This window comes from Bos javanicus, chromosome 13 (assembly GCF_032452875.1).
Source record: "Bos javanicus breed banteng chromosome 13, ARS-OSU_banteng_1.0, whole genome shotgun sequence".
Taxonomy (NCBI): Eukaryota; Metazoa; Chordata; class Mammalia; order Artiodactyla; family Bovidae; genus Bos; species Bos javanicus.
The window spans coordinates 60,286,318-60,401,081 of NC_083880.1; the positions used below are offsets into that span (position 1 = coordinate 60,286,318).

The following is a 114,764-nucleotide window of genomic DNA, read 5'->3' on the forward strand; positions in this document are numbered from 1 at the left end:
CCTGTCCTGCTCACTCACCCTAATCCTGCCACATTGGCCTCCGTGCTGTTCTGCTGACACATGATCCCCCAATTCCCTCTGCCTAGAACACTCTTCCCCACAGACACTCCCCTTGCCTCTGTCTGGCCTCTGTTGAAATGTCACCTGGTAGGTGAAGCCTGCTCTCACCACCCTATTTAGGGGCACAGTTCTCCTTTCTAATAAAATTACACATATACTTCCTACTAGGCCCAGCAACTCCACTCCCAGGTATTTACCCAAGAGAAATGAAAATATATATGCACACAGAGGTGTACATGAATGTCCATAGTGGGTTTATCTGTAACAGCCAAAAAGCGGAAACCCCCACCCAGATGACCATCAACAGGTTGAATAAATAAACAACATGGAGAGCCATACCATGGGATGCAATTGAAAGGAACCAACACGCAACAGCATGCATGAATCACGAATGTATTTTGCTGAGTGAAAGAAGCCAGATTTCACTTGTAGGAACTCCAGAAAAGACAAATTCAATCCACAGTGGAAGGAGACTGATCAGCAGCTCTCTAGATGGGTAGTGGGGTGGGAGCAAGAAATTGACTACAAAGGTACACGTGGGAACTTTACAGGATGCATGGAAATGTCCATACCTTGTCTGGAGTGGTGGGTACGCAGATGTATACAACTTCAACTCACTGAACCATATACCTGAAACGGGTTGATTTTATTGTATATCAATTCTACATCCCTAGAGAAGGAAATGGCAACCCACTCCAGTATTCTCACCTGGAATTCCATGGAGAATTCCATGGACAGAGGAGCCTGGTGGGCTACAGTCCATGGGGTCTCAAAGAGTCAGACACGACTAAGCAACTAACACAATTCTACATCAGTAAAAATGGACAAACCCGAGAGCCCCACTCCCTTCCCCTGCTTCTTCTTCCTCCACAGAACTTTCACTCCCTGGTAGGTATTACCTGTCCCTACACCAGAGGGCATGAGGGTTTTATTTGGTTTGTTCCCTGGTAGGTCAGTGGTAAAGAATCCACCTGCCAATGCAGGAGATGCAGGTGTGATCCCTGGATAGGGAAGATCCCCTGGTGGAGGAGACAGCAACCCACTCCAGTATTCTTGCCTGGAAAATACCATGGACAGAGAGGCTTGGTGGGCTGCAGTCCATAGCATCACATAATAGATGGACGTGGCTGAGCACACATGCACGCTGCTGTTTCTTTAGTGCCTAGGAGAGGATTTGGTACATGTTGTTGTTGTTTAGCCACTAAGTCATGCCCAACTTTTGGCCAACCCCAAACCCACCAGGCTCCCCTGTCCATGGGATTCTCCGGGCAAGAATACTGGAGTGGGTTGCCATTTCCTTCTCCAACTTGGCACATAGTAAGTGCTTAATGAATATTGGATGGGTGGATGAATTCAGTCCCTAAAGGCTCAGAGCTAGTTAATGGAGATGGTTGTTTTGATGTAACACACCCACCTAGACATTGCAAGACAAACCCCAGCCCAGCCCAGCCTGTGGGACTGTGGGAAGTGTTATCATTCCACGGGGGGCCACATCATCACTCAGGCACTTGGATGATGCCATTAACAGGGATGTGTCATGCCCACCACCAGGCGGTCCAGCCCAGAACCTGATGCCCATTGGCTGGGGTTTCCTGTGGGTGCTGTGCCTGTGGAAACCAAAATATTACTGTAGGGTGGAACCACAAAGCCAAGCTGGGCAGAGCCAGAATTTGCCCCTGATTGCCTGCCACAGGGGAGGTTGGGAGCCGACTGGGCCTACAAACCTGATGTCTGTCTGTCTTTCTCTTTCAGGTTTCTTGCCATCTACTATGTGTTACTTTATTTTCCATTTATTTTTATTTTTTCTGCATAGGTAATGCATTCACAAGGTTCGACATTCAAACGGTACAAAGCGGAGGAAGTGAGTTCCCCCCTCACCGCTGGCTCCAGCCAGCCCGTATCCACAGGCCACCAGTGTGTCAGGTTCCCCATGTAGCTCTCCGGGGAGACTGAAGGCCGGTACAAGAGGGTTTGGGCACAGGGCGCATGGTCTCACACCTTGCTGTGCTCACAGAACCAGGTGCCCTGCCAGTCCACACCAGTTGCCTGCAGGCCATTTTTCCAGGGCCGTGTGCGCTATGGTGCAAGGCTGGACTGAGCTGATTTAACCACTTCTCATTAATGGACATTTATAATTGTTTGCTATTACAAACTATGGTGTGATAAATACCTATAGCTTTTGTATGGGGTGTTTTTACATTTAAATAATACTTTTATGTTTAAGGTATTTTTACAGTAAGCCTACCTGATGCAACTCATTGAAAAAGACCCTGATACTGGGAAGGATTGAAGGCAGGAGGAGAAGGGGACAGCAAAAGATGAAAGAGTTGGATCCATCAGCGACTCAATGGACATGAATTTGAGCAAACTCCAGGAGACGGCAAAGGACAGGAAAGCCTGGGGTGCTGCAGTCCATGGGGTCGTAAGGAGTCGGACACTACTAAGCAACTGAACAACAACAGCATTAAGCTCACATTTAAATCGCAAGAGAATAACATACTAAACATTTCTGAGGTCTCATTTTTCATGAGAACCCAGAAGCTTTGGGCCCACCGAACTCCCGTTCTCAGGGAGGAGGCAAGGCTGGGCCAGACCTGTGTCTCACCAGTAATTGCACTAGGTCCTGGCTATGTAACCTCCAATGAGACAGCTGTCCTCTCTGAGGCTTTATGTTCCCCCTGGTAATGCAACTACCCTGCAGAGTGAAATTAGACACAGACCAAGGAAGAGTTTTGCAAGCTGCAAAGGCTGCAGGCATGTAGGGGATTAAGGGATTTACCTTGCCAATGGAAACTGATAAAGGAGAGGGGAGTAGGGTGGGAAGTGGGGGGCATCCAACCAGCCCAGTTTGCCCTTAAGAACCTCCCAGGGCTGCCTGGCCCAGCTGTCAGGAGGCCCGATTCCAGCCCAACGCCAGGCTGGCAGGCTCCAGACAGAGCCCCCTGGCTCCAGCTGAATGCCATAGTGAGCGTAGGGGGCCAACCCTGGGGGCTGGGCTAGGCTATTTTCATCCCTAGGAAGGCCAGGGAGAGGGCCCCAGCTCCCTTTCCCTCCGACAAGCCCTAACCCTCCATAGCCTGGAGTCTTTCTTTCCAAACCCAGAACCAACCTAGAGGCCACAAATACCTCACAGCACAGCTAGGGAAACCAGGAACCAGAAGGTGAATGGTTTATCTAGCTCACCCAGCTGGGGGCTTAAAGCCAGACCTCCTAATATTCAGGAATCAGTTCTTTCCAGCATGCCATTCACTCACTTGTTTTCACTCATTCCTTCATCCAACAAATGGCTGAGATACCGCCTATTCCCCAGGGGATGGGGACTGAGCCTAAACAAAGCAAACCCCCCTGCCTCATGGAACTGCATTCTAGTGAGAGACACACACAGGAAACATAATGTGGCCTTTGTTTACTGTACGTGGTGATAGGAGGTGGAGGATAGGAGTATTTTTCTAGTAAAATAAACCAGGGTAGAGAACTAACAGTTATTGGAAGCTGATGGTTTAGCAGGGAAAGGGCAGTGAGTGGGTGGGTCAGAGAAGGTCTCTCTGAGAAGGTGACATGTGGGCACAGACCTGAATGAAGAGAGGGAATGAGTCATGTGAATATCTGGGGTAGGATAGATACTGGCAGTGGAAATAGCGAATACAAAGGCCCTGCGGTAGAAATGTGTCTAGTGTGTTTCTGGAATATCAAGGAAGCAGCAGGCTGTGTCAGGGGAGGTAAAGGGGAGGAGGAGGAGGAAGAAGGATCCTGGTCATGAGGGCTTGTAGAATACTGTGAGAACTTTGGTGTTTTTTGTTGTTGCTGTTGATTTTCTTTTTCAGGATGCCTGGCAAGATGGACCCTCACATTGTTCAAAGGCTCTGATAGCCTCACACAGTCAGGCCCTTGTGTTTCCGGTTCGGCCTCACCTACCCTCTTTGTTCCAATAATCTACTCCTCCCACCACAGGACCTTTGCACAGATCCTGGTCCTTCATTCTGGAATCCTTTTCCACTCCTAGGCCCACCTCTCCTGGTTAACTTCTACTTATCCTTCACATCTCAGCTCAAATATGTCAGGCTTCCCAGACCTCCTTGGTCAGGTCAAGAACCTCTCCTTCCTTTAGGATGTAATCTTGGTGATCATAAAATTATTGAGATGATCAAATAGTATCTAGACTAAGTCTCCCAATGGAGGTGTTTGGTTCATTTTGTTTGCTACAATCTCTCCAGGGTGTGCCTAGGACTTGGTATGCAGTAGACCCAAATAAATATATACTTTATGAATGAACACATGAGTGGAACAAGTACTTACAAAGACCACAGCATGTCATTCAGTTTTATCCAGTTTACAGAGCTCAGAGAGGTGAGGCAACTTGACTAAGATCAGACAACAGGTGGTAGCACCAAAAAGTCCAAGTTTTTCTGATTTCAAAGCTGGGAAAGTTTCCCAACACTTTACCTACCATACACACGTGTGTGAGTATGTTAGTCGCTCAGTCATATCCGACTCTGTGACCCCGTGGACTGTAGCCTCCTGGGCTCCCCTGTCCATGGAATTCTCCAGGAAAGCATACTGGAGTGGGTTGCCTTTCTTTTCTCCAGGGGGTCTTCCCAACCCAATGATCGAACCCAGGTCTCCTGCATTACAGGCAGGTTCTTTACTGTCTGAGCCACCAGGGAAGCCCATCCAGCACACATAGGCTGTGATAAACTGAAAACTGACTGCAAAAATTCTCCATGCCTGTACTCATACCCTTTGCAATATGACTAAGAGATGGAGTCTATTTCTCTACCACTTAAATCTGACTTGACCACGTCAATTTGGCCAGTGGAACATTAGTAATCATAACCCAATAAGAGGCTTTAAAGAACACTTGTGCAACGGAGCTGAACACAAAACCTTAAGATCACCATGTGAATGAGCCTACACTAGCCTCATGGAGGTGAACTGAAGCACCCTAGTAAACAGCTTGCCAACTGCCAGATATGTGAGCAAGGCCCTCCAAGACCACCCAGCCCCAGCTTATTGCAGCCATGTGAGTGAGCCCAAGTAAGATCAGAACTGCCCAGCTGAGCCCAAACCAGATTTCCAGTTCACAGAATCATGAACTAATAATTTGTTGTTTAGGGTCTAGGGTGGCCTGTTACACAGCAAGGGCTTCCTGATGTGAACACAGTCACTAGTGACAATACACCTAGTGAACACACACTGTCAATGTCTATACACACAAGTACATGCACATAAATGCACACAGATGAGCTTTCATAGCAAGTTTGTTTGCAACCACATAAACACTCGCATGCCCCTACAGGTCTCACACACACACACGGCCATCATCTAACCCCACACACACTCTCCTGGCTGCCAATGCAATGTAATGTGCAGTGTAAATGCCATTCTGGGAACAGATGGGTTGACACTGCCCAAGCTCTATGTTGCTGGCACTGCCCAGTACAGTTCCAAGGTGAATAGAAGAAGACTTTGGTTAAATGAAGAAAGCCAAGGGCACAGGACAAGCCAGAGCTTTGCAGCAGTGAGCAGACATGTTCAGTGGATAAATGGAGAGGCCTTTTATTCCTCTTAGAGACCCACGTGAGTAGGGACAGAAAGTGGATGCTCACAAGTGCTTATCTTACAAATTGTATTTGTGCCTAAAATTGCATTAAAAAAAATTGGTTCCATTGTTGTTTTTAAAGGGCTGTGAGGATTGTTATAAAGCCCTTGAAGGGTTTCAGGAAGAAAATTGGAACCAATAAATTATCCTCTATGTGTAACTATGGGGAAATTGAAGATGTCAGAGAATCAAATATGAGTAAAGAGGAAATTAAGCAAATGGAAAACAAAGCAGGTAATAACTCCAGGAAGAACAGAGTTGCACACAAAAAAAAGGAAATCTAACTGTAATATGCATCTTGGCAAGAAAATATTTATATGGTCACAATATAAATATTAATCATTTAATGAAAAATTGTGATGAATGTTGATTTTGAAAGAAAAGTGGGTAAGAAAAGTTGTCTTCCTTGATAATAATAACTACAAAAAGAAACAGTTTTGACCACTTACTGGGTGATATGCCTTATTCTAGGCACTTTACATGCTGAATCCTCATAATAGTCCAATATCTTCAATATTCTTATTACTCATTTTACAAATGAGGAATCTAAGGCACAAGGTAGTTAAGTCTTAAGGTGGTTAAGTCTAAGAGGACTTGCCAGGTCATCTGGCCAGCAAAGGAAAGGGCTAGAATTCAAACACAGACAGTCAGGCTGCAGAAGCCACATGCTGGGGACATCAGACCTTAGGAAAGTCAACATTTGCCTAAAATTAATCAAGAAAATGGCAGGAAAAAAATGTTATTTAGAAATATGGAGGAAAATGTTAGAAGAAATAGTTTAAAAAGTTGAATGTGTTTACTTTGGGGAGCAGGGTTGGGAGTGGGAAGGGAAGGGCAAGGGAATGTTGTTTTTAGTAATATTTAATTTACATAGAATCATATACATCCATGAGCGGGGGACAAGAACTGACTGGGAAGGAATGTGAGGGAAGTGTTCATGGCTCTGTGTTCTGATTGGGGTTTGGGGTACATTATGTACTTGTCTAAATTCGGCAAATGGTACTTTTAAGATCTATGCATTTCAATGTATATAAATTTTACCTCCCACCCTCAAGAATAACCATAAACAAATATTTAATATGAAACTCTAGTTGATTATATACATGCTGAAGTGTCTTTGAGGGGAAGGGTACTGACGCTTGCAGTTTACTTTGCAAAGTTTCCAAAAATCCAATTGTCTTACTGGATGGATAGAGGAATGGATAGATGCCTGATAGAGCAAATACAGCAAAATATTAACAACTGTGCATCTAGTAGGTGATACATGTATTCACTGAATAATTCTATCAAATTTTAAGTTTGAACATTTTAATAAAGTTTTGGGGGAAATATATAAATGTATCATCTGAAAAATAATATTAAAATTTTTTTTAAACCTGGATGGGGCTTCTGTCTTGGGCCAGGATGGATCTGCAGACTCCCCTGGACACCGGATGTCAGACAGGATGGGGGGTCTCCTCCCCCCGGCCCCTTTCAGCAACTCATTAGCAAAGGCAGAACCATTTCATCAGGGTAGGGACAATACCCTCTCACTATATCCCTTCCTCTGTCAAGATAAACTGAGGTCCTGCAGGTGGGGATGGGTACTTTCCCAGGGGGCCCATCACACCTTCATGGCAGAAGTGAGCAGCCAGGTTGCCACTCTCCCAAGCCCAAGTGTGTATAATTAGCTGGTGAGAAATAGATCAGGGAGCAAATCTCATCTTTGCCTAATTAGGGGCTAGGCAGCTGGGGCCAGTCTGGCCTGGGGAAGCTGCTATGGAGGCCCAGCAGCCCCAGGGGACAAGGCAGCAGCTGCAGGCCCTCACAAGGGCTGAAACACAGTGGCTGCCAATCACTGCCCCTCACACTCCAACTGGAGGCTAAACAATAGAGGGCCTGTTTCTGTGGATCCCCAAGGCTTGGTAGGCTGGGGGTAAGGGGAACGGCAGAAGCCTCCAGCCTCTCCATCCACAGAATCCTGGCTGAGGGGAACCCCTGTCAGAGAAGTCAAGGCTCAACCTGTCTCACCTTCCTCATTTCCAAGAATCCCTCCCTGCTCTCTTGCATCAGACCCTCCCAATGCCCCTCTTGGCTCCCCCCATCACAGCTTCTAAGAACAGCTCTGGTCTTAGGGCAGAAGTCCCTGAGTGCATTTGTTCCAAATTATATGACTAGTTTCTACTTAGCGGCTCCTTCCCTCCCCTGAGACCTGGAGGGGCCCATGGCTGTCTTGCCAACTGCTGGGCATCCAGTAGACGTTCAATAGTGACTAGGAGGAAAGGCTGCCAGGATGGGGAAGAGAGGTGAGGCATGTGTCAGGAGAATGGAGGAGCCAGAGAGCCGGTGACTGGGATGCCTAGGAGGCTGGGATGTGACCCCAGGCTGGAGTGCAGACCCACTCTGTGACAGCCCAAAAGCCACTACCCCTCCCTGCTCTAAGACAAGAGGTGATCTTCTCAGGTGACCCTCAAAAAGTCACCTTGAGGATTCAGTGACAGGTTTAGTATGAACGGTCTGAGTCCAGCACTTAAACTTCCTCCAGGAACAAGGGGTCTCCCAGATCATCACCAGCAGTCCTGTGACCCAAACCTTGATTTCTTCACATGTAAAATGCAACCAATGCTCCCTCCTTGTGTTTCTAGAGAACTGACAGCTCACGGCAAGGGGCAACCCTTAGCACAGAATTGAGGCTGAGTTGCCTTGGAGGTAAAGGTTTTGACACCTCAAAAGGCACCACCTCTGCAGAGCTGACACAGATTATCAGCCCAACCCCATCACTCCTTTAACATGGGGATTGGGGGGTCGGGGGGTGAGGGGGCCAGCTCCTGCATTGCCAAACCTGCTGGGAGCCTACAGCAGGTCATCCCCGGCTTGTGCCTGAGTCTCCCAGTCTGTACCATGAGGGGTGAACTCCCCTCAATGATTTGAACACCATCCTCTTCTACAACCTGATTTCCCCTATTTCCCCAAATGGCTCAAGCCCAGTCAAGTCCCCTGGGGACTGTCAGACAGACAGCTGGGCTGACCTGGATGTTTGTCAACAGTCCAACGGAAATCTCCTCTTTATGCTTAAAATAAAACCTACATCAAACCTGTCACCAAGGGCCCCCATTAGAGCTTCCTGTTCCTGAGTGCTGTAGCCCAGGCAGCAAGTAGGAGAGGAAGTGCATCCCAGCCCTGCCCCCCTCCCTCGGGAAAGCAGGGATGCAGAGCCCATCCAGGTTCTCACCCTTTATGTGCCCAGCCCTAGTTGCTCTATCAGCCAAGGGTGGGGTCTCCTAGCAGGTAACTAACTTGGAGGGAGACAGGAAGGAGCCGAGATCTCAAACCCCGTGTCAGCCACCTCCTTCCCTTTCCCCAAGCCCAAATAAGACCATGCTGCCAACTCATCCACCAAGGCCCAAAGAGAGAGACTGGCCTGACCAGGGTCACTCAGAGTTAGAGGCAAGGCCACTCATTTTTCTCTATCCATCTCAAGTCCTGCTTCCTCTTAGAATTCCACTTCCAGTCTATGGACTGTGTGACCTCAAGTTCAGGGTTTGCCCTCTCTGAGCTTCCTGCCCTCTTGGGAACTGGGCTGGGATTGGAAAGGGCACATAACTTATGGTTGAGGAGGGTCCATATACCTGTCAGCCTTTCCCTGCAGGTCCCCTTCCCAGTGCTCTTCCCAGTTCTATCCCAAATTCTATGAAGAAGGCCCATCAGCGAGCCTCCCAGAGGGCTTTTGAGGATGCCCTGTGAGGCAAGTCTCAGGCCAGGCCACCAGCCACTGAACTCATGTTCCCCCAGATCCTGGGGTGTCCACAATCACTGACTTCTGAAGGCCCCATCCCAAGACTTTCCACCCTTCCCTCTTGTAAACACAGAAGAATCTGATGACCCAGCCTTTGCAAAACAAGCATTTGTGTTTATTAACCAAAAGGAGGGAAGTCAGAGCAGTGCAGACTCCTACCAGTCCCTTCTGTAGTCTACCCACCTAGGCCCAGGCTGCCAAGGCCACTCTTCCCTGCCCCACCCCAGGGTAAGTTCCCAGGTAACCAAGGCCCATGGGCTAAAGAAGAGGAAGTCAGCAAAGGACAGAGGCCAAGGAAGGAAGAAAGAAACAGAGCTGCTGGGTAGACAGTTCTGGTGAGATCCCTTGGCCCTCCACTCTCAGTGGGGGGTGGGGGGTGGGGTGGGGGGTGGGGGTTAAGTGCCCCAAATCCAAACCCACAAGCAGGGGACATTCATGTCAAAACCCGACATGTGAGGGCCAGGCAGTGGTCCAAGGTCAAGAGCCAGCTCTCTCCAAGTCAGTCCTTGCCAGATGGTGCTCTGAGCCTTTGCCTCCACAGCAAGTTCACACAAGGCAGCAGCCTTGGGTCTGCTCCAAGCCAGGGAATGGATGCAGGAGAAGTCAAGAGGCCAACAGCCTAAGATCCCGACTCCAGTGGACACCTAGCATTCAGCTGCTGGAGTCTCTCGCGCCTGCCGCAACCCATACAGCCATTTGATTACGCGGGCGTTGCGCTCTATCACTGACACGCCATAGGGGACACGCTCCCGAGCCCGCTCCTCGATGGTGACAGAGCTGCGGCGGGAGCAGCCCCCCTCGGAGCTGGCTGGCCCAGCACTGGGCCCCGCCAGCGACACGATGTCTGAGCTGGCCCGAGCTAGGTGGGCCACACCCAATCCCCGCGCCTCCTCCGGGTCCAGGCCACAGAAGTTAAAGAATCGCTCCAGGTCAGCTGCTGCCCGTGAGAAGCGCTCACTCAGGTCCGACTTGGAGCGTTGCAAACCTGGGGGCCGGACTGGGCTAGAGGCAGCGGCAGGGCCTGGCGATGGGCAGGGCTGGATAGGTGATGCCGGCAGGGGCAGGACATCCACTCGTCGGACTGCAGCAATACTCGGTGGTGGGCGTGGAGGTGTGGCCGGGGGAGGCTGCCTGGCCCCCTCAGCCCGTCCAGGGGTACGGCTGGCCTCGGCAGGGGACACAGGACTATCACACAAGTTGATGAGGCTGCTAAGGATGTCCAAGTCCAGCTGGGGCCGGCAGCCGGGACCAGGCAGGGCTCGGCGGCTAGGTGTGAGCACGGTGCGGCGAGTTCCAGGGCTGAAGAGGGGCTGTTTGCACAGCAAGGGCTGCACAGGCTCCTGACGAGTGTTGGCCACATGCAGGCTCTTGACGTACTTGGCCTTGTCGGCCTCCAGGCGCTCGACAGCACTAGGTTTCCGGGCTCCACCGTCCGCTGGCCGCCGGAGCAGGTAGCCAGGAACCTTGGTCCGTAGGCGGATAGGTAGAGCAGGGGTGTCCCGGGCTCCCGGAGTCAGCGTGTCCACAGGCATGGCTGTTACATTCCCCGAGGGCTTCTGTCTGAGGAGACTGGAGAAATAAGAAGACAGAAATCCAAGCAGAAAGCTGGCAGCTGGACTCCACAACGGCTGCAGGGGTGGAAAGAAAGCGACAGAGCCCACTCAGACAAAGGCTCAGCAAAGACCAAGAGACCGAAGACGCCCTCCCTATTAAAAGGTAAAAGCCACGCCTCTGATTCACAGGGAGCCAATCAGCAGGCCGAAAGCCAGGCCTGTGGCCCCACCCACTCCCCCTCCTTCGAGGAAGGCCCGGCCCAGCTGAAGCAGAAAGAAAAAAGGTACCAAAGACAGACACGGGCTGCCTGGGCATAAAGGATGGGGATGGCATATTTTAAAGGAAGCAAAGTTGGCTCCAGGCTGAGTGCTGGACATCAGCCAGCTCAACCTCAGTGGGTCCTCTTCTCAATTCCATTTTGCAGTTGGGGAAACTGAAGCCCAGGGAGGCAAGCTTGAGGAAGCTAACTCAACAAGTTGGTGGCTGTCCCTTGCCTCCCTTGTCCCTCTGCCGCGCAGGGGTCTTGGGGTTGAGTGGCCAAGGAAAAGGGCTCCAACCCCACACCCCACCTGGAATGCCCACAGGAAGCCTGGAACCACCTCCACCCCACACTCACCTAGGCAGGAAGCTGCCCTGTGCCATCCACCCGCCTGGACATGCCAGGCCCCAGGCACAGCAGCAGAGCTTGTGGAGGAGGAGCGCAGAAAGTCCCTACCCCACCCCTGCCCCAGTGGAGTCCAGACACCCATTAGCTTCCAGTATGAAATTCCAATGCCAGGCCCACGGTGATCCATGGATGCTGTCAGGTGGAAACATCAGCCCTGAGCTATGCGGCCCCAGGAGAAGCTGGAAATGCCCAAGATCACAGCCCTGCTCAGGAGTATCCAGCCAACTCTGCATCTGTCAACAGCAGTAGTATGGACACCCACAGGCAGGAGGGCCTACATCTGGAGGCACATGATCACCTAATCATCAGGGCCAGTACCCTGGCCATCAGGCCACCCCTGTCCCTTTTTCCAAGGAAGAAGGGCTAGAGTCCCAAAGTGCTCCCCGAAGTCCCCTGGAGATGGGCCGGAAGAAAACCCATAGACCAAGTCCTGAACCTTTTCATGTATAAAATGGGGGAAAGGGACTCCATCAAGATGATCTTCAAGAGGACCTTCAGGCCATCTAAACCAATATTGTCTAATTCAATAGCCACTAGCCACATATGGCTACTCAGCCTTAACTTTAAATTTATAGTAAATATAATTCAGTTCCTGAATCACATTGGCCACATTTTAAGTGCTCGATAGTCATATGTGGCCAGTGGTCACTCTACTAGACAGCACAGATTGGAGCATTTCCATCTGCAGCAAAAAGCTATACTGGACAGCCCCACCTCGACATCCAGAATACCATGAGGGAAGAGTCTGGACTGGGGAGGGAAGAGAGGAATCTGTCTTCTAGACATCTGACATCATCCTCTCCTGTAATCTCAAAACAAGTCTGTGACACAGGTCTCCATCATCCCATTTTCACAGATGGAGAAACTGAGACTCAAAGAAGTTTCCAGAGCCAGTAAATAAGACACAAAGTCATATGAAGCCTAAAAAGAGTAGTTTTACTCATTATTATTCACATTCTCCTAAAACAGCTTGGGGGGAGGGCGGCAAGGGAGGGTCTGTTTTGTTCCCCTATCTCAGTTTCAAGATATTGCTCTTTACGCATAACCAACAGTCAATGGATTTTTACTAAGATAAAATACCTGTGAGGGCCAAATATAAGTAGGGAGACCAGGGATAAATTAGAGAGGGGACACACCCACCCTACTGTAGGCATATAGTCCAAGATGGTAGGTATAGAATGTTCTAGGAAGCTGGGAATCCAGAGTGCATGGAAACTGTAGATTGTTATTCTATTTGATAATATTAAAAACTGCACAGACAGGGCAAACAAAATGCCTGCAAACATATCTGAGCCCCTCCCCTCCCGCCCCAGTTTGAGACCTCTGCAACCAAGTTGACAACAGAAACTTGAGGGCTGTTGGCCCAGAGCCAGAGCTGCTCCAGAGGTAGAAGGGATGAAGTAGGTGGGAGAAGAAGGCTGCCCCACTCAGGACCAACCCCCAAGGAGACCTCAGGAGGGAAGGGTCACAAGAAAGGTAGCCATGCCAAGCCCTGTCAAGATAGGTAGGCTCTGCCCCACCCCCCGGCCGCCACCTCCCAAACCAGTCCAACCCGTTGGTGGCATGAGTTCCCTCCCGGGCATCATAGGGGAAACAGAGGGAGGAAGGAGGTCAAATGGGCAGGGCTAGGGCATAAGTTCTGCGACCCCCACCAGGCTCGGGCTTCCAACGCCTCCAGCGGACCAGGCGCCCCAGAGGCTCTTCTGGCCGGACCAGGGCAGATTCTAGGAGCCAAGCTTGGCTATGGGGCCGCTGGCCAGCCCGCACAGAACTCGCCCACTCGCCCGCTGTGCGCCTTTCGCAAGCCGCTGCACCTCTTCCAGACTTGGGGTTTCCTTATCCGTGAAATGCTGTTAAAAATAGACCTTCCTCATCCTCCAGGTCACCGTGAGGATGGAGAGACAAAAAACAAGTCGAGCACTTTCGTTCACTGCATGAACTGGGCTCCTTGTTTCTATTACGGAATTGGACCCAACTCCTGAGACCGCTCCTCTCGCAGGGGTCTCTAAGCCTTTTCCAGAAGGGTCTGTCTGAACCTAAGCCGCGGACAAAGGTTAATCCGTGAACAAGACTCATTCCACAGGCGGGTGAAGCCCAAACTGCTGCGGCTCCTCCGAGTTGAAGCCAGGGTCCCGGTCCCCAGGTGGGGCTCGTGCCTTTTCTGAGGCCTCCTCATCACCCAACGCCCCACCCACGGATTTCAAACACCCACAAACGACCCCACATACGCCGGCCCCAGGCCCTTCTCCTTGGCATCCTCGGGCACGTAGCCTCACCACGCTCCCTCCCCAGCGGTTTCCCGGGCATTAGCCTCAGGAGGCCGCGGTGGGGGGCCGCGGGGGTCGGAGTGGGTAGGGTCGTAGGGGAGCCCGGAGTCTAGCTTCTGCCCTTGCCCTCCTTAGCCGAGGGCAATCTTGGGGACTCCTAGCGGCGGAGGAGGCCCAGAGCCCGGCGGCACGCTGTGTGACTCCAGTCTGCTAGCCGCCCCTCTCCGAGCTCGGGTAGTCCCGGCTCTAAAATGAGGGAGCAGACGGCATGATTCCTACAGCCTCGTCCAGGCCTGAAGGTGAGTTTCGGCCCGGTCCCCGCCTACCCGAGGAGGAGGGAGAGGTGCCCAGGCAGCCCCGACCCCGGCCGGGCGCCCAGGCCCCGGTCCGCACATACCTGGCTGCGTCCTGGCCGCCGCTCTGCGCTCTCCAGCCCGGCCCACCTGAGCTCAGGTAACACAACGTTTGCGCAACTTCCGGCGGCCGGCCCCCGGCAAGTGAACCCGCCGGTCCAGGAATTACTCGAAAAGGGACAAGGAAAACCAGGCAGCGGATCGGAACCGAGCCCAGGCTTGCAGTCCGCCAACTGGGCGCCGGGACCTGGTCTCAGACGCCCTGCCTACCCCAGGAAGCCCTTCCGCGAGCGGGGCCCGCCCATCCCCAGCTGCCCTGGCCCACATGTGCGACCCAGTTAGGGTAAGGGCTCCCATCTTGCAGATGGAAAAACTGAGTCCCCCTTGTCACTGCCACAGTGATCGCCAGTTAATATATTAACTTCTCCTGGTGTTAATTAACCCATTTTAATCTTCCCAACAACCCCTATGAAGGGAGCTCTATTATTATCCCCATTTTACTAATGGAAAACTGAGGCTGGGACAGGCTGAGTCAGTTGCCAAAGTCGCCCTGCAGAGTCCAACTTGGGCTCTTTCTCCTCAGACCAAACCTTAATTAACACCACTCCCCTTTCTGGCTGTGTGTCCCTGAGTGGGTTGCTGAACCTCTCTGGTCTTCCATTCTGTCTAAAGGAGAGTTCCAGCTTCCAGGCCAGGTCAGTGTGAGTTCTTAGAGCTTGAGACTGCCTACTGAAGCTTTGAGCAAGCTGTAAACATTAGTAATTGACAGTAATAATAGCAATAATAATAACTAGAATTTCAGATTGCCAGACACGGTCCTTGTTTAAATCTCTATACTACCCTGAGAGGGAGAAGCTATTTGATCCCCATTTTACAGATGAAGAGACAGTAGTAGCCCTGCCAGAAGGAACCCCTGGGAGGGAAGTGACCGTCTCTTCTGCCACCAAGCTCTATTACATCACTTAAGGTGGCACATTCGATGAAGCCAGTTTTCACTGGGAGCCTGCGGTCCAAAGAAGGAAGTGAGCACTGGCCTCAGACATGAGCCCCCAAGGAAGTGAAAGAGGACCCAGTTCCATGTCTGTGCCTGGTGGGGGCTGCACCAGCATTGGGGTGGCGGGCACAAGGGGACAGGAACTGATTCAAGGAACAACTCTCTTCCACCTGGGAGTGAATCAGCTCTGAGACCTCTTCTAGCCCCTGGGTCCTGATTTTAGGAGGATAAGGGAGGTGACAAGACCATCATTGTCCACAGCAGACTGCTGGGGCCCTTCCTAACCCTCAACAAAGGCAACAGTGGGGAAGGAAGCTGTGCTCTGTTAGGCTCCAACAGCAGTAAAAGCAAGGCAATGATGACAAGTTTTATAAAACAGGTAAGAACTTCTCCAAGTGCTTTCTTTGTACCTGGCATTTGTTCTCTTTCTAGGTATTAACTCATCTATTAATCCTCACACGTACACTGTAAGGTAGGTACTACTATTATGACCATTTTATAGTTGAGAAAACCAAGGCATGGAGAGTGAGGCCACATGTCTGAGGTCACATGGCTAATAAATGGCAGAGCCAGAACCTGAACCAGGCCTGGGTCTGGGGGGCAGGGGTGAGGAGACAGTCCCTAGTCTCCTGCTAGTCTTTGGCCACTCACCAGGGGACTCCTAGGGACTCTCTAGCCTCCCTCTCTGGGCCCCAGAGAGAGAATTCAACTTGGCTATGGTTCTGGACCTGTTTCCTCAGCTGTGAGGGCAGAAATGGCAATGTTTTCCCAACAGAAATCAGATGTCATCACAGCTCTGCTTAAATCACCCCAGCCCCAGCCCCTGAGACTCCCTATCACCTGAGAACAAAATCCAAACTCTCCACTTGGCCCTCCTCTCAGTCCTCCTCCTCTCCAGCCTTCCCTGCTCCAGCCTCTGAGTCCTCCCTGCTGTTCCTGAGCACACCAAGGTTTCTCCTGCCTCAGGGCCTTTGCATCATCCTTTCTCTGCCTGGAACCTTCCATTTTCACTTCCTCAGAGAGGTTTCCCTGACCACCCTGGGGCTCCTGCCAACTCTCTCCTGCCAGTTAGTTCCCTTCCAAGCATTCATCGCACCCTGTCATTTTAGACATTTCACTACCACCTGAAAGTCCCTTGAACAGTATGGAGATCAGACCAATCAATCTTAAGGGAAATCAACCCTGAATACTCACGGGAGGGACTGGTGCTGAAGTTGAAGCTCCAGTATTTTGGTCATCTGATGCAAACAGCCAACTCACTGGAAAAGTCCCTGGTGCTGGGAAAGACTGAAGGCAGAAGAAGAAGAAGGTGTCAGAGGATGAGATGGCTGGATGGTATCATCAATGCAATGGATATGAACTTGGGCAAACTTTGGGTGATGATGAGGGACAGAGAGGCCTGGTGTGCTGCAGTCCATGGGGTCACAAAGAGTTGGACACTCCTGGGCAACTGAACATCAACAACAACCAGCTGTTTCCTGTCTCTCCCGTGGGCTAAGAACTCCATCCTCCAGGGACAAAGCACAAAAGGGGACAACACAGACCAAGTGGCCAGGCCACCTGAAAGACCAAGGCCCCTCAGCACCGAGCCTCCTCCCAACCCCCTACTCTGCCCAGGCCTTCCTCCACCAGTCCCACTCCTGCTCCAGCCTCCAGGAGCCCCTACTCAAGCTGGGCTCCAAACACTTCTAACTGAATCCTATTTTCCCTCCTAAGATGCCACATCCAAGTCTCTGCACACACTGCGTCCTTTGCTGGCAGTGCCCTTTTCTACTCCCTCTCCCTGGCCACCCCTGTAGCCTGGATTCTAGGACTAGCCTGACTGAGTTCAAACCTCAACTCCACCAGTGATCAGCTATAAAACTTGGATAAGATACATAACTTCTCCATGCCTTGGTTTCCCCAACTGTAAAACAGGATGCCTAATAGTGCCTCCTTCCCAGCATGAGGCCCGTGCTTGACAAATGCCACCAAAATGTGAACTGTGATAACTCTTCAACCAAATAGATGCTCCAGTGCCCAGCTCCCCTGTGAGGCCTTCATCAGCCCAGACAGAACGTTGACCACTTCTCTCAGAGGTTACAAATCTAAGAATGCGGTCACTTGAATAGATATTTCTCCAAAGAAGGTACACAAGTGGCCAGTAAGCACAAGAAAAGATGCTCAGCATCGCTTATGATTAGGGAAATGCAAACCAAAACCAGAATGAGATACCATACCACACCCATAAGATCGCCATTATCAGTCAAACAAAAACAGAAAATAATAAATGTGGATGGAGAATGAGGCGAAATTAGAAACTTTGTGCACTGTTGGGTTATAAAATGGTACAGCCACTATGGAAAGAGTATGGCAGTTAAGCAAAAATTTTTAATAGACTTACTATGGAATCCAGCAAACCTACTTCAGGTATATGACCAAAAGAACTAAAGGCAGGGACTTGAACAGATACTTGTACATCGGTGTTTCAGTTCAGTTCAGTTGCTCAGTTGTGTCTGACTCTTTGCGACCCCATGAATTGCAGCACGCCAGGCCTCCTTGTCCATCACCAACTCCCGGAGTTCACCCAGACTCATGTCCATCGAGTAGGTGATGCCATCCAGCCATCTCATCCTCTATTGTCCCCTTCTCCTCCTGCCCCCAATCCCTCCCAGCATCAGAGTCCTTTCCAATGAGGCAACTCTTCGCATGAAGTGGCCAAAGTACTGGAGTTTCAGCTTTAGCATCATTCCTTCCAAAGAAATCCCAGGGCTGATCTCCTTCAGAATGGACTGGTTGGATCTCCTTGCAGTCCAAGGGACTCTCAAGAGTCTTTTCCAACACCACAGTTCAAAAGCATCAATACTTCGGTGCTCAGCCTTTTTCACAGTCCAACTCTCACATCCATACATGACCACAAGAAAAACCATAGCCTTGACTAGATGGATCTTTGTTGGCAAAGTAATGTCTCTGATTTTGAATATGCTATCTAGGTTGGTCATAACTTTTCCTTCCAAGGAGTAAGCATCTTTTACTTTCATGGCTGCAGTCACCATCTGCAGTGATTTTGGAGCCCAAAAAAATAAAGTCTGACACTGTTTCCACTGTTTCCCCATCTATTTCCCATGAAGTGATGGGACCGGATGCCATGATCTTCGTTTTCTGAATGTTGAGCTTTAAGCCAATTTTTTCACTCTCCACTTTCACTTTCATCAAGAGGCATTTCAGTTGCTCTTCACTTTCTGCCATAAGGGTGGTGTCATCTGCATATCTGAGGTTATTAATATTTCTCCTGGCAATCTTGATTCCAGCTTGTGTTTCTTCCAGTCCAGTGTTTCTCATGATGTACTCCGCATATAAATTAAATAAGCAGGGTGACAATATACAGCCCTGACGTACTCCTTTTCCTATTTGGAACCAGTCTGTTGTTCCATGTCCAGTTCTAACTGTTGCTTCCTGACCTGCATATAGATTTCTCAAGAGGCAGGTCAGGTGGTCTGGTATTCGCATCTCTTTCAGAATTTTCCACAGTTTATTGTGATCCACACAGTCAAAGGCCTTGGCATAGTCAATAAAGCATAAATAGATGTTTTTCTGGAACTCTCTGGCTTTTTCCATGATCCAGTGGATGTTGGCAATTTGATCTCTGGTTCCTCTGCCTTTTCTAAAACCAGCTTCAACATCTGGAAGTTCACGGTTCACGTATTGCTGAAGCCTGGCTTGGAGAATTTTGAGCATTACTTTACTAGCGTGTGAGATGAGTGCAATTGTGCAGTAATTTGAGGATTCTTTGGCATTGCCTTTCTTTGGGATTGGAATGAAAACTGACCTTTTCCAGTCCTGTGGCCACTGCTGAGTTTTCCAAATTTGCTGGCATATTGAGTGCAGGACTTTCACAGCATCATCTTTCAGGATTTGAAAGAGCTCAACTGGAATTCCATCACCTCCACTAGCTTTGTTCGTAGTGATGCTTTCTAAGGCCCACTTGACTTCACAGTCCAGGATGTCTGGCTCTAGGTCAGTGATCACACCATCATGATTATCTGGGTCATGAAGATCTTTTTGTACAGTTCTTCTGTGTATTCTTGCCACCTCTTCTTAATATCTTCTGCTTCTGTTAGGTCCATACCATTTCTGTCCTTTATCGAGCCCATCTTTGCATGAAATGTTCCTTTGGTATCTCTGATTTTCTTGAAGAGATCTCTAGTCTTTCCCATTCTGTTGTTTTCCTCTATTTCTTTGCATTGATCGCTGCAGAAGGCTTTCTTATCTCTTCTTGCTATTCTTTGGAACTCTGCATTCAGATGCTTATATCTTTCCTTTTCTCCTTTGCTTTTGGCTTCTCTTCTTTTCACAGCTATTTGTAAGGCCTCCCCAGACAGCCATTTTGCTTTTTTGCATTTCTTTTCCATGGGGATGGTCTTGATCCCTGTCTTCTGTACAATGTCACAAACCTCAGTCCATAGTTCATCAGGCACTCTATCTATCAGATCTAGTCCCTTAAATCTATTTCTCACTTCCACTGTATAATCATAAGGGATTTGATTTAGGTCATACCTGAATGGTCTAGTGGTTTTCCCTACTTTCTTCAATTTAAGTCTGAATTTGGTAATAAGGAGTTCATGATCTGAGCCACAGTCAGCTCCTGGTCTTGTCTTTGTTGACTGTATAGAGCTTCTCCATTTAGCATCTTATAGCAGCATTATTCACAATAGCCAAAAGGTGGAAACAACCGAAGTGTCCCCTGACAGATAAATACTCAAAATGTGGGGTATATACACATAATGGAATGTCATTTAGCCTTAAAAAGGAAGGAAATTCTGACACATGCTATACAATACGGATGAATCTTGAAGTCATTATGCTAAGTGAAATAAGCCAGTCACAAAAGAACAAATACTGCCTGATTCCACTTATATGAGGTTCCTCAAGTAATCGGATTCATAGAGGCAGAAAGAAGAACGGTGACTGCTAGGGGCGGGAGAGAGAAGGGAATGAGGAGTTACTATTCACTGGGTATGGCGTTTCCATTAGCAATGGTTGCACAACACTGTAATGAACGTAATGCAACTAGACTGTATATTTAAAAATGATTCAAATGGTAAACTGCATTTTATTAATACACACATTAAAAAAGAATAAGAAGGTTTAGAGTCTGAAGCCAGACTCCTGGGATTCCAATCCCAGCTCTAGGTGCTAGTTATTAAACATCTCTTGTGCTCAGTTTCCCTTCATAAGGAGGATATAACAGCAGTAACGACCTTACATCATAGAGACAGAATTGAAGGAGTTCACACTTGTAAATTACTTAGCACACAGTAAGGGATCAAGAGGTGTCAGAGATGTCTATTCTTTGCTGAGGGGGCAGGAGGTGTGGTTTCTGATGTTTATCATTTTTATGACATTGTGCACTTCCACCTCACCCCTCCCTTCCACCTGCTTCTCCTTTTCTTTAGCAGAAGTCCAGCCCAGACTTGGGTGGAGACAGAGAGGCCCTCTCCTGCCCCAGCGGGAGCCAGGAAGGCTCCAGGCAGCAGAGACTGCCAGGCAGCAGGACAGCCCAGCTCCATTTCAGCACAGCTGCCAGGGCCAGGGACACCCAGCTGGGCATCCTCCGGGCCCACGCCAGGCCCCACACTATTCCTGGAGTTTTTCCAGACGTTCGTGCCCTGGCCTGCCTGCAGTCAGCCTTGCCCAGGGCAACCTTGCACAAACCTCAGGAAGGAAAAGGTAAACAGGCTGCAGAAGCGGTGTGGGTGCAGTTGCCTAAGGCAGCAATCTCCCGTTTGGCCCACCAACCTCACACCTCCACCAACTCAGTCCTCTGGGCCTCAGGTCTGCACTTGAGGTTGCCAAATGAGGACAAAGGGACTTGCAGTGCAGACTAAGAGAGATACTGCACGCAAAGCCTTAGGAAGGGCACACAGGATGCGGAAGGTGGAGTTGGGACAGACCCACAACCAAGCCCACTTCCTGTCCCGGACTGCCCTCTGCCTGAGCCAAAGCTCACCATCATGGCTTCTTTTCTCGGCTCAGAGATGTCAAGAACCTTGTCCAAAGTCACAAGAAAGTTAATGACAGATCATAGACAGGGCAGTGGTCTCATGATTAGATAAATAATCTATAATACCTATATATTTTTTTCAACCAGGTGATACATGTGCACGGCTTAAAATTCATAAGCTATAAAGGAAATTAAAAAAAGAAAAACACCTCCCTCCACTCCTATCCCCAGCCACCCAGTTCCCCTCCCTGCAAGAATCATTATGATCAGATAGTTATATGTCCTTCCAGGGAGATTTCAGGCACATACAAGCAACAATGGACATATATTCTTTCTATTTTTTTTACATATAGCAACATGTTCTGTGCGTTGTTTTCATCTTACTCTTTCACTGAATAATATATGTTGTTCTTAATATATGTTATTAGCATGTTATTAATTATAATGTTATTAATAAACTTAACAATATATGCTGTACTACATAAAGAGCCCATCAGTCCCAACTGATGGCCACTGAGCATGTGTCTAGTCTCTATCAAAAACCACACTGTGGCCTCACTGCACCTATATCATTCTGCCCAGAAGTGGGACAGCTAGGTCAGGGGGATGCATGTGTAATTGTGACAGAGATGAGGGACTGTGATCCATGGAGTTGATCTCCCACCAGCAGAACACACAATAAATGATCAATAAATGTTAGCATTAGTCATTTTGATTCCTAGGGTTTTGGGCACCCCTCAGTTTCACACTGGAGGCGATTACCTCATTTACCTCATTTACCTCACCCTCGCCCCTCCCTGCATCACATTCCAGTCTGGGAAGATAATAAACTCGCTAATAAGTGAAATTATAGGACATTGGATCGGCTAAATGCTACTGAGAAAAACAAAATAGACAAGGCAGAACATATAACATGAGTAAATATTTGTTGAAAGAATGAAGACTTGTTTTCTTTCTGAATTTCCAGAGCTCTTCTCCCTTTAAAGCCAGGAGACTGGTTTGGAGGAGAGAGGATAAATAATTCCCCTTGAAGAGATTCTAGACTCCCAGATGCTACAATTCTGAGTGTCTAGGATTCTAAGATGGAAGCCAGACAGATCGGGAACCAGCCCCAGAGTTGCCAAGTCTGACCATGTGGTTTGGGGCAAAGGGGCTTAACTTCTTAAAACTTCAGTTTGCCCACCTACAAAAGGAAACCAATAGCAACCAGCAGGTGGGGAGGGGGTTCCCCAGGAGGCAAGGCCTGGTGTAGGTCAGATGCTCTACCAGGAGGAGTCCTGGGCCCAGGACTAACTCCAGTGTCTCTGGTGACTAGTGTCTTTGGTTGAGGGCTGTGCCTACCCTTTTGCCCAACCCAGAGTAGATTCCCAACAGTCCTACAGCAATTCCAGGGCCAAAGCATCTGCTGCCCACCTGGCACCTAGCTCGGAAATGTCAGTCCTGCCTGAACCACCCGTATCTTCTCTCTGAGAGGAAGAGCTATGCAATTCAGAGCCCTGCAAGCAGAAGGATCTCAAGTGAGCCCTAAGTCCACCCCTGGCTTTCTGGAGAAATGAAGACAGTTGGTGGGGAGAAGACCCCAGGCCGATGCTGGGGAGAGGCAGCCTGGAGCGGATCTGAAAGATCCGAATCAGATTCTCTGCCAGACTTCGTCTTTCTGAGCCTCAGCGTTCTCATCTGTGAAATGGGGTACCCTCACGTCTCCGCAGGTAGGACTCGGAGAGAACATGCACTGCAGGGGTGAATACAGCCCCCCCCTTAGACCCAGGTTCGCGCCCCGGACCACCCGTGCCCTCACAAGGAGCCTCACCTAGGCGAGTCCCGCTCCTCCAGTGCGGGTCTTGAGGAGGCTGACAGCTCGGACCCAGGCAGGCGGGGAACTGCCGCACCCAACACGGCTCGGGAGGCCCAAGCCCCACGTGAGGACCCGCGGGGGCCTCTTCCGAGCTGTGCTCCGCACCCGAGATAAGCCGGGGAACCTGACTGTCCCAAGGACCCAGGCAGAGCGAAGGTCTGGGGGCACAGAGGGGAAGTGAAAGTCCCGGGGCGCAGGGGGAAGGGGAAATGAGCGCATCGCTTCACCCCCCTCCCCGACACCAGAATGGTTTGCCCCGGACATCCTGATTGGTTTCTCGCTTCCGTTCGAACTCCGCGCCGCCCGCGTTGCCAGGCAACGGCTTAGCTTCGGCCTGGCGTGGGAGCGCCAGGTCTTCGCAGTTCCTTACCGCCCCTCACCTTCCCGGTGGTCTCAGGTTCTTTGGGCAGCCTCTTTAGCTCAAGCGGCTAGTTCTTTCTCTTGTTCACCCAGGACTTAGCTGATTCCTAGTCCTGACATCAGCTGACAGGTTATGTGAACCAGTGCAAGCCGGTTTCCCTCTCTGTTCCCCTAACTGAGCAAGTTAGTGTGAAGATGGGCATGCCCAGCAGTCCCGAAATTTACTAAGGATATGACCAAAGGTGTGAGTGAAAATTAATATAGCCCTGCGTTATTTATCATGGCAAAATAATGAAAATAACAAGTGCTCAGTGAAAGGAGATTGGCTATATAAATCCATCCTGCGGAAGAACTGAATTTAATGAGTTTTTTTAATACATACCAGGAGCTTTGCATGACAAAACTCTCATCACTGCTCATGGCATAACCCTCTGATAAGTACCTTTAAATGTCCTCACTTTTTTATGAGGAATATTATACAGTCATTAAAAATGATGTGATTAAAATATATTTAGCACTAAGAAAGATTGAATTTTTCAGAAGTATGTTTCAAAGCACTATATACAACATAAATATGCATTAAATATGTAATGGTAATATCACATGTACTATATTTATGTATTAGACTTCCCAGGTGGCTCTAGTGTTAAAGAATCTGCCTGCCAATTCAGGAGACACACGTTTGATCCCTGGGTCAGGAAGATCTCCTGGGGAAGGAGAAAGAATACTCCAGTATTCTTGCCTGAAAAATTCCATGGGCAGAGGAGCCTGAAGGGCTATAGTTCATGGTACTGCAAAGAGTCAGACAGGACTGAGCACAATGCAGATATTTCAGTTCAGTTCAGTTGCTCAGTTGTGTCCGACTCTGCGACCCCATGAACTGCAGCACGCCAGACCTCCCTGTCTATCACCAACTCCCAGAGTCCACCCAAACCCATGTCCATTGAGTCAGTGATGCCATCCAATCATCTCATCCTCTGTCGTCCCATTCTCCTCCTGCCCTCAATCTTTCCCAACATCTTTTCAAATGAGTCAGCTCTTCGCATCAGGTGGCCAAAATTTTGGAGTTTCAGCTTCAACACCAGTCCTTCCAATGAACACCCAGGACTGATTTCCCTTAGGATGAACTGGTTGGATCTCCCTGCAGTCCAATGGACTCTCAAGAGTCTTCTCCAACACCACAATTCAAAAGCATCAATTCTTCTACACTCAGCTTTCTTTATAGTCCAGCTCTCACATCCATATATGACTACTGGAAAAACCATAGCCTTGACTAGACGTACATATTTATGTATAAACATTTATAATAACAGAAGTTAATTTCTTCTTTCTGCTTCTTTCTTCCTTCTTTTTCTCCTTGACTGGTTTAACTGTTGGAAATTTGGAAACTTAAAATAAGTTACCAAATTGCCAACAGTTAAACCAGTCAGGGGGAAAAACAAAGACACATTTTTAAAAAGAGAATTAGAAAAATCAACTCTAACAGCCCTTCCAGATGAGAGAGTGAACTACTGTTTGGGTCTAGGACATTGCTCACTTTGGAGTCAGCCTCTTTCTATCCCAGATGGTGTTTTTCATTCTTTGATTGGATTATCAGTGATCGAGCACTACTGTGTACATACCTTGGAGAGGTGGGGGAGGAGAACTAATAGTATACCAATAGCTACCAATGATTGCACATTCTGGCATATGCACCAACCAGAAATATCAGAAAAGATACTGTCATAAACAGGGAGTCTATGACGATCAGCTAAATAACAGGCCTGGCACTAACTGTGCCCTCTGCTAGATTGTGCTCAAACATACACACATTTTCTCATTTGACTTCATTACTGTCTGAGGAGATTCTACTAATATTCCTATTTTATATTAGAAAACTAAGGTTTGTCTGGATCCAGCAGGAGTCCTCCGAACCATTCTGTTACATTCCCATGTGACTGCAGTTTGACAGTGGCAGTGAGGAGAGGCAAGGAGGGTCTCTGATCATGAAAGACACAGAGAAAACAGTAGGAGCAGGTCCAGACTTTGTACTTCCTGAGGCTTAAACAATTTAAGAAGTGTTAGGGAGTGTTGTTTCGGAGAAGGCAATGGCACCCCACTCCAGTACTCTTGCCTGGAAAATCCCACGGACGGAGGAGCCTGGAAGGCTGCAGTCCATGGGGTTGCTGAGGGTCGGACACGATTGAGCGACTTCACTTTCACTTTTCACTTTCATGCATTGGAGAAGGGAATGGCAACCCATTCCAGTGTTCTTGCCTGGAGAACCCCAGGGATGGGAGAGCCTGGTGGGCTGCCGTCTATGGGGTCGCACAGAGTCGGACACGACTAAAGCAACTTAGCAGCAGCAGCAGGGAATGTTGTTTAAGAAAAGGACTACAAAATTACAAATCAAGTAATACAGAGATGATTTAGTTAGAAAGATAAAAGAAACCTTAGCAAATTTCAATTTATACAGAGATTACAAAGTTCAGAAAAATAACATTCGTTTGTGAATTACCTGTTCGACATATTTCCATATTTTCCACAAACAAGCTTCTGTATACTACATTTCCATGTATACACACATTTCAAACCTCTCCTCTTCACACTGTAGGACCCTCCATGCCTTCACTTTCATGTCACAGTACCAGGTGAGTCACCTCAGTGTGCCAGGTAGGGATATTCCTGGAAGACTTTCCTTTACTAGAGCAGCTGGAAATCACTGAAGTCAGCTGAAGTCAGGACTAGGAATCAGCTGGGTCCCCGGTGAGCAAGAGAAAAAAAAGTGACTGGAAACAACATAAATAAAACCACTAAACCCGAACTAAATGTCAAGGTCCTCTTAGCCAGATCCCCAAAATGCTCACACTCACTCCAACTTCATCTGACAAAAGGGGAAGTTGGAACAGAAGGAGATGGTGGTTTTAACAGAATGAGGTTAAATTACCTCACTTTGGAAAATTTTACACAAGCTTATGACCATGGGAACACATTGCTAGAGTGCTTCCCAGACCTCACCTTCCCTGTCATTAAAATGGGAATGACAACAATGGTGTCATGGTTGAATTCTTCTCTGAAATGTGTAGTTTCAATCACATGTTGGGAGATATTTGAGATGCCCGGATAAAGGCCCTGCTGACTCTTGCATCTTCAAAGCTGCCTCTGACTGCATGCCCTGGAGCTTCAAACAAGCAGCACAAAAACCCTGAGCCTCATTCCCAGATTAAGAAAGTGAGGAAAACAGAGGCAGAAGGAACTTCCCTGGGATTCCAAGTTAGGCCACACAAAGAGAGATTATTTGGACATGCTCAGATTCCAGGACTCTGAGCATCTTCATGTGTCAACAGCATACTGGGGATGACCTCTATTTTCTAGGGTTTGTTAAGCACCTGACGCCAGTTCAGAGTGATTGAAAACACCCTAGTTCTCCCCCTTCCCCACTGTGTGGGGCAGGAGGACCTGTAAGAATAAGAAGATGGCCAAGCTGTCCTTAGTGTGCCCAGATCAGAGGGAGCCGGAGGATCCTTGTGCCCCTTGTGTGCTTATCTTGACCCAGCACGTGTGCGAGAATAACATCTCACCCTGTACCCACGCCTGTGGCTGTGCCTCCCCCAGCAGTCTGACCTTGGCAGCATTTTCTTTACTCAGCTCAAAACCAAGATGAAGTCAGCCTCAGATGGCAGTTCCCAATCTCCTGTGCACCCTAGGGCTTATTTTGTTCTGTTTTATTCCATTCAAAGGGTGTTCTCACTGTACACATTTGCTTGCCTCTGAACTTCTCTGGAAGGACTCACCAGAAAAAGGTCCCGGTGGTGGCTACTGGGCTGACTGAGGAACAGGGGAAAGAGAAAAGCTTTTCAGAAAATATTTTTTAAACCTTATAAATGTGCGTGCGTGCTAAGTCGCTTCAGTCATGTCTGACTCTTTGCAACCCTATGGCCTGTAGCCTATCAGGCTCTTCTGTCCATGGAATTCTCCAGGCAAGAATACTGGAGTGGGTGGCCATGCCCTCCTCCAGGGGATCTTCCCAACCCAGGGATAGAACCCGCATCTCCTGCATTGGTGGGTATGTTCTTTACCACTAACACCACCTGGGAAGCCCACCTTATAAATGTATTACCTACTAAAAAGTAAATAACATTTCTAAGGATACTCTATGAGAGAACAAAATAAGGTAGTGACTGAAAACTCAGCCCAAATATGTCCCTCCAAACATGATGGCTGAGAGGGTCAACTGAGATCGCTGAGATATTCTTTCTGGAGGGCAACAGAGTCATTTTTCTCAAAAATTTTTGAGAAATTTTGAGCTGTCTCATTGGTTCTATACTCTATTTCTAAACTGCTTCTAAAAAGAAACTGACTCTAACCAAAGAGATTCAGAAAGATTTAACAACAGGAATATTTCTAAATATTGTTTCTAAAAAGAAATTGACTCTAACCAAATAATTAAAGAGATTCAGAAACATTTAACAACAAGAATATTTACTATAGCATTGCTATTAATGCCCTCCACCACCAAAAAAAAACCCTAATTTCCTGGCCACAGGACAATTCATGGTGAATGCGGCTGGAACAAATACCACACAGCCATTAAAAATGGTGCTTTTGAAGAATAAGCAATAGGAAAGATAGAAAAAATATCTTTGGAAAGATTTTTTTTTAAATACTGTCTCTCAATTCACTTATTTGTTCCAGAAATGTCTTTGAGCACCTTTTTCTAAATCTCCGTTTCCTCACGTGTAAGATGGGTGTTAACCATGCCTACCTCCCAGGCTTGCAAGAGGTACAGCACCCTGAGTACCCTCCACACTCTGTGGCTACTATTTCTGCTACTGCTCTTAAGAGGTTGTTTGATAGTACAAGCTCATGAGGCAGCATGGCCCAGGCATCACTCCCTGCCCAAACCCTCCAAGGGCTCCCCCAACAAGCTCTGAATGGCCTTGTTGGCCTCTGGTGGCCGTTGGAGGCTGATCCCTGTCAACCCCATTTCCTACCACCTTCCCCCTCAGCCCACCTTGCTCCAGCCACCGGCTCCTGTTGCTTCTTAAATACACTAAGTACCCTTCCTGCCTCAGGGCCTTTGCACATGCTGTTCCCACTGCCTGGGCCTCTCTCCCCCCAGACACAGCTGTCCTCTCACCCCCTCCCTCACTTCCTTCCAGGCTCTGCTCAAATGTCATCCTCCCAGGGAACCCCACCCCACCCCACCCATTATTTACATTTCTCTTCATAGTTCTCCAACCTCCTGATATTCGGTTTGTTCCTGTGTCTGGATCTCCTCCACCGACTGAGCTCCCAGAAGGCAGGGTCCACACTTCTTTGCTCACTTTTCCTGGAATTAGAGGTTGGCAATGCACTGAACTATGAGAAAGGCTTTGAGAAGGCCTGGAACAGAAACTCCTCTTTCTCTTTGCTTACTCCACTGTTTCCCAAACATTCTCAACCCTGGAGCCCTGTGTCCTCAAAACACTTCCTAAACAGCCTGTAGGAACAGTGAAAACACCATCTACAGAGGGTGGGTCTCCAGGATGTGACCAGGGGCCTTTCCTCCTCTGCCAGTGCCCCTCCTAAATTACAGACTTTCTCCCCCAGCACCAGACTTGCCAGACCCAGGAACTGTCCTCGATTTCCAGTCCCCTCAGCACATGCCTCTCACACCCCCTCCATGCCTCTAGGGGCCAGGTTCCACCTGCCAAAAACTCAGGTTCAGCTTCTGATGAGCATATTCCAAGACACACCCCGCTGGCTCAGCCAGGTCTCTGGTCCCTTTCTGTTGTGTCCAGGAGTGAGGGATGGGCGCAGAGTCTTGTTTTCAACCTCTCGCCCCAGCAAGGGCTGAGAGTAAAGCCAACATCTGCATAGAGACAGGAAACCCAGGACCCCCTGCTCTGACACTAAGGTGACCCTCCCCCCGGGACAGTCTCCTGACCTTTCAGGCTGCAGGCTTTTATCAGGAAAATGGAAGTATGATAGTTCTCAGGACATAGTTTCTGAGAAAGAACTCGGCAAGTATAGAAACAGAGCTGTCCATGTTGGTCTGCTATCACTGAGCCGCTGCTGGGGTTGAGCACACCTCTGCCTCTCCATCTTTCTGGGCCTCAGCTTTCTGTCTGGACCATTAGAAGATGGCAGCTACTGGTTTGGAGAGAGGATTTGGGCTCAAGCCTGACCGGTAGACCTTCCTCCTTGACCTCCCCTTGTCTTGTTTCAAGATGTATTCACACATTCAACAAATACTATCTGAGCCCCTGGTCCATGCCAGTTTCTAGGAAGAGAGATGAAAACACAAGGAATTGTGTTCTAGTGGGTGAGACACACCCACTCCAGTACTCTTCCCTGGAAAATCCCATGGACCAAGGAGCCTGGTAGGCTGCAGTTCATGGGGTCGCTAGGAGTCGGACATGACTGAGTGACTTCACTTTCACTTTTCATTTTCCTGCATTGGAGAAGGAAATGGCAACCCAGTCCAGTGTTCTTGCCTGGAGAATCCCAGTGACGGAGGAGCCTGGTGGGCTGCCATCTATGGGGTTGCACAGAGTCGGACACGACTGAAGCGACTTAGCAGCAGCAGCAGCAGGGTGAGACACAGCAATGAATAACTGAACCAAGAAATGAGAAATGGTATAAATAAAAATGAAGCAGAGTAAAGAAGCAGGTGTGAAAAGAAAGGGGACCATGCTTACTCAGCATGGTCAGTGAGCCAAGCCCTCTCCCCTGAGGTGAGACATGAAGGGTAAGAAAGAGTCAGTCCCATGGAAACCTAGAGGAAGGAAGAGCAGAAGCAGTCTGTGCAAAGGTCCTGGGGCAAGAATGAGGTGACTCTATTTGAGCCCAAAGCTAGTGGCTGGACTGGAGGGAGAGGAAGAGACTGACATTAAATGGCTGAGAGTCTGTAGGCCACAAAAAAGAGTTTTGATTTTAAAAATTAAAACGTAGCAGTTTAACGTCAAGATTGGGAACTCTGGGATCAACCAGTCAAGGTTTCAAATCCAGCTCTACCACCTGCCAGCTGCCTGGGTTGGGGAAGTTCCTTAAAGTCTGAATTTTCAGTTTCCTCATCTATAATCAGAAGAATAATTTCACCTACATTGTAAGGTGTTACCCTAAGTACCCAAGATAATGCCAGCAAAACCCTGGCCAGAGCCTGGCTCAATAAAACTGTGCTATTCTAATGGAAGTTCAGACAGTAAAGAATCTGCCTGCAATGCGGGCGACCTGGGTTTGATCCCTGGGTTGGGAAGATGCCCCTGGAGGAGGGCATGGCAAGGCATTCCAGTATTCTTGCCTGGAGAATCCCCATGGTCAGAGGTGCCTGGAGGGCTACAGTCCATGGGGTCCCAGAGTCAGACACGACTGAGGTGACTTAGCACGTGCTAATGATGATATATAGAAATTATACACACAACCACAGCAGCTCCTGATAGATCTTCACAAATCCTGGCAGAGAGCACGCACACTTGGGCTCTGGAGCCAGGAAGCCAGCTGTGCCAGGTGCCAGCATGAACAGTGAGGGCATCCAACAGTCTTCGGAGGTTGGGGACAGGCCAGCAGCTGAGGGAAGGGAACAGACAAGCCTGAGGGTCAGGCTGGATTTGGCCCCGGCTGAGCCCCATCAGCTCAGCACTCCCAAATCCTTCAGGTTTCAGGAGGTGGGACACGTTTTAAACCTGAAAATCCCAGAATTTTAAAACCCTGAGGTCATCAAATCCTTAGAATCTCCTCAGTCTGAAGTCCTAGATGTGGACTTCCCTGGTGGCAGGAGTGGATAAGAATCTGCCTGCCGCTGCAGGAGACACCAGAGACGCAGTTTCGATCCCTGGGTCAGGAAGATCCCCTGGAGGAGGGCATAACAACCCACTCCAGCATCCTTGCCTGGAGAGCTCCATGGACAGAAGAGCCTGGTGGGCTACAGTCCGTGGGATTGCCAACAGTCGGACACGACTGAAGCGACTTAGCACACAGCACAGACTGGAATGTAATAGCATTGTTTTGTTCCTATTCCATTATTTTTTTCCCCAACATTTTTCTGACTGTGGCAAATGATACTCCACCCCATCCCACCTCTGCACGTGACACATGGGGAAACCGAGGCCCAGAAAGGGGAGGTGACTGGCCTGGGTCCCACTGAGCAGGCAGCTGAAGCGTGAGGACCCCAGTCCTGACCAGAACAGACGGTGGAGGCTGGGAGGGGCGCCTTGGGTCTCCTTGGGGCCTCTCCCCTCCCCCACCCTGCTGCCTGTGAGCCTGGAGGGTCAGGGCCTGACAGATGGGATTTTTCAGGGGAAAAGTGTTCTGAGAGTGAGGGGCCTTTGTCCTCTTAGCGTCCCAACCCCAGATGGCAGAGCCAGGCCAGAGTGCAGTGCAGGGGGCGTAAGGCCCCCTCTCAAACTGGAAGGTCGTGGCCCCAGAGACAGAATCTTTGTGGAAACTTAACACCCAAGACCCTCCACCCAAGGGCCTGGTGCAGGACTTTTCAGCTTTCAACTTGAGCTCCTCAGGCCCATCCCACATTCAGTAACTCTGATCCCAACCTGGACAGCCTGATTCCTTTCAGAGTCCTTTTCAGGTCTCCTTGCATGAGTGAGTCAGTCCTCTCTGCTGCTCTGTGTTTAATGCCAGTGCCCACTAAGCTCCAGCGTAACAAGTAGAGAGCCGGCCTCAGGTGCAGCCTGGCCACCGCATCGGCCTGGAGCACTGTCCTCATCTCCAGAAGTATCAAACCCATTTCTGGAGGCACATTCCATTTACAACAGAATATACTTGCTTTTCATTTCGTGTATCAAGAAGTTTCCTCTTACAAGAAGTCCATGATCAACTGTAACACACATGTTCAGGATAACCAGGGAAGTCAGTTGTGGACTAAATATGAGATACCAGAGAACTATGAATATTATGAAGAGCAACAGTGATCCTGGAAATGGCCTTACTTTTTGGAAATGCAAACTAAAGTATTTGGGGACAAAAATTGAGGATATCTACAACTCACATTAAGATATTTCAGGAAGAAATAGGTGAAGCAAATGTGGAAAATGCCTGTGTTAAATCTGGGTATTGGCTATGTAGTTCATAATGTCAGTCTGTATTTTTCTCTGTCTAAAATTATTCTAATGCAATCTTTTCTGGTTGACTTAGAGAAAAAAAATCATTAAGAACAATCATCATGACAGACCCTGGGAATAGCCAAAACTGTGAACGTGCCATGAGAGTGAAGGAAGCCGGGATAAGGCGGGAAGAACACTCTGGGTTGAGGAAAGCCAGCCCTGTATCTGGGAGGCTCGGCCCTCCTTCCCCAGGACCCCCTGATTCTCCCCTCAGGGCTGGCTTCTGGTTCTCGGAGCAGCTCCGTGGGCCTCACCACTGACTGTCCCCTCCTTGGGACATCTGTTCTCAGGTTTGGGGCCAGGCAGGAAGCCAACAGCTTTACTGTCCCCGGGGGGCCCCCAGCCAGTCTGCCGGTGCCTGGGGTGTGTGGGGGGGGGGCGGGGGCACAGCCCCTTCACAGCAGACCATCCCCCACCTCGAGACCTGGGCCTGAGCCCCTTCCTCTCACTGTCTACCTCACTGGGCAGACAGGGAAACTGAGGCCCAGGCCTGACCCTGGCTCTTCCTAAAGGACCCAGGACACAGTCCTGCAGAGGAAGAGGTGGAGAGAAGGTCTATGGGCACAGAAAGGGCCAGAAGCCGACCTCTGACCCCCAGCCAGTCAGGGTCATGGGTGGGGGACAGGACCCCAGACATGTGAGGAGGTGAGGGTGAGGGCTCAGTGCCCCCCTGACAGGAGAGGGTCCCGCCTCCAGTAGCAGCAGCCAGATTCCCCTCACCTGTCACTCACATAGGGCCCCGAAGCTCACTCTTACTCTGGGGCCCAGCTGTCCCTCCTCAAGGTCTCCTCTTTCACAGTCAACAGATATTTCCTGAGCTTATCTGTGTGTCAGGCACAAACTAGATACCAGGGCCTCAGCCAGGAACAAATCAGACACGGTCCCTACCCTGTTCAAGCTGAGGCTGGTGGGAGTCAGAAGCCAGGCAAGATACAATAAGAGGACAGGATGTAACCCGGCATCAAGGGCACAGTGAGGAAAGCGGGAGCAGCAGGTGGAGGGAGACGGGACGGCGACCGGGCTGCCTCAATAAGGGGTCACCTCTGAAGGCTGGGATCGAGCAGAGACCTGAATAAAGGGAGGAAGGGGCCTGGGGTTGCCTAAGGAAAGAGCCCCGGGTTGAGGGAACAGCAAGGGCGAAGGCCCTAGGGCAGAGTCTGCGGGCGAGCGACAGCAGGGAGGCCAGTGTGGCTGGAGTGGAGAGTGGGCAGGGAGGAAGCCAAGCTCGGTGTGATGGGGGGCAGGACCGCACGTGGCAGGCCCACAAGAAGGAACGGGCGGAGCCAGGCGGGGAGGGCAGGACAGGCTCTGAGTCATGACGTGAAGGGCAGGAGCAGGTGAAGTAGGATGGCCAGGGAGGAGACAACTGCAGAAGTCCAAGCACAACACAAAGGAAGCCAGAAGGAACGGTGGCAGTGGAAGGGACAGAGTGGCCGGACTCTATCCCGCAGGGTCCGCTGAGAGAGCAGATGTGGGGTGTGGGAAAAACAGGAGTCGAGAGGGGAGAGAGCAGCTGCATTTCAGAGACTGTTCCTTGCTGTATCCCTGGTGCAGGGGCAGAGTTAATCCCAATCAGCAGTCACGTGAAAGAGCAGATAAAGCGAGGAAAGAGACCCCTCAGTCTCAGGTTCCCCATCAGATCAGGCTGGTTTTGTTTCGGTTTGTTTTTTCCCCAAATCTGTCAGAAGGAGATCTCTGGTGGCTAATGATTGGAACTGCAAATCTTCAGGTTGAGGGCCATAAAGAATTGCCCTTGTTCAGTCACTCAGTCGTGTTCTACTCTTGACCCCATGGACTGCAGCACGCCAGGCTTCCCTATCCTCCACTATCTCCCAGAGTTTGTTCAAACTCATCTCCATTGAGTCAATGATGCCATCCAACCATCTCATCCTCTGTCGCCCTCTTCATTGAGTATGACCCCTGGAATATCACTGACTAGGAAAAAAAAAAAAAAATCAGAGACAGTGGAAGGTATATAGTGGCCAGATTTCCACCCTTCACCCACTTTACAGATGAAGATACTGAGGCCCACCTACGGTTGAGGTCTCATCTCCGTGTTGTTTTCCAATTGGGTATTGCACGAAATTCCCGCAGCCTCCCTAGATGCAGGGAATCCATCCTTGGCATTACTACATTCTTAGGAGGCATCATGCTGCCTCAGCTTTCATACATTTCAAATTAGTCCACACCTTCCCTACTTGGCTGGATGGAAAATCTCTATCCCATCTGGGCTGGAATTTCCACCTTCCTTCACTCCCGAAATCCTGCACCAGGGTGTCCAGTACAGGTCAGTCTGCAGTGACTCATTGGCCACGTGCGTGCTATGTCCCTTCAGCCATGTCCAAGTCTTTTTGGTCCCATGGACTGTAGCCCACCAGGCTCCTATGTCCATAGGATTCTGACACAAGAATACTGGAGTGGGTTGCCATGCCCTCCTCCAGGGATTGAACCTGTTTCTCTTAAGTCTCCTGCACTGTTCCCATTCCGGCTCAGTTCTTCCAACTTGAGCAAAGGATATGCTCCCCTATCTTTACCCCATTCAGATGGTGCCACAATTCCCCCCCACCTTTAACTTCTGGTCCACCTTGAGCTGTCATTGCTCCCTGCACAGGACAGAGTCAAGGAGAAGAAAGGAAGCCCTAGGGACACTCAGCAGAGCGGAGGAGGCTCTCACCTCCCCTGAGCTGTGTGGAAGACCTGTATTGCTGCACCACTAAGATGGCATTGGATGTTTCTTTCTTTTTTCTTCTTCTCCATTGTTTTCTTAAGTAATTTTTAATTTTAGGTTACACAACTAACAGGATTACAGATTCCCAGAAAAGTAAAATATTTCCATTAACTCTGAAAGTCCTCTTTGATCATTTCCCATTCCCCTTCCTATTCCTTGACACCCTCTACACACATACACACAATCCCAAAGATAAATCCTATTGTCAATTTATTTTTTTAATTTTATTATGTTTTTAAATTCTTGGCTGCTCCCATGGTATATGGGACCTTAGCTTGCCTACCAGGGATTGAACCCTAGCCTCCTGCATTGGAAGGTTGGGCCTTAACTCCTGGACCACCGAGGAAGTCCTCACTGTTGTCAATTTAAAATTTATCTTTCCGGATTTTTTCCTATGGCTATATATGTGGTAAACACACACACAGCCCTAATAATATGTAGCTTTTATTTGTGGGGAATATATATATATACATATTGGCTTCCCTGGTAGCTCAGCTGGTAAAGAATTCAATTGCCATGCAGGAGACCCCAGTTCAATTTCTGGGCTTGGAAGATCCCCTGGAGAAGGGAGAGGCTTCCCTGGTGGCTCAGATGGTAAAGAATCTGCCTGCAACGTGGGAGATCAGGGTTCAATCCCTGGGTTGGGAAGATCCCCTAGAGGAGGGCATGGCAACCCACTCCAGTATTCTTGCCTGCAGAATCCCCATGGACAGAGGAGCCTGGTGGGCTACAGTTCATGGGGTCACAAAGAGTCAGACATTACTGAGCGACTAAGTACAGTATATATATATTACACAAACGGAATCATCATCCTGTACATATTTATCCTATGACTTTTTCTCCAGTCTGTTCTGCACTCCTGAGTTCAATTCAGGGCTATGCGATAGCATTCATTTTTATGAGGTCTGCACCTGGTCGGCTGAACCGGAAGCAAACAAATCCCTAACTGATCAGGAGACACCCTTGGAGGCCTCTTCCCCTAACCTTCTCCTCCTGTATCTCCTTTTCCTCTGATCTTTTTGCTTCTTTCCATCGAGCACCTTTTTCTCACCATGGCCTTTAAGCCCCTCCGGCCAACAACACACACACACACACACACACACACACACAGTGAGAAGATCCTAAACCATGGCATTTAAGCCCCGCCCCTCGCCGCCCAACACCCCCCCCCCCCCCCCCCCCGCCCCGCCACTCCTCCGCCGCCAATAAGAAGATCCTAAACCTCAAGATGCCCTTTGCATCTTACAAGGTACAAGATGTACCTTTGCAAGATACATCTCTGGAGTCTGGGGCTTCCTGCGCCCCCTCGTGGCTTTTCTGAGTAACGGCAGCGGCGCCTCCAACCCCTAATCCATTTGCCCGTCAATCCGTCCGGAAAGCAACGTCCACCCCGAAAGAAACTACGAGTGAAACTCTGGGCGATCCGCCGTGAATCAGCTGAAGTCTTCTCTGGAAACTCTCCCGGTGGAATGTGAGCGACCTCCTGGCCTGCCAGAAGAGTCTACCTGTTTGAGATCACCCAGGGCTGAGCTTTGCAGGGGATTCATGGTTCTGGCACAGCATCCTTGGAAAGCAACTGGGTGATTATTCTCAAGTATGTTGTAGTTAGCAGCCAGGGATTGAGTCTACAGATATTTCACACATGCGCAAACAGACAGATTGCCACATTGTCTGTTACAGCACTATTCTTGATGGTAAATGATAGGCAACAAGCAATGGGGCTAGCTAAATTCATCCCGATGCTTTTGGGTGATGGTACACCTCTAAGTTCTGCCAGTTCCCTGGACTGAGATTCCCTTGAAGTGGCTCTACAGGCTCCCTGCACTCTGCAACCTGCCCTGTGCTGGGTTCTTTCCCACTCCACCTTCCCCTCATCTGCTCTCTTTTTTCTACAGAGCATATCCTCTAACATACTGAACGATTCCCTTATTCCTTACTGTCCATCTTGCTCCATCAGAAGGAAAACCAGCTCTCCAAGGACAATGGCTTTATCTATTTTGTTCAATTTTATATCCCATGCATCTCTCACAGTGCCTGACATACAACTGACACTTAATAATTTGTTGAATGAATGAAGCCAATGAATGAAGGTCTGAATACTGGGGATATAGAAAGATCTCCAAGAGAGATTAATCCAAAAGAGCAAGCTTCAGAATGACGCTGATAATGTGCTCCATTATATAAAGAATATTTTCCCATAAACTTAAAATGGCTAAAAAAAATTTAATTAATTGAAGTCTATTATTTAAACAACAAAGGCTATAAAAATATCTGGAGATGACAAGGAAGGGGAGAACATTTTGGTTGGAGTTCATTCATTCACGTATGCAATGAATATTTAAGTTCCCAGTGTATGTATACTGGTTGTGTTAGACACAGATGTCAAGAAAATTTCTTTGGAGGAGGTAGTATTTGAGATTGGCTTTGAAGTATGGACAGGATTGTGCCTCCAAAAGATGAGACAGAATATTGTTTTGTTTTGTTGTTTGCTGCCCTACACGACTTGTAGGGCCTTAGTTCCCCCACCCAGGGACTGAACCTGAGCCCTAAGCAGTGAAATAGCAGAGTCCTAATTACTAGATCACCAGGGAATTCCCAGAAAGGATAACCTGATAGAAGGATCAGTAGGGAAATTTTGGTGACTTAGATGTACCGTGACTACTCAGAACGGTGAGCAGTTCTGGTTGTAAGTAGCAGAGGCTACAGATGAGAAAGAGCACGTGATGGAGTTCTCATGGTCTATTAGTCCAGCTGAAAAAGGGCATAAACATGAAGCCCGGTCCTCATCTGGTGAGCCACAAGGCAGGTTGATAATAAAGATGTATTTTAAAATTAAAAAGCATTACATGAAGAGCACCTGTGAGATGAGTGTGAGTCACACCTAAGACAGATCTGCCAGGGAGTCAGGAGGGGCCACCACTGGGAAAGAGGACAGGCATTTCAGGCTCCTCCAGGGGCCAAATTCTTGTGTCTCTGCAACCCAGAGTTGGGTTGAACACTTCCTGAGCCCCTGCCAGCTGAGAGAAGGGTCCAGTCTCTTCCCCTGGGGTCTGCTCACCTCCCACCCCAAGCATTTCCTAGGGGAGTGATTACTTATCAAGTGATTATCTGTCTCAGAGAATAAGGCAGAAAGCAAGCCAGAATTATTTGTAGAAGTCTTCACGCAATGAGCAGTTACTAGGTGCCAGGCCCTGTGAGATTTATTTCGCACTGGGCCAGTTTACACCTGGGCTCGAATCCTGACTCTGCACTTACTGGCCTTGAGTGAGTCACTTAACCTCTTTGAGCATCAGTTTCTCCATCTACAATGTAGAGAATAAAAGTAGCACCTGCCTCGGATTACTGAAAGGTTTAACTGGATGTGAACTATTACTGGGCTTTCCTGGTAGCTCAGTTGGTAAAGAATCCGCCTGCAATGCAGGAGACTCCGGTTCAATTCCTAGGTCCGGAAGATCCCTCGGAGAAGGGATAGAGTATCCACTCCAGTATTCTCGGGCTTCAAGAAGGGACAGGCTACCCACTCCAGTGTTCTTGGGCTTCCCTGGTGGGTCAGACAGCAAAAGAATCTGCCTGCAATGCGGGAGACCTGGGTTCAATCCCTGGGTTGGGAAGATTCTCATGGAGGAGGGCATGGCAACCCACTCCAGTATTCTTGCCTGGAGAATCCCCATGGACAGAGGAGCCTGGTAGGCTGCAGTCCATGGGGTCGCTAGGAGTCGGACATGACTGAGCGACTTCACTTTCACTTTTCACTTTCATGCATTGGAGAAGGAAATGGCAACCCAGTCCAGTGTTCTTGCCTGGAGAATCCCAGGGACGGGGGAGCCTGGTGGGCTGCCATCTATGGGGTCGCACAGAGTCGGACACGACTGAAGTGACTTAGCAGCAGCAGCAGCGGCATTTGACAGTGGGCATCAGATCCCGGCTCAGCCAGACTCTTGACCTCTCTGGGCCTCTGTTGCCTTATCTTTAGAGGGAGAGTAGTCATATCTCCTCAAAAGCCTGTGGTGGAGATCAAACATATTAACCCATGTCAAGCTCAGGGCCTGGCACAGAGTCCTCTCAGCACACCCTGGCTGTTAGGACTTCTGTTCCACAAGGAGGACACTGTTATTATCCCCCTTTCCAGGTGTCATCCTTAAGCACTGGTATTTGAACCAGGAATTTCTGCTTCAGGGAGTGCTATTCCTGCTTGTAGGGAATTTGTTGTTGTTCAATCAGTCACTCAGTCGTGTCCGACTCTTTGCGACCCTGTGGACTGCAGCACGCCAGGCTTCTCTGTCCTTCACCATCTTCTGGAGTTTGCCCAAGTTCATGTCCATTGAGTCGATGACACCATCCAACCATCTCATCCTCTGTCGCCCTCTTCTCCTCCAGCTTCAATCTTTCCCAGCATCAGGGTCTTTTCTAATGAGTCGGCTCTTCACATCAGGTGGCCAAAATATTGGAGATTCAGCTTCAGCATCAGTCCTTCCAAAGAATATTCAGGGTTGATTTCCTTTAGGATTGACTGGTTTGGTCTTCTTGCTATCCAAGGGACTCTCAAGAGTCTTCTCCAGCACCACAGCTGACCAGATGGTGAGGCCAGAGCCAATGCTTGGGCAGGTCTTTTGTCTTCTGGGGTCAAAACGCTGGCTAATGTGAGCCTTTTATCGTTAAATTGACTCATCAGGGTCATCAGAATCAGCTCCTGGACAGGTTCCAGACACACAGTAGGCTCTTGGTGAGCCCCACCCACCATCCCCCCGCCTTTCCCCCTCCTTGGGGCGGGGACAGGTTAATACTAACCTGGCTGCCTCTGGCCCCTCCCATGCAGAGCCGCCTGAGAACAGGACCAGCAGGTAAGCCAGCAGAGCCTGGCAGGCAGCTCAGGTCTGCTAAGGGCAGAGCAGCAAGTACCAGGGGCCAGTCCCTGGCAAGGATCACTGGGCACCGAGGTGGGGGCACTAGTCTGGGGACGCGGGTGCCCCACGGCCTTTCCCCTAATTTCAGCTGCTGGCTCAGAGGCCAAGGGATAGGAGGGAAAAAGGGCCTCCTCCCCTGTTGGAGTTGGTCCGGTTGGAGTTGGGGCAACCTGAGCCGGCTGGGTGGACTCCAGACCCGCCCCCTCCCCAGGCCAAACGAGTGGGCCCCTACAGACCTCTGCCCGGCTGCATCTCCATGCCACTGGGACATCTAGACAGCTGCTCCTGCCAGGTGGGGGCCGGAGTCTCCCCTGCCTGGCACCGGTACCGGAGGTTGGGATGGGCATTGAGGGGAGGAGAGCCCAGCCAAGGTCAGCCCCGTGGGAGGGCTGAAGCCCTTCCAGGGCTTGGGAGAGGGGTGAGGGAGGAAGGGAACTCATGGTCCACATTGGCTGGCTGCGCTCCCATTATCTTCTCGCTTCCTCCCTGAAGCAAAGCCCTAAAAGCCCGGGCATCTTTAGACCCTTTGGAGACTCCAAGACCCAGAGAGCGCGAGCAGCTGGCTTGACAACGCACAGCCGGTAAGCACAAGCCTGGCTGAGCAGGGGTGGACAGGGGGCAGGCAAGCACTGCTTCCTCCCTGGGCCTGGTTCCTCCACGTCTGTGAGACAGGAATGCAGAGATGGGATGAGGCTCAGGGGAGCCGGTGGAGAGGACAAGTGAAGGCCTCTGGATGCACGTGGACACAGGGCGCCAGGGCGGTGGCTGACCCGGGCCAGGCCTCCAGCACACCCGGCCTCTCCCCTGCCTCCACCTCCTGCTCACTGCAACCTCTGCCTTTGGCCTGCCTCTGTCTTTCTTTCTGCCTGCTTCTGCTTCTAGCTTTTGATTCTTTCTTTCCTTCCATGTCTCGGTCTCTGTCTTTTTGTCTCCACCTCTTCCTCTAGGTTTTTTTTTAACTGTCTCTATCTCCCTGTTCTGTTCACTCAATACCATCTCACTCCTGCCCGGACCACATCCTCACCCCTCTAGTCTTATTAGGAGTCTGGAACCTGGGGTAATATTGACTCAGACCCTTGTCTGGGAGCGGTGTGTGGCCAGCGCCCATGCTGTCAGCTGGCACTGTCCGAGCTGCCCTGGCTGACTTAACCCCCACGGCTGAGGCAGGCAGGTTCGCAAACCAGGTGGCCATCTGGACACTGGGAGAGAGGACAGGGCCAGGCTCGCATGGGAGAAAGCAGCACTCGACAGATAGACACAGATAAACTCCCGTCCCTGAGCTGATGCCCAGTGATGCCATAAAGAAGAGAGCAGAGAGCAGGTCAGTGCAAGCTTAGAGGCTTGGGCTCTGATGGTGAAGGCTGGACAAGGCCCTTCCTGCCAGTGGGGGTGTGCTGGCCCCTGACCCCTACTCCCTTCACTCCCTTGGGCCTGGGACACAGCTTTTCATGCAAGAATCTGAAGGAAAGAGACACCTTTGTCTGAGGCTGTCCTTCTGGCTTCACTGTCTGTTTGCCCACCTGCTGTAGGAGAATGTCAAGGGTCTCATTTGAAGCCTTAGGTTTCTGGTTTCCTGCAGTCGCCAAAGGGCCTGGGAAACAGATGTGTTTGGAGTCTCTCCCAGGTTCGTCCAGGGTCTGGATTGCATGTCTCTCCCTTTTCCAGCCCAAGTGCTTGGGGAGGCTAGAGGTGAGTGGAAAGGGATCCTGCTCAGCTTGGCCCCTGAAGCTGGTCTCTAACCCCCTCCCCTCCAGGGCCCTCCTCACGCTGCTTAAGAGGGCTGGGTCCGCAGATATACCTGGGCTCAAACCTCAGCTCTCAGTTGACTAGCTGTGTGACCTCAGCAAATGACTTTCCCTCTCTGAGCCTCGGTTTCCTCATCTATTATATTAAATGTAGACAATTATCACGCTTTCTCCAGGATTGTTGAGAGGACTTGACGGATAATGTGTGTAAAGTGCTTAACGCTGGGCCTGGGGAGACAAGCAGTAAGAAATGGCGGCCATTGTTCTAGCTGTTACTCTTGGCACTGTTTTTATCTTTTCCCCCTTGACAACTGCACCAGCTTTCTAAGGGGTTAACAGGCTTCATCCCTGATTCCACCCTGGTTCTCCATTACTGTCCTCACAACAGCCAGCATGATTCTATCTAAAGTGAAATTAGAGCTGGCCCAGCAGGGGAGATTTTTGACTCAGAGGAAACCTCCAAACTCTTGCCTACAGGGCCCCATGTGACCTGGCCAGTTCCTCCCCCTGGGACCTGCGATAGCCACATCAGCCTCCTGGCTGTGCTTTCCACACCAAGACCTGTTTCTGGCTGGGCAGACAAGTGAGGCCCCACCCCAGGGCCTTTGCACTTGCTGTCCCCTCCCCCCACTACTCTTTCGCCTGACATGGCTCACTCCCAGGCTTCCTTCAGGTTCCCTCTGCCAGCTGCCCTCCCTGACTGCCTGCTCCCCCTGACAGCTCCTTCCCTCCACAGCCCTTATCACCAGCTGACTAGCTCGATGTTCCTACTTTGCTTAGCGACTGTTTCATCCCACACTTTCCTGAGAGCAGAGATTGTGTCCAGCACATAGCAAGTATCCAGTGAATACCGGGTAAATGAATGAACAAGAACTGCAAAGCCACTGTAAAACAGATAACAGAGATATGCACTTTTAAACAGTATCCCCAGCACTCTTTGAGCCACTCCTGAGATCTCTGAAGCCACCCAGCCTCGGCATTGGCAGGTACCTCTGCCCAGGACATCCGCCGTCCACTGCCATTGATGCTCCAGAAGCACATGGCACTTAGTGTGGCTCCTGGGAATAAGCCAAGGCAGGGGAGCCATAAAGGAGATGGGTCACGCTGGGCCATAACACCACCATGACTTTTTTCCAAATAAAGACTTGTAGAGCCAAATCACTTCCCTCAAAGTATACAGCTGCCTGCCTCAGGACCCAGAGAACTCATCTCTGTGGGCCATGGGGACTGGGGCTCTCAGTGCATGGGACCCATTGCACATAAATAAAATTCAGGCCCCTTACCTCCCCAGTCTGCCCTCTGCTCCCCATTAAGCCCACTGTTTCAGCCACACTGGCCTAGGCTGCCCCAGGACCTTTGCACAAGCTGTTCCTTCTGTGTATATGTTCTTTGGAGTATTTTTATGATGTTTTTAATTTAAAAAAATATTCAAACATTTGGTACAGCTGAAATTGATTTTCTTTTGATGGAGCGGGGACTGGGTAAGAGATAAGAAAGAGATTCAGCTTTATTTATTTTCCCCAAATGACTACCCTATCTTATGTTCTTACTGGTTCTATGTAGGAAAACTACTTATTTGTAAATGTGTAACTGGCCAGGTTGCTGACCTCATAGTTTTATAGCTGTTCAGGTGATAAAAAGGTAACCATCTTCTGCCAATTCCCCTCCTCCCTTTAATTATTTACTTATTACTCCTTAATAGGCATATACCACTTATTGCCTCCTCTATATCCTTGCTTATTTTACACCTTCTTCTGCTCTCAAGGCCTGAAACAGTGAGTCAGACCCCACCATTTACCATTCTTCTGTCCGTCTCTCCTGGCATGTCTGAGGCTTCTGGAGAAAGTTATTCAGAATACAAATATTCACTACTGTTTTGACTCCATTATGAATCAGTCTTTATCAATATAAACTGAGTCTCAGTTTACACTTTTGATTTTTGCTATCAGATTCCATAGTGAGAGTTACCGCTCCCTCCCTCCGTGTCTCTCTCTCTTTCCCTGCATTTTTTTCTGGAAGACCTTCGCCCCACACTTACTCCTAACCTGTTCCTTTTGGTATCTCTTTAAGGTGTGTCTCAACAACTCATTTCGTTTGATTTTGGGTTTTGATCAGATCCTAATTGAGGCAGGACCTGAGTTTCTGAGTCAGGGCATTAATAGTAAATGAGATCAATGTATTCATTAGTTTTTGCTTACCATCACTGGTCAGTGCACATTCTTGAACATATATCTCTGCCCAATTAGCCAGTGTTTTGCTATTTATAAAAAATAAGAGTGGCTTAAACAATGTAGAAGCTTATTGATAACAACACTAAACAAGCGAAATGGTATGAGCGAATGCTTTCACTGTTCACCTGAAACTGTCAAATCATTGTTAATCAGCTGTATCCCAGTACAAAATAAAAGTTAAAAAAAAAAAAAACAAACAAGCAAAATAGCCCAGCAGGGGGCAAAACAGGGCTGGTATGGCAGTTCTATGCCTGAGAGGGGGTCTAGCCTCCGTCTAGTCCCAACACCATCTCCCATTTGTGCAAAATGGCTGCTGGCATTCTGCCTATCACATCTAAATTCCAGACAGCAGGAGAAGGAAGAGCAAAAGAGCACATTTCCTTTAAGGAGATTTTTTTCAAAGTCTCTTACACCCTCATTAGTGTTAGTGTTAGCCACTCAGTCGTGCCCGACTCTTTGCGACCCCATGGACTGCATCCCACCAGGCTCCTCTGTCCATGAGATTTTCCAGGCAAGGATACTGGAGTGGGTTGCCATTTCCTTCTCCAGGGCATCTTCCCACCCCAGGGATCGAACCCCGGTCTCCTGCACTGCAGGCAGATTCTTTACCGACTGAGCTACAAGGGAAGCCCCTACAACCTCATTGGCCTGGTCTTAATTCAAGAGCCATGTCCAGCTACAAAGGAAGTTGGAAAATGTAGTCCTTTAGCTCAGTGGCCATTTGTCCAGACAAAAATCTAGTCTTGGTAATAATGAAAGAAGGAAGAGTGGCTGGTGGGAAGTAGCTAGTAACCTTGGTCTTGGAGTATCAATGCTCCATCTTTTCTTTCCTTCCAAAGTGTTTCACTCATCCTAGGCAGAACTCTACCGGAGCTGATGGGGGTCAGCTTTTTTTCAATGAGATTCTGCCTGCTGTATAACAGGTTGTGGTCTCAGGTTGGAGTGAGCAGCCAGCACCTATTTCTGGGTCTCCTTGGACAGTACAGTGAGCTGCTAAGAAGCTATGATGAACTGCTGGCTTTTGAAAGAGGTCTTTTCCCTCCTCCACTCCACTGATCCTCTGGGGCAACACTGCCTCTGTTTTGCAGCCCGTGAGTTACCTGCCTCGGCCAATGTAGGGCAGGAACCTTGCCTTTCCATCCAGCCCCAGCCACTGCTCCCTCCCCTCTACCTGTAGCTCTGCCTCTGCTTTGGCCCATGATGCATCTGGGTCCTGCCGCCCACCCACCTCTTCCTCACACTTTTCTCTGGGGATAGCCCCTGTGTCTTTTCTGCTTGCACCCCTCACAGCACTGGGCACAAAGCAGGTGACTAAAAATCCCTGCTTGTTGATTGTTTAGAGGGAAGTGATGACAAAATTCTGCCTTCAGAAATGACGTGTATTGTGGTATCAGGAAGTGTTCAGGATAACTGTGTTTTTAAATGCAATTGCCACATTTTTTGAAATGGTAATTGTGATCATTAACATGTACACATACGAAGTATCAGGCATCAGTGAGCATTTTGCAGGTTTCATAGTCATAACAACTCTGATGTTGGTACTGGGAGCCTCCCGTTTTGTATAAGAGAAATCAGACACCAGAAGTTAAGCCAATTAGTTCAAGGTTGAAGCCAGGATTTGAGGCCAGACGTCTGCCTCTAGACACTAGTGCAGCAAGAGCAGTAAGGTGGCTGGAGGCAGTGACCTGAGTCCAGATCTGAGAGAGAGGCCCAAGGTTGGATCCCAGCCCACACCTTGCCCCCTACTAGGACGGGATCCAGGGCAAGCCACATCTTGCTCTCAAAAATGAGGGCTAGGCTTGATCAGGGTTTGCAGTGTATCAGGCTTGGAGGGTCCCGGGTGGGTGCCCTAAGTTAAGGAGGGCCAAGGGTGATTGTTGCCATGTAGGCAAGCTGACCTGGTGTTGTCTTCCAGAATATTCAGGAGAAGCCAGAAATCCTGAGTTTTGTTTGCCAAATCCTTTCTGACTTGCAGACGTCAGTAACTAATTATTTACAACTCACCCCACATCAAAATAACACATCTGCTGCTTGCCTGCAGCCAGTGAGTTACCAGTTCACAAACTGGAGCTAGGTCATCTGTAAAGGCTTTTCCACCACTGTCAGAATGCAAGATTCCAAAGCAGCCCCTGCCCTCCAGGGGTTTCAGTCTCCCTGGCAAATGTACCAGGACACACCCACTCCAGGAAAACCCTGAATGGAGGGGCCTGGGGCCTGGGGCCGGCAGCCAGTGGAGGTTTCCTGAGGGGCAGAGTCCTGCAGAAAGCTGAGATGCAGATGGGTGTGAAGATGGTGCCCCAGCCAGGCTAAGACAGAAGTTTGCCCTCTCTCTGTGGGTCCTCTGGGCACGCCCAGAGCCAGGGCTTGACCTGGGCTGTCAGTGGGGCCAGCTTGCTGGTGAGGAAACAGAGCTTTAGTGACTCGCCTAAGGCCCCCAGACAGGAGGTGGTGAAATGGGACTGAAAGCAGGTCTGGCTGCATTCCACCTCCCAGGGAGGATTGGGTTTCAGAGGAAGAGAGTCTGGGGTTGGACAGTCAGCTCTATGTACGGGAACCTGGAGAGGAAGTTCCACCCCACAGGGGCTGCCCCAGCATGCTCTAGAAGAGAGACAAGGAGTTAAAGGCTGACCATGTGAGTTGAGCAGAACCAAGAGATCAGGGTCCTGGGGAGAGGTGAGTGGAGCCATCTGCTTCAGAGGACCCAGCCTCTGCAACACTAGCCTCCGGAGAGGCCCTCCACCCCCATAGACCCCACCCCATTCCCCATCTGTAAAATGGATGTGATTGGACCAGTCAACATTTCTCTCCAAAATGGTACCTGTGCCAGCTGTGATTTCAGGCAGTACCTCCAGGGGAACTTTCTTTTTTTCCTTTAGTAATTTTAATATTCATATGTTAATTTTCGTGCAAATTAGAAAAAAGTAATAACTATAACAGCAAACCCTTAGTGAGCGCTTTCTATGCGCCAGGTACCGTTAAGACAATATATACTCCTTAACGTTGCATCTCATTACAAACCATGAGGTCGATTTACAGAGGGGGGAAATGAGGTAGAGGGAGGCAAACTCAGTCACCCCAAATCATTCAGTAAGCTCAGAGGCAGACCTGGCTTCAAGTTCAGGCAGCTGCCTCCAGTTACTCACTCAACTCTGTGAACAAAGAATGTTGCCTGACATCCCATCTCTACAAGGATTAAGTTGGAACCCACAGCAGTTGACCGTCAGTGCTTCCTGAGGGGCATTCAGGATGGAAAAGGATTCAGCATGAAGCATTCTGTTTCAGATATACAGCCCCCAGACAGTTAAGATGCAAACCAAAGAAAGAATTATTCCAGTGACCCAGACATCCTGTATCTTCCCTTACATTGAAAAGCACTAAAATCATTAACTTGAGCTGAGTTTGTGTCTGTGTCTGTGGGTGTGTGACTGGCATTAATCTTTTACCTAGACTTATGTATGACCACATGTAACTCCCAAGAACAAATTCATATATATCCTGGCTCCTCCCTTACCTCTCTGGAGCAGTTCCTCAGACCTGAGAGGCTGTCTTCCTGGCTATAATCTTCACATTGCTGTTGCTTAGCCGCTCAGTTGTTCCGACTCTGGGACTCTACGGACTGCAGCATGCCAGGCTTCCCAGTCCTTCATCTCCTAGAGTTTGCTCAAACTCATGTCCATTGAGTCATTAATGCCATTCAGCCATCTCATCCTCTGTCGCCCCCTTTTCTCCTGCCTTCAGTCTTTCCTAGCATCAGGGTCTTTTCCAATGAGTTGGCTTTTTGCATCAGGTGGCCAAAGTACTGGAGCTTCAGCTCAGCATCAGTCCTTCCAATGAATATTCAGGACTGATTTCCTTTAAGATCGACTGGTTTAATCTCCTTGCTGTCCAAGGGATTCTCAAGAGTCTTCTCCAGCACCACAATTTGAAAGCATCAATTCTTCGGTGTTCAGCCTTCTTTATGGTCCAACTCTAATATCTGTACATGACTACTGGAAAACCATAGCTTTGACTAGATGGACCTTTGCTGGCAAAGTGGTCTCTCTACTCTTTAATATGCTGTCTATGTTGATCATAGCTTTCCTGCATAGGGTCCCTGAATAAAGCTGAAACTCACTGCTCTTATGTTGTGAGATGCTGATTTTTTTTTTTCAGTTGACAAACCCTCTCCACTGTTTTTTCTTAGACTGAGGGTAACAGCACAGGTGGTGTGACACAGGTAATTGGGAAGGTAGTAAAAAAAGGATAGGCTACCCACTCCAGTATTCTTGGGCTTCCCTAGTGGCTCAGTTGGTGAAGAATCCGCCTGCAATGCAGGAGACCTGGGTTGACTCCTGGGTTGGGAAGATCCCCTGGAGAAGGGAACAGCTACCCACTCCAGTATTCTGGCCTGGAGAATCTCATAAACTGTATAGTCCATGGGGTTGCAAAGAGTGGGACACGACTGAGCGACTTTCACTTCACTTTACTTAAACAGGTCACAGCATGGCTCTAGAGGGCTACAGCCAGGCTGTCTCCAAGGGCCTGTCCAGAGATGGAGCTCTATAATTTGAGAAGAAGAACTCCAGACTGGAATTTTATATCAGATAACCATATTTTTGTAACAGATAGTGTGCTGTGTTTACATGGTTCACAAATCAAAATTATATAAAAAGATCTACACTGAGATGCTGCAAACATCCCAGCAGTTTCTATGTGTCCTTCAAAGTCTGCTTTGCGCAAATACAGAGAACATATTCTTCCTCCTCTTCCCCTAAGTCCAAAAGACCGTACACTGTCCACCTACCTTGATGTTGTTCACTTATCAACTCAGCCTTGAGGCCTGTCACCATCCACCAGCCAGTGAGCTCTCCCACCTCCCTCTCTTTGTAACAGGTGTGTGCTATTCCAACAGGCCATCATCTCTTCCACTAGCCCCTCTTCTGTGAATGGCACAAAGGTTGTCTCTTATGTTTTGCTGTTATCAACAAGACTGCAAGCAATAGTAACCTCGTGTATAACTCATGGCTTTGGAACAATCTCACAGTGAGAAATGGAGTCACTGTTGATTGACATTTCCCATGGTGAATGAAGGGGACGGTCTAAGACTTACTTGTATTTTTCCCTCTGAACTGTTCATATCCTATGTCAACTTCTCTGTTGGGTCTTTTTGTTCTTAATCTGCAAAAACTCTTGACATATTAGGAAGATGAACCTTTTGTCTGTGCTTTACATTGCAGTATTTTCCCCCTGGATATCATCTGTCTTTTGATCTTCTTTTTGGTATTTTTTTGTCATTTTTTGCAGAGGCTGTTTTATTTGCTTGATTTTGTGTGTTCTAATATTTATGCAGTAGAATGTATTATTGTAGCCACGCATTCCAGGAAACAAACTCACTCAGAAGAACAATGCAGATAGTGGAGTGCAGTTTATTACACCAGCGGGCCCAAGGCAGAGTCTCCTCTTAGCCAAGGACCCTGATCAGTTTTTGTGAAAACCTTATGTACCCTAAATGTACGTGTCCAAACCCACCTCCCCAAATTCCCTGAAACTAGTCTGAACAAAGGAAAAGAAAGATACAATTAAAATTAATCCGTGATTCATATGCCTTAGGCCTAGGTAGTTAACAGTGGACAATTATCAATAGGCCTGTGATCATACCCCATTAAGCATAATAGAATTTATGATTCTATTCGGTTACACAATTAGGGTATTCTTTTAGGTGAGGGAGAGTCTAGGTACGAGCCCTGGGGCTCTTCCATCTGGGGGGGTCTGGTTTTCCAGTTGGTATGTCATTTCCATAGATACTAGGCATTTAGCTCAAAGTCCACAGTCAGGCCCAAGATGGAGCCTGTTCTGTTTCCTCCTTCAGTATCAAATTTTTCTTTTGTGGACTCTGGATTTAGGAGTCATGATTAGGAAATCTTTCCCTGCTGAAAGGTTAGTTATAAAGGGATTTGTCCATGTTTTCTGCTAATAAAAAGCCAACGTGTTCACGGAGAGGGGAATAATAAGAGAAAACCCTGGGCCCAGAAGCACCGTCTTTTGCTATATGACGCACCTGACATGGCTCACTGATACTCTTCTCTATCAGACACGCTGCAGGCTGATCTGCGGAGGGAGCTGCCTCCGGCCCAGGCGGACGTCACCATGGCCTTCCTGATACACCTGCTGGTCTGCACGTTCGGGATGGGCTCCTGGGTGGCCATCAACGGGCTTTGGGTGGAGCTGCCCCTGCTGGTCACAGAGCTACCAGAGGGCTGGTATCTGCCCTCCTACCTCACAGTGATCATCCAGCTGGCCAACGTCGGCCCCCTGCTGGTCACCCTGCTCCATCACTTCCGGCCTGGCTGCCTCTCCGAGGTGGCCGTTGTCTTCACCGTGCTGGGGGTGGGCACCATCGCCTGCACCCTCTTCGCCTTCCTCTGGAACGTCACTTCCTGGGTGCTGGGCAGCCGGCACAGCATTGCCTTCCTGGTCCTCACCTTCTTCCTGGCCCTGGTAGACTGCACCTCCTCTGTCACCTTCCTGCCCTTCATGAGCAGGCTGCCCACCTACTACCTCACCACCTTCTTTGTGGGCGAAGGACTCAGCGGCCTCCTGCCTGCACTGGTGGCTCTTGCCCAGGGCTCGGGTCTCACCACCTGCGTCAACGTCACAGAGATATCGGCCACCACCCTGAGCCCCGAGACCACCAGGAACGTGGACAGCCCACAGGTATCTGGCATCTCTCAGGGTCGTTGCAGATCTGTCCTTGGTCACAAGCAAGATCTTACCAAGGGCTGGTGTTCCCTAGATGTTGGGTGGACCTGTATTCTTGACCCAACAGCACTTCTGATTACCTGGGGGCACTGCTGAGACACACACCTATCTAGGGTGGGGCTCCTCTGAAATCCTTGCGGTCGGGTGTATTTTGAAATCTGGAGTTTCAGATCGTAGAACACACTTACCCCATGTCTAAGACAGGGCCTGTGACACGGCAATGGGCACAGCGATCCCCACAGCCCACAGCCCAGGGCATTCATGCCCCATAGGCAGATGAGGGCTATAAACAGCTTCATATCCAGTTCAAATGTTGCTGTCAGCCAAGTCACGAAAACATTCTGACTTTCAGAGCCTTTCGGATTTTAGAGTTGCAGATAAGGGATCGTGAACGTGTCTTTATTGAAAAGTCCCCAGGTGCCACTAATGTACAACCAAGCTTGAGAACCACAGACTTTAGACGTTGATAAACATTTAGACGTTACCCCATGTGTTTACAGCATCAAACTTTCTCACTGGATGTGGGACAATATATGTGTCTGATATGATCCAAACTGCAGCAGTGCAGCAATGGTTGCAAATCGCTGGCCTGGGCTACCATAACAGGCAAGATTTTTTTTTTTTTTTGAGAGTTTGAATTAGTTAATAACATTCAAATGTTTTGAAATTTCACATAAATCTAGATGCATGATATCTCTTGAAAACAGTCACCACAGGGCGCCTTTGGGTGGGGCTGTTCTTCTGTCTCAAGCCAGCCCCATCTCTGAATATGCATATTTTTGGTCGCCAGCCCTGGAGGGCATTGAGTGGGCGGAGCTGTAGCTTCTGTCCTGACACCTCCGCGCTCCATAAAGTGGGGGCTGCACTGGCGCTGTCAGAGGACACACACAGGCTGATACAGATCCAGTGCTGCTGCCCAGCGAGCGAGTCAGTGTGAGCATATATTATCCTCACCATAGTAGCTGTGCGTATACTATCCATCACTTACATAATAATGATAATGCCTAGTATTTCTTGTATACACACAGACCTCGAAGACAATTGCAGATTTGGTTCCAGACCACCACGATAAAGCAAATATCTCAATAAAAAAGTCACACAAACTTTTTGTGTGCCTATAAAAGTTATGTTTACGCTATATGTCGTCTATTGAGTGTATAATAGCACTGTGTCTAAAAAAAACAATGTACATAGCATAATTTTAAAATATTTTATTAATAAAAAGTGCTAACTATCTAGGAATTTCCTGGTGATCCAGAGCTTAGAACTCAGCTTCCACTTTAGGGGATCTAGGTTCAATCCCTGGTTAGACAATGAAGAGCCCACAAGCTGTGTGGGGCAGCCAAAAAAAAAAAAAAAGTCAACTCATCTGAGCCTTCAGTGAGTCACAATTTTTTTGCTAGTGGAGGGTTTGAAATAATTCAAGAATTACCAAAATGTGACCCAGAGGCAGGAAGTGAGCAAATGCTGTTGGAAAAAATACGAATAGACTTGCTCAACATAGGGTTGCCACAAACCTTCAATTTGTAAAAAAAAAAAAAAAAAAAAAAAATCACCCAGGGATCTGACTGGCCCTTGTTTTGTCTTTCCCAGGGAGCTAGCAGCACTTTGGTGTCCAAGCTCGCTGGGACAGCACCCTCCGGGATCCACCTGGAAAGCCGTTACCTGCCCGCCAACTTCTCGCCCTTGGTCTTCTTCCTTCTGCTCTCCTTCATGATGGCCTGCTGCTTCATCTCCTTCTTTTTCCTCCAGCGTCAACCCAAGCACTGGGAAGCCTCCATAGAAGACCTCCTCACCTCTCAGGTCACCCTCAACTCCATCCGGCCACAGGAAGGGAAGGACCTGGGTCCCCCGGAGGAGAGCGGCAAGGCCCAGGACCCTCCGGAGGAGAAGACGGCCCCCCAGCACCTGGCCCACCTGACTTTCATCTACGTCCTGGTGGCCTTTGTGAACGCGCTCACCAACGGCGTGCTGCCCTCGGTGCAGACCTACTCCTGCCTGTCCTACGGGCCTGTGGCCTACCACCTGTCCGCCACCCTCAGCTCCATGGCCAGCCCTCTCACCTGCTTCCTCTCCATTTTTCTGCCTAACAGGTCTGCCCTCACCTGGCCCTGGAGAGCTCGGGTTGGGGGTGCACTTCGTGTCAGAACCGAGAATCCACCGCGCCTACCTATCAGGCTGGAGGTGGGATAGTTAAGAACACGATGTCTGGGGCTCAACTGCCTGGGTTCAAGTCCCGGCTCTGCCACTTGCTAGCTCTGTGATACTGGACGCCTCTCTGGGCCTCAGGAGTCTAATCTGGAAAATGGGGAGAATAATAGCTCTTCTTAGGTTGCTGGGGGCTAATTTTGTAAAGCTTTTAGAGCAGTCAGTGCCTGGCGCATGTCAGGTCTACATTCACCACCACTGGCCCATGAGGAGGAATAAGCAGGCAAGAAGCGAGGCTCCTATTTACAAATGGAAACCCTGAGGCTCGGAGAAAGCGTTTGCTCATGTCTAATTCCCAGGATTTGAGTCCTGCCCTCCTGCCTCCGGCCCACACTGGCCCTCTTACAGCTGTAATTCTAGAAGAATGGCTGAGCAAATTGATAAAATACAAATTGAGTCAGCCTAGATCGAGGCCTGGGGTTCCAAATTTTAATAAGCAACCTAAGTGGTTCTGATGCAGGGGCTTCAGACCCCCACAGGAGAAACACCCACCTTGGGGTCATGAAATTTTAGGTCCCCCTTGCCTCCCACTTTCTCCTCTGCCCTGCCTGTCCTTACTGCCTCTCAGCCCTGCCCATCCCCACCTGCCATCCCCACCTCCCCTAGTCCTGCCCACCCCACCCCCACCCCCTGCCAGGGAAGGAGGGATCATGAGGATGGGAGAGCTGGACAGATGTCTGTTTGCCAGAAAGCTGAGTTTTCTCCCTTGGGTTTGAAAATTGTGGAGCGAAGCTGGAGATCTCTGAGGGAACAGACCAGAGGCTGCAGATCTGTGGACTCTGAGATGCCCAGAATGTTAGAAATATAGAATCTGAGAGTCCCAGAATCCAAGAATCCTGAGACAGAAAGTGTCCTTAGAGGTAGGCAGCCCTCCACTCTAACCTGTCAGCGTGGATGGGGAGATCCCAGGGAAAAGGCCTCAAATGAAGGATGGTGTCCTCAGTGGTCAGACCGAGGGCTACACGGAAGGTCACCAGTGCCTCTGAGCTGGCTACCAGGGCCCACGGATCATGCAAATCTCACATTGTGGACCAGAGAGCTGAGGGTGGAGGGAAGAAGGGTCACCCGAGGCTGCATAGCACACCCTACAGTCACGGTGCCATGATCCAAGCCTCCCACTCATCTGCCCAACTTCCTAGAGTGGGTGCGAGGTGTTGCAGGAGGAAATAGCAACAGCTGCTACCAGGTGGGCCCACAACCAGGGCCAGGCCCTACACACTCTGCTCCCCTGCATTCTCCCAGCCACATAAGACTCATCTCACAGGTGAAGAAACTGAGGCTTAGGGCCCAGTCTTGCAGGAGGAGCTGGGATTTGAACCAGGCTTGTGTAGCCCCAGAATCTGTTCTGTTTCTTCCGCTGGGATGCTGGGCTTTGCTGTTAATACTCAGGATGACTTGTGCCAGTCTTGATCTCAGGAACCTCACTGATGCACTTGAACTGGGTAGCCTGGAAGTTTCCACATGGGTCTAACCTCTAAACCTAGAGAAGCTGACCACTCCATGTGGCCCCCTGGAGCTCGAGCTGGGTGGGAGAGTAGGAGCAAATGTTCAGGCTTCTCAGTCCTCCAATCACACCCCACCCCCCCAACTCTGTCCTAGGTCTCTGCCATTCCTGGGAGTCCTCGCCGTGCTCGGGACCAGCTTCGGAGCCTACAACATGGCCATGGCTGTGATGAGCCCCTGCCCCTTCATGCAGGGCCACTGGGGCGGAGAAGTCCTCATCGTGAGTGTCTGGACTGTGGCGCTGTCCACCCCCAACCCCTACCTAGCCAAGGCCTAGGAGACCCAGAGTACAGCTCCTTCTACTGACCAAGTGCTTTGTGGTTACTTGCTCAGGAAGCCCAAGGTGGGTGTGGGGAGGAGGAGGGATGCTCTCATTGGGGAATAGAGGCTTCAGAAGGTTAGTTGGCTGGTCCAAGGTGACAGTGCAGACTCTCCCATGAACGCCACACTCTCCACTGTGTATGGCAGCAGTAGCCTTCTCCCAGTTGCCCCTGACTTGATCATGCTGTGCTGTGCTTAGTCGCTCAGCTGTGTCTGACTCTTTGTGACTCCATGGACTGTAGCCCACCAGGCTCCCCTGTCCATGGGGATTCTTCAGGCAACTTTGGGTTGCCATGCCCTCCTCCAAGGAATCTTCCCAACCCAGAGCTCAAACCCTGGCCTCTCCCATTGCAGGTGGATTCTTTTACTGTCTGACCCACCAGGGAAGCCCAAGAATACTGGAGTGGGTAGCCTATCCCTTCTCTAAGGGATCTTCCCTACCCAGGAATCGAACTGGATTCTCTTGCATTGCAGGTGGATTCTTTACCAGCTGAGCTACCAGGGAAGTCCTGACTTGATCATGGGGGACAGAAAGCTATTGGGTTCTCCTTTATCCTTGGGGAGGTCAACTCAGGGGGCCCCATTAGCTCTCCTTGCACTTAGAGGCTATTCCATGGGGTTCTCTTAGCCATGTTAGGTCACCCTAGAAGTGCCCTTTGCCCCTGGGGCTCACCCCAAAGTCACCTTCACTCAGCATCTCTCCCAACGTGTCTCTGCAGGTGGTTTCTTGGGTGCTGTTCACTGGCTGTCTGAGCTACGTCAAGGTGATGCTGGGTGTGATCCTGCGCGATCACAGCCGCAGCGCCCTCCTATGGTGCGGGGCGGCGGTGCAGCTGGGCTCGCTCCTGGGAGCGGTTGTCATGTTCCCGCTGGTCAACGTGTTGAGGCTCTTCTCATCCGCTGACTTCTGCAGCCTGCAGTGCTCCGCCTAAACCAGCTGAAGGGACGTGATCCATCATAAGGCCCCGCCCTCATTACTAACTCCTGAAAACTGGGACATCTCGAGGCAAGGTGTGTGCCCAAGGTCACAGAGCCAGTGGTAGACCAGCAGGGAGGCAGAGTCTGAGTACTTTTGTGTACAACACAAACTCCTCTCAGGAAAGGTGGGGAATAGTATGAGCCTCCCAGGGGACATGGAAATGCAAAGCACAGCCCACCCCAACTCTGTCACAGCGCCTGCTGTTCTAGCTTCTCAGATCTGGTTTTAGCTCTTGAGAGATGACTGTGAGAAATGAACTATTTTCTACCATATCAATAAGCAAAGGATATCACAGCCACCAGCGATTGCAGGTGTCCAACATGAGCCAGTGAGCCCTGAGGAAACTCAGGATGTGAAAACACAGGATACTGGCCCCAGATAGCTGAGGTGCATGTCAGAGGGATGATTTCAGTGAGCCCAGACTCATGCTAAATACATAGAAAAGCGCTGAATTGCTTACCTTGCAGTTTCTGGTTTTCCTTCATAACAGTAATCTATTGATGTTTCCACTACCTGCCCTTTGTGGCCAAACTCCTGTATCCTAGCTCCTCCCCTAACCTCCTCAGAGCAGTTCTCTCGGGATTACTTGAGATGCTGCCTCCCAGGCTTGACGTCCTAAAAATTCCCGCTGAATAAAACATAACTCTTTAACTTTTAGATTGTGAATATTTTTCACGTCGACAGCGGTTCTGCAGCACCCAGCTGGATGGTGTTAGAAGGGGAACAGCTGGGAGGGTGAGCCGCCTGTTATAAGCCATGTGACCTTGGGGAAGTCACTTTATTGCTATGTACCTCTGTTTCCTCTTCCACAAAATGTGAATTATTAGCACCTATGTCATAGGTTTGGCACAGGGATAAAAGGGAGAAGCACCCAGCATGTCCTGATCTGATGACCAAGAGTAATAACAGGAGTGACAATCAACAAAGCCTAGAAGTGGCTAGAAGGGTTAAGAGATGTTCCCTTCTCCATATCCTTTCCACTCCTGTTCTCACAGAGAAGCGTCTAGAAAACAGATGGCTAACGGTGGACTCTCTTTTAGGCATCTTGGAGTCCCAGTATGGAGGAACGTTGTACCTCACCTACCCTTTCTTGTTACCCCTGCTGACCCAGGAAGGCTCACTCCTTGGAGAGTAAATGACCTCCTAAGAGGCAGAAGGAGAGGTTTAGGGTGGAGGGGCCACAGCAAGACTCTGAACATGAGTTCCCCCACCCCTTTCACTGGCTGACTCTGAACTGGGAGGCAGTCCTCTGAACTGGAGGGAGGAGGAGAATGGGGAGGAGTGTGTTAGCTACCTGATAGTTTTTGGGCTTTATCTTTTTAAAAATAAATAAATAAATAAAGATATTCCTTGTTTTTACACTAAGGTCATTCTTCCAGAGAAAGTCCAACATGAATGCCAAAAAAATGTTTCAATATAATCAGCTTTCAGTTGGTGCTAAAGTGAAGGCTGAGCTCAGAAATAAACAGAATCAAGGGCTTAGAGAAGGTCTGATCCTGGGACTTCTTTTCTTCACAGGTTTGTTTTGTTTGCTTACCACCACCCCTCCTTTTTATTTTGAATAGATAATATAAAGTCACATATTTCAAAAATCATAAAATATAAAATGATATTTAGCAAAAAAGAGATTCCATCCCTCTCCACTTCCCGCTCTGTCCAGTTCCTCTTAACACGTACATGAGCAGTTTTATTAGTTCCTAGTTTATTCTTCCAGAGATTATGCAAGTGTAAACAATTTCAAATATAGAGTCTTTTTACATAAAGAGTAGTAAATCACTGTGTACTTTGCATTTTCGCGCAACAGTGAAAATGTAGTTTTCTCATTCTTTGTAATGACTGCATAGTATTCCACTGTGTGGAGCTGCCAGATTTGTTTCAGCCAGCCCTCTGTAGAGAGGCACTTGAAGGTGTTGGAGACAACATTTTAAAAATCTCCCACCACATCCAAAAACCTCCCACAAAAGCAGAAAACATAGAAAATTGATTATTGAATATATGTTCCATGTGATTGTGGTATACATCATGGACAGACCGCTAAAGAGACCGCAGAGGTGGAAAGAAACTCCACCCTTTTATAAAGCCCAGCAGACACAACCTGTTAACATTATATCCAGGTTCTCAAATGACAACTTGTCCTCAAGAAAGAGAACTAGATGGTACAGTTGGTCATCCTGAACTCAGCTGGCATGTGGGGTGGCTGTCTGTTAGCTAATTGTCCTCGTCCACAGGAAAGAAGAATCCATACCTTTCTATGAAGGTGGCATTGGAACTTGGAGCCAAACCTTGAAGTTAAGCTCCTCACTTGGCTCGGAGTGTGGGTGAAGGGGGCATGGCTTCCTGATATTTACATTGCAAACAGAGAGTTCCTCCATCCTTGAGAAAAACATTCCTGGATAGAAAAACTGACAAGAGGCTTATTCAGCTTTTTAAAAAGACTCATATACAAGGGAAAAGGATCCGAGAAAAAATTTGCAAGTTTTCTAAAGTAAATGCTCTAAGAGAAAGGAGCAGGGATGTCTCTTTCCCTTTTTGGTGCCAGGAAGAAATGTTTTTATTTGTATTTGCCCTTCCAAGGGCGTTTGGATTGTTTCTAGTCATTCCACCCACAAAAGATACTGGAATGGAAGATGAGCACAAAGACCATCTCTCTGTACTGACACGGGAAGACGCTCCAAGATTAATTACACACACAGGAAGCAGATGCAGAAGAGCGGGTAGCCTGCAGTGCTAGCCATAGCAGTACATTCTGTCAAGGACGAGGTGGGAGGGCAGTGACTTGGTAACTGGAAAAGGCACCTCCATGTGACAGCCCTCCCTGTGGTTTCACTTCCACCCACCTCCTTGGGAGTCCTGTGACCTTGACAGCCTTTAAGTTACCTTGCACAAGTCAGCTCTCCTTGGTCTCTTCCTCTGTACAATGGGGACAATAAAAGCCTCGCTCTTTCAGGGTTCTGGTGAGGATTAATTAGCTTCACATCTGCAAACAGTGAGCGCTCAGTCATTTTCATTAAAAAGCTTCCACTTTGTGAGAATATCTGCTAGAGACCCTGAATGCCCCTTAACCTCAGGCCTGCCCTACAAGTCTGACCCAAGTCACATGATGTCTTTATGGTCCAACCAAGGGCATTTCTCGGAAGAATGAGATCAGGACTCTGGACTCTGCCTAGGGTTGGCAGCGGGTGGGTATCCCTGAGGACACCCCCGATAGAATTAAGGTTATAGATCTTAAATAGGGTGGTTACTTTGGATTACTTGAATGGACCCAATCTAATCACATAAGTCTTTAAGAAACAGAGAATCAGAAGAGACTCACTGGGGACTCTGCATAGTGGTTCAGTGGCTGGGACTCTGCGCTCCCAATTCAGGGGGCCCCAGTTCCATCCCTGGTCAGGTAACTAGATCTCACAGTCTGTAACTGACTTCACATATCATAACTAAAAAAAAAAAGAAGAAAAGAAAAAAAAAATCCCACATGTCACAACGAAGGTCGAAGATCCTACAAGCCACAACGAAGACCTGGTGCAATCAAATAAATAAATAAAAATAAACATTAAAAAAGAAGAGAGTCAGTGAAAGAAATAAGAAATATACAGCATCATACCCTTCAATAGCAAAAAAACCCCCAAACAATCCTATTAAGAATGGACACAGGAAGTGAAAATATGTTTTTCCAAAAAAGACACACAAAAGGCAAAAAAAAAAACCAAAAAACTGTATTATATGCTTGAACATCAATAAAAGAATGGATCTGAAGTATTATCACCACACACAAAATAGTAACTATTGGAGGTGATGAATGTGTTGACTAATCTTATTGAGGTTACAATATATACTTGTGTCAAATCATCACAGTCATACACCTTACACCTACACAGTGTTATGTGTCATCACAGCTGGAGAGAGAAAGGGAGGAAGGGGGAGGAAGGAAGGAAGGATGGAGGGAATGGAAGAGAAAGGAAAATAAAAGAAAAAAAGGAAAGAGGGAGAAAAAGAAGGAGGAGGAAGCAGGGAAAGAAGGAAGGAAGAGAAAGGAAAGAAAGACCCGGCAGAAGTCAGAGAGATGCCAAGTATCTTGGCTCTGAGATTCAGGAAAAACCTATATGCAAAGACCAAGAAGAGAGGCACTGAGGAGCCAAGTCCAGCCCTGGCTGACAGCCATCAAGGAAGCAGGAAGCTGTGACCACGAGGAACTTGATTCTGCTGACAACCTGAATGAGTACGGAAATGGATTCTTCTCCTGTGTAAGGACACAGCCCTGTGGACACTGCGATTTAGCTCTATGAGACCTGTGTCCAACTTCTAACTGAAGAGTTGTGAGATAGTAAATTGGCATCACTTCAGGCTGCTGCTTGAGGTAACCAAGCAGCAACAGAAAACAGGTCCAGTGGTGTGCCCTCTTGCATCCTCACAGACTCTTTAAGTTTATAAGGTGCGTGATGTGTGTTATGACAGCCTTTATAAAACAGCCCCCAGAATCTGACATCACACAGCAGATGTGGAAGCAGAGGTCCAGATGGCGGAATGAATGAGCCAGAGTTCCCCAGAAAATGGGCTGCAAAGTCAGGGCACAGACCCTGGCTCTGAATCCAGGGTTCTTTCTAATGAGCTGTTGGCTTAAATACTGAGGTATCATACTTCGGATTTATCCTGGAGGGAGGTGGTCCCAAGAACCTGGAAACGTAAAATCAGGACTGCTCTGAGGAGAGACCTGTGGAGCCATCTAAAAGCGGATTGGAAAAAAAAAATAATAAAATGAAATAAAATCGGATTGGTCACCACTGGAATCCCCGAACAGGAAGTGTCCAGCCCCCCACCAATGTCCACCACAGTGACCTAAAAGCTTCCCACTGCCGCCCTTCCTGATGGGCCAGATGCCCAGGCACGGGGCCATTCCTGCGGTCATCCGCTACAGGTCTCCCCATGCCCTGGGCTCTTCCTGAGCCTTTACTGATTTAATTCTCACAGAAGCACTATGAAATACTTCCTGTTATTATCAGTTCTATTTTGCAAATGAAGAAACTGAGGCACAGAAAGGTTAAGTATCTTATGTGAAGTCACACAGCCAGTGAGTGGGGGAACCGATACTTGGACCCAGAATGCCTAGGCTCTGTATTACATGATCTTTCTGCGTCAGAGACGTGAGTCTCAAAGCATGCGAACCAGACAGGAAAACCTTGGCTTCAGACAAGGAAACGGGGCCACAGAGAGATACAGCGCCTTCTCAATTCATTGTCATTGTCATCTGGTTTGAAATAGAAACAGAAAACTCCAGTCCACCCCATGGCCCCAACTCTATCACTCCACAGGATACACACACACACAGACTCCTCCGGAACTGAAATGAAGAAACGAGGAATTACTGCTTTTGTAGGCAGAATGTGCAGAGACTAGTGCTATCCCTTTAAGAATGAGTAGCTGAGGCACTGGAACTTGCCAGAGTTGTGAATCATGTATTACAATTCTGGTTTTGCAATGGCATGGTCTTTCCTGCTTCCCCTCATGATGTTTATAGAGGTAAAACCTGGGGGAAGATGTGAGACGTACAGAAAATATAAAGTAAAATGGCAGATGTCACTGTAGTTCTGATTGAACAAAAATACCACGCTCTAACAGGAGACACGTTCTAGATTCAAAGATAGAGATAGGTTGAGAGTTAAAGGATGATATATATATATATATCATGCAAACAGCAATATCAGAGGGTTAATCCATCAGGATGATATAAAAACTATAAACATATATGCACCCAAAATATATGAATATATAACAACAGAGCCCAAAAATATATGAAGCAAAAATGGACAGAATTAAAAGGAGAAATAGATGATTCAATAATAATAAGTGGGCCCTTTAATACCCCACTTTCAATAATGGATAGAACAACTAGGCAGAAGATCAACAAGGAAATAGAAGACTTGGACAGCACTATAAACCATTAGATCTAAAAGACATTTGTAGAATATTCCACCCCAAAACAGCAGAATACATTTTTCTCAAATGCACATGGGAAATTCTCTAGGATAGACAATATGTCAGGCTACAAAATGAATCTCAATAAATTTTAAAAGATTGAGATCACACAAATAGCTCCTTTTACCACCAACTCTAAGAAGTCTGTGGAATGGTTCCACATGAAGATTTAGCCAGAGGATTTCATGGTGGTTGTTTGAAAGCTGGAAGCTTCTAGAAAACTTTAGGGCCTCTATGTAAGCATTACCTCATGTCACCCTATAGTGAGCAGTAACTTAGTTAACACTTGAGAAGCACTTACAAATGTGCCTGGCATGTAGTAAGCATGTGGTAAATTTTAGATGTCATAATTCTCACAATAATATTATGGAGCAAGCTTCAATAGTTCCCCTGTTTTACAGGTGAGGAGATAGAGACTCAGAGATGCACAGTAAGCTGCCTGAGGTCACACAGCAAATAAGCAGGGGTCCCGGATTAGAAGTTAGTTAGACTTCAAAGCCCATGAAAATGCAGAGGGGCAGGTCTCAAGGCTTTCATCATGTTATTTTCAGTAGCTTAAAACTGGAAACTGCAGAGGTCCACCAGCAGAGCTGTTCTGTAGCCCGGCACACCCAATCAGGCAGTGCTTTGTGCTGGTTACAAGCAACGAGGCCACCCTCTATGTGGGGACATGGAACCATCCCCAAGGCATTTTGTTCAGTAAAAAGAACATCTGAAGAAAAGTTCCATAGCCCACAGGAAGCAAAGTCAAATCTTCTGTAAAATCTATGTTCGTATGTGTGTGTGACCTAGGAAGGCTCCTATGAACAAATGAAGGTGATTTAAACAATAGGATCTATTTATAGGATGCTTCCTTTCTTTAGACTGTTCTTTTTGTAGAGTTTTGAAATAACACATGCTCAAAGAAAAAATTCAGAGTACAGCAAATTGTCAAGAAGAAAAAAGGAATCATCAGAAATCACTTCCTCCAGAATTAATTAGGCTAACATTTTGGTATCTATCTTTTCAAGTCCTCTTTCTGTGTGACTGACTGTGAGTGTGTGTGTGTATATGTATATATATATATGGTTTTTCAAGTAGTCATGTATGGATGTGAGAGTTGGACTATAAAGAAAGCTAAGCGCCAAAGAATTGATGCTTTTGAACTGTGGTGCTGGAGAAGACTCTTGAGAGTCCCTTGGACTACAAGGAGATCCAACCAGTCCATCCTGAAGGAAATTCAGTCCTGAATATTCATTGGAAGGACTGATGCTGAAGCTAAAGTTCCAATACTTTGGCCACCTGATAAGAGGAACAGACTCATTGGAAAAGACCCTGATGCTGGGAAAGACTGAAGGCAGGAGGAGAAGGGAACAACAGAGGATGAAATGGTTGGATAGCATCACCAACTCGATGGACATGGGTTTGAGCAAGCTCCGGGAGTTGGTGTTGGACAGGGAAGCCTGGCTTGCTGCAGTCCATGGGGCTGCAAAGAGTTGGACACAACTGAGCAACTGAACTGAAATTATATATATATAATATGCTTACACATGGAGAAACATACATATACAAATCTCTGGAGCAACCCACTCCAGTATTTTAGCCTGGAGAATTTCATGGACAGAGGAGCCTGGCAGGCTACAGTCCATGGGGTAGCAAAGAGTTGGACACGATTGAGCAACTAACACACACACACACATACAAATATGAGAATTCCGTTGTGTAACAAAATGTCCCCCACTTTATAGAAGCTTAAGAAACAGAGAAGTGTATTTCTCTGTCACATTTAATCTGGGTTCCAGGCAGAGTGTTGCTCCACAATCATCACGGTTTCAGCCTTCTTCTATTTTCTTGCCATATTACTCTCAACCTGTGGCCTCTCTTCAAATGGGTAGCATGACCATCAAGTGTATGGGCTCTGGTCCTAGACTTCCTGGTCTCAAGTCCAGGCTCTACCGTCTACTAGCTCTGTGATCTTGAGTTAGTCACTTAACTTCTCAGCTCCTCAGTTTACTCATCTGTCATAATGCTACTTCATAGCGTTATTAGGAGGAGGATGTGAATTAATGCAGATAAAGGTCTCAGAACAGTGCCTGCTCAATAAATGTTAGCTGTTTTTATTATGTAACTTCAGAAAGGCAACTGTGTGTCCAGAAAGAAAGAGAGGGAAGGGAGTATGCCTACAGGGTACACAGTGTGGGCGGTTCTGCTGGACATGAGCCCAGCTGTGAGTAAGATGCTGGGGGCGTGGACAGAATCCCACACATCTGAGCGAGAGCGAATCTAAAATTATAGTGTGCAAATCAATGCAATGGCTAACACACTCTGCCACTCTTTATGTTCAGTGTATTTATTACTGCAAAGGACTCTATTCAGAAAACTTCCAATGCCTTATTTTATGAGAGATTGAAAAGATTTTTCAGTGTTTTTTTAAAAAATGTGTTTACTTTCAATTTTCTCCTCACCCACGTTAAATGCTCTCCCCCACAGTAACTATCGTTTCAAAATGATAAGGGCTAGAATAAATGCTAGGGACTTACCGAAGGTTGTTGAGCTGATAGTTGGGGAAGCCAGAGAGAGACTCCACCTTGAGGACTCACAGTTCAGTGCTCTTTCTTCTTCGATCCGAGCCCTGGGGGACAGCTATGACATTCTCCCACGGACCCCCGACCTCCGCTCCGGCTCCTTCCTGAGTGCAGGGAAGGGCAAGTCCACATGTAGAACTTGAACATACTCTAGAAGGGTGTTTGGAGTGAGGAGAAAGGGGATATGGATTCGAATCCCACCCAGATTCACAGCTAGCTCTGTGTGACGTCCCTGAGGTTGCTGCATGAAGGTGACACTATAGAGATTGACACCTACGTCGACATAGGTGCACACAGTAAGAGCTCCAGAATTTATTCTCTTCCCGCCATGTAGACAGGGAACTCTGGATGCAATGTAGCTTTAAGCCAGCAGGTGGCGCTGCAACCCAAGAAGCAGGAGAAGGGGTAAGAAAAGGGTCTGTCTGGAGGGTTGATCAGCTAGGGTCCTGCTGACCGGAGGGCGGGGCCGGGGGCTCATCCATGCGGAAGGTGCCCGCACGAGTGCCTGCCACGCCCACACGGGCAGACACACCCAGCATCTCGCGTAAGTGCCTAACCAACAACCAACCTTACATGAGAAGGAGGCCTTCCCATATGAGATCTCCTTGAATCCTCACAACTGCGCTATGGATAGTGCCAATGCGATCCCATTTTACAGGTGAGGAAACTGAGCCCAGAGAGGCAAAGTGAGCTGTGCTAGGTCAGAGAGCAAGTCCGTGGCAGAGCAGGGATTTGAGCTATGCCCATAATAATATTAACAGCCAACCCTAGCAGAGCAGAAAATGTTCTGCTGGAACAGCTAACACTGTTCCAAGGCCTTCTGTACACATTAACTCAATAAATCATAACAGCCCTATGAAGTAGGTATTAGCATTTTTCGTTTCAGGTTACAGAGGAGAAGATGAAGGCACTAAGAGGTTGGGCCACTTGCCCAAGGCCACACAGCCAGAGCATAAGAGCTGAGATTTTTAACTCCAGCGTCTCTGCTCTAAACCACTGCACTCCTTGGCCTTCTGAGGACAGGCGTATGGGATGCATGGACACACCCCTTCTCGTGCTCACATTCTCAGCCAGGGCGGCGCCAAACTACGAGTGCAAGGTCCCTCGGTGCTATGCAGGGAACAGAAGCACAACACACCCCTCACCTGGCCCTGACACCACCCTCTCTGGCCATGTCAGGAGCCACTCCCCTGTGGGGAGGAGAGGAGACATCCCCTGGGAAGGCCCCTGCTAAATGCTGCCATTTCCCCAGGGGAGCCTCCTACTTGAAGTCTTCCTGCAGCCCCCCGACGCCATGGTCACCCTCCTGTCACAGCCCCACTTGGGCACGAGGGCAGGACCTCTCTGGCCGCCTAGGCAGTCCAGGAAGGAGTGAAGCAGGGAGACCGGTGCGGAAGCCGAGGCAGTGGCACAGGTGGTGCTTGTGGAAGTGGAAGGAAGGATTTGAATTCTAGGTATATCTTGAAGGATGAGCCCACAGAATTTGATGAATTTGATGTGTGGGTGTGAGAGAAATTGTTATGATATGGAATAAAATGCATGACATACATTTGGTGAGAAGGTATTTGTTATCAAGTGCTGCACAGCAAATGAACTCAAAACTCAGTGGCTTAGGATGGCAATAAACGTTTATTATCTCATACCGTTTCTGTGGGTCAGGAATTCAGGAGTGGCTTAGCTGGGTGGCTCTGGCTCAGAATTTTTCATGAGGCCGCAGTCATCTGAAGGCTTCGTGGGGCTGGAGAATTCATACCCAAGGCAGATGACTTACATGATGCAGGTTGTAACTGAAGAGCCTGGCTCCTCTCCACAGGCAGCTTGAGTGTCCTCATGACAAGATGGCCACCAGCCCCCAGCCAGTGACCAAGTGAACAAAGTGAAAGATGCCGGGCCTTTTATGGCCTAACCCAGGAGTCACCCTCCCATTCCTGCACTACCTGTTGGCCGCACAAGGCAGCCATCAAGGCATGAACAGCGGCAGGCTGGGTCCCTGGGTGCCATCTTGGAGCTGGCTCCCACGTTAGAAGAGAATTGTTCTCCTTTCTTTTTTTTTTTGTCTTATTTTTTTAAATTTTGGTAAAATATATGTAACAGAGAAGTTACCATTTTAAGTATACAGTTCAGTGGCACTAAGCACATTTCCACTGGTGTACAACCAACACTGCAAAACTTAATCATCTTTCCAAACTGAAATTCTGTACCTGATCAACTACAATGTCCCATTTCCCCTTCCCCCGAGTTCCTAGCAACCACGATACTACTTTTCATCTCTGTGACTTTGATTACTCTAAGTAGCTCACATAAATGAAATAATGTTTGTCCTTTTATGCAACACATTTCCCTCAGCATGGCATCGTCAATGTTCACCTACATTCCAGCATATGTCAGAAATTCCTTCCTTTTTAAGGCTAAGTAACACTCCATTACATATGCCACATTTTGTTTATCCATCTATCTGTCGTCAATGGACACTGGAAATGCTGCCACCTTTTGGCTGTTTCGAATAACGCTGCTATGAACACGGGGGTACAAATATCTGCTCAAGTCTCTGCTTCCGATCCTTTAGCTATGTACCCAGAAGTGTAACTGCTGGATCATATGGTAATCAGGAAGACACCCTCGAGAAGGAAATGGCTACCCACTCCAGTATTCTTCCCTGGGAAATCCCTGGCGGGCTACTGAGCGACTAACACTTTCACTTTCATGGCAATTTAATGTTTAATTTTTTGAGGAACTGCTATGCTCTTTTCCACAACAGCTGCACCATTTTGTATTCCAACCAGCAGTGAACAAGGATTATGTTTTCTCCATATCCTCACCAACACTGTTTCTCTGTGTGTGTTTTTTAAAACAATAACCATCCTAATGGGTGTGACATGCTATCTCATTAATTGTGATTTTGATTTGCATTCCCTTAATGATCACTGGGCTTCCAGGTGGTGCTAGTGGTAAAGAACCTATCTGCCAGTGCAGGAGACTTAAGAGATGGAGGTTTGATCCCTGGGTCAGGAAGATCCCCTGGAGGGGGCATGGCAACCTCTCCAGTATTCTGGCCTGGAGAACCCCATGGACAGAGGAGGCTGCTGGGCTACGGTCCATAGGGTCACAAAGAGTCAGACACAACTGAAGCGACTGAGCACGCATGCAATGATGACTAGTGTTGAGCACCTTTTTATTGGCTTACTGACCATTTGTATATTTTCTTTGGAAAAATGTCTGCTCAAATGTTTTGGCCATTTTTTTCATTGGGTTGTTTGGTTTTTTATTGTTGTCGTCTCCTTTCTTGGCAAATACATACCCTGCAAGCAGCAGCAAATCATCCATTTGGGATCTGCCTGTTTTCACTTAACTTCAGTTTCTGCCAAGCCTCACTCTATGGATGCTGTGCGGAGCATAACTCAAAGTTACCTGCGCTGTGGAGATCACTCCATGGGGAACCGCGTGCTGATGAGAGGTCAGCTGGTGACAGAGTCGCTTTTATTTCAGGGGACAGCAACAGGCAGTCCCAGGCCCCTTTCAGCCTTTGTGCCTGGCATGTCAGCTCCTCACATTGTTCTAAAAGTCTGAAAGAGTTTCCAGTATTTTTAAAAATTGGGAGACAACATCAAAATGTAGATTCACTGCTACTTGGGAAAAATTGAAAGCTGTGACCACTGGGCCTGCCTTGCCCACTAGCCGACATCACCTGAATTGAAGTGCCAGCCCCGCCCCCGCCGCCCCCATGCCTGCAGTGTTGGCTGCTGACAGCTCATCCCTCCAGAAGTCACTCCAAAGACTGGTCAGTGCAGAGGTCTGACCTGCCTGTTGTAGATCGTGACATTTCTGAAGGGCTGTCCCCACTCAAGAGCTCCTGATGGAACTCCCCAAGGCCTCCTCTGTTGCAACTGCCTAACCATACCACTCTCACTCCCTCAATATCTAAAGAGTGTTCCCTGGGAAACCACCGGCTCACAAATCTTCATCTCAGGATCTGGGGACCCTGACCTTCCAGAAGGATATGTGCTTGCCTGCTCCCCAAAGCCCTGGCCTAGCCCACCAGGCCCTTGAGTTCTCCAGCCTCGGTTATGTCCTGGCCTCCCCATAGTAATAACAAAAGGAGGAGCTAAGGCTTCTGAGGTGGAGACCACGTGCTCATGTTACAGGCATTATTTCCAGCATTTAATGCCCACAACAACCTCGTGATCCTGTGATCACTACATACTTATTGAAAATCCAATTAAAAAAAAAAAACAAAACTAACAATCCTAAGTGCTGGTGGGAATGAAAATGGTACAGTCACATTGGAAAACAGTTTGTCAATTTCTTACAGAACTATAAATATAGTTGTAATATGATCCACTAATCACACTCCTGGATATCTACCCTAGAGGAACGGGCTCATGTCCACACAAAAGCCTGCATGCACATGTTCATAGCAGCCTTATTTATTATAATCACCAGTAATTGGAACAGGCCCAAATGCCTTTCAACTGGTGAATGAGAAATAAGTGGTGGTGTATTCATATAATGAAATACTACTTGGCAATAAAAAGGAACAGACTTCTGACAAATGGAACCACATGGATGAATCTCAGATGCATTATGTTGAGTGAAAGAAACCAGACTCAAAGGGCTACATACTGCAGGATTCCATTTATCCAACATTCTTGAAAAGGCAAAATTCTACAGACAACAGGTCATGGTTGTTGGGTGTATTCATTTCCTAGGATTACTGTAACGAAGTACCACACACCGGGTGGCTTAAAACAACAGAAACTGGTTCTCCTGTAATTCCAGGGCCAGAAGTCTGATATGAAAGTGTTGGCAAAGCTGCACTCCCTCAGAAGTTTCCCAAGGACAAGCTGTTCCTTGCCTCTTCCAGCTTCTGTGGCTCTCTCCTTGGCTTGAGGCCACATCACTCCTGTCTCTGCCTCTGTGGCCACATCAGCTTCTCCTCTGCATGTTTGCCTCTCTCTTATAAGGGATGTGATGGCATTTAGAGGCTGCCTGAATAATGTAAGGTAATCTTTAATTCAAGATCCCTAATTTTATCACATCTACAAAGATTTTTTTTCCAAGTAAGGTAACATATATGAAATTCAGGGTTAGAACTCACACCTTTTCGGGGCACCCTTATTCAACCTACTGTACCAGGGATTGAGGGAAAAGAAATGAACTACAAACAGGCACGAGGGAAGGTGGGGGTGATGGAAATATTCTATATATCAATTGTGGTGACAGTCGCCTAACTTACACGTGTGTCATGCCTCCAGCGGAACTGGGGATGAAGGAGGCAGGCTTGGCGCTGAGACTGTACTCAAGGTAATCAATGCACTATTTATTATTTGGGGAGAAAAATGAGGTAGGGTGGGGGGTTCTGTGTTCCACTGCTAATTAAAAAAAAAAAAGTTTGAAAATGATCGGAATGGATGAGCTTCCCGCCAGCAATGACATTTCACAATTCTCCAGTTCTTTGGCTTTCAGACTCCTTCTTTCAGAATTTCACAAGGCTGAAGATGCTGCCCACTCTGGAGCCAAGAGGGCAGTTGTCTGGGATGCAAGAGCTGGGTGGAGGCAGGGAGAAGATGCTAGGGCTGGATGGAAATAATAGCAGGGGGGAGGGTTCTGACCCCTCTCCCCACAGAGCACTCACATCCTTTCTCTGGGGACAAGGCCTCTGTCCCCTCCATTCACTCACCCCAGCTGATACCACACCCCCCCACCAGAAGCCCCCTGCCACCTCCTCTCATTGTCTGAAGGGCTCAGATGGAGGGGCAGCCCATTAACCCCTTCCTGGCCTCATTGCTTCACTCCGCAGCTGTCACACCCGCAGCCTAAGGCCCGAGCAGGAAAGAGGACCCGACAGTTAATCACAATTACCACGCAGAGTGTCAGCTGTGAGGCTGGCCTCCTCCATCGACTGCCAGCCGGCTCAACCCGGGGCAACCCGCACCAACCACGCAGCAGATTCTAAGACCTACAGAGGCAAAGAGAAGACAGTCTCTTCCTGGTTCATTTCTGGGGACTTCCCCAAAGACCTTGGCAAGGTGTCCTCCATGGTCAGGGCTGCAGCCAGTAGCCTACAAAAGCCCCAAGCCCGTCCCCTGCCCCCAGCACCTGATCATCACATGGTGGATTCCTCATCTAGAAATGTCACCTCCTCCAGGAGGCCTTCCTTGAGCATCCTGGCTGATATGGGGCTGCTGTTCCCAGTCAGCTCTCTGTACATGCCCTGTTTATGAGCTGCTTTACTTTTCCCAAGCACTGTCACTGCCTAGGATTGTCTCAGGTGTTGATTGGTTTAGCATGAATATTAGTTTCCTGGGGCTGAAGTAAGAAATTACCACAAACTAGATGGCTTAAGGCAACAGAAATTTATTCTCTCACAGTTCTGAACACTTGAAATCCAATATCATGGTGTCAGCAAGGCCATGCTCTTTCTAAAGGCTCCAGGGAAGGAAAAGGATGCTTCTTTGCTTTTCCAGCTGTGGAGGATTGCCCGCAATCCTTGGTGTCCCTTGGCTTGTAAACACATCCCTCTATCTCAACCTCCATCTTCCTATGGTCTTCTCCCTTCTGTGTCTGTGTCCAAATTTCCTTCTTCTTATAAGGACACGAGTCACTGGATTACCTAATCCAGTGTGACCTCATACTTGATTACATCTGCAAAGACCCTATTTCCAAAGGAGGTGATCATAAGTGCCAGGGGTCAGGATTTAAGATCACACAATGCCAAGAAATGTGTCTTCTCTACATGTCCTAAGAGAGCAGGGCTGTGTTGGCCTTGTCATGGGATGGATCCTCTATGCAGCCTTGGTTTCAAAACATCACGTTTATCAAGGCCTCTGCCCCAGGCCAGCAGCTCTAATGCAGTCTTTGGCAGGAGAAGCCTGCCGTCTAGAGGGGAACAGACATGGAAGCAGGTTCCTATCCATCTCCGGGAACCCTGTGGTCCAGCTTGCAGTAAGCACCAGTACACATGGCAGTCTGGACAGATGAGGAAGAAGGGAGGACCATGGAGGCCAGAGCAACCCACTCAGCCTGGGGGCTGGTGAGAACTTCGCCAAGCAGCCAACCCTTGCAGGAAAGTGTGGCTGAGGTAAGAGCACAGGCACGCAGGACTGAGAGAGCACTGGTGTTGAGCCATCGGCAGGCAGGTGACAAGTACCTGGAGGGATGCTGCCTGGATGAGGCCGGAGAAGGCAGAAGCAGCTCAGAGTCTGAACTTTGCCCTAATGGTGCTGGGGAACCACTAAAGGATTTAAAGCAGGGGCGTGTTCATGTCAGGGCTTCCCTGGTAGCTCAGCGGTAAAGAATCCGCCTGCAGTGCAGGAGCCACAGGAGACATGGGTTCGATCCCTGGGTTGGGAAGATCCTCTGAAGAAGGGAATGGCAACCCACCCCAGTATTCTTGCCTGGAGAATCCCATGGACAGAGGAGCCTGGCAGGCTACAGTCAATGGGGTCACAAAGAGTCAGATATGACTGAGCACTGAGCACATGTTGATGTCAAATTTGCATGTAACTGATCTCTTCATTTTTAAATTTTTATTTAGGTAATATATTCAGCTATGTAAGAGCTGAATTAAGAGTCAACAGGTGTAATGGGATATGGCAAAGATATTAAGAGTCAACAGATGTACCAGGACATGGCAAAGAAGTCTCCTTCGCCACCCGGTTCCCAACCTGCAGGCAGCCACTGTTACCAGCCTCTCCCAGAGACAGTCTATGCAGATACAGGCAAATTTCTTTCCTTTTTAAACATAAAGGACACATAATTTACATACTGTTCTGCACCGTGCCTTTTAAAGGTGAAAAGGAATCATTTAATACAGTGAAATGTATCTGTGTAAACAATACGCAACCATGAAACAGAACATTTCCAGCACCCCAAGAAGTTCTTTCATATCCCTTCCCAGTCATTCCCTCCCCATGGCCTGGAGGAAGTCACTGATCTAATTTCTATCACCATCAATTGATTTATTTCAATTGTTCTAGAATTTCATATCAATAACATCACTGTGGCAAGTAATTTTCTCGTGTCCAGCTTGATTTTGCTCAGCTGTGTTCTGAGATTCTTCCAGGTGGTTGCATGGATCACTAGCTGACTCACTGGTGCCACCATGTAGCATCCCACAATGTGGAGTAGCCAGTTTGCTTATCCATTCCCTGGTTGACGGACACCAAACTGGCTCCACTTATTGTCTATTACAAATGAAACTGTTATGGATGTTTGTGGACCAGTCCTTGTGGGAACATATATTTCTTTGAGGCAAAAACCTATGGGCGAAGTTGCTGGGTCATAGGATAGGTGTATGTTTAACTTTATAAGAAACTGCCAAACTGTTTTCCGAGGTGGGATATCGGATAGCTGTTTCATGTCAGTGCGCCGTGACTGTCCTCGTTTGTGTTTATGGCTGCATAGTGCTCCAGTGCCTGCATGTCACCAAATGTGTTTAACCAGTCCCCTAGTAAGGTTTCCAGTCCTTTGCTGTTACAGACAATGCTGCTGTGAATAACCTTTGTAGATATGTCACGTGTCACATGGGTGAGTGCACCTGCAGGACACACTCCTCGAAGTGACAAGACTAATGGTTCTAATAAGACTAATAAGCCTCTAGTGTCCAGGCTTCACTTCTTCCTTTGAGACAGAACCCACTGTTTTCATCTGGACACAGGATGCCCGGAACACACACTGTTTCTCAGCGTGTCTTGTAGCTTGCTGTGGCCATGCAATCAAGTTTTGGCCTATGAAATATAAGCAGAAAGATCGCATGTGACTTCCAGAAAGGGTCTTTAAAGGGACTTGACCTCTTTCTAATGACGGGAAGCCTCTCCCTGTAGGATGCAAATGTGATGGCTTGTGTGTGAGCAACCATTCTGGGCCATGAAGTAGAAGCCATATAAAGCCAATATATGAAAAAGATAGAAGGAGTCTAGTTCTCCAAACTACGGAGTACCATGCCAGGCCGAGACTGCTAGCCACCAGACTTTATTTACATGAGAGAGAAATGCCTCTACTTTGTTTGAACCACTATCAGTATGGGGTTTCTGCCACATGCAGCCACTGAGATCCTGTGCGTTTGTAAGTTTAAAAAGTAGTGCCGCATAGCTTTGCTTTTAGAAAGGTCATTTTGGGAAATGGAGTACAGGTAGACTGAAGGGCTGAGGAAAACAAAGAGACATCAGGACAGTGGTAAAGGGGAAGAATGATAAGGCCTGAGCCCACATGGGAGCAAGCAGATGGTGGGGGATGGAGAGAATAGCCAAATTCTCTCCAAATCTAAAGGAAAGAAGGATAAACTAGAAACGACAGGACAGGTGCTCCCATCCCACTCCACCCACAGCCTATGCTTTCATCTGACCCTCGCCGGCTTGGCCACCCCCCTGCAGAGTAAGTTCCAGGCCTCTCCCCAGTGAGCCAGTGTTCCTGGGTACACCCTACTTGCTGTTGCTGCAACCCTGTGTACCTGCCGACCCTTCTACCGGCAAAGCCCCCCTCGGCCAGGCCCTCCACCCCCTCAGCTGGCTAATAACCTCTTGTCTCTCCGGCCTTATCTCAGACTAGGCCTCCTCCAGCCAGCCCTCTCAGGCTCCCTCCTCTGCAGAAGGTCGTGCTCTGAGCCCACGCCCCGTTGCCGCCCTTCGACTAGCGTTTGCCAGGCGGCAAGTTATGATTGTACAGAAGTCTGCCTGTAGCACTAGAGAGCCTTTGGCTAGTGAGAGAGGAACCAAGAGGGGCCCAGCCCAGGACGCGGCATTTTTAAAATGTGACCCACTTGTCTGGCCCTGATCTGAGCACTTAACACTTGACTAACTCAAGCAATGCTTCGCAAAGAACAACGCTGAGGCTGGGCAAGTGAGTGAACGAACGAATGAGTGGACGAATGAATGAATGAAGCAACACTGACTGGGCGAGGGACTGAGCGAATGAATGAGAGAACGAATGAATGAAGTACCCACCAGGGGGCGGTGGCGCTTTGCCTCTTCAGACTGGGAAGAGCCGCTTTCCCACTGCCCCTCCTCTTCGGGTCTCGCCACACACACACACACACACACACAGCCCCACGAGGGAATGGCCTAGCCCCGCCCGCCCCCTCCCCGCCTCAGATAATTAACTCGAACCAATAAAACGCTGATTGCGGCGCCTTTGTACGCGCCGCCTCGGCATTGTCATGGAAAACGGGGGTCCGCTCCCCATCCCGGTTGCCCGCCCCTCCCCAGCACCCGCAGCTGGCCCAGAGTCGGCCCGAGCCACCTGGACGGGACCGGGGGACCTCGAGCCGTCCGGCGCCCCGTCCATCTGCTCCTGCTCCCCAGCCCCGCCCGCACCGTCAGCTGCGGACCCGACCCAGCCCCAAGCCGGCGAGGGCTGCCTATGAAGCCCGCACCTCTCTCCTCTGCCGCACCCCGCGGGACCTGGGAGCAGGCGCCCCTGATCCTTGCCTGCAAGCCTAGGGTCCGTCCTCAGACACCGCTCGGGTGGAGGTGCGTTCATGGTCAGAAATATTACCAGTGATGAGAAGCCCAAGAGTACAGAAGGGAACCAGTGGGAAAGCCCACCCGCCCTCCATCCTTAGCTCCCCAACCAAACCTTCCAGAAACCTTCCAATATATGTAAGTACATATAGGAATATATTTTAATGAGGACACAAGTAACAAGGAAAAGAAACTGGAGGTAAGCAATTTAGAAACTGCCCTAGGTTTCACAAGACTGTTCCCCCTTCGTCCTCACCTCCCCCACGACTGTCAGTTTGGGGATATTTCTCCAGAGAGCCTTCTCTGCGTGCACATTCATAAATGCATCTGCATATACACACACATGTACCACCCTAACTGGAATCATGCTCTACCTATTATCTATGGGTCGCTTTATTTTACTTGACAAGGAATGTAGTGAGATCCCTTCGTAGATGTGTCGTCTACAGAACAACACTGCCGCAGGCCCCTCTGATGGTTCCCAGCCCCCTTCAGCCTGGGTGTGATCTGCTGCCTGACCTGTGTGCCCTTCCCAACGCACTCACCCTTAGGGGAAGGTTCTGTCCCAGTGTCCCTGCATGAAAATGGGGGCAGGGTGAGGTCTGTGTGTTTCTGGGCTTCTGGGAACCTATCAGGTCTGTGAGCTGCCTTTCAGCAGAGAGAATAGGAAAAATAACAATAATAACAACAGCAGCAGCTGCTGTAATGCAAATATATCCAAAACATAAGAAACAAGACAAAAGGAAGCCTGTGTGTCTTTTCAATGTCATCATAAGCACTGTCTGATCAGCCCATCAGGGCACCTGTTTCTCTAGGTGATACACCTTTGTTTGACTTTGCTGTTGATTATTGATCCATGTCCTTGCTCAGTGAAGTTACAAGTTATCTTATAAAAAGATACACAGTTGCAAATGATTTCTGTCCTATAGTAAAAATAATGGGAAAGCTTATGACTTTGTTGCCCTGTAAGATTTTCACCTCAGGACCATCTTGTCCTTTACTGAATCAGATTTACCAACCTTCTGTTTCCCCCATTACGGAGTTAAATAAACCTTTGGCGTGTACTTACTCTGTATTTGCATGAGCTTCATGTTTTCAGCTTTCTGAAAATAATACTTTGAACCAGTTAACTTTTCTTGAAGGTTCACTTTGTGCCAGGCACCTCCTCTGGGCTTCACTTGGAAGAAGGAGCTTAGAGGGCCAACTCTAGGGTGACAGATCTGGGTGTGACTTCCCCTTTGGCCACTCACCAGCTGTGACATCTCAGGCAAGACTTTATTAAGCACTATCTCTGTGCCAGGCTCACCTACATTCTTATCTTTTACTCAACTCAAATTGCATGGCATCCTTGCAAGAGGAGAATGGCTTTTACATTTTCCAGTTTGTACATGTCCTGTGTACATCCCTTCCCTCAAGACTTGGGCTCATCGACTGTGAGGTGAGGTTGGTAATGGCAGCCTCCCAGAAAAGTATGAAGATATAGTGGGATAATGCTTGAAAAGACAGCTCCATCAGAAGTGCATCTTGGTACTTGTAGTTCAGCAGCCAGAAGCTCAGGGAGGGAAAGTAACCTACCAACAGTCACAAGGTCCCAAAGCCTGGGCTGTCACACCTGCTGCCTCAGTCATGTAATGTCTCAGAGCCTCCATTTCCACATCTGTAAAGTGGGAATAACAAAAGCTGTTGCCAAAATGACAGCAGACCCTGCCTGGCAAAGAAGTCAGCTCTCGTGGCAGCTGCAAACTTAGTTTCATTGTATGAAAGCTGCAAAGTGCTTATGTCACACCTCAGGTCACCTGTTGAGATGCCTTTTGACTCTTGTTTTTATTTGTTTATTTTAAAAATATTTATTTACTTGGCTCTGCCAGGTCTTAGTTGTGGCACGTAGGATCTAGTTACCTGACCAGGGATTGAACCTGGGCATGCTGCATTTAGCCACTGGACCACCAGGGAAGTCTCTTGGCTCTTGTTTTAGAACTAGCTCCTAAGAGGAGGGATATTTTTCTTTCTTTCACCCCAACAAGATGATGGCTTGTGTTCTGAGTTTCAGGCTCTTGTTAGGGGATCCTTGGCAGCCTCTTTGTTTTTCTAGGGTTTTCTTTCCTAAAATGGACCCATCCAGATTTGGGGTCAAAAGTAGCAGCTCCCAAGACCTCAGGGTTAGAGACTGTATTGTTTTCTGAGACTTCTGTAACAAAGCAGCAAAACAAACTGAATAGCTTAAAATAACAGAAATAATAATAGTATTGTCTGATAGTTCTAGGGGCTAGACACTTAAAATCAAGGTGTGAGCAGGGCCATCTTCCCTCTGGGGCTCTGGGGAAATATCTGCTCCAGGTCTCTCCTGACTTCTGGGCTTGTCCACAATGGGTGGCATTCCTCGGCCTGTAGAAGCATCACTCCAGTGTCTGCCTCCATTATCACACGGCCATCTCTCTATACCTGCGTCTGTGTCCAAATTTCCCTCTTCTCATCAGGACACTAGGCATTGGCTTAAGGGCTGCCCTACTCCACTATTACCACATCTTAACTTGATTACATCTGCAAGGACCCTATTTCTAAATAAAGTCACATTCTGAGGTTGTGCATGGACATGCATTTGGGAGAAGGGGATGTCATTCAACCCAGTACAGACAGCAAGTATCTCACTGGTGATCCTGAAGGGACCTGACCCTCCCTACATTTTCTGGATTGCTAAAACCCCAGGATTCCTGTGAGACCCTCCGGATGAGCAGTATCAAGTGTCTGACCATCCTATCAACGGAGAGCTAAAAGTGGCATTTCCTCTGATAAATAAAGTATGAGCATGCGGGTGAGGGCTGGACAATACCTACGGCCCATGTCTCTTCACTTTAAACTGTGCACGTAGTGCTTGGCTCTGAGTTGCCAGCAGGTATCTGGTCTGTTTTTCCTCGTCTGTCAAATAGGGCACAGTGAGAATACTTATACAAATTCTGAGAATACACAACATTCATGGTGATAAAAAATCAGAAGACTGGTCACCTGGGGGTTGGGCAGGAGGCAGCCTGCTGGGTGGGGAAAGTGTTGTATAGATATGGATAGTAGTCACACGGGTGTATACTTACACATTTAATTGCACACTTCAGATGTGTGTGCTCTAGCTACTTTAGTGTGTATTTTTTTAAAGGTTATTTATTCATGGCTGTACTAGGTCTCTGCTGCTGCTCACGGGCTTTCTCTAGTTGCATCGAGCAGGAGCTGCTCTCTCGTTGTGGTGCGCAGGCTTCTCATTGCGATGGCTTCTCTTGTTGTGGAGCACAGGCTCTAGGCTTGCTGATTCAGTATTTGTGGTACACAGGCTTAGTTGCCCTGTGGCATATGGGATCTTCCTGGACCAAGGATTGAACCCATGTCCCCTGTACTGGCAGGTGGATTTTTAACCACTAGACTATCAGGGAAGCCCTAGTTTGTATATTTTAAACCTTAATAAAAAAAAAGCTTAGAAAAGTAAGGAAAGGGGGAAGGAGGGAAAGAAAAGGGAAGGAAGAAAGGTGAGCACAGTGACCCTTGCCAGGCCTGGCTTCCAGGACAAAGTGGAGAGGCCCACCACCAGGCCTTCTTGCAAATGGTGGGCAGAGGGGCCCTGAGTTGTAACTCTGGCAGCAGAAACTGAACAATGGGGTGGTGTTGGGCATGGCCTTCTTTCTTTGTCCTCGCACCCCAGGCCTGTCTCCCAGGCCTCCCTCCTGGAAGATTGGAAGGAGGACTTGGGAGTCACATCCACTGGTTGTGTGATCTTGACACACACATCCACATGTTGCTTGCCTTCTCTGAGCCTTAGGCACCTCACCTGAAACATAAAGACAATACTCTCAGAAGTGTGGCAGGGACTGGGTCACTGGCTGGTGGTGGGCCCTGGTCAGTGGTTCACGCTGCTGCTGCTCTGCTCATAGCTGCTCCTCCTAGCCCAAGCCCAGCGTGGGCAGGGACCCAGCCACACTGTTCTATCGTGATTATAGGCAGGTGAGAAGCAGTGCTGGATTCCTGGGGTCAAGTCCTGATGTCTCTCCCTCACCACCTAGGTGACTGTAGGTCAACAGCTTGTCTTGGTTTCCTCTTCAGTAAAATGCCTCCCCTCCTGAAGTTATCATTTCATCCACTCATTCAACCTGGGGCAGTTTCCCACACTTTTCTGTGGCTCAGTCTGTGTGTGTGATAGTCACTCAGTTGTGTCTGACTCTTTGTGACCCCATGTGACTGCCCATGGGAAAAAAAATCTAGCAAGAATACTGGAGCAGGTTGCCATTCCCTTCTCCGGGGGCTCTTCCTGACCCAGGGATCGAACCCATGTCTTCTGCATTGCAGGCAGATTCTTTACCATCTGAGCCATAGTGGCTCAGTCTGCTCATCTCTAAAACTGGGATTTAGAGAGGCAGAGGACTGATGTGATGATGAAAGAAATCTGCACTTAGAGCAGCGTTTGGCCCAAAGCAAGGCTGATATCACCCTCTGTGCCCACCCACTGATTGAACTCCTGCTGTGTGGGGGGTACCAGGCAGGCACTGGGGGGGTCCCTGTGAGGCCAGCCATCCAGCAAGTGGAGGAGAAGGGGCTTTGGAGCACCCAGCCTTCCAAGGCTGCTGCCTCCCAGGCTGAGTGTTTGAGCTGTACCCAGGCCAGATGCACAGTTCTGCCAAGTAAGGTGCTGAGAGAGGCTGTCACCCCGCGGCACAAAGGCAGCTCTGCACGTCATGGGCGGGGCTGGGGAAGAGCTCCAACCACCTGGCTCTGCAACTGCTCCAGGGGCAGCCTGGCCCCACGACTGTGCTCCTGCTTCTCCTCTCTGGTCCAGGAAGGATGGAGCAGGGCAGGGCCTGGGCAGGAGGCAGGCCCAAGATCCAAGCAGAGAAGACGGGAGAGCTGGAGCATAGGGTCTACAGGCAGGGAGGGAGGGAGCCCACGAGCAGGAAGGAGAAAAGGAGGGGAGGGAAGAATATCAACAGAGGAGCAGACGCTCACTGAGCAGTGACTCCTCAGTTACTCCTCATAACAACCTCAGTCACTGGCCTGTTACTCCTCATAACAACCTCAGTCACTGGCCTGTTACTCCTCATAACATCCTCAAGAGACATACCTGTTGGTGAGCACTTCATTTTACAGTTCAGAAAACCAAAGCACAGAGAGATTAAGTAACTTGCCTGAGGTCACACAGCCAGTACGTGGCGGAGCTGGAATCTGAACCCAAGACAGCCAGGGTCCACGCTGTTAATCTTTATGAAGATGAAAAGGAGGGTAAAGGAGAGGGGAAGAAGAATGACTAGAAAGGCGGAGAGAAGGACAGAAGGCAGAGGGAAGGGAGGAAGGAGAAAAAGAAGAAATGAAGGAAAGAATAACAAAGATGGAAGGAGAGAGAAGGAGAAAGATGAGACAAGTGGAAAGAGTGGAGGCGGGGGAAGCAAACATTCCATGGGTAAAGGGAGCCCCTCCTCGGGGACCTGGGAAAGGGAGGCTTCCCTCTGCCCGTGCCACCCCTCCCCCTGCTCCTGCACCCCCAAGAGCTACCCACCCCACCTCCCCACCCCTCGTCCCACTTACACAGCTCCTTCCTGAGTCACACACCAGGCTCCTGAGAAGGTGGAGAGTTGAAGCCGGAAATGGTGGCTTCCCTGAGAGAGGTGATGAGGCCAACAGCTGCCCAGAGCCAGCAAGAGGAGGTTGAGGGCCAAAGAGCCAGAGGGTCTGCCAGGCAAGGAGTCCCCAGTGTGCCTGTCCAGAGGACTTGTTTCTACCCCATAGCCCCGCTTCAGGGGGCTTGTCCCCAGTTCAAAGTTGAAGAAGCCAAAGTCAGAAGGTGAGGTTAAATCCCCCAGGGCCCAGGACTGGTAAAGCTCCACTGCAGAGCTGGAGCCCACGGTCCACCCAGAGGCTGCTGCACCCTCAGCCTCCATGCTCCTCAGCCTCCACGCTCCCCAGCCTCCGGAGCCCACAAGGTGGAGGCTTGGGCCAAGTACCAGCTTCAGCACCAGGCAGAGCTCAGCTGGAGAAGCCGCTTGTACACAATCCATCGGGTACGCTCACCCTCTTCTCTCAAGTGACCTACTCAGCACCCCAGACCCACCAGCCTCTCTGCAGGACAGTCGGCCAAGGGCACAGAGAGGAGAGCCCAGGCCACTCCCATTCGGCCTGGACCAAGCAGAAGGCCCCCTGCCGTCAGCCCAGGCTGTGTCATTACATAAACATCAGATCAAAGCTGAGGCCCTGCTTACTCCTCACTGAGCTGATGTCCACTAGGGGCCAGATGGGGACTCCGGAGTCTGGGGGGCTCAGATTCTGTTTTGGGTGGCCTGAGATCCCTTTGAAAGTGCACCCCAATTTAATTCTGTGTATAGGTAACCTTTTCTGGCCTTTGTTTTTCATCAGACTCTCAAAAGGGGTTAAATCTCCCAAAAGGTTAGGAGTCACTAAGAGACATTCAGCTCAAACAATCGGTGACTTAATGCAGATGAATTTAGAAAATCACAGTAAAATAGGAGGCCTGAATCTTGGAATTCTGATGATAGGGGCCTGGTCTATTGTAACCTGTGTCTCCAGTGCCTGGTTCACAGGAGGTGACCGAAAAATGTTCGTGAATGAATCAGTGAACAATTTACAGAAGGCCACCAGAGCAACAAACAGGAGGAGCCAAGAAGGGGTGGGGAAGAGCCCTCATTGTTTGATTCTGCAAAACAAATCACCCCCAAACTCAGTGACTTATAACTACAACAACCATAAGTTAATGGGTTTCAGGAATTCTCTGGGTCAGGAATTTGGGATCAGCTTGACTGGTGGTTCTGGGGCTGCACTTATCTGCAGGCTTGACTGGGGCAGGAAGATCTGCTTGCAGAGTGGTTCATTCATAGGACTGGCAAGATGGTGACAGCTGGAGGGGGGCCTTTCCACACGCTGCTAGAGCGATTTCATATACGGCAGCTGGCCTCCCCAGGGTGACCAAATCCCAAGACCAAGGCACTACATCTCAAGACCCAGCCTTAGAAGTCACATTTCACAATTTCCAGAAAATCCAACTGGTTGCACAGGTCCACATTATTAGAATTCAAAGTTTATGTGAATTTCAGGAGAAGGGGATCCTTGGGGGCCACCTTAGTGGCTGGAGGCCACAGAGGAGTCTGAGGAAAGGTGAGATGAGTCAGGAGTCAGGTGCGAGGAAAATATGGAGAACTCAGAATCCTGAAGATCAGAAGTCTCCTGCAGAGAGCAGTCCTACCTTGAACAGAGTCTGGGTCCAAAGCTTAACCACACTCCCCTGGCCAACATTCCACTCTGCCTTACTTCTGGCCATACCTTCCTCCTCCCTCCACCCACTGTCTCGGCATTCCAGACTTGCTGGGTTTTAATCAATTTCCTAAAAGCAACAGAATTCTCCCACCTCCAAGTCTTTGTTTCTAGTCTTCGCTCTGCCTTGCATGCCCTTCTCACTTCTCCGCTCAAGCTATCTTCTCCAGGAAGCCTCCCTGAATGCAACCCTACCTGAGTCAGTCACCTTGCCCAGTCTCCAGTGCCTCCTCCATGGCTGCACAGTCACCCTTGTACCACATCTACCTCTCCCACCCCAAGTGCCCTGGGTTGGAAGGCTGACCCACAGGTGCCCAATGCTGTATGCCAAATGCATGGATGATGGTAACACCCCATACAGCAGGCACAGAGAGGAACTGAGACATGGCTGATGACCTCCCTGGGCCTCAGTGTCCCCACTGGTCAAACCCCTTCCAGCCCCAAGATTCTGCTCTTCCATCTTCCTATCAGTATCCAAGGGTAGCATTTGCAATTAGAAGAGATGGGTCAGAACAGGGCTCAAACACCAGAGCTTCCAATGACTTCATTTGCATAGTCAGGCAAGTTGTTGACCTCTCCACACCTCAGAGTCCCCAGCTGTAAAAGGCACAGGTGTTCTTCACCTCCCAGGTGGAGAGGAGTGAGTGCTATGACATGCTGCTGCTGCTAAGTCACTTCAGTCGTGTCCGACTCTGTGTGACCCCATGGACTGCAGCCTACCAGGCTCCTCTGCCATGGAATTTTCCAGGCAAGAGTACCGGAGTGGGGTGCCGTTGCCTTCTCCAGCTATGATATGAGAGGGGTTCAAATTCTGGCTCCACCTCTGGGCAAATGACTTCATCCCTCAGAACCTCACTTTTCCCATCTGTTAAATAGGGACATAGCTCAGTTGGTAAAGAATCTGCCTGCAATGCAGGAGACTCCAGTTCTATTCCTGGATCGGGAAGATCTGCTGGAGAAGGGATAGGCTACCCACTCCAGTATTCTTGGGCTTCTCTTGTGGCTCAGCTGGTAAAGAATCTGCCTGCAATGAGGGAGACCTGGGTTCAAACCCTGAGTTGGGAAGATCCCCTGGATGAAGGGAAAGGCCACCCACTCCAGTATTCTGAACTGGAGAATTCCATGGATTGTATAGTCCATGGGATCACAAAGAGTCAGACACAACTGACTGACTTTCACTTTTGCTTTCTTTCAAATAGGGACAACTAGATTTGAGTTGTCAGATTGCTCTGGTTCTGCAACTGCAGTCATCCAGGTAAATGCTCTACCCAGAGCCTGGCACATGGCAGACACCACAGCAGGCTTGGTAGGATGCTTGTTCTCCCTTCAAGGGAGAACTTGCCTTTTGGGTACCAGGAGAGCAGTGAGCCGACAGCCTCCAGCTGCAGCAACCTCAGCACCCACCTCAGCTTTTGAGCCAAGGTCACGGCCTTCCTGGGCAATCCCAGCCAATGTCCGAGCCAGCAGGAGATTTCTGCTCAGCGTGGGGCTTCCCTGATGGGCGGACTCTTCTCCAGAGTTCCCTGTTGTGTTGGTGGTGCCAGACTGCCACATGGCAGTCTCAAGTTCTCTCTGTCCATTTCTGCTCCCCACGCCCCTGGTCTTGCATAGCCATCAAGCCCCAATAAACCTCTTACTCTCCTGGCTCCATCTCAGTATCTGCACCTAAAGGACCTGAACTGACAGGCCCTCAGTGGAGCAGTGGTTCTCAACGTGTGTCACCAGAAGCAGCAGCATCACCATCACCCAGGAACTGGTAAGACACGCACATTCTCAGGCCCTACCCTAGACCTGGGGGAGAGTCCCAGCAATCTCACGCAGCCTTGAGAACTGCCGGAAGAGAGGAGAGCTATTGTTTAGACATCACAGTGGCAGTGCAGTGGGGGTTGTGGGGGGAGTCGATCTGTGGGAAGGAGGGAATGTTTTATCACAGTCTCAGCAATTGCCACCCACCAAGTCCCTCCCTCATTTATTCCCAGAATCCAGAGGGCTGAACCAACAAGCGCCCCTCTTCACCCCATTTGAGGAAGGGACCAATCTAGCCTCCAGCTGGAGACATCACAGGTCCAGGGTTTGTGAGGCTGCACATAGCCCTGCCTCCTTTCCTCCTGCTCCTCGCCCCTCCTTCTTCCCTCCCTCCCCAGGGGCACCCCAGCCCCACCCGCCTGCCGCCCCTTTGTCTGCCAATCTGTCTCCATCCCAAGATGAGCCCCGGGCCTCTGCCAGCCAGTCTGTGCTCTACCTACAGGACACAGAGAGAGGCCTCTAAGCTCCCAACTGCTTCTCACTTACCCTGGGGAAAGCTCCAGGGGAATAGTTCATACTTCCCAGCCTAGGGCAACGTTCACCACCTCTTCACTGTCCCCAACCCCCCAGGTCTGGAGTGCACTCTCCTATCTAAGCACTCAAAGCGTCTCCACGTGACATGTGAGGAAATGGGACACAGAGGTACACAGGTTTGCTCAAGGTTACAGAACAAGAAACAGGAACAGCCAGAATTTGGACCTTGCTCTCTCTTCCCGTCTCAGCCTCCCACTCCCAGGCCCCAGCAGGTGGCAGATGAATTCTGAGATGGTCACACATGTAGCAAGGACATTGCTGGCCCTGGGAGATCAGAGGCCACACAAAAGCAGACACAGCCTATCCCTGTGGCATGGAGGGGCCACATTCTTCCTTCTCCAGTGGGCGTGCTGCTCGTCCTTCTTGCTCATGCCACAGCCCAGTGCATAAGACTCAGAGTCAGGCAGACACTGGCCAGAGGTCACACAGCTGCTCTCATCTTTCTAAACTGGAAGTAGGGCGATACTTTATGGGTACCCAGCTCGTCTTCTGTCTAGCCCCACCTCAGAGAACCCTGGACTGTCAGAGCCAGAATAACAGTGGCAGTAAGGACAAGAACAGGCTTCTTAGGTGGCTGAGCGGTAAAGAATCCACCTGCAATGCAAGAGACTCAGGTTTGATTCCTGGGTCAGGAAGATCCCCTGGAGAAGGAAATGGCAAATTCTTGCCTGGGAAATTCCATGGACAGAGGAGCCTGGCAGGCTACATTAAGTCCATGAATTTGCAAAAGAGTTGGACACGACTTAGAGATTGAACAACAAAAGACAGGCAGACTTACAGAACACTCACTGCGTTGCCAGCATGGCCGGCATGTGCTCCACAGACTCTGTCCTGCATAATCCTCCGCAGGAGCCCACGACAGGCATGCAGCTGTCAGCCCCACTCCACACATTCAGTCACGAGCCTCGGAGAGGCTAATACCGTAACTCTAACTGCCCTAGACCAATCCCTCCGTTTTATTTTATTTATTTCATTTATTTATTTATTTATTCTGGCAGCTTGTGGGATCTTAGTTCCCCAACCAGGGAATGAACCTAAGGCCTCAGCAGTGAGAGTGTGGAGTGTTAACCCCCCAGGGAATTCCCTAACCCGCCCCCCCGCCCCTCCCCCTGCCGCCACTTCATTTTATAAATGGGGAGTTTGCAGCCCAGAGAGGTGGTATGATTTTTTCAAGGACACATAACTAGTTAAGTGGCAGGACCAGCCTTTCCCAGGCAGCTTACCTAATGAGACTAACCCTAGTCCAGTCATACAGCACCTGATGGCTGCCAAGCTCTCATCCTCTCTCAGTAAGACAGGGTTTCTTTTGCTTTGCTTCAGTTCAGTTCAGTTCAGTCTCTCAGTCATGTCCAACTCTGCGGCCCCGTGAACTGCAGCACACCAGGCCTCCCTGTCCATTACTAACTCCTGGAGTTTACTCAAACTCACATCCATTGAGTCAGTGCTGCCATCCAACCATCTCATCCTCTGTGGTCCCCGTCTCCTCCCGCCTTCAATCTTTCCCAGCATCAGGGTCTTTTCCAATCAGTCAGTTTGTCACATCAGGAGGCCCAAGTATTGGAGTTTCAGCTTCAGCATCAGTCCTTCCAATGAATATTCAGGACTAATTTCCTTTAGGATGGACTGGTTGGATCTTCTTGCTGTCCAAGGGACTCTTCTTTCGCTTAATGGTTATCATTTGGGGTTTTTATATGTTGTGCCAATATAATTCTGAAAACTTTATAAATATTCACTCGTTTATTGTTTACAAATTCTCTATACAAGGTGGGTGCATTTATTATCCTGATTTTACAAGAGAGGAAACTGAAGCCACAGAATTTAAGTCATCTGCCCAAGGTCACACAGCCAGGATTCAAATTCAGACTGCCTGAGGTTTTAACCACCATGATGTCCCGCTTGCTTCGCAAATGAAAAACCCAAGGCTCAAATAGAGGACATGACTTGCCTGAGGCCACAGAGCTGGGGCGGGGGAGGGAGATGGACAACAGCTGGTCCTCCTGACTCCAAGCCCAGTGCTGGTTTTCCTCCCCAGCAGTGCTCTTTCTCACTCCATGTTTGTTGATTAACATATACTGGTTGGGAAACTTCTTTGCCAGAACAGCCTGCCCCAAAGGTGAGGCAGACAGGATACAGACACTCACAATACCGAGGGATGAACAGGTTCATGGAGGTACCAAAGACAGCTGTGGGAGTACCTAGCAGGACACTGACCCACCCTGGTAATAAAAGGAGACTTCCAGAAGTCTGACCCTTGAGTGGAGTCTTCAAGTTCAAATGGGAAATTTTCCACAAGGACAGGGAGACATAAGGCATCCCAGACTAAGGAAAACCATTGTGAAGAGTTTGGTTCAGCCCTGAGCAAGGGTGGGGGCAGAAATAACTGCACAAGGAGGATCATGAAATGCTTCTGAGAGAATCAGGATACTGAAGTCCTGACCCCCAAATCTGCCTATATCTTAGGGTGACCTCAGTATTCCCATCCACAAAATGGGAGTGGCAGTAGAAGGTTGGCGTCTAAGGGCCCTGTCAGCTCCAACTTTCAGCTGGTGGAGTCAGGATGGATTTGAACAGGAGGAAAGTTTTTATATGAAGGCAGGAAGCAAGGGAAAGAAGGTCATTCTGGGAAGAGGGAACCATAGGAACAAAAGTCCAGAGGAAAGAAAGTGTAGGGCAGGTGTTGAAAATGATAAGGAAAGGCTATAGTTTCAATACAGTATCTCTGGGATGGTACAGACAGAAGAAAGCATATGAAAATGTTGTATCAGTCTGGATTCTTAAGTTACAACTCAAAGGAAGGAAAAGAAAGGAACCATTGATTTATGAAACTGAGAAGACCAGAGTACTGCCTTCAGGCATGGCTGGATCCAGAAGCTGATATATTATTGTATGGACCTTGTCTCTCCTGCCAACTTTGTTTGATTTCTACATCATCATCTTCACTCTCAGGGAGTTTCTAACCTCACAGAAGCAAAGGTAACCATCAGTACCTCCAGCATCCACCACACAAACTATACTCCTAATGAAAAAATAGATGCTCAAACCCACTCATGGTGTTATCCTGGGCCCTTTTCTTTCCCTCATGTCTAACATTACATCTATCCTCAAATCTGGTTGGATTTACCTATAAAAGAGATCCAGAATCTGCCCCCACATCTGTCCACCTCCACTGGTAACAGCCTTGTCCAAACCACCCTCATCTCTATTCTACTATTTGAGATATTGCATTCATGTGGATGAGAACACAACCAGAGATGTACACCCAGTTCAATAAGTTGTCACACAGTCGACACATGATGTAGCCTCCATCAAGATGCAGAACGCTAACAGCACCCCAGGAGCCCCCCTCGAAGTCTTCCTCATTAATACCCCCCACAACAGTGTATCCTTTTATGTGTCCAAGTCACCATCCCTCTCTTCTGGTTCAGTGCAGCAGTTCCTGGCTGTCTCAAGTGTTCACTCTTGCCTCTCTTGGTTAATTTGGTTAATTTAGTCAATTCAAAGATCCTGTAAAGTGTACGTCAAAAGATCATCCTTTGTCTGCCCAAACCTTCCCACAGTTCCCATTTCACCTGTTATAAAAGCCACAGTTTTTACCATGGCCTGCAAGGTCCTACACAAGCTGGCACCTCATCTCCTCTCCCAAGTCACCCTCCCCCCCTTCCTCAGCATCCCCTGCTCCAGGCAGACTGGCTCCCTTCTGTTTCTAGAACACTCCCAGGAACACATGCACAGGACCACTGTACTTGGCTGGCCCCATTATCTGGATGGAATCATCTTCTTCCCCCCTACACCAATATCCCATGGTTAACTCTATAATCACCCCCTTCAAGTCTGTGAAGGTTCCATTCTGATGCCTGCTCCCACCCAAGATGGAGTAACAGGAACTGAATTGACTCTCCCACTTGAAAGAACAAAAACCAACCAAACAAACAAACCAAAAACCAAGACAAAAGACATGAAATGACAGTTTTCAAGGCACTGGGTATCAGGCAATGAAGAACAGTGATTCCTGAGTGAAGAGAAGCAAACAATATGAGCCCTGTGGTTACTCAGGTTTACTGCCTGGGAGGCGTTTACAGATCCTAGTACAGGAAGGAGGTGATGCCCAGCAGACGCTCTGAGTTAAGGAAATGCAGCTGAGAGTCCACGAAGACCAAGGAAAGCAGAGTTTTCCCTGGTGGCTCAAGTGGTAAAGAATCCTCCTGCAATGCGGGAGACCCAGGTTCAATCCTGGGATAGGGAAGATACCCTGGAAAAGGGAATGGCTACCCACTCCAGTATTCTTGCCTGGAGAATTCTATGGACAGGGGAGCCTGGCAGGCTGCTGCTGCTGCTGCTAAGTTGCTTCAGTCGTGTCCGACTCTGTGCGACCCCATAGACGGCAGCCCAACAGGCTCCCCCGTCCCTGGGATTCTCCAGGCAAGAACACTGGAGTGGGTTGCCATTTCCTTCTCCAATGCATGAAAGTGAAAAGTCAAAGTGAAACCATTCAGTCGTGTCCGACTCTTAGCGACCCCATGGACTGCAGCCTACCAGGCTCCTCCGTCCATGGGATTTTCCAGGCAAGAGTACTGGAGTGGGGTGCCATCAACTAACACTTTCACTTTCACATCAGACAGGAGAGAGCTGCACAAAATGAGAATTCTAGAACTCTTCAGGAAGTTCCCCTACCCTAGAATATTACACGGAGTACTGGTTGGTGCTTTTGTGTAACAAAACTACTCTGAGCTGGGAAAAATATGGTTAAAGATTAGAGAGCAGTGCCTAGCAGTCACACAGGACAAAATATAGTGCCAAATAGAGAAAAATCATAATTCATGGGGTAATGGTTAGAGTCATCAGGAAGGTCGTCTCTCAGTATTGGTACAGAATTAGCCTTTAACAGAGCACTGCTCTAGACACAGTCAACAAATCATAATAGCAAGACTTGAAAGGATCAAAGTATTTCCAAGTAACCTAATTGAATCTCAGAGCAAAACTCAAGATTTATCAGTTCGGCTCAGTTGCTCAGTTGTGTCCGAATCTTTGCAACCCCATGGACTGCAGCACGCCAGGCTTCCCTGTCTATCACCAACTCCCGGAGCTTACTCAAACTCATGTCCATCAAGTCGGTGATGCCATCCAACCATCTCATCCTTTGTCATCCCCTTCTCCTCCCGCCTTCAGGGTCTTTTCAAATGAGTCAGTTTTTCACATCAGGTGGCCAAAGTACTGAAGTTTCAGCTTCAGCATCAGTCCTTCCAATGAATATTCAGAACTGATTTCCTTTAGGATGGACTGGTTGGATCTACTTGCAGTCCAAGGGACTCTCAACAGTCTTCTCCAACACCACAATTCAAAAGCATCAATTCTTTGGCACTCAGCTTTCTTTATAGTCCAACTCTCACATCTATACTCAACTACTGGGAAAACCATAGCTTTGACTAGATAGACCTTTGTTGGCAAAGTAATGCCTCTGCTTTTAAATATGCTGTCTAAGTTGATCATAGCTTTTCTTCCAAGGAGGAAGCGTCTTTTATAGAAATATAAAAATCTATAGCATCCACCAAAGGTAAAATTCACAATGTCTGGCATCCAAATGAAGATTACAGGCAAGCAAAGAGGCAAGAAAACATGGCCCATAGTGAGGACAATAATGAATCAGTTGAAACTGACCCAGAACTGACACAGAAGTGGTGGATAAGAACATTAAAACAATCTAAAAAACTGTATTCTATATGTTCCCAAGTGGAAGACAAGAGACAAGTGGAAGATATAAAAAGATCCAAATCAAACTTTTAGAAATGAAAATTACAGTATCAGAAATGAAAAATGTGCTAGAATTAATGGCTGACTAAAGACGGCAGAAGAAAAAAATTAATGAATTTGCAGACACAGCAAAGAAAAATCATCCAAAATGGAACATGTAGAGGGGGAAAAAAATTCTTTAATAAAAACAAGAAAAGTTTCAAGAAATGTGGAACAACTTCAAATAGTGTAATATATGTGAAACTGAGTTCCCCAAAGGAAAGGAAAATTTGAAAAAGAATGGTTGAATATATTCCAAATCTGATGTAAACTATGAACTCACAGATGCAAGAAGTTTAACAAACCTCAAGCACAAAAAAAAACAGAAAATTACCTATCATGATCAAATGGCTCAAAACTGGTGACAAAGAGGAAAATATTTTTAAAACTGTCAAAACAAAAAGGTATGTTAAGTACAGAGGAACAAAGATAAGGATAATGGCAAATTTCTTATTGGACACACGGAAGGGAGAAAATAGTAGAGCCACATCTTAACTTACTGAAAGAAAAATAAACGGGTCAACATAGATTTCCGTTCCCTGTGAATATATCTTTCAAACATGAAGGTGAAATAAGATATCTTCAGACACACAAAAGCTGAAAGAATTCTTTACCAACAAATCTGCACTACAAAAAATGATAAATGCACCTCTCCCCTGCACATGTCTTTTCAGGCAGAAGAAAAATAATACCAGACAGAAATATGAATCTATAGAGGAATAAAGAGCAAAGGAAAAAATGTTAACTACATGAGTAAATATATAAGATTCTATATTATCAGTTCAGTTCAGTTCAGTCGCTCAGTCGTGTCTGACTCTTTGCGACCCCATGAATCCCAGCACGCCAGGCCTCCCTGTCCATCATCAACTCCCGGAGTTCACTCAGACTCAACGTCCATCGAGTCAGTGATGCTATCCAGCCATCTCATCCTCTGTCATCCCCTTCTCCTCCTGCCCCCAATCCCTCCCAGCATCAGAGTTTTTTCCAATGAGTCAACTCTTCGCATGAGGTGGCCAAAGTACTGGAGTTTCAGCTTTAGTATCATTCCTTCCAAAGAAATCCCAGGGCTGATCTCCTTCAGAATGGACTGGTTGGATCTCCTTGCAGTCCAAGGGACTCTCAAGAGTCTTCTCCAACACCACAGTTCAAAAGCATCAATTCTTCGGCACTCAGCTTTCTTCACAGTCCAACTCTCACATCCATACATGACCACAGGAAAAACCATAGCCTTGACTAGACGGACCTTTGTTGACAAGGTACTGTCTCTGGTTTTGAATATGCTATCTAGGTTGGTCATAACTTTCCTTCCAAGGAGTAAGCGTCTTTTAATTTCATGGCTGCAGTCACCATCTGCAGTGGTTTTAGAGCCCCCAAAAATAAAGTCTGACACTGTTTCCACTGTTTCCCCATCTATTTGCCATGAAGTGATGGGACCAGATGCCATGATCTTCGTTTTCTGAATGTTGAGTTTTAAGCCAACTTTTTTCACTCTCCTCTTTCACCTTCATCAAGAGGCTTTTTAGTTCCTCTTCACTTTCTGCCATAAGGGTGGTGTCATCTGCATATCTGAGGTTATTGATATTTCTCCTGGCAATCTTGATTCCAGCTTGTGCTTCTTCCAGCCCAGCGTTTCTCATGAGGTACATTTAGTTGTCCTTAAAAGGTAATTTGCTGTTTAAACAAAAATAATAATATTTGGTGGAGTTTGTAACATCTACAGAAGTAAAATGCATGACAATAATAGCATTAAAGTCAGGAAGAGAGAAATGGAAGTACCCTATTATAAGGTTCTTACACTACATATGAAGTGGTACAATATCATTTGACAGTAGACTGACAAGTTAGAGACATATACCATAAATTCTAATGCAACAACTGAAATAACAGAATGAGGAATTATAGATAATAAGCCAATAAAGGAGGGAAAATGGAATAATGAAAAGCACTCAGTTAATCAGAAATGAGGCAGAAAGAGGGACTATCCTGACAGTCCATTGGTTAGGACTTCGCCTTCTAACGCAGAGGGTGTGGGTTTGATCCCTGGTCAGGGAACTAAGATCCCACATGCCTCAGGGCCAAAAAATCAAAACATAAAACAGAAGCAATGTTGTAACAAATTTAATAAAGACTTTAAAAAATGGTCCACATCAAAAAAGAAAGAAATGAGGCAGAAAAAGAAGAAAAGGAAAGAGCAAATGGGACAGAGAAAGAAAATATGAGATAATAGGCTTAAATCGAATCATATCAATAATCACATTAAATGTAAATGGTCTAAACACTCCCAATTAAAAAGCAGAGATTGTGAGATTGAATTTTTATAAAGACCCAAATACATGCCATCTACCAAAACAAAAACAAAACCACACATCCACTTCAGATATAAAGACACAAGTTAAAAGTACAAGCATGGAAAAAGATATACCACACTAACACTAATTAAAAGAGCACTAGAGTGGTTAGGTTAATATCAGAAAAAGCTCATTTCAGAGCAAAGAATCTTACTAGGGATAGATAAGGTTATTTCATAACAAGCAAGGGATTGACTAATTAAGAGCATAAAACAATTTTAAATGTTTATATTCCTAATGGCAGAGATCTAAAATATGTACAGCAAAAGCTGGTAGACCTCCAAGGAGAAACAAATCCATAGTTATACACTGAGATTTCAAATTTCAATAAATGAAAGAACAAATAGAAAATCAAATATTACCTTCCTAGTATGTCCTACCTTGACCATCAATTTGAATTGTGCTTCCTTACTCCCTAACCCTCTCTCCTGCACATGTCATCTTCTAACAAATTGTGTATCTATTTATTTATTAATATTTAAATTTATTTATTTGTATAATCCAAGAACAGTGTCTGGCACTTAAAAGATTCTTTAAATCAGATCAGATCAGATCAGATCAGTCACTCAGTCGTGTCCGACTCTTTGCGACCCCATGAATCGTAGCACACCAGGCCTCCCTGTCCATCACCAACTCCTGGAGTTCACTCAGACTCATGTCCATCGAGTCAGTGATGCCATCCAGCCATCTCATCCTCTGTCATCCCCTTCTCCTCCTGCCCCCAATCCCTCCCAGCATCAGAGTCTTTTCCAATGAGTCAACTCTTCACATGAGGTGGCCAAAGTACTGGAGTTTCAGCTTTAGCATCATTCCTTCCAAAGAAATCCCAGGGCTGATCTCCTTTAGAATGGACTGGTTGGATCTTCTTGCAGTCCAAGGGACTCTCAAGAGTCTTCTCCAACACCACAGTTTAAAAGCATCAATTCTTCGGCGTTCAGCCTTCTTCACAGTCCAACTCTCACATCCATACATGACCACAGGAAAAACCATAGCCTTGACTAGACGAACCTTTGTTGGCAAAGTAATGTCTCTGCTTTTGAATACGCTATTTAGGTTGGTCATAACTTTCCTTCCAAGGAGTAAGCGTCTTTTAATTTCATGGCTGCAGTCACCATCTGCAGTGATTTTGGAGCCCCCAAAAATAAAGTCTGACACTGTTTCCACTGTTTCCCCATCTATTTCCCATGAAGTGATGGGACCGGATGCCATGATCTTCGTTTTCTGAATGTTGAACTTTAAGCCAACTTTTTCACTCTCCACTTTCACCTTCATCAAGAGGCTTTTTAGTTCCTCTTCACTTTCTGCCATAAGGGTGGTGTCATCTGCGTATCTGAGGTTATTGATATTTCTCCTGGCAATCTTGATTCCAGCTTGTGTTTCTTCCAGTCCAGCGTTTCTCATGATGTACTCTGCATATAAGTTAAATAAACAGGGTGACAATATACAGCCTTGACATACTCCTTTTCCTATTTGGAACCACCACAACAAAAAGAACTGTTGAATAAAAGCATGATTGAAAGACTGTTAGTTGCTATCATTATGACAAATCATGTGACTCTGCATGGAGTCTTTCTCTTTTGTTACTTCAATGTGTAGACCCCAACAAAAATCAATATTGGGGTCCCAGAATTCTAGAACACAAGGGCAGAAATCATAGACATCCAGAATGTTCATGTAAGATGTATAGGATGTTAATATTCTAGAATGTCAGAGTCTACAACTCTGAAGTCTTAGAATGTTTAGAGCCAGAACATTAGATTCGGGGACTAGAGTTGACAAGGGATCTAAACTTAGTCTGTACTGGGGAGTGGAGGGGTGGTGCATTCAGAGTCAAATAGTATTCTCTTTATTTCACTTGCTGGTTCTGGGTGTCTCCTAACTTTATACCCATCAGTTCAGTTCAGCTGCTCAGTGTGTCTGACTCTTTGCATAGAGAGGTATATACCCAGCTCTCTAACTCAGCTTAGCAAGGCAAATGGACTAAGAAACTATTCACCCATGGCCTCAGGGGCTGTGGGAATGAGGGAAGTTGGGCCAGGGGAGGGAAAGGAGGGGAGGAAGGGGAGGCTGTATTTCTCCATTTTAATTCAGCTTTTGCTCACAGGGCCCCTTCTGGACTATAAACCCGTGAGGCCTTTCCGTCATGCAAGACTGGAGGCTGTCATTATCAGAAGGAACCACCACCACCACCTGCACAGGAATAAGGGGGAGAGCCCACAGCAGACTGAGCCAGGCCATCATCCCAGGGACCCTGCCCCTGGGATGGCCACAGAACTGGCTGGGGAGTCTAGGTCCCAGGGAGTAGAGAGATAGGTTACAGAGAGTCAGGGCAGCCTAGGTCCCTGCATTTCGGAATGCAGACTTCACTCCCTGGGCATCGGGGCATCCTGGTGGTGGTGGGGAGGGCATGTCCAGCAAGTGGGGCCCACACACCAACTGTTGTCCTGCTTTGTTTTTATCTCCAGCTCTATCATCTCATGACTTCTGTGTTTATCTTCTTTCTCATCCATCTCTCAGACTAGATTGTGAGCCTGTGAGGACAACAAGCAGCTCTGCTTTGCTCATGCTGTCCTAGCATCTGGGGGTGCCCTTGTGAACTCTGCAAACAGTGAGTGTTCGGTCAGCATTGCTGGTGGATTACCCGAATGAAGCTGCTTTGCCAGCCCTCTCCTCGGGGATTCTGTGCACACTGGGTCACACCCTTATTATGAGCACTAGTGAAGGCTAAGAATCCTCTACTCAAACAAAACTCGAACCCTTCACAAACTGGTGCAGACACTTCCCAGGGAACGAACACACACACACACACACACCAGCTCTAAGCTCTGCACAGACCTCAAGCTTTGCACCCCTGGAGCAGGAGGAAACTCAAGAGCCTGTTTCCAGCATCATCTTTCACCCATCAGCTTTCAGTCCCTGTCCTGTGTCGTCCAGGGAAGGCCAGAGAAAATCCCAAGAACCAGCACATGCTGGATGCCCAGCGCTGACAGCCCGTGGCCTCCACCACCCCTGGGCACAGAGCTGTTACCTGAAACACAGCCTCCCACAGTGAGTTGGGAGCCCTTTCTGAACCACCTTGCTATTGGTCTCTACAATCGTCCTTCATTTAGCCTCCATTTAGGACCCGGGTTCTCAACACTCACTAATCACAGGCTGCCTTTTTGAGGCTGGGTCAACTGCTGGCAAAACACCAGGAAAAAATGCACAAAGAAGCATGACTTATCAGACAAATTCCCAGGGCCTCTCCTTCTCTCTTCCTACCCCAACCGCAGCCATCCGAGTCTGCAGAGCCCCAAGCGTGTAACCAGGGGGTACACACCCGAGTACAGAATGGGTGGCGGGGCCCCTTCTTTTTTTGGACACAGCTCGGAAACCCCTCCATTCCTTAGACTGCTGCTGTGCCTCGCGCCCCCCACTTCTTAATTACTACCGCGCTGCTTAATTGGGCGCTGTGTGTGTGCGTGTGTGTGTTTCTCGGGGGCTGAGGGTCGTCTCTCCTACACATGGAGCGATCGGGTGGAGGGGGTGCTGGCTCCAGGCCCGAGAGCGAGACCCCTCCCCCGCCAGGCCGCTGGAGGATTGCGCAGCTCAAACAGATGGACCGAGCCGAGGGGGCGGGGGCGCGCTGACGGGGTGCTAGACGGCAGCGACGGCCGCGCCTCCCCGCGCGCGGACAAAGGCGGGGGCCGGGCGGCGCGCGCGCCTTATCAGCGCTAGCAGACCGGCCGTCCGGGCGGGTGCCGGCGGCCCGCGTGCAGGCGCACAAAGGCCCGGGCCGGGCGCGGGGGGCTGGGGGGACCGCGAAGATTAATTGCCCAATCAAGTTGTCGGCGCGGGGCGGGGGCGGGGCCGCGGCCCCGGGGGGACGCGGGGCGGCGCATAATGAAGTGTGCAAAAAGTTAATTTGCTCGGCGATTCGCTGCTAGCCGTAATCAAAGGCGGGCGGCGGGGAGGGCGGGAGTGGGGAGTATGCCCCTCCCCGACCCCCGACCCAGACTGCGATCCCGGGGGGCGCCGGGGGAGGGGACCCAGGACAGCCCCCCAGCGCCGGAGCAGGGGTGGGTAGAGGTCTCCAGACGCGCGTTCCACTCCTCCACTTCCGCCGGCCGAGTGTCCCAAGCGCCGCTCGCCTTTCCTGCAAACACAAAGGTTGACATTTCTGGAGCGTTCACTCCGGCCAGGCTCCGCGCCAAGCGTTTCCGGGCGTGATCTCCACTCTCAACCTGGGGAGGTAGGGCCGGTGATCATCACGTTTTGGAGCAGAGGAGCCCGGAGCCCGGAGATGCTTAGAAGTGATCCAAGGTCACACGCGGGGCCCTAAAAAGGCTCGGGAGCCTTAGCTGAAAAAAGGCACAGTGGAAGAGTGTCAAAGACAAAATACATTAGACAATGGGAGAGGTGATTTTTTTTTTTTTTTTCAAGCTCCTGCAATGGAGAAGCACCTGCGAGCCCAAGACCACGGTGTCTGGGCTGGGCCGGTTTGCCTGACTTTTATAGGGTGGAGTAGACAGGTTACAGGTGGGGGATGTTTTACAATCAGGGGAAGTCGTCTCAACCAGCTGAACAGGAAATGTTTATCTCTGTCTAGTTTCAGATGGCACAAACAGTTCTAACCTCAGCTAATCAACCAGGAGACAAAGAATGGGAAGGTCTTTGTTTGGCCTTAGCAGGCTCAGGCAAAAGCGAAAAGGTCACAGACAAACAAGGGGAGTCTAGTCTTAGGGGAGCCATGAGAAAGATGGATAGAGTCTTATCTAAGTATTATGGAGAAGGTGGTGGCTTGCAGTAAGCCATTTACCAGAACAAAATGGGTTGCTGCTGCTAAGTCACGTCAGTCGTGTCCCACTCTGTGCAACCCCATAGACGGCAGCCCACCAGGCTCCCGTCCCTGGGATTCTCCAGGCAAGAATCCTGGAGTGGGTTGCCATAATGGGTAGAGGGACTGCAAAAAAACAAAAGGTTGAGATTTCTTAACCATCCATATTTTCTATGGGCACAGGTAAAGTTTAACATTGTCAAAAGGTTGGCAGATGGTAAGGCAGAAGCTCTGATTTCCTGTGACAGCAGCTTTGCTGAGTGGTTTAGAACCACTGCCTTATGAGGCCCTCGTCCTCAATAAATATAAATGCCCCTTTAGTCAGCTCCCCTGGGGTTGTGACCTTGGGCAACTCATCTGACCTCTCCTCATACAATGGGAGCCATAATAAAATACCCACCCTATAAGATATGGTAAGTCCCCCACATACAAACAAGTTCCTTTCCAAGAGTGTGTTGGTAAGTCCAGTTTGTTCATAAGTACAACAAAGTCACCCTAGGTACCCAACTAACACCTAGCTATATAATACTGTACTGTACTAGGTTTATAATACTTTTTTCACATAAATAATACATTAAAAAAAAAACAATAAAACACTTTAAATCTTACAGTATCTTGAAAAGTACAGTGGAACAGTACAGCAACTGGCATACAGGGGCATGTTCACGTCTTTGAAAGTTCCTAACTTAAAGTTTGTATGTGGGGGACTTGCTGTATTATTATCAGTGAGAGCCTAAACAGTAAGCACCAAGCAAAGCACCTGGGTCACGGTAGGTGCATCATTCCTGTTAGTACGAGTGCTAGCATTTTCTCAGGAAGCAGAGGTGTCAGGATTTGAATTCCAGCAGCACGGTTTCAGAAACTGCGAGCTCACCCAGGTGCACAGCCAGATCTCTGTGTACGGCTTCAGTTCTCCAACACCAGATACATCCAAAACCTGTGTCCCAGGTACGGGGTGTACAAGAAAAGGAGCAGGCCCTGCCCTCCTGGAGGGGGTCATCCTGCAAGGCTGGCCAACCCCAGACAATAGCGGGAATGCCACAGTGGCCACGGGAGCTCTGCAGAGGTGCCAAACCTGGGCTTAGGGCTGGCTTTGGGAAGGCATGGTGGACATGCCCCAGATGCCCAGGACAACTGGCACAGAGGATTGGCAGCCATGACCCGAGCCCCATCAGATTTCCACCCAGACCCCCTCCTCAAGAAGCAGCTTCCACGCCCTGGAGCTGACTAGTGGCTCCTGAATCCTGGTTCTCTGATCCGTTGCCCAGGCCTGTCCCTGAGCCCAGGCAGGACCAGGAGACTGGAGAGGAAGCCCTTGAGGGTGACAAGAGCCAGGCTTGCAGGCGAGAAGGGGCGGGATTACAGCCAAGCCAAGATTTATGGGCCCGATCATAATAATGAAAGAAAGAAAGAAAAAAGGGACGCGTGTTCGGCAATGCCCAGGGACCAGGGCTGCTGCCCTATTACCAAAAATGTCGTAGCTCTCGACTCTGCAAATTAGCATAAAACATGCTGTTTTGCATCTATTTGCATGTAATTTACATGCTAATAACTTGACGCCACAATGCACCCAGTCCCCTAAGTGGCTTCTGGTCCTTGCTTTTCTCCCAGCTCCTGCCCCTTGTCTTGCTTTGAGAAAACCAGGGGATCTTGGTTCTAGGCTAGGCTGAGCCACTCAATCCCTGTGGGACCTGGACTGGTCCCTGTCCCTCTCTTGAGTCTCAGTTTCCTGACTGTGAGCTGAAGGAGACAAACTGAACAGGAGTTCTCAAATTATGCTCCAGTATCCCCCTTGAGGGCTGCAGACACAGAGACGGGGAAGCAGGTGGAGCAAGCACCCCCTCCCTCTATCCCCTTGAACAGCTGGGCTTCTGAGTAAAATTTCTCTTGAGCAATGCAGAGCCTCTTGTTAAAAACAAAGACCAAAAAGTTTGCAAACAAACAGACTCGGTTATCTTAGAGTCTTTCTAAGTCTTTCCAGTTCAATGTTCTCTAAAGATTTGAATAATAATACCAATCAGAGTTAAATATAGCACTTACCATGGGACAAGCAGTGTTCTAAGCACCAGGCACAGTCTTCCAAGCACACATAACTCAGTCTTCAGACAACCCTTGAAATAGACGCTATTATTATACTCCCATTTTATAGATGAGTAAACTGAGGCACGGAAAATAATTTACCTAGGTTCAAATAGCCACTACATGGGAAAGTGAAGATTCACACAGTCTATCTCTAGAGTCTACATTGAATTTAGTCAAGTCAACCCTTCCATTGTACAGATGAGGATACTGAGGCCCAGAGAGGGAGATTGAAAATTTCTAAGCACCACAGCTAAACTGGCACTTGAACCTTGCTTCCTGCATGAGCCCCAGGCTCTTTGCCGTCTGGGGAAAGGTGAACAGAAAAGGGAAGTCTGGAGTTTCATAGGTGCTCAGGACTACTTCTCTCTGGGTCCAATGGGCTTGCCAGGGTGAGACATGCTTTCTACCTGGGTTACTACCAGAGCCTGCTTCCTCCTCCTCAGCCAGCCTCATCCCAGCTGGTGGACCTTGGGGAACAGGCCCTGAAACCAGCCAGGATGAGCCCCTAAATCAGGACAGACAGCAGGCTAGTGAGAGCACCAGGTGTGCCTGTCAGAGCCAGCACACAATGCCCTGGCCGGCTGTGCAGGTGGAGCAACTGCCCAGGGGGGCTCCACTGCAGGGGGCTGTGGGGCTTTATCTCTGCAGAGGCAGACAGTGCCAGGCCAGCAGGTGCTCAGCGCTCCCCCTCGGGGGTCTGGCTGGGAAACCCCCAGATGTAGGGACGACTGGCCTGCCTGAGCGGTGCCCCCTGTGGGTCTAGTCATCCCTCTCTTGATTCAGTATCCCTCGATGGCACCCTGGCCCTTTTCACGTCCCTGTCTGACCTGCCACCTCTCACCCTGCTCCAGCCACCTGGCCTTCTCTCTGCTCCTCCCCGACACCTCCAAGCTCAGTCCTACCTGGCCCCTTTGCAACTTGCTGTTTCCTCCAACTGGAACACCCTGCTTGGCTGCTTCGTGCCCTTCAGATCTCAGCTCCAGCCCTCAAACCTTCCCTGACCACACCCTCCAAAGCTCTGCCTCCCTTCCCCCTCACTCGCTAGCACTTAACCTTGATGTCTTCTCTGCCATTATTACAATCTGAATTTATCTTGTTTATTTACGTGTCTCCTCATTTAGTGCCTGTCTCCACCACTAGACCCTCACTCCAGGAGAGTCAGGACCACGTCTGTCTTACAGAAATATAGTTCTCAATAAATATTTGTTGAAGGAAAGAAATAAAGAGGGAAGACAGTAGCTGCCGAAGATTTATTTGGTTAGTTTCCACCACCTCCCCCTCCCCAACTCTGCCCTAGAATGTTAGCTCCATGGTGGGTGGGCAGGGGGGCGGGGCGACGGGTACAGGCATTTATGCCTGTTTTTGTTATCTCTGTGATTCCCAGAGGCTAGCACTGTGCCTGGCACACAGTAGGCGTTCAATAAATATTTGTGCATGAATGAGCTGAGTGTGTAAGATCCTGCACTGGAAGCCAGGAGACCTGGCTTCCTTGCCAGTAATCCCCTTGATGGTGGGTAGGATCCTGGGCAAGTTCCTTCCTTCTGGGGACCTCCATCTCCATCTCCTCATCTGAAGCCTGGACTTTGGAATCCCTGCCCCTTCACCAGGACCACAAAAGGGAGAGTGCAGTCTGTCCTCATTCCTCCGTGGGGAGGCAAACGGGGCAGCTGGTGGAGCTCCAGGGATTAGGGCCTGAAATCGGCCAGGATAAGCCCCAGGAGGCAAGGGGCAGAGAAACCTGGGTTTCAATCAGGACATGGCTATTACCTGGCTGCATGGCCTTGGGGGAGTCACTGTTCCTCTCTGAGCCTCCATTTCCTCATTTGCAAAAGGGACACAGTCACTGTGAGGACTGCCACAAGATGACAGAAGGGAGCATTGTGCACCATGCCCACAGTTGTCATTTCTCATCAGCAAGGCAGTGCAGCAAGGAGATCATGACACGCCTCTACCCAGCGTGTTTGTTTCTTATCTATAGAAGGAAGTCCTAAGGGTACCAACCTAACAGGTCACTGAGGTTGGATTGAGATGGGAAAATGTTATGTATGTACCTGGCACATGGTAGGGACTTTTACAACCACAGCCCTTAAAGTTTTCAACTGCCTCTGTGGCTGATCCTGATTATGGATATCCCAAATCATCAGAGCACAGAGGAGACTCGGGGTCAGAGTGGGTGTGGGTATGGTTTGAGTTCAGTGTTGGGGGTGGGCTGGAGAGGATGAGGCAGCAGAGGTATAAGGTCAGGATAAGATCAGGCGGTCCTGAGAGCTGGATAAGGAGTTAGCCTTTATAGTGGGAGCAGGGGGAGCTACAGGACGCATTAAAGCAGGGAAACAAGATGATATGAGTTTAAAAACACCCACTCTGGCTGCCAGTTTTCAGGTGTGGCTGGGATTACTGGTGGTTTCCAAGCCTACGGTCTCCCTTTCGCTTAGTATTAGGACCCTGTAGATACTGCTGAGCACATGGACACTAGAATAGAGACCACACTTCCTAGCCTCTTACAGTCAGGTATGGCCATGTGTCTCCATCCTGGCCAAGAGGGGAAAAGTAGAACACCACGTGCAATTCCTGAGAGAGGTCCTTACAGAGAGGCAGAGCCTCTTCCCCCTTCCCTCGGAATGTAAATATGATGACTGGGAATAAGCAGCTATTTTGGGCCGTGAGGTGTTGAGGAGTGTGGAACAGTAAGATAGAAGGAATCTGGGTCCCTGTGAACCAAAGAGCCATCTTGCTAGCTTAGGACTGCCGGCCTCCGGACTGTTTATGAGAAGGAGAAATCAGTGTTTGTCTCCTTTAAGGCACTCTTCTTTGGAGTTCTCTTCCACTCACAGCCAACTCCAAAACAGATGCAGTTGGCACAGGTGATCTTGGAGCACTGTGGCCCGTCTTGAGGTGCACAGGGCAGAGAACTCACCTGGGTCTCTTTTCTGCTCATATTGGCCCTGAAGCCCCCGGCCTTTGCAGCCAAGCTCTGCCTGTCCAAAGGCACAGCCCAGGTCAGCCCAACTGGTGGGTATCCCTGGCTGGGCTAAGCTCATGAGGAACTAAGATTAGGACTCCTACTGAGTCCTTCACAGAGAAGGGCTTCTCAGAGTCCTTCTCAGCGCTTCAGAGGTCTGAGAGGCAGGGCAGAGAGAAGACAGCAGACAATGGCAGGATGGCACTGTCCATCCCAGTGGCCACTTCAAGCCCCTTCTCAGCCTCTCAGCCTCTCCACATAGCACCCTTCTTAATGCCCTTCCCCAAACTCACAGATTCCACCACAGTGCCCTCCTGCGGCCCCCCAAGGCCTTCAAATTGGCATCTAATCTCCTCTCTGGCCCACCATGTCCTTGAAGATGGTGTGCAGCTTTGAATGAGACTCATGAGGACAAATCCCCTCTCTTAGGTGCTCTGTGACTTTGCGGAACTCATTGAAGCATCTTGGATTTAATTTCCTCCTCTGTGAAATGGAAATGATTATAACAACTACTTCCTGAGTCAGTGCAAGGGTTCCGATTATTGATTGTTGAGTAACAACCCACCCCAAATACAGTGTTGTTAACCAGTTTCTTAAGCTCACAGATTCGTATGGGTCAAGAATTCAGACAGAGCACATGGGAGATGGCTTCCTCCCATTCTACAGTACCTGGGGCCTCAGCTGGAAAGAACTGAAGACCAGGCACCAGAATCATCAAAAGGAGTCTGCCCTTACATGTCTGGCAGCCAAGCCTAGCTCAGCTGAGGCTATTAGCTGGAACAGCTGTATGCGGCCTCTCCTTGGGTCGTGAGCTTCCTCACAGCGTGGCAGCTGGGTTCCAAGAGCGAGTGTCCCCTGAGACCCAAGCACAGGTGATTATGGCCACATCTAACCTATCCTCAGAAGTCACACCGTGTCACTTCAGCCATATTTTATTTCTAGAAACCATCACAGGAGGGGTCATAGACTCCGCCCCTTGACAGGAAGAGAGTCAAGGAATTTGGAGTCATATTTTTTAAAATGCTTGAACAATGTGTAGCTCATCATAAGGACACATTAAATGTTAGCTGGAAGAAGTGGCAGTAGTGAAATAGTGGCAGGGTTCAATCCTGTATATACTGAAATAGCCATAAGACACTAGGCATAAAAAAGTTAATGGAGGAGGCACAGAAACAGGTCCCTGGAACCTAACATCCCCACTAGGCTGAAAGACAGAGTTTGGATAATAAGAGCTAATAGGTATTGAGTGCTTACTAGATGGCAGGCACAGAGCCAAGTACTTTCCATGCATGATCTTATATAATCCACATAATGATCTAAGAGGCAGGTCTTAGCTTCCCACCCATTTACTGATGAATAGCCAGGGCTCAGAGAAGCGAGGGCTTCCCGGTGGTGCTAGTGGCAAAGAATGTGCCTGCCAGTGCAGAAGCATGAGAGATGAAGGTTCAATCCCTGAGTCAGGAAGATCCCCTGGAGAAGGGAATGGCAACCCTCTCCAGTATTCTTGCCTAGAGAATGTCAGGGATAGAGGAGCCTGGCAGGCTACAGTCCATGGCGTCCCGAAGAGTCAGTCGGACACAACTGAGTGACTAATACCTTCATACCAGACAAGCGAAGGGTCTTGCCCGAGTCCACACAGCTAGGAAGAGGCACAGTCAGGATTTGAACCTAGGCAGCAGGTTGTCAGAGCTGGGCAGCAGGTTGTCAGAGCTGGTCCTCGTTTCCCAAGACGAAGCTGGGCACTAGCCAGCCTGCCAGGTGGAACAGGCCATCCTGACTGTTTGGTGACAGACAGGGAGGGCTCATGCTACTGGATGGAGAGCCAGGACCAGGAGGTTTGTCAGCTGCAAGCCCACAGTCACAGGCTAGGGGAAGGGGGCCAAGACCTCCGTCTGGAGGGATGGGGGAGGGGGGCAGTGAAGAGAGCCCAAAGAACAAGACAGAACCCCAGAGGCAGCAAAGCACTAAGGGATGATGATAAAGCCTGGGTCACCAGAACTGAGCCTCAAGATCACAGGGGGGCTCTGACCTCTGTTCCCTGGAGCACCCACCAGGCGGTCACTTGTCCCCTGCCTGGAGCAGGACTCAGCCTGCCACTGGAAGCCAGGAGGACTCGGTGTAGTGGGAGGAGCAGGAGGATGGGGAGGGAGCACCACTCCATACCCCAGCCAGGAGGGGACTCACCACAGTTCCAGGTGCGTAAGGGAGGCAGCACACTGTGGGGGGGTGGGTGGCTCTCTCCCACTGCCAGTGGGGTGCTGCTGGCCTTGACTCCTCAACTGCTCTCTTTCCCTTCCTCCCTTTCTTATTTCCAGCCAGCCCTCCTTCCATGCTTCCTTCTATCCTTTCTTCCATGCCTTATTTCCATGCTCCCCTCTTTTCCTCTCTCCCTCCTTCTTGCCTTTCTGGCATCCCTTCCCCCTTATGAAATCTCACAGGGAGAAGCTACATTCCCCAAAGGCAAGGGTCAATCTGGTCCTAACCTGGTCATGACCATGGACTTCTTCATAAAATGAAGCATGTCTGCTGAGCCATCACAAAGCCAGTCCTAAGGGTGTCACGTATCTGTGATGAGCTCCTTCGACTCTCCCCAAATCAGATACTGTTGTATCTGCCAAGTCTTCTCTACCCCAGAGTCAGAGGGCATCTCCCAGAGCACATGAGTACCCTGAGTGTTACTAGAAGGCAGCTTCAGGGGCACTGGATTATGAGCTGGATCGCCTTGGCCTAATTGCTCAGTGCCGCTGAGCCCTGGTTTTCTTGGCTGAAACCACTTCACAGGTTGAGAAGAGGGTGGGACAGAACAACAGTTGTGCCCAGTCCCAGGAGGACTCTGTCTCCACCAGTCCCCTGCTGGCACAGGCCTCTGACCTTTCTCCCAGGCCCATGAGGCAGAGCCAACTCCCAGCTGACATTGGCAAGCGGCTAGGAGGGTGGACCGGCAGGCTGTCAGGGCCGGCCTTGTGCCCAGAGAACCTTCTGTGCCACTGTTCCTCGGCCAGGCAGGCCCAGCCCACCAACCACTTCCCGTGTCCCTGGCAGGACAAGGCTGGAGGCCCCTCCTCTCTGCCTCTTGCTCAGTTGACCATGGTGGCTACCCTCCTCCCCCCAGGCCCTGGAAACAGAAGTCTCCAATATAAATGCAAATTCGCTGTGGTCCCTAGTCTCAGGCTGGCAGCTCCAGCCTGTACCACAGGCTGGGGACCTGAGCTGACACTGGCCCAGAGCAGATAAGCCCCTCTGGGCCACCCCCGCCCCAGGCCCTGCCCACTCCTCAGCCTGTCAGCTCCACAAAGACCCCAGGGCGTCCCAGGCCTTCCCCTTCCCTGCCCCAGAACGCCTGTGATGAGTTTGCGAAGCACCCCTCACCATAATCAAGAAGGACTGCAATCCTCAAATAGTGGTGACATTCTACTTCCTGAGCCTCCTATTCTAGCCTCCCGGGCTGGCAGGGGCAAAGCCTCAAAGCAGAGAGAAGGGCAAGCAACATGGGCCAATCTCTGCCCTCATAACCCACCAAGCTCAGGGTCACCACTAGCCCACAGCATCCCTTGGTGTGAACTAGGAACAGCCACCCCCTCTTCCTGGTGCCAGGTGGCCTCTTAGCTTACCCTCTTAGCTGGGTACCCTTGAGCCCAGCACTTGCACAACGCAAGCGTGGCCCAGCTCCTCTTTGGGACTTGGTCACCTTTCTGGCCGAGGGATCACCTGGAGAGACCTCTGGGTATTGTACAACTCCTCGAACACAGAGGCCCTACAACTGGACAGGGCAGTCCCATGGGTACGAGCTCTTCTGGTTGGGGTGTCTTATCATCCTTCTGTTCCTAGGTCCCAGACACTCCTGCCCATAAGCCACAACTCTAGGACACTTAACAAGGGAGCCAGGTGACTCTGGCAGAAGCACCTGTGAGCCACATGAGACTGAGTGGCATAGGTCTGAGGTCATGAATAGGGCTGGGTACAAATCCAGCTCATTCATGGCGCCAGCTTCAATGTCACCTCCTCGGAGAAGCCTCTCCTGATGACCTCATGTGGCACAGTCCTTTCCTTACCTCCAGAAAGCATATCTTTTTGCCCTGTTGGTTTTCTTCGTAGCAGTTACCATTATGTGAAATTACCTCATTCATGTGTCTTTCTGTGGTTGTTTTCTGCCTTACTTTTGCCTTACTGGAATTCAAGTTTCTACAAGAGCAGGCACCATGAATTGATAATTTCTCCCTCGACACTTTCTGGGAAGTGATGGATCCGACACCAGAGGGTGAGTGTAAAGTGTTCATGGAGACAGCCAAGGTTGCTTAGCAGAGAGCCAGCACACAGCAGGCACTCAATAAATGCTAATGGTTATCATTGTTACTGTTGTCATCAAAGGGTTGTGGGTGTACTGGCCCCAGAGGTCCAAGTCCTGATATACTTCTTCACAAATTCCAAAGCCACCACTAGAGCCAAGTTCTCCTCTCCCATGTATTCACCCCATGAGCGTGTGTGTGTGTGCGTGCGTGTGCGTGTGTGTGTGTTAGTCACTCAGTCATGTCCAACTCTTTGAGACCCCTTGGACTGTAGTCTGCCAGGCTCCTCTGTCCATGGGATTCTCCAGGCAAGAATACTGGAGTGGGTTGCCGTTCCCTTCTCCAGGGGATCTTCCCTAACTTCCCAATCCAGGGATTGAACCTGAGTCTCCCATACTGCAGACAGATTCTTACCATCTGAGCCACCAGGGAAGCCTGCTCACCCCATGAGCAGCACAAGCAAATTGCTTCTTCCCTCCAGGCCTCCATTCCTCTCTGTAAAGGAATAGGGTAACCTCCCCCATAACCTGAAACTGCACAAATTTGCTACAAGTATTAAGTGACAATGAAGAGGGAAAGACACTTGTTAGTCCCTACATATGTTTTCAGTAACATAAAGAATGACTTGCCCCTCCTCTGAATAGGATGTCTCCATCTTCTGGAGCTGCCCAGAGTCCTCCCTAGAGTCCTGAGGTTTTGCTGTTCCCTGACCCAACCCAGCCATGTCTTAGACTTCTTCGAAGGAGGGGGTTTCCATCAAGGCAGAGTTTCTCAAAGTTTCGACACAACTATACCACCTCCCCCCACCAACTCTTACTTTCTTTCTGTTTGTATTTCATATAATTTACTCAATATTTTTCTTTAAATTGTCTCATTTAAAAAATTAATAAATAAAGCCAGTTCCCACTAGTGGAAAACTTTACACCACTGCCATAAACAAAATTTAGTATCAATTAATACTTTTAAATATACGTTGATATTTGCTAACATAAATACTTATCTATTAAAAGTTTGATACTCCTAGCAAGATGAGAGTCCTATTCTAAGGTTTTCAAGTTCTCAAGCTGAGCATTCTCTGGGGGATTTTTTTAATTTTTCGGTTCACTGGAAAAATACTTCATGAGAAAGCTTACCCAGTCCCAGTTGGAAGCAGCTGTAAGTGACACTATTACCAGCTCAACACACAGAAAAACTAGTTGGGGCAGCCACTCACACCATTCAAAATATAATTAATTAGAGACTTCTTTGGCAGTCCACTGCAGAGCTTCCACTGCAGAGGGTACAGGTTTGATCCCTGATCAGGGAGTTAAGATCCCACAAGGCATGCAACATGGTAAAAAAGAAAGAAAGAAATACAATTAGTTAGCAGAGAAGTAACACCCAGGCCAGTCTCAACAGGTATTTCTTGGCTCTTTCTGTTCAAAACCACCTAATAAAGGTGTCTTACCTGTGAGGGGAGTGGGAAGGAGAGGGGTAAAGTCTTCTTCCCGTAGAGGGACCGTCTCCATGCCTGCAACCAAACCCACCTCCTAACTACTCCCAGCTCAAAACACAGTCTCCAGGACCCCCTACCTGGTGCCATCCATCTACTTTGCTGATTCTAGACTCTTGGGAAGGGCAATTTAATACAATGTCATGTTGTTCTGGGAAGGGAATCAAGTAAGACCTCTGGCAAATTTGGTGCAATGGATCAGAAATCTTTAATTGGAGGGGTAATTTCTCTCCTAGGACTTTATCTACGAGAAATCACCATGAATGTAGACCAAATAGCTGCAGGATGTTGTTGACAAATCTGTTGATAATAATGAAAAGCTGAAAACAACATAGGCGATGACAACATGCATAGGGGATTCAGTAAATAGTATGTTTCATGCAATAAAAAACTATGCAACCATTTACCAATAATGCTGTAGAATTTTAGACATAGAAAAATGTTCATGTTATATTCTTAAGTAGAAAGTAGTAATCACTCAGTCATGTTTGACTCTTTGCAACTCCATGGACCATAGCCCGCCAAGCTCCTCCATCCATGGGATTTTCCAGGCAAGAATACTGGAGTGGGTTGCCAATTCCTTCTCCATGGGATCTTCCTGGCCCAGGGATAGAACCCGTATCTCCGGCATTGCAAGAAGGAGATACTTTTTACCATCTGAGCCACCAAGGAAGGCCCCATAAATAGAAAAGTAGCTATAAAATAGGACATACAATATGTCTTATTTTTAATATATGTACAAATGTACTGTAGAAAGATTAGGATGGATTTGTGTTGGAGAAAATTTCTCAAACAAGAAGCAGAAAGTCCAAACCATAAAAGGCAAATATTAATAAACTAATTTACATTAGAATTAAGACTGTTCAAAGTTCACCATAAAAAACTGAAAAACTAAGCCACAAACTGGAAAATGTTTGTAACAATCTGACAAAGATTAGTATTCAAAGTATATAAAGAGTTCCTACAAATCAACAAGACGAAGACAATCAAAAAGAAAAATAAGCTGAAAATTTGAACAAACACAGAAAATAGAAAACATGAACAGCCAGTGAGCATATGAAAAGATGCTCAACCTCTTAGTAATTCAGGAAATCCAAATTAAAAGCTCATTTTATGTCCACTAGATCGGCAAAACCTAAAAGGCTGAACAAATCCAAATGTGATCACTTGCATGGAATAAGGAAAGCTCCTTGACACTGGTTTTAGGGGGGGTCAATCTATACAACTTTGGAGAACAACTTGTCATTATTCTGCACTTACTCTACAACCCAGCAATCCCATTCCTGGATACATTCTAGAGAAACTTACACCTGTGCACAGGAAAGGTGGGCAATGATGCTCAGGTTGGCAGGACAGAGCCCTCAGCCTCCTGCCCTTCAAAGTGAAAGTGTCAGTCACTCAGTCGTGTCCGACTCTTTGTGACCCCATGGACTATAGCCCACCAGGCTCCTCTGTCCATGGGATTCTCCAGGCAATACTACTGGAGCGGGTTGCCATTCCCTTCTCCAGGGGGTCTTCCTGACCCAGGGGTTGAACCCCTACTTCCCACATTGCAGGCAGATTGTTTACCATCTGAGCCAAAGATGCCTAAAGCACGTGATGAATTCATCTCCTTTCCACCCTGCCTTCTGGCTTTCTTTCATTTCATTTGCCCTGGGGCTGGGCCCTAACTCTTGCACAATTCTGGGTGCTGTGATTCAGCCTTCAGCCTTGTTGGGCAGCCATGGATGGGCAAGCAGATCTCAGACTCATCAACTGAGCGGAAGTAGTGAGATGAGCGGGAGCTTCAGTGACTCTCCCAGGGGCCAGGGAGAGGCCAAGAGTGTTGGGAGAAGTGGTAGGTTTGCAGGCAGAGCTGGCTCACAGACCACTCCGCTGCTGTACAAAAGACCAGGCAGCTCGATACAAAGTCATCAGAAGCATCTCTAAGATACACTGCCAAGGGGAAGAAAGCAGGCAGAGCAGCTACCCTTGTAAAGTGTGTATACGTGCATTCACTTGTGTGCAGAAAACACCTCTGAGCCCAGAAAACTGGTATCCAGGGAGGAGGAGGAGTAGCTAGCCATCAACAGTAGGAGAGATTTCCTTTCATTCCATCCCTTTCTGTACCTTTTTATTTTGTATGCTGTATATGATCCTATGGGAAAATAAATACAATAATTAAAAAATGGAAACAAAATGCAATCATATTAAATATAACACCAATGTAACTATTAGGTGATTCCAATTTGTTGTTGATCACCATTGACATAATGCTGCTTTGTAGACACATAATTAAACTTTATTGCTTTGAATTTTAGAAAGTTTTCGTTATTTTTTATTTGGCTGTGCCGGGTCTTAATTGTGGCATGTGGTATCGCATACAGGGTGGCATACAGGGTCTAGTTCCCTGACCAGGGATCAAACCCGGGCTCCTGCTTTGGAAGCTCGTAGTCTTAACTGCTGAACCAACAGGGAAGTCCCTGGGAAGTTTTGAAAATATTTTTCCAGTAAACTTTTATAGGTTTCAGGATCCGATGGCTTCTTGCATTGCCCCTTCCAGGTCAAAGGCGTAGAGCAGGCCCCTTCAGCACCTATGCCCAGCTGTGCACTGATTCCCCAAGGGCTGCTTTAGGCCTGCATCCCTTTGATTTAAATCATCTTTTGGGTCGTACCTCAGGGTTGCTCTGTATCTCAAGTGGGTCCATGGGGAACTGGCATGGCCCTCCCCTTACTCAGGAGCAAAAATACCCAAGGTCACTTTCTTGACCTCAGTCTCCCAGTGGTCTCTATGGTACATGTATGTCTTCCCACCCGAGATACTCGGCTGTCTCCCACTCCTCCTCCCCTTGCTCACGCTTGTATAGCCCCACTGGTTTCCTTGTTCCTCAACTTCCACCATGGCAGGAAGCATTCTAAGATGGCACCCAAGATTTCCAACCCCCTAGGTGGGCCTGTCCAGCATAATCCCCTGGGCTGTGACTATGATGGAGTTCATTCCCATGATTAGGTTAGGTTATATGGCATAGCTGACTGTGTGATGAGATGGTTGGATGGCATCACTGACTCAATGGACATGAGTTTGAGTAAACTCCAAGAGTTGTTGATGGACAGGGAGGCCTGGCATGCTGCAGTCCATGGGGTCGCAAAGAGTCCGACGTGACTGAGCGACTGAATTGAACTGACTGTGCCAGACTTGGGACTCACAGAGTGTGAGCTAAATGGATCTTGTTTTCAGCCACTAAATCAAGCCCTGGTCAGGAAGATCCCCAGGAGAAGGCAATGGTAACTCACTCCAGTATTCTTGCCTGGGAAATCCCATGCACAGAGCAGCCAAGTAGGCTACAGTTCATGCGGTCGCAGAGTCGGACACGACTGAGTGACTTAGCACACATGCCAGGTCTTCGTTGCAGCCTGTGGGATCCCCAGTTGTGGCATGCAGGATCTAGTTCCCTGGCCAAGGATTGAACCAGGGCCCCCTGCTTTAGGAGCTTGGAGTCTTAGCCACTGGACCACCAGGGAAATCTCCATAGAACCCTATTTTTATCCAGTGTGTTGTAATCATTTATTCACTGTCATCATTTTTTCTGATGCTCAAATCGTCCCAGCAGTTCCTAGGCTCTGTTGACACGTCCCCAGCATTACTTGAGCGCTTCTACTTACTTTATAGCACAAAGTAGATGTTCCAGGCTTACTGTGTACTTTCCTTGGCCCGGCTCTCAAGTCAGTCATTTCCCCAAGGATTCCTGGTTCCTTTCAGTGGACAATGCTACATTTAGCAACCAAGATTTGGTGTTATGAGTACTCATTGCTATGTGGGTATTAGTGCTCCTAGGCTCTCTTTGTGGATAGAGCTGAGAAACACATGTCTGGGGCACAGACACACACATTTACATCTACGCGTATCTGTCTACACTTATCTAATGCCATTAGTTCACACTGATTCCCCCAGCACCACGGGGTTCACACTAGCGTTTCCCATTTCCATATCTGTGATTCCCTTCTCTGACCCGTCCTCACTTAGCTGCTTTTCCATGACTGGTCCCACGTCCCGCCCACCACCTGCAACAAATATTGGAAAAGGGAAGGAGGAAAGAGGAAGCTGAAATTAAAAAAATTTTTTGAACTAGTACAAAAATTAAAACTATAGAAAAGAACATAGTGAAAAATCTCCCTCCCACCCATCTCATTCCAATCCTGGTCCTGTCCACAGCTAACAAGCATTATTATTAGTTTGTTATATGCACAAGCTGGTATTAAAATATTTTTTATTTCCCTCCTCTTTTACCCAAAGTATTCCTGACATCCCTTTTATTTGTCAATATATCTTGGAGATCTTTCTGTATCAGTATACGAAAAGTGACCTCACCCTTGTTGTAGTTGTATAGTCTTCCTCTGGCTAGTCCATACTTCATTTAACCTCATTTAACTGTATTTAAATGATAGACATTTAGACGCATCTGAGGTGAAATAAGACTAAACTGAGCTAAACAAGACTGCAGTGAATAACCTTGAATGTATTCATTTCACATGTGTCCATACACATCCACAGAATACATTTTCAGAAGTGGGATCATTGGTGTGACCTTATATGTTTATGTGTTTAATGATGAAAGGTCTCCCCTCTTAGAACGTCAGCGCCAAGAGGAAAGGGACTCTGTTCTTTTTTATCCCCCTGGCTGAGCTGGGTCTTCATTGCAGCCGCGGGCGTCCTCTAGTTGGGGCATGCAGGCTCTTCATTGTGGTGCATGGGCTTCTCAATACGGTGGCTTCTCTTGTTGCAGGCTAGAGCATGGGCTCAGTAGCTGTGGTTTGCAGGCTTAGTTGCTCCACTTAGTATGAGGCATCTTCCCAGACTAGGGATTGAACCCATGTCACCTGCATTGGCAGGTGGATTCTTAACCACTGGACCACCAAAGAAGTCCAGGGACTGTGTTCTATTCATCACTGTTTTCCCAGCATCCAGAACCATCAGACTGTCAGGCACTCAGTACATACGTATTCACTAAAAGAATGGCCAACGCCCTCTGGTTGTGGACTTGAGTCTCAAGCACCAACGGACCATTCACTGTGTGCTAAGTGCTATGCATCATCTTGCTAATCCTCCAAAGCCCCTGTGGGGTAAGGACTGTTTGGACGCCCCCACTTTACAGATGAGAGCCCTGAGGCCCAGAGAGGAAACACAATAGGCTGATGTCACACAGCTAATCAATGACAAAGCCACAGTTCCCATCCAGTGAGTCAGACTCTGGAGCCACCAACAACCTCACCTACTGTTCTCAGTACACCTACTGTTCTCTCCCCACACACAGCTCAGTCTCCCAGCCCCACGTGGCCCCTTCATCTTGACTCATCTACTTTCCTGGTCCTAGCCACTTCTTCTTAGCCTCAACCCCAGCCAAAGGCACCGGCTCTGCACCCTCAGCCAACACAGGACAGATCCAAGGAGAGGCGCTGTCATTTCCATACAGCTGTCCCCAGGAGCCAGGCCCTGCCCAAGCCCCCCCATTTCCCCTGAAAAAGCTGAATTGTCTTGGCTGTTTGGGGGGCACCTCTCGGCACAGGCCAGGCTGCCTGGGCAGGGCCTGGCTGAGCTATTATCCTACATTATCTCACTCCCCTGCTCCTGAAAAGAACCAGTGACTGCTCACCCCCCTCAGCCCTCCCCTGCCTGCTCCTGTCTTTTACACTTAATTACCTCACTCATTACCCCGCAGCCTGCAGAGGCCGGACCACAACTGGGGCGTGAGTAATCCCCACATCACACACCCAGCCAGCCGGCCAGCAAGGAGCAAATTGCTCACACAGCCCATAAATAAAGGAACAGGGCCCACTCAGGCCTTCGGAGCAGAAGGACCTTCATGGAGGCTGCAGTGTGGGGCAGGCATGGGCCCCAGCTTCCCAGTCGGCCTTTGCCAGCCCTGGTGAGATGACGGCCCCTAGTTCCCCTACCTCTGCTACCCCAGACGGTGACCTTGAACTTCCCCAGGCCACTGAAGTCACAGCTCATTGCCACTGACAGATGGGGCAGCAGGGGCCCACGCACCTTCCTTACCACAGCCAGGGAGCTGTCCACGTGGCTCCCAGGCTCCCTGCATGACCTCTCCAGCCATCTCTCACCAGCTCCAACCCCCACACAGAATGCCCCTGTGTCCTCTTTCTTCCTCAGCTCCTCTGCACATGCTGCTGCCCCTGCTTCCTGAGAACATTTCCTGAGCGTCCACAGACCTTGATCATGTCTACTCACTTGAGAGACCACCTCCTCCAGAGAGCCTTCCCTAATCCCTCCAGGCTGTGTGAGGGAACCTCATGGACCCATCAAAGCATCAAGCCTCTACGTTGCCACTGGCTTTGCTTGTGTCTTATGAAGGGAGGACTGAGCCACATACATGTCCCTTTGCCTAGTGCCCAGCCTAGGTCCTGGCACATTACCAGGTCACTTATATGAGTGAATGAATGAATGAATAAGTGAATGAATGAGGTT

General features: G+C 48.7%; 2 protein-coding genes and 1 long non-coding RNA gene across 8 annotated transcripts; 1 reads left to right on the forward strand and 2 right to left on the reverse strand.

Annotated features, from left to right (window-relative positions):
• Positions 1 to 9,527: 9,527 nt before the first annotated feature.
• FAM110A (family with sequence similarity 110 member A) lies at positions 9,528 to 29,026 on the reverse strand. 6 transcript variants are annotated; one of them, XM_061437139.1, is made up of 2 exons: positions 28,666 to 29,026; positions 9,528 to 11,003 (listed from the first exon to the last, which is right to left on the reverse strand). In XM_061437139.1, exon 2 carries the CDS (start codon positions 10,964 to 10,966, stop codon positions 10,079 to 10,081), a length of 888 nt encoding a protein of 295 aa, XP_061293123.1. In that variant the 5' UTR covers positions 10,967 to 11,003; positions 28,666 to 29,026; the 3' UTR covers positions 9,528 to 10,078. The 6 variants fall into 6 exon arrangements, with proteins under 6 accessions (XP_061293123.1, XP_061293121.1, XP_061293119.1 ...); XM_061437137.1 differs by having other exon boundaries at positions 9,528 to 11,062; positions 28,689 to 29,022; XM_061437135.1 differs by having other exon boundaries at positions 9,528 to 11,062; positions 28,666 to 29,021.
• Positions 29,027 to 40,575: 11,549 nt separating this feature from the next.
• SLC52A3 (solute carrier family 52 member 3) lies at positions 40,576 to 56,561 on the forward strand. The gene is made up of 5 exons (XM_061437134.1): positions 40,576 to 40,760; positions 50,226 to 50,848; positions 52,487 to 52,986; positions 54,701 to 54,824; positions 55,645 to 56,561. Exons 2-5 carry the CDS (start codon positions 50,282 to 50,284, stop codon positions 55,855 to 55,857), a joined length of 1,404 nt encoding a protein of 467 aa, XP_061293118.1. The 5' UTR covers positions 40,576 to 40,760; positions 50,226 to 50,281; the 3' UTR covers positions 55,858 to 56,561.
• A 35,857-nt stretch (positions 56,562 to 92,418) lies between these two features.
• On the reverse strand, positions 92,419 to 103,418 carry LOC133259536 (uncharacterized). The gene is made up of 3 exons (XR_009740441.1): positions 100,464 to 103,418; positions 99,520 to 99,590; positions 92,419 to 96,798 (listed from the first exon to the last, which is right to left on the reverse strand). It is a non-coding gene; the product is annotated as an uncharacterized LOC133259536 (long non-coding RNA).
• Between the last annotated feature and the right edge of the window lie 11,346 nt (positions 103,419 to 114,764).

Coding starts and splice junctions, on each gene's coding strand:
- SLC52A3 (XM_061437134.1), top strand. CDS start 50,282: ATGGCCTTCCTGATACACCTGCTGGTCTGCACGTTCGGGATGGGCTCC. Junction 52,987..54,700: donor TCCATTTTTCTGCCTAACAG/GTCTGCCCTCAC, acceptor ACTCTGTCCTAG/GTCTCTGCCATTCCTGGGAG. Junction 54,825..55,644: donor GGGGCGGAGAAGTCCTCATC/GTGAGTGTCTGG, acceptor GTGTCTCTGCAG/GTGGTTTCTTGGGTGCTGTT.